Below are 144179 nucleotides of genomic sequence, written 5' to 3'. Positions count from 1 at the left end.
TTTATTTTGATATGAATTTACATTATTTTATGTGTTTTTTGTATACATTTTTTTTACGTATTTACTTCATTTTATGTGTATTTTGAATATATATTTTTATAGAAATCTACGTTATTTTATGTGTATTAGTATATATATTTTGAAACAAATTTACATTGTTTTATATGTATTTTGCATATCTATTTCAATAGAAATTTACATTATTGTATGTGTATTCTGTATATTTATTTTAATACAAATTTAATTTTTTTATGTGTATTTTGGTATATATATTTAAAAAAAAAATGCGTTATTTTATGGGTATTTTGCTTCTTTATTTTCATACAAATTTACAATTTTTTTATTAATATTCTGTGTATTTATTTTGATACGATTTTACATTGTTCTATTTGTGTTTTGTATATATATTTTTTATACATATTTACATTATTTAATTTTTATTTTGTATATATTTTTTATACAAATTTACGTTATTTTAAGTGTATTTGTTTATGTATTTTCATTCAAATATACATTATTTTATGTGTATTTTGTATATGTATTTCAATACAAATTTACTTAATTTTATGTGTACTTTGTATATCTATTTTCATATAAGTTTAAATTTTTTTTGTGTATTTTTGTATATAGTTTTATACAAATTTAGGTTATTTTATGTGTATTTTGTATATCTATTTTCATACAAATACATTTTGTTATTATTTTGTTTGTTTATTTTGTCGCGAATCTACATTATTTAATGTGTATTTTGTATATATATTTTTATACGTATTTACCTCATTTCATATGTATTTTGTATATATATTTCTATATAAATCTACGTTATATTATGTGTATTCGTATATATGTTTTGAAACAAATTTACACTGTTTTATGTCTATTTTGCATATTTATTCAATACAAATTTACCTTATTGTATGTGCATTTTGAATATTAATTTTAATACAAATTTAATTATTCTATGTGTATTTTTGTATATGTTTTTATAAAAAATATGCTTAATTTTTGGGTATTTTGCATCTTTATTTTTATACAAATTTACATTATTTTATTGATATTCTGTGTATTTTTTTTTATACGATTTTACATTATTCTATGTGTATTTTGTATATATATTTTATACAAATGTACGTTATTTTATGTGTATTTGTTTTCATTTCATACAAATTTACATTATTTTATGTGTATTTTGTACATGTATTTAAATACAAATTTAACTAATTATATGTGTATTTTGTATATCTATTTTCATACAAATTGAAATTATTTTTGTGTTTTTTTGTATATATTTTTATACAAATTTTCGTTATTTTATGTGTATTTTGTATATTTATTTTCCTACAAATATACGTTCTTTTATCGGAATTTTGTTTATTTATTTTGATACGAATTTACATTATTTTAGGTGTATTTGGTATATATATTTTTATACTTATTTACATCATTTTATATGTATTTTGTATGTATATTTTCATAGAAATTTACTCTATTTTATGTGTATTCGTATATATATTTTGATACAAATTTACATTATTTATGTGTATTTTGCATATCTATTTCAATACAAAATTACTTTATTGTATGTGTATTTTGTATATTTATTTTTATACAAATTAAATTATTTTGTGTATTTTTGTATATATATTTTTATGCAAATATGCGTTATTATATGGGTATTTTGCATCTTTATTTTCTTACAAATTTACATTATTTTATTGATATTCTGGTTATTTGTTTTGATACGATTTAACATTATTCTATGTGTATTTTGTATATATTTTTTTTACATATTTACATTATTTAATGTTTATTTTGTATATATATTTTATCCAAATTTACGTTATTTTATGTGTATTTGTTTATAGATTTTCATACAAATTTACATTATTTGATGTGTATTTTGTATATGTATTTCAATACAAATTTGCCTAATTTTATGTGTATTTTGCATATCTATTTTCAAACAAATTTAAATTATTTTTGTGTATTTTTGTATATCTTTTATACAATTTTTTGTTATTTTATTTGTATTTTGTATATATATTTTCCTACAAATATACTTTCTTTCATTGGAATTTTGTTTATTTATTTTCATACGAATTTACATTATTTTATGTGTATTTTGTTTATTTATTTTTCTACGTATTTAAATTATTTTAAGTGTATTTTGGGAATATATTTTCATAAAAATTTACGTTATTTTATTGTGTGTATTCATATATATATATATATATATATATATATATATATATATATATATATATATATATATATATATATATATATATATATATATATATATATATATATATATATATATATATATATATATATATATATATATATATATATTCATATATATTGATCCAAATTTTATACAAATTCATGTTACTTTATGTGTATTTGTATATATATTTTCATACAAATTTATATTATTTTATTTATTTTTACATATATTTTATTACAAATTTACCTTATTTTGTTTATTTTGTATATTTATTTCATTCAATTTTAAATAATTTTATGTGTATATTTGTATTTGTATTTAGGTTATTTTATCTGTATTTTCTATATATATTTTTATCCAAAATTTAGATTATTTCAGAGGTATTTTGTATACATACTTTTATACTCATTTACATTATCTAATGTGTGTTTTGTATATATTTTTTTATGCAAATTTATTTTATGTGCATTTTTGTACATATATTTTTATAGAAATTTGCGAAATGTGTTTTTTGTATATATTTTCTCATACAAATTTACATTATTTTATTGGTATTTTGTTTATTTATTTTGATACGAATTACATAATTATATGTGTATTTTGAATATATTTTTTTATACGTATTTACATTATTTAATGTGTATTTTGTTTATATATTTGTATACAAATTTATGTTATTATTTTTGTATTTGTAAAAATATTTTGATATAAATTTACTTACCTACTTACTGTATTTTGTATATATATTTCAATTCAAATTTAGCTTATTTTGTATGTATTTTGTATATCTATTTTCATACAAATTTAATTACTTCTGTGTATTTTTGTATATAGTTTTATATAAATTTACGTTATTATATGTGCATTTTGTATATTTATATTTATACAAATACTCATTATTTTATTAGTATTTTGTTTATTTATATTTATACGAGTTTACATTATTTTATGTGTATTTTGTATAAATTTTTTTATACGTACTTACTTAGTTTTATGTGTATTTTGAATATATATTTTATACAAATATACGTTACTTTATGTGAATCTGTTTTCATTTCATACAAATTTACATTATTTTATGTGTGTTTTTTACATGTATTTAAATACAAATTTAACTAATTATATGTGTATTTTGTATATCTATTTTCATACAAATTGAAATTATTTTTGTGTATTTTTATATATATTTTTATGTAAATTTTCGTTATTTTATGTGTATTTTGTATATTTATTTTCCTACAAATATACGTTCTTTTATCGGAATTTTGTTATTTATTTTGATACGAATTTACATTATTTGAGGTATATTTGGTATATATATTTTTATACCTATTTATATCATTTTATATGTATTTTGTATGTATATTTTCCTAGAAATTTACTCTATTTTATGAGTATTCGTATATGTATTTTGATACAAATTTACATCTATCTCAATACAATCTATTTCAATACAAATTTACTTTATTGTATGTGCATTTTGTATATATATTTTTATACAAACATGCGTTATTATATGGGTATTTTGCATCTTTATTCTCATACAAATCTACATTATTTTATTGATATTCTGTTTATTTATTTTGATACGATTTTACATTATTCTAAGTGTATTTTGTATATATATATATATATATATATATATATATATATACATATATATATACATATATATATATATATATATATATATATATATATATATATATATATATATATATATATCTATATATATATATATATATATATATATATATATATATATATATATATATATATATATATATATATTTATTTTTATAGATATATAAATTATTTAACTTATATTTTGTATATATATTTTATCGAAATTTACGTTATTTTATGTATATTTGTTTATATATTTTCATACAAATTTACATTATTTTATGTGTGTTTTGTATATGTATTTCAATACAAATTTGCCTAATTTTATGTGTATTTTGCATATCTATTTTCAAACAAATTTAAAAAAAATTTATGTTCTTTTGTATATATTTCTATACAAACTTTAGTTATTTTATTTGTATTTTGTATATGTATTTTCCCTACAAATATACATTCTTTTATTGGAATTTTGTTTATTCATTTTGATACGAATTTACATTATTTTATGTGTATTTTGTATATATATTTTTCTACGTATTTACATTATTTTATGTGTATTTTGTATATATATTTTCAAAAAAATGTATGTTATTTTATTGTGTGTATTCGTATATATTTTGATACAAATTTACATTATGTTATGTGTATTTAGCATATCGATTTCAATACAAATTTACCTTATTGTATGTTTATTTTGTATATTTATTTTAATACAAATTTAATTATTTTTTTGTGTATTTTTCTATATATAAATTTTTTAAATAAGTTATTTTAAGAGTATATTGCATCTTTATTTTCATAAATTTTTACAACATATATTTGTATAAAATATATATAGAAAATGCACATTAAATAATGTAATTATATAAAATAAAATATATACAAAATACACATAAAATAATGTAAAATTGTATCAAAATAAATACACAGAATATCAATAAAATAATGTAAATTTGAATGAAAATAAAGATGCAAAACCCATAAAATAAAGCATATTTTTTATAAAAATACATATACATAATTACACATAAAATAATAAAATTTGTATTAAAATTAATATACAAAATGCACATACAATAAGGTAAATTTGTATTGAAAAAATATGCAAAATACACATAAAACAATGTAAATTTATTTTAATATATATATACGAATAAACATAAAATACCTTAGATTTCTATAGAAATATATATACAAAATACATATGAAATGATGTAAATACATATTAAAATATATATACAAAATAAACACAATAAATAATGTAAATTCGTGACAAAGTAAATAAACAAAATATCAATAAAAGAAAGTGTATTTATATGAAAATAGATATACAAAATATACATTAAATATTGTAAATTTGTATAAAACTCTATACAAAAAATACACAAAAAATAATCTAAATTTGTATGAAATAGATTTACAAAATACACATAGAATTAGGGAAATTTGTATTGAAATACATATATAAAATACACATAAAATAATGTAAATTTGAATGAAAATATATAAACAAATGCACTTAAAATAATGTAAATTTGTATGAAATATATAGAGAAATACGCATTAAATAAAGTAAATATGTATAAAAAAATATATACAAAACACAAATAGAATAATGTAAAATAGTATCAAAATGAATACACAGAATATTAATAAAATAATGTAGATTTGTATGAAAATAAAGATGCAAAATACCCATAAAATAACGCATTTTTTATAAAAATATATATATCAAAATACACATAAAATATTTGAATTTGTATTACAATAAATATACAAAATGCACATACAATAAGGTAAATTTGTATTGAAATAGATATGAAAAATAAATATAAAACAATGTAAATTTGTTTGAAAATATATATACTAATACACAAAAAATAACGTAGATTTAAAAAAAAAATATATATATATAGAAAATACACTTTAAATGAAGTAAATACGTATAAGAAAATGTATACAAAATACACATAAAATAATGTAAACTCGTATCAAAATAAACAAACAAAATACAAATAGAAGAATGTATATTTGAATAAATATATATATATATATATATATATATATATATATATATATATATATATATATATATATATATATATATATATATATATATATATATATATATATATATATATATAAAAAATAAACATAAAATAACGTAAAATTGTATAAAACTATATAAAAAAATAAACAAAAATAATTAAATTTGTATGAAAATAGAGATATAAAAGACACATAAAATAAGCTAAATTTGAATTGAAATAAATATACAAAATACATTAAATAATGTAAATTTGTATCAAAATATTTATTCAAATACACATATAATAACGTAAGTTTGTATAAAAATATACAAACAAAATGCACATTAAATAATGGAAATACGTATGAAAAATATGTACGTAATGTAAAAATTAAAAAAAAAAAAGATGCAAAATACCCATAAAATAACTCATATTTAAAAAAATATATATAAATGTAAATTTGTATTAAAATAAATATACAAAATACACATACGATAAGGAAAATTTATATTGAGATAGATATGCTAAATACACATAAAATAGTGTAAATTTGTATCAAAATATATACGAATACACAAATTAAAATAACGTAAATTTCTATGAAAATATATATAAAAAATACATATAAAATAATGTAAATACGTAGAAGAATATGTATACAAAATACACATAAAATAATGTAAATTCGTTTCAAAATAAATAAACAAAATTCCACTAAAAGAATGTATATATGTAGGAAAACATATATACAAATTACAAATAAAATAACTAAAATTTGTATAAAAATATATACAAAAATACACAAAAATAATTTAAATTTGTTTGAAAATAGATATGCAATATCCACATAAAATTAGTAAAATATGCATTGAAATACATATACAAATACACATAAAATAATGTAAATTTGTATGAAAATATATAAACAAATACACATAAAATAACGTAAATTTGGATAAAATATATATACCAAATATACATTAAATAATGTAAATATGTATAAAAATATATATACAAAATACACATAGAATAATGTAAAATCGTATCAAAATAAATCAACAGAATATCAATAAAATAATGTAAATTTTTATGAAAATAAAGATGCAAAATACCCATATAATAACGCATATTTTTTTTAAAAACATATATACAAAAATACACATAAAATAATTAAATTTGTATTGAAATAAATATACAAAAGGCACATGCAATAAAGAAAATTTGAATTGAAATAGATATGCAAAATATACATAAATAATGTAAATTTGTATCAAAATATATATACGAATACACATAAAATAGAGAAATTTCTATGAAATTATATTTTCAAAATACATATAAAATGATGTAAATAAGTATAAAAATATATATATCAAATACACCTAAAATAATGTAGACTCGTATCAAAATAAATAAACAAAATTCCGATAAAAAAAACGTATATTTGTAGGAAAATAAATATACAAAATACATACAAAATTACGAAAATTTGTATAAAAATATATACAAAAATACAAAAAATTAGTTTCAGTTTGTATGAAAATAGATATACAAAATACACATATAATTACTTAAATTTGTATTTAAATACATGTACAAAATACACATAAAATAATGTAAATTTGTATGAAATGAAAACAAATTCACATAAAATAACGTACATTTGTATAAAATATATATACAAAATATACATAGAATTATGTAAAATCGTATCAAAATAAATTCACAGAATATCAATAAAATAATATAAATAATAAAATAAAGATGCAAAATACTCATAAAATAAAGCATATTTTTATAAAAAAAACATATACAAAAATACACATAGAATAATTAAATTTGTATTAAAATTAACATACAAAATGAACATACAGTAAGGTAAATTTGTATTGAAAGAATATGCTAAATACACATAAAACAATGTCTATTTGTTTCAAAATATGTATACGAATACACATAAAATAACGTAGATTTCTATAGAAATATATATACAAAATACACATGAAATGACGTAAATACGTATAAAAATATATATACACAATACACATTCAATAATGTAAATTCGTGTCAAAATAAATAAACAAAATATCAATAAAAGAATGTGTATTTGTATGAAAATAGATATACAAAATACATATAAAATATTGTAAATTTGTATAAACCTCTATACACAAATACACAAAAAATAATTAAAATTTGTATGAAAATAAATATACAAAATACACATTAAATTAGGTAAATTTGTATTGAAATACATATACATAATACACATAAAATAATGTAAATTTGAATGAAAATATATAAACAAATACGCTTAAATTAACGTAAATTTGTATAAAATATATATACAAAATACTCATTAAATAATGTAGATATGTATAAAAAATATATATACAAAACACACATAGAATAATGTAAAATCGTATCAAAATAAATACACAGAATATTAATAAAATAATGGAAATTTGTATGAAAATAAAGATGCAAAATACGCATAAAATAACGCTTTTTTTTTTAAATATATATACCAAAATACACATACAATATTTAAATTTGTATTAAAATACATATACAAAATGCACATACAATAAGGTAAATTTGTATTCAAATAGATATGCAAAATACATATAAAACAATCTAAATTTGTTTCAAAATATATATACGAATACACATAAAATAACGTAGATTTCTATAAAAATATATATACAAAATACACATTAAATGAAGTAAATACGCATAAGAAAATGTACACAAAATACACATAAAATAATATAAATTCGTATCAAAATAAATAAACAAAATAGCAATAAAAGAATGTGTATTTGTATTAATATAAATATACAAAATACACATAAAATAAATTTGTATTAAACTATATACAAAAATACACAGAAGTAATTAAATTTGTATGAAAATAGATATACAAAAGACATTAAATAAGCTAAATTTGAATTTAAATAAATATACAAAATGCATGGAATAATGTAAATTTGTATCAAAATATTTATTCAAATACACATATGATAACGTAAATGTGAATAAAAATATATCAACAAAATACACATTAAATAATGTAAATACGTATAAAAAATATGTACGTAATGTAAAAATTTATAAAAATAAAGATGCAAAATACCCATAAAATAACTCATATTTAAAAAATATATATATATACAAAAAAAACACATAAAACAATTAAATTTGTATTAAAATAAATATACAAAATACACATACAGTAAGGTAAATTTGTATTGAAATAGATATGCAAAATACACATAAAATAATGTAAACTTGTATCAAAATATATACGATTACACAATATAAAATAACGTAAATTTTAATGAAAATATATATACAAAATACACATAAAATAATGGAAATACGTAAAAAAAAAAATATATATATATATATATATATATATATATATATATATATATATATATATATATATATATATATATATATATATATATATATATATATATATATATATATATATATATATATACAAAATACACATAAAATAATGTAATTTCGTATCAAAATAAATAAACAAAATTCCACTAAAAGAATGTATATTTGTTGGAAAATATTTATACAAAATACAAACAAAATAACTAAAATTTGTATAAAAATATTTACAGAAATACAGAAAAATAATTTAAATTTGTTTGAAAATAGATATGCAAAATTCACATAAAATTAGGCAAATTTGTATTGAAATACATATACAAAATACACATTAAATAATGTAAATTTGTATGAAAATATAAAAAAAAAGACAAAATAACGTAAATTTCCATAAAATATATATACAAAATATACATTAAATAATGTAAATATGTATAAAAATATATATACAAAATATACAGAATAATGTAAAATCGTATCAAAATAAATAAACAGAATGTCAATAAAATAATGTAAATTTGTATGAAAATATAGATGCAAAATACCCATATAATGACGCATATTTGTTTAAAAACCAATATACAAAAATACACATAAAATAATTAAATTTGTATTAAAATAAATATACAAAAGGCACATACAATAAAGAAAATTTGTATTGAAATAGATATGCAAAATACACATAAATAATGTAAATTTGTATCATAATATATATACGAATACATAGAAAATAGAGTAAATTTCTTTGAAAATAAATATTCAAAATAAATATAAAATGATGTAAATAAGCATAAAAATATATATATCAAATACATATAAAATAAAGTAAATTCGTATAAAAATAAATAAACAAAATTCCGATAAAAGAACATATATTTGTAGGAAAATAAATATACAAAATACACATAAAATTACGAAAATTTGTATAAAAATATATACAAAAATACACAATATTAATTTCAATTTGTATGATAATAGATATACAAAATACACATATAATTAGTTAAATTTGTATTTAGATACATGTACAAAATACACATAAAATAATGTAAATTTTTATGAAGTTAAAACAAATTCACATAAAATAACGTACAATTGTATAAAATATATATACAAAATATATATAGAATAATGTCAAATTGATGTCAAAATAAATACACAGAATATCAATAAAATAATGTAAATATGTATGAAAATAAAGATGCAAAATACCCATAAAATATATAAACCAAAATACACATAAAATATTTAAATTAGTATTACAATAAATATACAAGATCCACATACAATAAGGTAAATTTGTATTGAAATAGATATGAAAAATACATATAAAACAATGTAAATTTGTTTCAAAATATATATACGAATACACATAAAATAACGTAGATTTATATAAAAATATATATACAAAATACACATAGAATAATTAAATTTGTAAAAAAAAATATACAAAATGCACATACAATAATATAAATTTTTATTGAAAGAATATGGAAAATACACATAAAACAATGTATATTTGTTTCAAAATATATATACGAATACACATAAAATAACGAAGATCTCTATAGAAATATATATACAAAATACACATGAATTGACGTAAATACGTATAAAAATATATATACACTATACACATTAAATAATGTAAATTCGTGTCAAAATAAATAAACAAAATATCAATAAAAGAATGTGTATTTGTATTAAAATAGATATACAAAATACACATAAAATATTGTAAATTTGTATAAAACTCTATACAAAAAATACACAAAAAATAATTTAAGTTTGTATGAAAATAAATATACAAAATACACATAAAATTAGGGAAATTTGTATTGAAATACATATGCAAAATACACATAAAATAATGTAAATTTGATTGAAAATATTTTAGAAAATACACTTAAAATAACGTAAATTTGAAAGAAATATGTATACAAAATACACATTAAATAATGTAAATATATATAAAAAAAATATACAAAACACAAATAGAATAATGTAAAATAGTATCAAATAAATACACAGAATATTAATAAAATAATGTAAATTTCTATGTAAATAAAGATGCAAAATACCAATAAGATAACGCATTTTCTATAAAAATATGTATACCAAAATACACATAAAATATTTGAATTTGTATTACAATAAATAAACAAGATACTATAGGGTAAATTTGTATTGAAATAGATATGCAAAATACATATAAAACATTGTAAATTTGATTCAAAATATATATACGGATACAAATAAAATAACGTAGATTTCTTTAAAAATATATATACAAAATACACATTAAATGAAGTAAATACGTATAAGAAAATGTATACATTTTTTTTTTTTACAACAAAGGAGGCAGCTCAAGGGCACACAAAAAAAGAAAACAATAATAAAAAAAAAAAAGCCCGCTACACGCTGCTCCTAAATACACATAAAATAATGTAAATTCGTATCAAAATAAATAAACAAAATACCATTAAAAGAATGTGTATTTGTATAAATATAAATATACAAAATACACATAAAATAACGTAAAATTGTATAAAACTATATACAAAAATAAATAAAAATTATTAAATTTGTATGAAAATAGATATACAAAAGACACATAAAATAAGCTAAATTTGAATTGAAATAAATATACAAAATACATAAAATAATGTAAATTTGTATCAAAATATTTATTCAAATACACATATAATAACGTAAATTTGTATAAAAATGTATAAACAAAATACACATTAAATAATGTAAATACGTATAAAAAATATGTACGTAATGTAAAAATTTATAAAAAATAAAGATGCAAAATACACATAAAATAACTCATATTTAAAAATATATATATACAAAAATACACATAAAATAATTAAATTTGAATTAAAATAAACATAGAAAATACACATACAATAAGGTAAATTTGTATTGAAATAGATATGCAAAATAAACATAAAATAGTGTAAATTTTTATTAAAATATATACGAATGCACACAAAAAATAACGTAAATTTTTTGAAAATATATATATAAAATACACATAAAATAATGTAAATACGTAGAAAAATATAGATACAAAATACACATGAAATAATGTAAATTCGTATCAAAATAAATAAACAAAATTCCACTAAAAGAATGTATATTTGTAGGAAAATATATATACAAAATACAGATAAAATAACAAAAATTTGTATAAAAATATATACAAAAAAACACAAACATAATTTAAATTTGTTTGAAAATAAATATGCAAAATACACATAAAATTAGGCAAATTTGTACAAAATACACATAAAATAATGAAAATGTGTATGAAAATATATAAACAAATAAATATAGATATCTATATATATATATATATATATATATATATATATATATATATATATATATATATATATATATATATATATATATATATATATATATATATATATATATATATATATATATATATATATATATATATATATATATATATATATATATATATATATATATATATATATAAATAATGTAAATATGTATAAAACTATATATACAAAATGCACAGAGAATAATGTAAAATCGTATCAAAATAAATAAATAGAATATCAATAAAATAATGTAAATTTGTATGAAAATAAAGATGCATAATATAAATATAATAATATATTTATCTATATATATATATATATATATATATATATATATATATATATATATATATATATATATATATATATATATATATATATATATATATATATATATATATATATATATATATATATATATATATATATATATATATATATATATATATATATATATATATATATATATATATATATATAGAAAAATACACATAAAATAATTAAATTTGTATTAAAATAAATAAACAAAAGGCACATAAAATAAAGAAAATTAGTATTGAAATAGATAAGCAAAATACACATAAATAATATAAATTTGTATCAAAATATATATACGAATACACATAAATTAAAATATATATATATATATATATATATATATATATATATATATATATATATATATATATATATATATATATATATATATATATATATATATATATATATATATATATATATATATATATATATATATATATATATATGTATATATATATATATATATATATATATATATATATATATATCAGATACACCTAAAATAATGTAAATTCGTATCAAAATAAATAAACAAAATTATGATAAAAGAATGTATATTTGCAGGAAAATAAATATACATATACACATAAAATTACGAAAATATGTATAAAAATATATACAAAAATACACAAAATTAATATCAATTTATATGAAAATAGATATACAAAATACACATATAATTAGTTAAATTTGTATTTAAATACATGTACAAAATACACATAAAATAATATAAATTTGTATGAAATGAAAACAAATTCACATAAAAAAACGTACATTTGTATAAAATATATATACAAAATGCACATAGAATAATGTAAAATCGTATCAAAATAAATAAATAGAATATCAATAAAATAATGTAAATTTGAATGAAAATAAAGATGCAAAATACCCATAAAATAAAGCATATTTTTTATAAAAATACATATACAAAAATACACATAGAATAATTAAATTTGTTTTAAAATTAATATACAAAATGCACATACAATAAGGTAAATTTGTATTGAAAGAATATGCAAAATACACATAAAACAATGTAAATTTGTTTCAAAATATATATACGAATATACAAAAATAACGTAGAATTCTCTCTCTCTCTCTCTCTCTCTCTCTCTCTCTCTCTCTATATATATATATATATATATATATATATATATATATATATATATATATATATATATATATATATATATATATATATATATATATATATATATATATATATATATATATATATATATATATATATATATATATATATATATATATATATATACAAAATACACATGAAATGATGAAAATACGTATAAAAATATATATACACAATACACATTAAATAATGTAAATTCGTGTCAAAATAAATGGACAAAATATCAATAAAAGAATGTGTATTTGTTTGAAAATAGATATGCAAAATACACATAAAATATTGTAAATTTGTATAATACACAAAAAATAATTTTAATTTGTATGAAAATAAATATACAAAATACACATAAAATTAGGTAAATTTGTATTGAAACACATATACAAAATACACATAAAATAATGTAAATTTGACTGAAAATATATAAACAAATACACTTAAAAGAACGTAGATTTGTATGAAATATATATACAAAATACACATTAAATAATGTAAATATGTATAAAAAAATATATACAAAACACAAATAGAATAATGTAAAATAGTATCAAAAGAAATACACATAATATTAATAAAATAATATAAATTAGTATGAAAATAAAGATGCAAAATACCAAACAAATAACGCATTTTTTTTAATTATATATACCAAAATACACATAAAATATTAAAATTTGTATTAAAATAAATATACAAAATGCACATACAATAAGGTAAATTTGTATTCAAATAGATATGCAAAATATATATAAAACAATCTAAATTTGTTTCAAAATATATATACGAATAAATATAAAATAACAAATATACAATATACAAATATACAAAATATACAAAATACATATAAAATGAATAAATACGTATAAAAAAATGTATACAAAATACACATAAAATAATGTAAATTCATATCAAAATACGTAAACAAAATACCAATAAAAGAATGTGTATTTGTATAAATATAAATATACAAAATACACATAAAATAACGTAAATTTGTATTAAACTATATACAAAAATACACAAAAGTAATTAAATTTGTATGAAAATAGATATACAAAATACACATAAAATATGCTAAATTTGAATTGAAATGTATATACAAAATACATAAAATAATGTAAATTTGTATCAAAATATTTAAACAAATACATATAATAACGTAAATTTGTTTAAAAATATATAAACAAAATAGACATTAAGTAATGTAAATACGTATAAAAAATAAATACAAAATACACTTATAATCATGTAATTCTAATCAATATAAATAAACAAAATACCAATAAAATAATGTAAATTTAAGTGAGAAAATATATACAAATACAAATATACTTTATTTTATTGGTATTTTATTTATTTATTTTGATACGAATTACATGATTATATGTGTATTTTGTACATATTTTTTATACGTATTTACATTACTTTATGTGTATTTTGTTTATATATATTTTTAAACAAATTTACGTTATTATATGTGTATTTGTATTAGTATTTTGATACAAATTTACATTATTTTATGTATTTTGTATATATTTTTCAATTCAAATTTTAACTTATTTTATGTGTATTTTGTATATCTATTTTGTATATAGTTTTATTTAAATTTACATTATTTTATGTGTATTTTGTATATTTATATTTATACAATCACACATTCTTTTATAAGTATTTTGTTTATTTATTTTGATACGAGTTTACATTATTTTATGTGTATTTTGTATACATTTTTTTATATGTATTTAGTTAATTTTATGTGTATATTGTATATATATATTTATAGAAATCTACGTTATTTTATGTGTATTCCTATGTATATTTTGAAACAAATTTACATTGTTTTATATGTATTTTGCATATCTATTTCAATACAAATTTACCTTATTGTATGTTCATTTTGTATATTTATTTTAATAGAAATTCAAATATTTTATGTTTTCGTATATATATTTTTATAAAAAAAAATGCATAGAATAATGTAAAATCGTTTCAAAATAAATACACAGAATATCAAAATAATGTAAATTTGTGTGAAAATAAAGATGCAAAACACACATAAAATAAAGCATTTAAAAAAAATATATATATATGTATATATATATAATATATATATATATATATATATATATATATATATATATATATATATATATATATATATATATATATATATATATATATATATATATATATATATATATATATATATATACCAAAATACATATAAAATATTTAAATATTTATTACAATAAATATACAAAATGCACATACAATAAGGTAAATTTGTATTGAAATAGATATGCAAAATACATATCAAAGAATGTAAATTTGTTTCTAAACATATTTACGAATACACATAAAATAACGTAGATTTCTATAGAAATATATATACAAAATACACATAAATTGAAGTAAACACTTATACATGAAGTAAATATATATATATATATATATATATATATATATATATATATATATATATATATATATATATATATATATATATATATATATATGTTGCCTCTTTCTATCTTCTATCGATATTTCGCTGACTGCTCTTCTGAACTTGCTAACTGCATGCCCCCCTCCCGCGGCCCTTGCTGCACTCGACTTTCTACTCATGCTCATCCCTATACTGTCCAAACCCCTTATGCAAGAGTTAACCAGCATCTTCACTCTTTCATCCCTCACGCTGGTAAACTCTGGAACAATCTTCCTTCATCTGTATTTCCTCCTGCCTACGACTTAAACTCTTTCAAGAGGAGGGTATCAGGACACCTCTCCTCCCAAAACTGACCTATCTTTCGGCCACCTCTTTGGATTCTTTTTAGGAGCAGTGAGTAGCGGGCTTTTTTTTTCATTAATGTTTGCTTTTTGTGTGCCCTTGAACTTTCTCCTTTGCTGTAAAAAAAAAAAAATATATATATATATATATATATATATATATATATATATATATATATATATATATATATATATATATATATATATATATACAAAATACACATAGAATAATGTTAAATCGTATGAAAATAAATAAACAGAATATCAATAAAATAATGTAAATTTGTATGAAAATAAAGATGCAAAATACACATATAATAACGCATATATGCATAAAAATATATATACAAAAATACACATGAAATAATTAAATTTGTATTGAAATAAATATACAAAATGCACATACAATAAAGTAAATTTGTATTGAAATAGATATACAAAATACACATCAATAATGTAAATTTGTATCAAATATATATACGAATACACATAAAATAGAGTAGATTTCTATGAAAATATACATACAAAATACATATAAAATGATGTAAATAGTATAAAAATATACATGCCAAATACACCTAAAATAATGTAAATTCGTATCAAAATAAAGAAACAAAATTCCGATAATAGAACGTATATTTGTATGAAAATAAATATACATAATACACATAAAAGAACGAAAATTTGTATAAAAATATATACAAAAAAATAATTCAATTTGTATGAAAATAGATATACAAAATACACATATAATTAGTTAAATTTGTCTTTAAATACATATACAAAATACACATAAAATAATGTAAATTTGTATGATATGAAAACAAATACACATAAAATAACGTGCATTTGTATAAAATATATATACAAAATACACATAGAATAATGTAAAATCGTATTAAAATAAATACACAGAATATCAATAAAATAATGTAAATTTGTATGAAAATAAAGATGCAAAATTCCCTTAAAATAAAGCATATTTTATAAAATACATATACAAAAATACACATAGAATAATTAAATTTGAATTAAAATTAATATACGAAATGCACATATAATAAGGGAAATTTGTATTGATAAAATATGCAAAAACACATAAAACAGTGCAAATTTGTTTCAAAATATATATTCGAATACACATAAAATAACGTAGATTTCTATAGAAATATATATACAAAATACACATAAAATAATGTAAATACGTTTAAAAATATATATACAAAATACACATTAAATAATGTAAATGCGCGTCAAAAAAAATAAACAAAATATCAATAAAAGAATGTGTGTTTGTATAAAAATAAATATACAATATACACATAAAATAACCTAAATTTGTATAAAACTATATACTAAAATACACAAAAATAATTAAAATTTGTTTGAAAATAAATATACAAAATACAGATAAAATAAGGTGAATTTGTATTGAAATACATATACAAAATACACATAAAATAATGTAAAGTTTAATGAAAATACATAAACAAATACTCTTAAAATTACGTAAATTTGTATAAAATATATATACAAAATACACATTAAGTAATGTAAATATGTATAAAAAAAATAAATACAAAACCCTAATAGAATAATGTAAAATCGTATCAAAATAAATACACAGAATATTAATAAAATAATGTAAATTTGTATGAAAATAAAGAAGCAAAATACCCATAAAATAACGCATTTTCTTATAAAAAATATATATACCAAAATACATATCAAAAATTTAAATTTGTATTAAAATAAATATACAAAATGCACATACAATAAGGTAGATTTATATTGAAATAGATATGCAAAATACATAAAAAACTATTTAAATTTGTTTGAGAATACAAATACGAATACACATCAAATAACGTAGATTTCTATAAAAATATATATACAAAATACACATATAATTAAGTAAATACGTATAAAAAAATGTATTCAAAATACACATAAAATAATGTAAACTCGTATCAAAATAAATAAACAAAATACTAATTAAAGAATGTGTGTTTGTATAAATATAAATATACAAAATACAAATAAAATAACGTAAATTTATATAAAACTATATAGTCAAATACATAAAAGTAATTAAATTTCTATGAAAATAGATATACAAACTACGCATAAAATAAGCTAAATTTGAATTGAAATATATATACAAAATACATAAAATAATGTAAATTTGTATCAAAATACTTATACAAATACAAATATAATAACGTAAATTTGTATAGAAATATATAAACAAAATACACATTAAATAATGTAAATACGTATAAAAAAAATTTACAAAATACACAAATAATCATGTAATTCGTATCAAAATAAATAGACAAAATACCAGTAAAATAATGTAAATTTATATGAGAAAACTTATACATATAAATAACGCAAATTGCAATAAAAATATATATAATATAATATATTTTTATACATATTTAAAATATTAAATGTATATTTTGTATATATTTTTATCCAAATTTACGTTATTTTATGTGTATTTGTTTATATATTTTCATACAAATTTACATTATTTTATATGAGGTTTGTATATGTATATTAATACAAATCTGCCTAATTTTATGTGTATTTTGTATATCTATTTTCAAACAAATTTAGATTATTTTTTTGTATTTTTGTATGTATTTTTATACAAATTTTAGTTATTTTATTTGTATTTTGTATATATATTTTCCTACAAATATACATTCTTTTATTGTAATTTTCTGTATTTATTTTGTTACGAATTTAAATTATTTTATGTGTATTTTGTATATATATTTTTCTACATATTAAAATTATTTTATGTGTATTTTATATATACATTTTCGTAAACATTTACGTTATTTTATTGTGTGTATTCGTATATATTTTGATACAAATTTTATACAAATTCATGTTATTTTATGTGTATTTGTATATATATTTTCATACAAATTTATATTATTTTATGTCTATTTTTACATATATTTCATTACAAATTTACCTTATTTTATGTTTATTTTGTATATTTCTTCCATTCAATTTTAAATTATTTAATGTGTATATTTGTATTGTATTTAGATTATTTTATGTGTTTTGTATATATATTTTCATCCAAAATTACATTATTTTATTGGTATTTTCTTAATTCAACTCGATACGAATTTAGATTATTTCATAGGTATTTTGTATACATATTTTTATACTCATTTACATTATCTAATGTGTGTTATGTATATATTTTTTTATGCAAATTAATTTTATGTGCATTTTTGTACATATATTTTTATAGAAATTTGCGTTATTTTATGTGTATTTTGTATATGTTTTCTCATACAAATTTACATTATTTTTTTGTTTTTTTGTTTATTTATTTTGATACGAATTACATGATTATATGTGTATTTTGTACATATTTTTTCATACGTATTTACATTATTTAATGTGTATTTTGTTTATGTATTTTTATACAAATTTACGTTATTATATGTGTATTTGTTAAAAATATTTTGAAACAAATTTACTTTATTTTATGTATTTTGTATATATATATTTCAATTCAAATTTAGTTTATTTTGTGTGTATTTTGTATATCTATTTTCATTCAAATTTAATTACTTCTGTGTATTTTTGTATATAGTTTTATATAAATTTACGTTATTTTATGTGCATTTAGTATATTTATATTTATACAAATACACATTCTTTTATTGGTATTTTGTTTATTTATATTTATACGAATTTATATTATTTTATGTGTATTTTGTATACATTTTTTTATACGTATTTACTTAATTTTATGTGTATTCTGTATATATATTTTTATAGAAATCTACGTTATTTTATGTGTATTCGTATATATATTTTGAAACAAATTTACATTGTTTTATATCTATTTTGCATATCTATTTCAATACAAATTTACCTTATTGTATGTGCATTTTGTATATTTATTTTAATACAAATTCAAATATTTTATGTGTATTTTGGTATATATAATTTTATAAAAAAATGCGTTATTTTATAGGTATTTTGCATCTTAATTTTCATACAAATTTACATTATTTTATTAATATTCTGTGTAAATATTTTGATACGATTTTATATTATTCTATTTGTGTTTTGTATATATTTTTTTATACATATTTACATTATTTAATGTGTTTTTTGTATATATATTTTATACAAATTTACGTTATTTTATGTGTATTTGTTTTCATTTCATACAAATTTACATTATTTTATGTGTATTTTGTACATGTATTTAAAGACAAATTTAATTTATCTAATGTGTGTTTTGAATATATTTTTTTTATGCAAATTAATTTTATGTGCATTTTTGTACATATATTTTTATAGAAATTTGCGTTATTTTATGTGTATTTTGTATATGTTTTCTCATAAAAATTTACATTATTTTATTGTTCTTTTGTTTATTTATTTTGATACGAATTACATGATTATATGTGTATTTTGTACATATTTTTTTATGCGTATTTACATTATTTGATGTGTATTTTGTTTATATATTTTTATACAAATTTACGTTATTATATGTGTATTTGTAAAAATATTTTGATACAAATTTACTTTATTTTATGTATTTTGTATATATATTTCAATTCAAATTTAGTTTATTTTGGGTGTATTTTGTATATGTATTTTCAAACAAATGTAATTACTTCTGTGTATTTTTGTATATAGTTTTATATAAATTTACGTTATTTTATGTGCATTTAGTATATATATATTTATACAAATACACATTCTTTTATTGATATTTTGTTTATTTATTTTGACGCTAGTCTACATTATTTTATGTGTATTTTGTATATTTATTTTCAAACAAATTAAAATTATTTATGTGTATTTTTGTATATAGTTTTATACAAATTTAGGTTATTTTATGTGCATTTTTTATATCTATTTTCATACAAATTCACATTCTTTTATTGATATTTTTTTTATTTATTTTGACGCTAGTTTACATTATTTAATGTGTATTTTGTATATATATTTTTATACGTATTTATATCATTTTTATGTGTATTTTGTATGTATATATATATATATATATATATATATATATATATATATATATATATATATATATATATATATATATATATATATATATATATATATATATATATATATATATATTTCTATATAAATCTATATTATTTTATGTGTATTCGTATATATATTTTGAAACAAATTTACACTGTTTTATGTGTATTTTGCATATTTTTTCAATACAAATTTACCTTATTGTATGTGCATTTTTTATGTTAATTTTAATACAAATTCAATTATTTTATGAGTATTTTGCATCATTATTTTCATACAAATTTACATTATTATTCTGTGTATTTATATATATATATATATATATATATATATATATATATATATATATATATATATATATATATATATATATATATATATATATATATATATATATATATATATATATATATATGTTTTCATAAAAATTTAAGTTATTTTATTGTGTGTATTCGTATATTTTGATTCAAATTTTATACAAATTCATGTTATTTTATGTGTATTTGAATATATATTTCATATAAATTTACATTACTTTATGTGTATTTTTACATACATTTCATTACAAATTTACTTTATTTTATGTTTATTTTATATATTCATTTCATGCAATTTTATATTATTTTATGTGTATATTTGTATTTGTATTTAGGTTATTTTATGTGTATTTTTATATATATATTTATCGAAAATTACATTATTTTAATGGTATTTTGTTAATATAACTCGATACGAATTTAGATTAATTCAAAGGTATTTTGTATACATATTTTTATACGCATTAACACTATTTAATGTGTTTTATATATATATATATATATATATATATATATATATATATATATATATATATATATATATATATATATATATATATATATATATATATATATATATATATATATATATATATATATATATATATATATATATATATATATGCAAATTTACTTTGTTTTATGTGCATTTTTCTACATATATTTTTAAAGAAATTAACGTTATTTTATGTGTATTTTGTATATGTTTTCTCAAACAAATTTACATTATATTATTGGTATTTTGTTTATTTATTTTGATGCGAACTACATGATTATATGTGTATTTTGTACATATTTTTTTATACGTATTTACATTATTTAATGTGTATTTTGTTTATGTGTTTTTATAGAAATTTACGCTATTGAATGTGTATTTCTATAAATATTTTGATACAAATTTACATTATTTGATGTATTTTGTATATATATAATTAAATTCAAATTTAGCTTATTTTATGTGTATTTTGTACATCTATTTTCATACAAATTTAACTACTTTTGTGTATTTTTGTATATAGTTTTATATAAATTTACGTTATTTTATGTGTATTTTGTATATTTATATTTATACAAATACACATTCTTTTACTGGTATTTTGTTTATTTATTTTGATACGAATTTACATTATTTGATGTGTATTTTGTGCACATTTTTTTTTATACGTATTTACTTCATTTTATGTGTATTTTTTTATATATTTTTATAGAAATCTACGTTATTTGATGTGTATTCGTATTTATATTCTCAAACAAATTTACATTGTTTTATATGTATTTTGCATATCTATTTCAATATAAATTTACCTTATTTTATGTGCATTTTGTATATTTATTTTAATACAAATTTAAATTTTTGATATGTATTTTGGTATATATATTTTTTATAAGAAAATGCGTTATTTTATGGGTATTCCTTCATATATTTTGAAACAAATTTACATTGTTGTTTATGTATTTTGCGTATCTATTTCAATACAAATTTACCTTATAGTATGTGCATTTTGTATATTTATTTTAATACAAAATCAAATATTTTTTGTGTTTTCGTATATATATTTTTATAAAAAATGCGTTATTTTATGGGTATTTTGCATCTTAATTTTCATACAAATCTACATTATTTTATTAATATTTTGTGTATTTATTTTGATATTACATTATTCTATTTGTGTTTTGTATATATTTTTTTATACATATTTACATTATTTAATGTGTATTTTGTATATATATTTGATACAAATGTACGTTATTTTAAGTGTATATGTTTGAATATTTTCATTCAAATCTACATTATTTTATCTGTATTTTGTATATGTATTTCAATACAAATTTACCTAATTTTATGTGATTTTTGTATATTTATTTTCATAAAAGTTTAAATTATTTTTGTGTATTTTTGTATATAGTTTTATACAAATTTAGGTTATTTTATGTGTATTTTTTATGTCTGTTTTCTTACAAATACATATTCTTTTCATGATATTTTGTTTTTTTTATTTGGACACGAATTTACATTATTTAATGTGTATTTTGTATATATATTTTTATACGTATTTATATCATTTTATGTGTATTTTGTATATATATTTCTATAGAAATCTACGTTATTTTATGTGTATTCGTATATATATTTTGAAAGAAATTTACATTGTTTTAGGTGTATTTTGCATATTTTTTCCATACAAATTTACCTTATCGTATATGCATTTTGTATATTGATTTTAATACAAATTTGATTATTCTATGTGTATTTTTGTATATGTATTTTTATAAAAATATGCTTCATTTTATGGGTATTTTCCATCTTTCTTTTTATACAAATTTACATTTATTGATATATTATATTTTGTATATATATATATTTTATATAAAATGTACGTTATTTTATGTGTATTTGTTTTCATTTCATACAAATTTACATTATCTTATGTGTTTTTTGAATATATATTTAAATACAAATTTATCTAGTTATATGGGTATTTTGTATATCTGTTTTGTATGTATATTTTCATAGAAATTTACTCTATTTTATGGGTATTCGTATATATATTTTGATACAAATTTACATTATTGATGTGTATTTTGCATATCTATTTCAATACAAATTTTGCATTTTGTATATTTATTTTAACACAAATTCAAATATTTTATGTGTATTTTGGTATGTATTATTTTATAAAAAAAATGCGTTATTTTATAGGTATTTTGCATCTTAATTTTCATACAAATTTATATTATTTTATTAATATTCTGTGTATATATTTTGATACGATTTTACATTATTCTATTTGTGTTTTGTATATATTTTTTTTATACATATTTACATTATTTAATAAGAACATAAGAACATAAGAACGCAGGAGTCTACAAGAGGCCGGTAGGCCTGTACGAGGCAGCTCCTTTGACCCTAAGCTCCCGTGTATCTAACCCAACCTAATATCGCTGTCCATGAATTTATCTAGTCTATTTTTGAATGTGACAATTGTATTGGCACTCACCACATGACTACTAAGCCTATTCCACTCATCCACCACCCTGTTAGTAAACCAATTTTTGCCTATGTCCCTGTTGAATCTGAATTTATCCAGTTTAAACCCGTTACTTCGTGTCCTACCCGGTTCTCTTACCAACAAAACCTTATGAATGTCTCCCTTATTAAAGCCCTTCATCCATTTATAAACCTCGATCATGTCTCCACGCACCCTTCGCCTTTCTAGAGAATGCAAGTTTAACTGTTTGAGTCTTCCCTCGTATGACAAGTTTCTCAACCCCTGAATCATCTTAGTCATTCTCCTCTGCACCGATTCTAACATTTTGATATCCATTCTATAGTAAGGTGACCAGAACTGAACCGCATAGTCAAGATGAGGTCTAACTAATGCTAAATATAGTTTGAGGAAGACTTCGGGGCTTCTGTTGCTTACGCTCCTTGAAATAAATCCCAATACCCTATTAGCTCGATTTCTAGCTTGAATGCATTGTGCCCTTGGACGGAGATCAGAGCTCACTAAGACCCCTAAATCCCTCTCGCACCCAGACCTACTTATGAGAGTGTCATTTAAGCAATAGTTATGTGAGGGGTTGTTCCTACCTACACTCAGAATACTGCACTTCCCTACATTGAACTCCATCTGCCATTTATCTGCCCTGTCATATAATCTGTTGAGCTCACCTTGGAGAATACTAGCGTCCTGATCCGACTCAATTACTCTACCGATCTTGGTATCATCTGCAAATTTACTAACATCACTACTAATTCCTGTATCTAAGTCATTGATATAAATAATAAACAAAAGTGGGCCTAATACCGAACCTTGTGGGACCCCACTCGTAACACATCCCCAGTCAGATCTTTTACCATTGATTTGCACTCTTTGCTTCCTATTGCTAAGCCACGCCTTGACCCAGTTCAAAACTTTACCCTCTACTCCGTGAGCCTGTAATTTAAGCAACAGTCGTTGGTGAGGAGCTTTGTCAAACGCTTTACTAAAATCAAGATAAGAGATTAATGTGTATTTTGTATATATATTTCATACAAATTTACGTTATTTTATGTGTATTTGTTTATTTATTTTCATTCAAATTTACATTATTTTATGTGTATTTTGTATATTTCTTTTCATACAAATTTAAATTATTTTTGTGTATTTTTGTATATAGTTTTATACAAATTTAGGTTATTTTATGTACGCATTTACATTATTTAATGTGTGTTTTGTATATATATTTTTATGCAAATTTACTTTATTTTATGTGCATTTTTGTACATATATTTATATAGAAATTTGCGTTATTTTATAAGTATTTGTATATGTTTTCTCATAAAAATTTACATTATTTTATTCCTATTTTGTTTATTTATTTTGATACGAATTACATGATTATATGTGTATTTTGTACATATTTTTTATACGTATTTACATTACTTAATGTGTTTATATATTTTTAAACAAATTTACGTTATTATATGTATTTGTATAAATATTTTGATACAAATTTACATTATGTTATGTATTTTGTATATACATTTGACTTTAAATTTAGCCTATTTTATCTGTATTTTGCATATCTATTTTCATACGAATTTAATTACTTCTATGTATTTTTGTATATAGTTTTATACAGATTAGCGTTATTTTATGTGTATTTTGTATATTTATATTTATACAAATACACATTCTCTTATTGGCATTTTGTTCATTTATTTTGATACGAATTTACATTATCTTATATGTATTTTGTATACATTTTCTTATACGTATTTACTTCATTTTATGTGTATTTTGTATATATATTTTTATAGAAATCTACGTTATTTTATGTGTATTCGTATATATATTTTGAAACAAATTTACATTGTTTTATATTTATTCTGCATACCTATTTCAATACAAATTTACCTTATTGTATGTTCAGTTTGTATATTTATTGTAATACAAAATTAAATATTTTATGTGTATTTTGGTATATATATTTAAAAAAAAATGCGTTATTTAATGGGAATTTTGCATCTTTAATTTCATACAAATTTACATTGTTTTATTAATATTCTTTGTATTTATTTTGATACGATTTTACATTATTCAATTTGTGTTTTGTATACATTTTTTTATACATATCTACATTATTTAATGTGTATTTTGTATATTTTAAAACAAATTTACGTTATTTATGCGCATCTGTGAAAATATTTTGATACAAATTTACATTATTTTATGTATTTTGTATATATATTTCAATACAAATTTAGTTTCTTTTATGTATATTTTGTATATCTATTTTCATACAAATTTAAACTAATTTTGTGTATTTTTGTATATAGTTTTATACAAATTTACGTTATTTTATGTTTATTTTGTATATTTATTTTCATACAAATTCACATTCTTCTATTAGTATTTTGTTTATTTATTTGCTACGAATTTACATTATTTTATGTGTCTTTTGTATATATATTTTTATACATATTTACATCATTTTATGTGTATTTTTTATTTGTATTTTTATAGAAATTTACGTCTTTTTATGTGTATTCGCAAATATATTTTGAAACCAATTTACATTGTTTGTTGTGTGTTTTGCATATCTATTTCAATACAAATTTATCATATCGTATGTGCATTTTGTATATTTATTTTAATACAAATTTAATTATTTGATGTGTATTTTTGTATATATGTTTTTATACAAATATATATTTTTTTTAATGGGTATTTTGCATCTTTATTTTCATACAAATTTACATTATTTGATTGATATTCTGTGTATTTATTTTGATACGATTTTACATTGTTCTATGTGTATTTTGTATATATTTTATTTTACATATTTACATTATTTAATGTGCTTTTTCTATATATATATTTTATACAAACATACGTTACTTTATGTCTATTTGTTTATATATTTTCATACAAATTTACATTATTTTATGTGTATTTTGTATATGTATTTCAAAACAAATTTACCTAATTTTATGTGGATTTTGTATATCTATTCTCATACAAATTGAAATTATTTTTGTTTTTTTTTGGATGTATTTTAATACAAATTTTATGTTTTTTATATATTATTTTGTATAGTGATTTTCCTACATATATACATTCTTTTATTGAAATTTAGTTTATTGAATTTGATACGAATTTACCTTATTTTAGGTGTATTTTGTATATATATTTTTATACAAATTTACCTTATTGTATGTGCATTTTGCATATTTATTTTAATACAAATTTAATTATATTATGTGTATTTTTGTATATATATATATATATATATATATATATATATATATATATATATATATATATATATATATATATATATATATATATATATATATATATATATATATATATATATATATTTTTTTTTATACAAATATCCGTTATTTTATGGGTATTTTGCATCATTATTTTCATAGAAATTTACATTATTTTATTGATATTCTGTTCATTTATTTTGATACGATTTTACATTATTCTATGTGTATTTTGTATATATTTTTCATACATTTTTCCTTAATTTAATATGTATTTTGCATATATATTTTATACAAATTTACGTTACGTTACGTCACGTTATGTTACGTGTATTTGTTGATATATGTTGACACAAATTTACAATATCTTATGGGTATTTTGTATATATATTTCAAAAGAAATTTACCTAGTTTTATGTGTATTTTGTATATCTATTTTCAAACAAATTCAAATTATTTCTGGGTATTTTTTTTATATTTTAATACAAATTTTACTTACGTTTTGTGTATTTTGTAAATTTATTTTCATTCAAATATATATTATTTTATTGGCATTTTGTTGATTTATTTTGATAAGAATTTACGTTATTTTATATTTACTTTGTATATATATTTTTATACATTATTTAATGTTTATTTTGAATATATATTTTTATACTAATTCATGTTATTTTATGTGTATTTGTATATATATTTTCATACAAATTTATATTATTTTATGTGTATTTTGTACATATATTTCATTACAAATTTACCTTATTTTATGTTTATTTTGTATATTTATTTCATTCAATTTTAAATTATTTTATGTGTGTATTTGTATTTGTAGTTAGGATATTTTATGTGTATTTTCTATATATATTTTCATCCAAAATTCCATTATTTTTTTGGTATTTTGTAAATTTAAATCGATACGAATTTAGATTATTTCATTGGTGTTTTGTATACATATTTTTATACGCATGTACATTATTTAATGTGTGTTTTGTATATATATTTTTATACAAATTTACTTTATTTTACGTGCATTTTTGTATATATATTTTTATAGAAATTTTCGTTATTTTATGTGTATATTGTATATGTTTTCTCATACAAATTTACCTTATTTTATTGGTATTGTTTTTATTTATTTTGATACGAATTACATTATTTAATGAGTATTTTGTTTATATATTTTTATACAAATCCACTTTATTATATGTGTATTTTTATAAATATTTTGATACAAATTTACATTATTTTATGTACTTTGTATATATATTTCAATTCAAATTTAGCTTATTTTATGTGTATATTTTTATACTAACTTACGTTATTTAATGTGTATTTTGTATATTTATATTTATACAAATACACATTCTTGTATTAATATTTTTTTATTTATTTTGATACGAATTTACATTATTTTATGTGTATTTTGTGTACATTTTTTTATACGTATTTACTTAATTTATGTGTATTTTGTATATATATTTTTATAGAAATCTACCTTATTTTCTGTGTATTTGTATATATATTTTGAAACAAATTTACATTATTTATATGTATTTTGCATATCTATTTAAATACAGATTTACCTTATTGTATGTGCATTTTGTATATTTATTTTAATAAAAATTCAATTATTTTATGTGTATTTTCGTATATATATTTTTATAAAAAATGCACTATTTTATGGGCATTTTGCATCTTAATTTTCATACAAATTTACATTATTTTATTAACATTGATACGATTTTACATTATTCTATTTGTGTTTTGTATATATTTTTTTTATATATATTTACATTATTTAATGTGTATTTTGTATATATATTTTATACAAATTTACATTATTATAAGTGTATTTGTTTATATATTTTCATTCAAATTTACATTATTTTATGTGTTTTTTGTATATGTATATAAATTCAAATTTACCAAATTTTATGTGTATTTTGTATATCTATTTTCATACAAATTTAAATTATTTTTGTGTATTTTTGTATATAGTTTTATACAAATTTAGGTTATTTCATGTGTATTTTGTATGTCTATTTTCATACAAATACACATTCTTTTATTGATATTTTGTTTATTTATTTTGACGCGAGTTTACATTATTTAATGTGTATTTTGTATATATATTTTTATACGTATTTACATCGTTTCTTGTGTATTTTGTATATATATTTCTATAGAAATCTACGTTATTTTATGTGTATTCGTATATAGATTTTCAAACAAATTTAAACTTTTATGTGTATATTGCATATTTTTTCAATACAAATTTACCTTATTGTATATGCATTTTGTATATTAATTTTAATACTAATTTAATTATTCGATGTTTATTTTTGTATATGTATTTTTATAAAAATATGCTTTATTTTATGGGTACTTTGCATCTTTATTTTCATACAAATTTACATTATTTTATTGATATTCTGCTCATTCATTTTGATACGATTTGACATTATTCTATGTGTATTTTGTATATATTTTTCATACAAATTTACGTTATTTTATGTGTATTTGTTTATATATTTTGACACAAATTACAATATTTTATGGGTATTTTGTATATATATTTCAAAAGAAATTTACCTAGTTTTATGTGTATTTTGTATATCTATTTTCATACAAACTCAAATTTCTATGTATTTTTGTATATATTTTAATACAAATTCTAGTTATGTTATTGTATTTTGTAAATTTATTTTTATTCAAATATATATTATTTTATTGGTATTTTGTTGATTTATATTGATACGAATTTACATTATTTTATATGTACTTTGTATATATATTTTTATACGCATTTACATTATTTAATATTTATTTTGAATATATATTTTTATACAAATTCATGGTATTTTATGTGTATTTGTATATATTTTCATATAAATTTACAATATTTTATGTGTATTTTGTACATATATTTCATTACAAATTTAATTTATTTTATGTTTATTTTGTATGTGTATTTTGTATATTTATATTTATACAAATACACATTCTTTTATTGGTATTTTGTTTAATTATTTTGATTCGAGTTTACATTATTTTATGCGTATTTTGTATACATTTTTTTATACGTATTTACTTAATTTTATGTGTATTTTGTATATATATTTTTATAGAAACCTACGTTATTTTATGTGTATTCGTATATATATTTTGACTCAAATTTAAATTTTAAATGTATTTTTGCATATCTCTTTCAATACAAATTTACCTTATTGTATGTGCTTTTTGTATATTTATTTCAATACAAATTTAAATATTTAATGTGTATTTTGGTATATATATTTTTATAAGAAATGCGCTATTTTATGGGAATTTTGCATCTTTATTTTCATACAAATTTACATTATTTTATTAATATTCGGTGTATTTATTTTGATACGATTTTACATTACTCTATTTGTTTTTGGAATAATTTTTTTTACATATTTACGTTATTTAATGTGTATCTTGCATATATATTTTATACAAATTTATTATCTATTATGTATTTTCATACAAATACACATTCTTTTCATAATGTTTTGATAATTAATTTTGACACGAATTTACATAATTTAATATGTTTTTTGTATATATATTTTTATACGTATTTACATAATTTCATGTGTATTTTGTATATATATTTCTATAGAAATCTACGTTATTTTATGTGTATTCGTATATATATTTTGAAACAAATTTACATTGTTTTATATGTATTTTTGCATATCTCTTTCAATACAAATTTACCTTACTGTATATGCATTTTGTATATTTATTTCAATACAAATTTAAATATTTTATGTGTATTTTGGTATATATATATATTTTTTAAAAAATGCGCTATTTTATGGGAATTTTGCATCTTTATTTTCATACAAATTTACATTATTTTATTGATATTCTGTTTATTTATTTTGATACGATTTTATGTTATTCTATTTGTTTTTTGTATATATTTTTTTATACACATTTACATTATTTAATGTGTATCTTGCATATATATTTTATTAAAATTTACGTTATTTTAAGTGTATTTGTTTATATATTTTCATTCAAATTTACATTATTTGATGTGTATTTTGTATATATATTTCAATACAAATTTATCTAGTTTTGTATGTATTTTGTATATTTTTTTTCATACAAATTTAAATTATTTTTATGTATTTTTGAATATAGTTTAATACAAATTTATGTTATTTTATGTACGCATTTACATTATTTAATGTGTGTTTTGTAAAGATATTTTTATGCAAATTTACTTTATTTTAAGTGCATTTTTGTACATATATTGTTATTGAAATTTGCGTTATTTTATGTGTATTTGTATATGTTTTCTCATACAAATTTACATTCTTTTATTGCTATTTTGCTTATTTATTTTGATGCGAATTACATGATTATATGTGTATTTTGTACATATTTTTTATACGTATTTACATTACTTAATGTGTATTTTGTTTATATATTTTTAAACAAATCTACGTTATTATATGTATTTGTAGAAATATTTTGATACAAATTTACATTATCTTATGTATTTTGTATATACATTTCAATTCAAATTTAGCATATTTTATCTGTATTTTGTATATCTATTTACATATAAATATAATTACTTCTGTGTATTTTTGAATATAGTTTTATACAAATTTACGTTTTTTATGTGTATTTTGTATATTTATATTTATACAAATACACATTCTTTTATTTATATATTGTTTATTTATTTTGATACGATTTTACATTATTTTATGTGTATTTTGTATACATTTTTTTATACGTATTTACTTCATTTTATGTGTATTTTGTATATATTTTTATAGAAATCTACGTTATTTTATGTGTATTCGTATATATATTTTGAAACAAATTTACATTGTTTTATATGTATTTTGCATATCTATTTCAATACAAATATATCTTATTGTATGTGCATTTTTTACATTTATTTTAATACAAATTTTAATATTTTATGTGTATTTTGGTATATATATTTTTTTTAAAAATGCGTTATTTTATGGGTATTTTGCATCTTTATTTTCATACAAATTTACATTATTTTATTAATATTCTGTGTATTTATTTTGATACGATTTTACATTATTCTATTTGTGTTTTGTATATATTTTTTTATACATATTTACATTATTTAATGTGTATTTTGTATATATATTTGATTCAAATTTACCTTATTTTAAGTGTATTTGTTTATATATTTTCATTCAAATTTACATAATTTTAAGTGTATTTTGTATATGTATTTCAATACAAATTTACTTAATTTTATGTGTATTTTTTATAATTATTTTCATACAAATTTAAATTATTTTTGTGTATTTTTGTATATAGTTTTATTCAAATTTAAGTTATTTTTAGTGTATTTTGTATATCTATTTTCATACAAATACACATTTTTTTATTGATATTTTGTTTGTTTATTTTGACGCGAATTTACATTATTTAATGTGTATTTTGTATATATATTTTTATACGGATTTACAGCATTTCATGTGTATTTTGTATATATATTTCTATAGAAATTTACGTTATTTTATGTGTATTCGTATATAGATTTTGAAACAAATTTACACTTTTATGTGTATTTTGCATATTTTTTCAATACAAATTTACCTTATTGTATATGCATTTTGTATATTAATTTTAATACAAATCTAATTATTCGATGTGCATTTTTGTATAAGTATTTTTATAAAAATATGCTTTATTTTATGGGTATTTTGCATCTTTATTTTCATACAAATTTACATTATTTTATTGATATTCTGCTCATTCATTTTGATAAGATTTGACATTATTCTATGTGTATTTTGTGTATATTTTTCATACAAATTTACGTTATTGTATGTGTATTTGTTTATATATTTTGACAGAAATTTACAATATTTTATGGGTATTTTGTATATATATTTCAAAAGAGATTTACCTAGTTTTATGTGTATTTTGTATATTTATTTTCATACAAACTCAAATTATTTCTATCTGTTTTTGTATATATTTTAATAGAAATTTTTGTTATATTATGTGTATTTTGTAAATTTATTTTCATTCAAATATATATTATTTTATTGGTGTTTAGTTGATTTATATTGATACGAATTTACATTATTTTATATGTACTTTGTATATATATTTTTATACGCATTTATATTACTTAATATTTATTTGGAATATATATTTTTATACAAATTCGTGGTATTTTAAGTGTATTTGTATATATATTTTCATATAAATTTAATTTATTTTATATGTATTTTGTACATATATTTCATTACAAATTTACCTTATTTTATGTTTATTTTGTATGTGTATTTTGTATATTTATATTTACACAAATACACTTTCTTTAATTGGTATTTTTTTTATTTATTTTGATTCGAATTTACATTATTTAATGTGTATTTTGTATACATTTTTTATACGTATTTACTTAATTTTATGAGTATTTTGTATATATATTTTTATAGAAATCTACGTTATTTTATGTGTATTCGTATATATATTTTGACACAAATTTACATTGTTTTATATGTATTTTTGCATATCTCTTTCAATACAAAGTTACATTATTGTATGTGCATTTTGTATATTTATTTCAATACAAATTTAAATATTTTATGTTTATTTTGGTATATATATTTTTATAAGAAATGCGCAATTTTATGGGAATTTTGCATCTTTATTTTCATACAAATTTACATTATTTTATCAATATTCGGTGTATTTATTTTGATACGATTTTACTTTACTCTATTTGTTTTTTGTATATACTTTTTCATACATATTTACATTATTTAATGTGTATCTTGCATATATATTTATACAAATTTATTATCTATTATCTATTTTCTTACAAATACACATTCTTTTCCTGATATTTTGTTCATTTATTTTGAAACGAGTTTACATTATCTAATATGTATTTTGTATATATATTTTTATACGTATTTACATAATTTCATGTGTATTTTGTATATATATTTCTATAGAAATCTACGCTATTTTATGTGTATTCGTATATATATTTTGAAACAAATCTACATTGTTTTATATGTATTTTTGATTATCTCTTTCAATACAAATTTACCTTATTGTATATGCATTTTGTATATTTATTTATATACTTATTTAAATATTTTATGTGTATTTTGGTATATATATTTTTATAAAAAATGCGCTATTTTATGGGAATTTTGCATCTCTATTTTCATACAAATTTACATTATTTTCTTGATATTCTGTATATTTATTTTGATACGATTTTACATTATTCTATTTGTTTTTTGTATATATTTTTTTTATACATATTTACATTATTTAATGTGTATCTTGCATATATATTTTATACAAATTTGCGTTATTTAAAGTGTATTTGTTTATATATTTTCATTCAAATTTACAAAATTTGATGTGTATTTTGTATATGTATTTCAATACAAATTTACCTAATTTTATGAGTATTTTGTATATTTCTTTTCATACAAATTTCAATTATTTTTGTGTATTTTTGTATATAGTTTTATACAAATTTAGGTTATTTTATGTACGCATTTACATTATTTAATTTGTGTTTTGTAGATATATTTTTATGCAAATTTACTTTATTTTATGTGCATTTTTGTACATATATTTTTATAGAAATTTGCGTTATTTTATGTGTATTTGTATATGTTTTCTCACACAAATTTACACTCTTTTATTGCTATTTTGTTTATTTATTTTCATACGAATTACATGATTATATGTGTATTTTGTACATATTTTTATACGTATTTACATTACTTAATGAGTATTTTGTTTATTTATTTTTAAACAAATCTACGTTATTATATGTATTTGTATAAATATTTTGATACAAATTTATATTATTTTATGTATTTTGTATATACATTTTAATTCAAATTTAGCATATTTTATCTGTATTTTGTATATCTATTTTTGTACAAATTTAATTACTTCTGTGTATTTTTGTATATAGTTTTATACAAATTTACGTTATTCTATGTGTATTTTGTATATTTATATTTATGCAAATACACATTCTGTTATTGGTATTTTGTTTATTTATTTTGATACGATTTTACATTATTTTATGTGTATTTTGTAAACATTTTTTTATACGTATTTACTTCATTTTATGTGTATTTTGTATATATTTTTAGAGAAATCTACGTTATTTTATGTGTATTCGTATATATATTTTGAAACCAATTTACATTGTTTTATATGTATTTTGCATATATATTTCAATACAAATTTATGTATGTGCATTTTATATATTTATTTCAAAACAAATTTTAATATTTTATGGGTATTTTGGTATATATTTTTATAAAAAAATGCGTTTTTTTATGGGTATTTTGCATCTTTATTTTCATACAAATTTACATTATTTTACTAATATTCTGTGTATTTATTTTGATATGATTTTACATTATTCTATTTGTGTTTTGTATAGATTTCTTTTATACATATTTACATTATTTAATGTGTATCTTGCATATATATTTTATACAAATTTATTATCTATTATCTATTTTCATACAAATACACAATCTTTTCATGATATTTTGTTTATTTATTTTGACACGAATTTACATTATTTAATATGTATTTTGTATATATATTTTTATACGTATTTACATCATTTCATGTGCATTTTGTATATATATTTCTATAGAAATCTACGTTATTTTATGTGTATTCGTATATATATTTTGAAACAAATTTACATTGTTATATGAGTATTTTGCATATTTTTTCAATACAAATTTACCTTATTGTGTGAGCATTTTGTATATTAATTTGAATTCAATTTTGATTATTCTATGTGTATTTTTGTATGTGTATTTTGTATATTTTAGTGGCTTAAAACTACCCACATGCTCTCCTGAAGACCACCATCATCAACCCTAGAAGGAAGAAGCCGTCCAAGCGAAATCAGAACGAGTTCCGGGGGCATGCATGCATGCAGAATACCATCAAAAAAAAACATGTATTCAAAAACAAATTTAACTAATTATATGTGTATTTTTTATATCTATTTTTATACAAATTGAGATTACTTTTGTGTATTTTTGTATATATTTTTATACAAATTTTCGTTATTTTATTTATATTTTGTATATTTATTTTCCTACAAATATACGTTCTTTCATCGGAATTTTGCTCATTTATTTTGATACGAATTTACATTATTTTATGTGTATTTGGTATATATATTTTTATACTTATTTACAACATTTTATATGTATTTTGTATGTATATTTTCATAGAAATTTACTCTATTTTAAGTGTACTCGTATATATTTTTTGATACAAATTTACATTATTTATGTGTATTCTGCATATCTATTTCAATAAAAATTTACTTTATTGTATGTGCATTTTGTATATATATTTTAATCCAAATTTAATTATTTTATGTGTATCTTTGTATATATATTTTTATACAAATATGCGTTATTATATGGGAATTTTGCATCTTTATTTTCATACAAATTTACATTATTTTATTGATATTCTGTTTATTTATTTTCATCCGATTTTACATTATTCTATGTGTATTTTGTATATATATTTTTATACATATTTACATTATTTCATGTAAATTTTGTATATATATTTGATGCTAATTTACGTTATAAGTGTATTTGTTTATATATTTTCATACAAATTTACATTATTTCATGTGTATTTTGTATATGTATTTCAATACAAATTTGCCTAATTTTATGTGTATTTTGCATATCTATTTTGAAAGAAATTAAAACTATTTTTTGTGTATTTTTGTATATATTTTTATACAAATTTTAGCTATTTATTTTGCATATATATTTTAATTCAAATATACATTCTTTTATCGAAATTTTGTTTATTTATTTTGATACGAATTTACATTATTTTATGTGTATTTTGTATATATATCTCTAAAGAAATCTACGTTATTTTATGTGTATTCGTATATATATATATATATATATATATATATATATATATATATATAGATATATATATATATATATATATATATATATATATATATATATATATATATATACATATATATATATATATATATATATATATATATATATATATATATATATATATATATATATATATTGAATCAAATTTACATTGTTTTATGTGTATTTTGCATATTTTTTCAATACAAATTTACCTTATTGTATGTGCATTTTGTATATTAATTTTAATACAAATTTAATTATTCTATGTGTATTTTTGTATATGTATTTTTATAAAAATATGCTTTATTTTATGGGTATTTTGCGTGTATTTTGTATATCTATTTTCATACAAATTTAATTACTTTTGTGTATTTTTGTATATAGTTTTATATAAATTTACGTTATTTTATGTGGTTTTTGTATAATTATATTTATACAAATACACATTCTTTTATTGGTATTTTGTTTATTTATTTCGATACGAATTTACATTATTTTATGTGTATTTTGTATACATTTTTTTATACGTATTTACTTAATTTTATGTGTATTTTGTATATATATTTTAATAGAAAACTACGTTATTTTATGTGTATTCGTATATATATTTGGAAACAAATTTACATTGTTATATGAGTATTTTGCATATTTTTTCAATACAAATTTACCTTATTGTGTGAGCTTTTTGTATATTAATTTGAATTCAATTTTGATTATTCTATGTGTATTTTTGTATGTGTATTTTGTACATGTATTCAAAAACAAATTTAACTAATTATATGTGTATTTTTTATATCTATTTTTATACAAATTGAAACTATTTTTGTGTATTTTTGTATATATTTTTATGCAAATTTTCGCTATTTTATTTATATTTTGTATATTTATTTTCCTACAAATATACGTTGTTGCATCGGAATTTTGCTCATTTATTTTGATACGAATTTACATTATTTTATGTGTATTTGGTATATATATTTTTATACTTATTTACAACATTTTATATGTATTTTGTATGTATATTTTCATAGAAATTTGCTCTATTTTAAGTGTATTCGTATATATTTTTTGATACAAATTTACATTATTTATGTGTATTCTGCATATCTATTTCAATAAAAATTTACTTTATTGTATGTACATTTTGTATATATATTTTAATACAAATTTAATTATTTTATGTGTATCTTTGTATATATATTTTTATACAAATATGCGTTATTATATGGGTATATTGCATCTTTTTTTTTCATACAAATTTACATTATTTTATTGATATTCTGTTTATTTATTTTCATCCGATTTTACATTATTCTATGTGTATTTTGTATATATATTTTTATACATATTTACATTATTTCATGTATATTTTGTATATATATTTGATGCTAATTTACGTTATAAGTGTATTTGTTTATATATTTTCATACAAATTTACATTATTTCATGTGTATTTTGTATATGTATTTCAATACAAATTTGCCTAATTTTATGTGTATTTTGCATATCTATTTTGAAAGAAATTAAAATTATTTTTTGTGTATTTTTGTATATATTTTTATACAAATTTTAGCTATTTTATTTGTATTTTGCATATATATTTTAATTCAAATATACATTCTTTTATCGAAATTTTGTTTATTTATTTTGATACGAATTTACATTATTTTATGTGTATTTTCTATATATCTCTAAAGAAATCTACGTTATTTTATGCGTATTCGTATATATATATATATATATATATATATATATATATATATATATATATATATATATATATATATATATATATATATATATATATATATATATATATATATATATATATATATATATATATATATATATATTGAATCAAATGTACATTGTTTTATGTGTATTTTGCATATTTTTTCAATACAAATTTACCTTATTGTAGGTGCATTTTGTATATTAATTTTAATACAAATTTAATTATTCTATGTGTATTTTTGTATATGTATTTTTTTTAAATATGCCTTATTTTATGGGTATTTTGCGTGCATTTTGTGTATCTATTTTCATATAAATTTAATTACTTTTTTGTATTTTTGTATATAGTTTTATATAAATTTACGTTATTTTATGTGGTTTTTGTATAATTATATTTATACAAATACACATTCTTTTATTGGTATTTTGCTTATTTATTTCGATACGAATTTACATTATTTTATGTGTATATTGTATACATTTTTTTATACGTATTTACTTAATTTTATGTGTATTTTGTATATATATATATATATATATATATATATATATATATATATATATATATATATATATATATATATATATATATATATATATATATATATATATATATATATATATATATATATATATATATATTTTTTTATATACATCTACGTTATTTTATGTGTATTCGTATTTATATTTTGAAACAAATTTACATTGTTTTATATGTATTTTGCATATCGATTTTAATACAAATTTACCTTATTGTATATGCATTTTGTATATTAATTTTAATTCAAATTCAAATATTTTGTGTATTTTGTTATATATATTTTTATAAAAAATGCGTTATTTTATGGGTATTTTGCATCTTAATTTTCATACAAATTTACATTATTTGATTAATATTCTGTGTATTTATTTTTAAACGATTTTACATTATTCTATTTGTGTTTTGTATATATATTTTTTATACATATTACATTATTAATGTGTATTTTGTATATATATTTTATACAAATTTACATCTTTTTAATAGTATTTGTTTATATATTTTCATTCAAATTTACATTTTTTTAGGTGTATTTTGTATACGTATTTAAATACAAATTTACCTAATTTTATGTGTATTTTGTATATTTATTTGTATTTTCATACAAATACACATTCTTTTATTAATATTTTGTTTATTTATTTTGAAGCGAGTTTACATTATTTAATATGTATTTTGTATATATATTTTTATACGTATTTACATCATTTCATGTGTATTTTGTACATATATTTCTAAAGAAATCTACGTTATTTTATGTGTATTCGTATATATATTTGAAACAAATTTACAGTTTTAAGTGTATTTTGCATATTTTTTCAATACAAATTTACCTTATTGTATGTGCATTTTGTATATTAATTTTAATACAAATTTAATTATTCGATGTGTATGTTTGTATATGTATTTTTATTAAAATATGATTTATTTTGTCGGTATGTTGCATCTTTATTTTCATATACAAATTTACATTATTTTATTGATATTATGTTTATTTATTTTGATACGATTTTACAATATTCTATGTGTACTTTTTATATATATTTCATACATATTTACATTATTTAATGTATATTATGTATATATATTTTATGGAAATTTACTTTATTTTATGTGTGTATTTTCATACAAATTTACAATATTTTATGTGTATTTTGTATATGTATTTCAATACAAATTTGCCTAATTTTATGTGTATTTTGCATATCTATTTTCAAACAAATCTAAATTATTTTTGTGTATTTTTGTATATATTTTTATACAAATTCTACTTATTTTATTTGTATTTTGTATATATATTTTCCTACAAATATACATTCTTTTAGTGGAATTTTGTATATTTATTTTGATACGAGTTTACATTATTTTATGTGTATTTTGTATATATATTTTTCTACGTATTTACATTATTTTATGTGCATTTTGTATATATATTTTCATAAAAATTTACGTTATTTTATTGTGTGTATTCGTATATATTTTGATACAAATTTACATTATTATTTTATGTGTATTTTCTATATACAATGTCATCCAAAATTACATTATTTTATTGGTATTTTGTTAATTTAATTCGATATGAATTTAGATTATTTCATAGGTATTTTGTATACATATTTTTATACGCATTTACATTATTTAATGTGTGTTTTGTATATATATTTTTATGCAAATTTACTTTATTTTATGTGCATTTTTGTACATATATTTTTATAGAAATTTTCGTTATTTTATGTGTATTTTGTAGATGTTTTCTCATACAAATTTACATTAATTTATTGGTATTTTGTTTATTTATTTTGATACGAGTTACATGATTATATGTGTATTTTGTACATATTTTTTTTATACGTATTTACATTATTTAATGTGTATTTTCTTTATATATTTTTATACAAATTTACGTTATTATATGTGTATTTTTATAAATATTTTAATACAAATTTACATTATTTTATGTATTTTGTATATATATTTCAATTCAAATTTAGCTTATTTTGTGTGTATTTTGTATATCTATTTTCATACAAATTTTATTACTTCTGTGTATTTTTGTATATATTTTTATATAAATTTACGCTATTTTATTTGTATTTTGTATATTTATATTTATACAAATACACATTCTTTTATTGGTATTTTGTTGATTTATTTTGATACGAATTTACATTATTTTATGTGTATTTTGTTTACATTTTTTTATATGTATTTCCTTCATTTTATGGTATTTTGAATATGTATTTTTTTAGAAATCTACGTTATTTTATGTGTATTCGTATATATATTTTGAAACAAATTTATTTGTTTTATATGTATTTTGCATATATATTTCAATACAGATTTACCTTATTGTATGTTCATTTTGTATATTTATTTTAATACAAAATCAAATATTTTATGTGTATTTTGGTAATACATTTTAATAAAAAATGCGTTATTTTATGGGAATTTTGCTTCTTAATTTTCATACAAATTTACATTATTTTATTAACATTCTGTGTATTTATTTTGATACGATTTTACATTATTCTATTTGTGTTTTGTATATATTTTTTTTATACATATTAACATTATTTAATGAGTATTTTGTATATATATTTTATACAAATTTACGTTAATTTAACTGTATTTGTTTATATATTTTCATTCAAATTTACATTATTTTATAAGTATTTTGTATATGTATTTCAATACAAATTTACCTAATTTTATATGTATGTTGTATATTTATTTTCATACAAATTTAAATTATTTTTGTGTATTTTTGTATATAGTTTTATACAAATTTACGTTATTTTATGTGTATTTTGTATATGTATTTTCATACAAATACACATTCTTTTATTAATATTTTCTTTATTTATTTTGACACGAATTTACATTATTTAGTGTTTATTTTGTATATATATTTTTATACGTATTTACATCATTTCATGTGTATTTTGTATATATATTTCTATAGAAATCTACGTTATTTTATGTGTATTCGTATATATATTTTGAAACAAATCTACATTATTTTATGTGTATTTTGTATATATATTTCATTACAAATTTGCCTTATTTTATGTTTATTTTTATATCTATTTTCATTCAAATTCATATCATTTTATGTGTATATATTTATTTGTATTTACGTTATTTTATGTGGGTTTTCTATATATATTTTCGTTCAAAATTACATTATTTTATCGGTATTTTGTTCATTTATTTTGATACGAGTTTAGATTATTTCATGTGTATTTTCTATACATATTTTTAAACCCATTTACATTATTTAATATGTGTTTTGTATATATATTTTTTATACAATTTTACTTCATTTTGTGTACATTTGTGTTGTTGTTTTTATACAAATTTACATTATTTTAAGTGTATTTTGTACTTTTTTTATTATAAATTTGCCTTATTTTATGTGTATTTTGTTTATTTATTTTCATACAAATTTAAAGTATTTGATGTGCGTTTTTGTACATATATTTGTATAGAAATTTGCGTTATTTTATGTGTATTTTGTATATATTTTTTCATACAAATTTACTTTTTTTATATTATTATTTTGTATATGTATTTTGATACGAATTTACATTATTATATGAGTATTTGTATATATTTTGTATACGTATTTTCATAATTTAATGTGTATTTTGTATTTGTTTAATTATTTTGATACAAATATACATTATTTTATGTATTTTTTATATATATATTTCAATACAAATTTAGTTTATTTTATATATATATTTTGTATATCTATTTTCATAAAAATTTAAATTACTTTTGTGTATTTTTGTATAGAGTTTTATACAAATTTACGTTATTTTATATGTATTTTGTATATTTATTTTCATACAAATTCACATTCTTCTATTGGTATTTTGTTTTTTTTATTTTGGTACGAATGTACATTATTTTATGTGTATTTTGTATATATATTTTTATACGTATTTACATCATTTTATGTGTATTTTTTATATATATTTTTATAGAAACTTACGTTTTTTTTATGTTTATTCGTATATATTTTGCAACAAGTTTACATTGTTTGATGTGTGTTTTGCATATCTATTTCAATACAAATTTACCATATTGTATCTGTATTTTGTATATTTATTTTAATACAAATTTAATTATTTGATGTGTTTTTTTGTATATATATTTTTATAAAAATATGTTTTTTTTATGATTATTTTGCATCTTTATTTTCTTACAATTTTACATACAATAAAGTGAATTTGTATTGAAATAGATATGCAAAATACACATCAATAAAGTAAATTTGTATAAAAATATATATATGAATACTCATAAAATAGAGTAAATTTCTATGAAAATATACATACAAAATACATATAAAATGATGTAAATAAGAATAAAAATAAATATACCAAATATACCTCAAATAATGTAAATTCGTATCAAAATAAATAAAGAAAATTCCGATAAAAAAACGTATATTTGTAGGAAAATAAATATAAAAAATACACATTTAAATACATGTACAAAATACATATAAAATAATGAAAATTTGTATGAAATGAAAACAAATACACATAAAGTAATGTATATTTGTATAAAATATATAAACAAAATACACATAGAATAATGTAAAATATATATATATATATATATATATATATATATATATATATATATATATATATATATATATATATATATATATATATATATATATATATATATATATATATATATATATATATATATATATATATATATATATATATATATATATATATATATATATATATATATATATATAAAACACAAATAGAATAATGTAAAATCGTATCAAAATATATACACAAAATATTAATAAAATAATGTAAATTTGTATGAAAATTAAGATGCAAAATACCCATAAAATAACGCATTTTTTATAACAATATATATAACAAAATACACATAAAATATTTGAATTTGTATTAAAATAAATATACAAAATGCACATACAATAAGGTAAATTTGTATTAAAATAGTTATGCAAAATACATATAAAACAATGTAATTTTGTTTCAAAATATATATATGAATACACATAAAATAACGTAGATTTCTAAAAAAATATATTTACAAAATACACATAAAATTACGTAAATACGTATAAAAAAATGTATACAAAATACACATAAAATAATATCAATTCGTATCAAAATAAATAAACAAAACACCAATAAAAGAATGTGTATTTGTATAAATATAATTATACAAAAACCACATAAAATAACGTAAATTTAGATAAAACTATAAACAAAAATACACAGAAGTAATTAAATTTGTATGAAAATAGATATACAAAATACACGCAAAATACATATAAAATAAAGCATATTTTTATAAAAATACAAATACAAAAATACAAATAGAATAATTAAATTTGTATTAAAATTATTATACAAAATGCACATATAATAGGGTAAATTTGTATTGAAAAAATATGCAAAATACACATAGAAAAATGAAAATTTGATTCAATATATATATACGAATACACATAAAATAATGTAGATTTCTATAGAAATATATATACAAAATACACATGAAATGATGTAAATACGTATAAAAATATGAATACAAAATACACATTAAATAATGTAAATTCGTGTCAAATTAATAAACAAAATATCAATAAAAGAATGTGTATTTGTATGAAAATAGATATACAAAATACACATAAAATAACGTAAATTAACTATATAAAAAAATACAGAAAAATAATTTAATTTTTTATGAAAATAAATATAGAAAATACACATAGAATTAGGTAAATTTGTATTGATATACATATACAAAATACACTTAAAATAACGTAAATTTGTATAAAAAAAAAAATATATATATATATATATATATATATATATATATATATATATATAATACATAAAATATACATAAAATATACATAAAATAATGTATATTTGTATCAAAATAATTAAACAAATACGCATAAAATAACGTAAATTTGTTTTAAAATATATAAACAAAATACACATTAAATTATGAAAATACGTACACAAAATATTTACAAAATACACATATAATAATGTAAATTCGTATCAAAATACATAAAGAAAATAATAATAAAAAAATGTAAACTTGTATGAAAAATATATACAAAATACACATAAAATAATGCAAATTTCTATACAAATATATGTACTAAAACGCACATAAAAAACTTTAAATTTGTACGGAAATAAATGAACAAAATACACATAAAATAAGGCAAATTTATAATAAAAAAAGTTCAAAATACACTTAAAATAATGCAAATTTGTATAAAAACAACAACACAAATGTACACAAAATGAAGTAAAATTGTATAAAATATATATATACAAAACACATATTAAATAATGTAAATGCGTATAAAAATATGTAAAGAAAATACACATGAAAAAATCTAAATTCGTATCGAAATAAATGAACAAAATACCGATAAAATAATGTAATTTTGAATGAAAATATATATAGAAAATACACATAAAATAACGGAAATACAAATAAATATATACATATAAAATAATTTGAATTTGAATGAAAATAGATATAAAAATAAACATAAAATAAGGCAAATTTGTAATGAAATATATATACAAAATACACATAAAATAATGTCGATTTGTTTCAAAATATATTACGAATACACATAAAATAACATAGATTTCAATATAAATATATATACAAAATACACATGAAATGATATAAATACGTATAAAAATATAAAAACAAAATACACATTAAATAGTGTAAATTCGTGTCAAAATAAATAAAGAAAATATCAATAAAAGAATGTGTTTTTGTATGAAAATACATATACAAAATACACATAAAATAACGTAAATTTGTATAAAACTATATACAAAAATTCACAAAAATAATTTAGATTTGTATGAAAATGAATATACAAAATACACATAAAATTAGGTAAATTTTTATTGAAATACATATACAAAGCACACAGAAAATAATGTAAATTTGAATGAAAATATATAAGGAAATACACTTAAATTAACGTAAATTTGTATAAAATATATATACAAAATACTCATTAAATAATGGAGATATGTATAAAAAAAATATATACAAAACACAAATAGAATAATGTAAAATCGAATCAAAATAAATACACAGAATATTAATAAAATAATGTAAATTTGTATGAAAATTAAGATGCAAAATACAGATAAAATAACGCACTTTTTTTCAAATATATTACCAAAATACACATAAAATATTTGAATTTGTATTAAAATAAATATACAAAATGAACATACAATAAGGTAAATTTGTATTGAAATAGATATGCAAAATACATATAAAACAATATAAATTTGTTTCAAAATATATATACGAATACACATAAAATAACGTAGATTTTTCTAAAAATATATATACAATATACACATAAAATGAAGGAAATACATATAAAAAAATGTATACAAAATACACATAAAATAATGTAAATTCGTATCAAAATAAATCAACAAAATACCAATAAAAGAATGTGTATTTGTATAAATATAAATATACAAAATACACATAAAATAACGTAAATTTATATAAAACTATATACAAAAAAACACAAAAGTAATAAAATTTGTATGAAAATAGATATACAAAATACACACTAAATAGGCTAAATTTGAATTGAAATATATTTATACAAAATACATCAAATAATGTAAATTTCTATCAAAATATTTATACAAATACACATATAATAACGTAAATTTGTATAAAAATATATAAAAAAATACACATTAAATAATGTAAATACGTATAAAAAAATATGTATAAAATGCATATATAATCATGTAATTCGTATCAAAATAAATAAACAAAATACCTATAAATTAATGTAAATTTGTATGAGAAAACATCTACAAAATACACATAAAATAACGCAAATTTCTATAAAAATATATGTACAAAAATGCACTTAAAATAAAGTAAATTTGCATAAAAATATATATACAAGACACACATTAAATAATGTAAATGCGTATAAAAATATGTATACAAAATACCTATGAAATTCGTATCGAATTAAATTAACAAAATACCAATAAAATAATGTAATTTTGGATGAAATTGTATATAGAAAATACACATAAAATAACCTAAATACAAATACAAATATACACATAAAATAATTTAAAATTGAATGAAATAAATATACAAAATAAACATAAAATAAGGTAGATTTGTAATGAAATATATACAAAAATACACATAAAATAAATAAAAATTGTATGAAAATATTAATTTTAATACAAATTTAATTATTGAATGTGTATTTTTGCATATGTATTTTTATTAAAATATGCTATATTTTATGGGTATTTTGCATCTTTATTTTCATACAAATTTACATTATTTTATTGATATTCTGTGTATTTATTTTGATACGATTTTGCATTATTCTATGTGTATTTTGTATATATATTTTATACAAATGTACGTTATTTTATGTGTATTTGTTTTCATTTCATACAAATTTTCATTATTTTATGTATATTTTGTACATGTATTTAAAGACATATCAAACTAATTATATGTTTATTTTGTATATATATTTTCATACAAATTGAAATTATTTGTTTTTTTTGTATATATTTTTACACAAATTTTCGTTATTTTATGTGTATTTTGTATATTTATTTTCCTACAAATATACGTTCTTTTATCGAGTTTTGTTTATTTATTTTGTAACGAATTTACAATATTTTAGGCGTATTTGGTATATATATTTTTATACTATTTACATCAATTTATATGTATTTTGTATATATATTTTCATAGAAATCTACACTATTTTATGTGTATTCGCATATATATTTTGGTACAAATGTACATTATTGATGTGTATTTTGCATATCTATTTCAATACAAATCTAATTATTTCAAGTGTATTTTTGTATATATATTTTTATGCTAATATGCGTTATTATATGGGTATTTTGCATCTTTATTTTTATACAAATTTACATTATTTTATTGATATTCTGTTTATTTATTTTGATACGATTTAACATTATTCTATGTGTATTTTGTATATATATTTTATACGTATTTACATCATTTAATGTATATTTTAAATATATATTTTATCCAAAATTTACGTTATTTTATGTGTATTTTTTTATATATTTTCATAAAAATTTACATTATTTTATGTGTGTTTTATATATGTATTTCAATACAAATTTGCCTAATTTTATGTGTATTTTGCATATCTATTTTCAAACAAATTTAAATTATTTTTGTATATTTTTGTATATATTTTTATAAAATTTTTAGTTATTTTATTTGTATTTTGTATATTTATTTTCCTACAAATATACATTCTTTTATTGGAATTTTGTTGATTTATTTTGACACGAATTTACATTACTTTATGTGTATTTTGTATATATATTTTTCTACGTATTTACATTATTTTATGTGTATTTTGTATATATATTTTCATAAAAATTTACGTTACTTTTTGTGTGTATTCGTATATATTTTGATACAAATTTTATACAAATTCATGTTATTTTATGTGTATTTGAATATATATTTTCATATAAATTTACTTTATTTTATGTGTATTTTTACATATATTTCATTACAAATTTACCTTATTTTATATTTATTTTATATATTCATTTCATGCAATTTTAAATTATTTTACGTGTATATTTGTATTTGTGTTTAGGTTATTTTATGTGTATTTTCTATATATATTTTCATCCAAAATTACATTATTTTATTGGTATTTTGTTAATTTAATTCGATACGAATTTAGATTATTTCAAAGGCATTTTGTATACATGTTTTTATACGCATTTACATTATTTAATGTGTGTTTTGTATATATATTTTTATGCAAATTTACTTCATTTTATGTGCATTTTTGTACATATATTTTTAAAGAAATTAGCGTTCTTTTATGTGTATAATTTACATTATATTATTGGTATTTTGTTTATTTATTTTGATACGAATTACATGATTATATATATATATATATATGTATTTTGTGTATATTTTTTTTATACGTATTTATATTATTTAATGTGTATTTTGTTTATGTGTTTTTATATAAATTTACGTTATTATATGTGTATTTGTATAAATATTTTGATACAAATTTACATTATTTGATGTATTTTGTATAAATATATTTCAATTCAAATTTAGCTTATTTTTTGTGTATTTTGTATATCTATTTTCATACAAATTTAACTACTTATGAGTATTTTTGTATATAGTTTTGTATCAATTTACGTTATTTTATGTGTATTTTATATATTTATATTTATTCAAATACACATTCTTTTATTGGTATTTTGTTTATTTATTTTGATACGAATTTACATTATTTTATGTGTATTTTGTAAACATTTTTTTTATACGTATTTACTTCATTTTATGTGTACTTTCTATATATATTTTTATAGAAATCTACGTTATTTTATGATGTATTTTGTATAAATATTTTTCAATTCAAATTTAGCTTATTGTATGTGTATTTTGTATATCTATTTTCATACAAATTTAACTACTTTTGTGTATTTTTGTATATAGTTTTATATAAATTTACGTTATTTTATGTGTATTTTATATATTTATATTTATTCAAATACACATTCTTTTATTGGTATTTTCTTTATTTATTTTGATACGAATTTACATTATTTTATGTGTATTTTTTTATACGTATTTACTTCATTTTATGTGTACTTTATATATATATGTTTTTATAGAAATCTACGTTATTTTGAAACAAATTTACATTATTTTTATATATATATATATATATATATTTTATAATATATATATATATATATATATATATATATATATATATATATATATATATATATATATATATATATATATATATATATATATATATATATATATATATATATATATATATATATATATATATATTTTTTTTATACAAATTTACGTTATTTTAAGTGTATTTTGTATATGTATATCAATACAAATTTATCTAATTTTATGTGTATTTTGTATATTTATTTCCATAAAAAAATTATTTTTGTGTATTTTTGTATATAGTTTTTTTCACAAATTTACGTTATTTTGAGTGTATTTTGTATATCTATTTTCATGCAAATACACATTCTTTTATTGATATTTTTTTTATTTATTTTGACACGAATTTACATTATTTTATGTGTATTTTGTATTTATACTTTCATACGTATCTACATCATTTCATGTGTATTTTGTATATATATTTCTATAGAAATCTACGTTATTTTATATGGATTCGTATATATATATTGAATCAAATTTATATTGTTTTATGTGTATTTTGCATATTTTTTCAATACAAATTTACCTTATTGTATGTGCATTTTGTATATTAATTTTAATACAAATTTAATTATACTATGTGTATTTTTGTATATGTAATTTTATAAAAATATGCTTTATTTTATATGTATTTTGCGGGTATTTTGTATATCTATTTTCATACAAATTTAATTACTTTTGTGTATTTTTGTATATTGTTTTATATAAATTTATGTTATTTTATGTGTTTTTTGTATAATTATATTTATACAAACACACATTCTTTTATTGGTATTTTGTTTATTTATTTTGATACGAATTTACATTATTTTATGTGTATTTTGTATACATTTTTTTATACGTATTTACGTAATTTTATGTGTATTTTGTATATATATTTTTTTAGAGATCTTCGTTATTTTATGTGTATTCGTATATATATTTTGAAACAAATTTACATTGTTTTATATATATTTTGCATATCTATTTTAATACAAATTTACCTTATTGTATGTGCATTTTGTATATTTATTTTAATACAAATTCAAATATTTTATGTGTATTTTGTTATATATATTTTTATAAAAAATGAGTTATTTTATGGGTATTTTGCATCTTAATTTTCATACAAATTTACATTAAATTATTAATATTCTGTGTATTTATTTTGATACGATTTTACTTTATTCTATTTGTGTTTTATATATATATATATATATATATATATATATATATATATATATATATATATATATATATATATATATATATATATATATATATATATATATATATATATATATATATATATATATATATATATATATTTTTTTTTTTTTATACATATTTACATAATTTAATGTGTATTTTGCATATATATTTTTTTAAAAAATACTTTACTTTAAGTGTATTTGTTTATATATTTTTCATTCAAATTTAATTATTATTTTATATGTATTTTGTATATGTATTTCAATACAAATTTACCTAATTTTAAGTGTATTTTGTATATTTATTTTCATACAAATTAAAATTATTTTTTGTGTATTTTTGTATATAGTTATATACATATTTTGGTTATTTTATGTTTATTTTGTATATCTATTTTCATACAAATACACATTCTTTTATTTATATTTTGTTTCTTTATTTTGACACGATTTTACATGATTTAATGTGTATTTTATATATATATATATATATATATATATTTATATATATATATATATATATATATATATATATATATATATATATATATATATATATATATATATACATATATGTTTTTACGTATTTACGTCATTTCATGTGTATTTTGTATATATATTTCTATAGAAATCTACATTATTTTATGTGTATTCGTATATATATTTTGTAACAAATTTACATTGTTTTATGTGTATTTTGCATATTTTTTCAATACAAATTTACCTTATTGTATGTGCATTTTGAATATTAATTTTAATACAAATTCAATTATTCTATGTGTACTTTTGTATATGTATTTTTATAAAAATATGCTTTATTTTATGGGTATTTTGCATCTTTATTTTCATACAAATTTAAATTATCTTATTGATATTTTGTGTATTTATTATGATACGTTTTCATATTATTCCATGTATATTTTGTATATATATTTTTTTAAAATGTACGTTATTTTATGTGTATTTGTTTTCATTTCATACAAATTTATATTATTTTATGAGAATTTTGTACATGTATTTAAATACAAATTTAACTAATTATATATGTATTTTGTATATCTACTTTCATACAAATTGTAACTATTTTTGTTTATTTTTGTATATTTTTTCATACGAATTTTCGTTATTTTATGTGTATTTTGTATATTTATTTTCCTATATATTTATATATATTTTGCATATCTATTTTAATACAAATTTACCTTATTGTATGTGCATTTTGTATATTTATTTTAATACAAATTTAAATATTTTATGTGTATTTCATCTGAATTTTGTTTTTTTGAATTTGATACGAGTTTACCTTATTTTAGGTGTATTTTGTATATTTATTTTTATATAAATATAAATATACAAAATACACATGTATAAAACTATACACAAAAATACACAAAAGTAATTAAATTTGTATGAAAATAGATATACAAAATACACATAAAATAAACTAAATTTGAATTGAAATATATATACAAATTACATAAAATAATGTAAATTTGTATCAAAATATTTATAAAATTACACTTAAAATAAAGTGAATTTTTATAAAAAATATATAAACAAAATACTCATTAAATAATGTAAATATGTATAAAAAAATTGTACAAAATACACATATAATAATGTAATTCGTATCAAAATAAATAAACAAAATACCAATAAAATAATGTAAATTTGTATGAGAAAACATATACAAAATACACATAAAATAACAAATTTAAATTATTTTTTGTGTATTTTTGTATATAGTTTTATACAAATTTAGGTTATTTTTTGTGTATTTTGTATATCTATTTTCATACAAATACACATTCTTTTATTGATATTTTATTTATTTATTCTAACACGAATTTACATTATTTAATGTGTATTTTGTATATATATTTTTATACGTATTTACAGCATCTCAAGTGGATTTTGTATATATATTTCTATAGAAATCTACGTTATTTTATGTGTATTCGTATATATATTTTGAAACAAATTTACATTGTTTTATATGTATTTTGCATATTTTTTCAATACAAATTTGCCTTATTGTATGTGCATTTTGTATATTAAGTTTAATACAAATTTAATTACTGAATATATATTTTTGTATATGTATTTTTATAAAAATATGCTTTACTTAATGGGTATTTTGCATCTTTATTTTCATACAAATTTACATTATTTTATTGATATTCTGTGTATTTATTTTGACACGATTATACATTATTTTATGTGTATTTTGTATATATATTTTATAGAAATGTACGTTATTTTATTTTTATTTGTTTTCATTTCATACAAATTTACATTATTTTATGTGTATTTTGTATATGTATTTAAAGACAAATTTAACTAATTATATGTGTATTTTGTATATCTATTTTCATACATATTGAAATTATTTGTGTTTTTTTTTTTGTATATATTTTTATACAAATTCTCGTTATTTTATGTGTATTTTGTATACTTATTTTCCTACAAAAATACGTTCTTTTATCGGAATTTTATTTATTTATTATAGGTGTATTTGGTATATATATTTTTATACTATTTACATAAATTTATATGTATTTTTTATGTATCTTTTCATAGAAATTTACTCTATTTTATGTGTATTCGTATATATATTTTGATAAAAAATTTACATTATTGATATGTATTTTGCATATCTATTTCAATACAAATTTACTTTATTATATGTGCATTTTGTATATTTATTTCAATACAAATTTAATTATTTCATGTGTATTTTTGTATATATGTTTTTATGCAAATATGCGTTATTATATGGGTATTTTGCATCTTTATTTTCATTCAAATTTACATTATTTTCTTGATATTCTGTTTATTTATTTTGGTACGATTTAACATTATTCTATGTGTATTTTGCATATATATTTTTACACATATTTACATTATTTAATGTATATTTTGTATATATATTTTATCCAAATTTACGTTATTTTATGTGTATTTGTTTATATATTTTCATACAAATTTACATTATTTTATGTGTATTTTGTATATGTATTTCAATTCAAATTTGTCTTGTTTTATGTGTATTTTGCAAATCTATTTTCAAACAAATTTAAATTATTTTTGTGTATTTTTTGTATATATTTTTATACAAATTTTAGTTATTTTATTTGTATTTTGTATATTTTTTTTCCTACAAATATACATTCTTTAATTGGAATTTTGTTTATTTATTTTGATACGAGTTTACATTATTTTATGTGTATTTTGTATATATATTTTCCTAGGTATTTACATTATTTTATATGTATTTTGTATATATATTTTAATAAAAATTTACATTATTTTATTGTGTGTATTCGTATTTATTTTGATACGAATTTTGTACAAATTCAAGTTATTTTATGTGTATTTGTATATATATTTTCATACAAATTTATATTATTTTATGTGTGTTTTTACATAGTTTTCATTACAAATTTACCTTATTTTATGATTATTTTGTATATTTATTTCCTTCAATCTTAAATTGTTTTATGTGTATATTTCTATTTGTATTTAGGTAGTTTTATGTGTATTTTCTATATACATTTTCATCCAAAATTACATTATCTTATAGGTATTTTCTTAATTTAATTCGATACGAATTTAGATTTTGTCATAGGTATTTTGTATACATATTTTTATACTCATTTACATTATCTAATGTGTGTTTTGTGTATATATTTTTTATGTAAATTTACTTTATTTTATGTGCTTTTTTGTATATATATTTTTATAGAAATTTGCGTTATTTTATGAGTATTTTGTATATGTTTTCTCATACAAATTTACATTATTTTATTGGTATTTTATTCATTTATTTTGATACGAATTACATGATTATATGTGTATTTTGTACATATTTTTTTATACGTATTTATATTATTTAATGTGTAATTTGTTTATATATTTTTATACAAATTTACGTTATTATATGTGTATTTGTATAAATATTTTGATACAAATTTACATTGTTTTATGTATTTTGTATATATATTTCAATTCAAATTTAGCTGATTTTATGTTTATTTTGTATATCTATTTTCACACAAATTTAATTACTTTTGTGAATTTTTGCATATAGTTTTTTTTTATAAATTTACGTTATTTTATGTGTATTTTGTATATTTAAATTTATACAAATACACATTCTTTTATTAGTATTTTGTTTATTTATTTTGATACGAGTTTACATTATTTTATGTGTATTTTGTATACTTTTTTTTATACGTATTTACTTCATTTTATGTGTATTTTGTATATATATTTTCATAGAAATCTACGTTATTTTATGTGTATTCGTATATATATTTTTAAACAAATTTACATTGTTTTATATGTATTATGCATATCTATTTCTAATCAAATTTACCTTATTGTATGTGCATTTTGTATATTTATTTTAATACAAATTCAATTATTTTGAGTGTCTTGGTATATATATTTTTATAAAAAAACGCGTTATTTTATGGGTATTTTGCATCTTAATTTTCATACAAATTTACATTATTTTATTAATATTCTGTGTATTTATTTTGATACGATTTTACATATTTCTATTTGTGTTTTGTATATATTTTATACAAATTTACGTTATTTTAAGTGTATTTGTTTATATTTTTCAATCAAATTTACATTATTTTATGTGTATTTTGTAAATGTATTTCAATACAAATTTACCTAATTTTATGTTTATTTTGTATATTTATTTTCAAACATATTTAAACTATATTTGTATATTTTTGTATATAGTTTTATACAAATTTTAAGTGATTTTATGTGTATATTGTATATCTATTTTCATACAAATACACATTCTTTTATTGATATTTTGTTTATTTATTTTGACGCGAATTTAACTTATTTAATGTGTATTTTATATAAATATATATATATATATTTATATATATATATATATATATATATATATATATATATATATATATATATATATATATATATATATATATATATATATATATATATATATATATATATCTATCTATATATTTTTATATACGTGTTTACATCATTTCATGTGCATTTTGAATATATATTTCTATAGAAATCTACGTTGATTTATGAATATTCGTATATAGATTTTGAAACAAATTTACACTTTTATGTGTATTTTGCATATTTTTTCAATACAAATTTACCTTATTGTATATGCATTTTGTATATTAATTTTAATACAAATTTAATTATTCTATGTGTATTTTTGTATATGTTTTTTTTATAAAAATATGCTTTATTTTATGGGTATTTTGCATCTTTATTTTCATACAAATTTACATTATTTTTTTGCATATTCTCTGTATTGATTCTGATACGATTTTACATTATTCTAAGTGTATTTTGTATATATATTTTATACAAATGTACGTTACTTTATGTGTGTTTGTTTTCATTTCATAAAAATTTACATTATTTTATGTGTATTTTGTACATGTATGTAAATACAAATTTAACTAATTATATGTGTATTTTGAATATTTATTTTCCTACAAATATAGGTTCTTTTACCGGAATTTTATTTATTTAATTTGACACGAATTTACATCATTTGAGGTGTATTTGGTTTATATATTTTTATACTTATTTACATCATTTTATATGTATAAAATAAAGTAAATTTACATAAAAAAATATATATACAAAACACACATTAGATAATGTAAATGACTATAAAAATATGTATACAATATACCTATGAAAAAATCTAAATTCGTATCGAGTTAAATTAAGAAAATACCAATTAAATAATGTAATTTTGGATGAAATTATATATAGAAAATGCACATAAAACTACCTAAATACAAATACGAATATACACATAAAATAATTTAAAATTGAATGAAATAAATATACAAAATAATCATAAAATAAGGTAAATATGTAATGAAAAATATGTAAAAATACATATAAAATAATATAAATTTATATGAAAATATATATACAAATACACATAAAATAACATGAATTTGTATAAAATTTGTATCAAAATAAATACGAATACACACACTAAAATAATGTAAATTTTTATTAAAATATACATACAAAATACACATAAAATAATGTAAATGCGTAGAAAATATATATACAAAATACACATTAAATAATGTAAACTCGTATCAAAATAAATAAAAAAAAATTCAATAAAAGAATGTATATTTGTAGGAAAATAAATATACAAAATATATATGCAAAATACTCATAAAATTAAGCAAATTTGTATTGAAATACATATACAAAATACACATAAAATAATGTAAATTTGTATAAAAATATATAAACAAATACACATGAAATAATGTAAATTTGGATAAAATATATATACAAAATATACTTTAAATAATGTAAATATGTATAAAAATATATATACAAAATACACATAGAATAATGTTAAATCGTATCAAAATAATTAAACAGAATATCAATAATATAATGTAAATTTGTATGAAAATAAAGATGCAAAATACCCATATAATAACGCATATTTGCATAAAAATATATATACAAAAATACACATGAAATAATTAAATTTGTATTGAAATAAATATACAAAATGCACATTCAATAAAGTAAATTTGTTTTTAAATAGATATGCAAAATACACATCAATAATGTATATTTGTATTAAAATATATATACGAATACACATAAAAAAGAGTAAATTTCTATGAAAATATACATACAAAATACATATAAAATGATGTAAATAGTATAAAAATATATATACCAAATACACCTAAGATAATGTAAATTCGTATCATAATAAATAAACAAAATTCCGATTAAAGAACGTATATTTGTAGGAAAATAAATATACAAAATACACATAAAATAACGAAAATTTGTATAAAAATATATACAAAAAAATAAAACACAAAAATAATTTCAATTTGTATGAAAATAGATATACAAAATACACATATAATTAGTTAAATTTGTCTTCAAATACATGTACAAAATACACATAAAATAATGTAAATTTGTATGAAATGAAAACAAATACACATAAAATAACGTACATATGTATAAAATATATATAAAAAATACACATAGAATAATGTAAAATCGTATCAAAATAAATACACAGAATATCAATTAAATATCGTAAATTTGAAGGAAAATAAAGATGCAAAATACCCATAAAAAAATGCATATTTTTTTAAAAAATACATATACAAAAATACCCATTCAATAATTTAATTTGTATTAAAATAAATATACAAAATGCACATACAAAAAGGTAAATTTTTAATTAAAAAAAATATGCAAAATACACATAAAACAATGTAAATTTGTTTCAAAATATATATACGAATACACATAAAATAACGTAGATTTCTATAGAAATATATATACAAAATGCACATGAGATGCTGCAAATACGTATAAAAATATATATACAAAATAGACATTAAATAATGTAAATTCGTGTCAAAATAAATTTACAAAATATCAATAAAAAAATGTGTATTTGTATGAAAATAGATATACAAAATACGCATAAAATAACGTAAATTTGTATAAAACTATATAGAAAAATACACAAAAATAATTTAAATTTCTTTGAAAATATATATACAAAAAACACATAAAATTAGGTAAATTTGTATTGAAATACATATACAAAATACACATAAAATAATGTAAATTTCAATGGAAATATATAAACAAATACACTTAAAAAAACATAAATTTCTATAAAATATATATACAAAATACACATTAAATAATGTACATATGAATAAAAAAAAATATATACAAAACCCAAATAGAATAATGTAAAATCTTATCAAAATAAATACACAGAATATTAATAAAATAATGTAAATTTGTATGAAAATAAAGGTGCAAAATACCCAAAAAATAACGCTTTTCTTATAAAATATATATATACCAAAATTAACATAAAATATCTAAATTTGTATTAAAATAAATATACAAAAAGCACTTTCATTAAGGTAAATTTGTATTGAAATAGATATGCAAAATTCATATAAAACAATGTAAATTTGTCTCAAAATATATACGTATACACATAAAATAACGTAGATTTCTATAAAAATATATATAGAAAATACATATAAAATGAAGTAAATACGTATAAAAAAATGTATACAAAATACACATAAAATAATGTAAATTCGTATCAAAATAAATAAACAAAATACCAATAAAAGAATGTGCATTTAACTAAATATAAATACATAAAATACACATAAAATAACGTAAATTTATATAAAACTATATACAAAAATACATAAGAGTAGTTAAATTTTTATGAAAATAGATATACAAAATACACATAAAATAAGCTAAATTTGAATTGAAATATATTTATACAAAATACATCAAATAATGTAAATTTGTATCAAAATATTTATACAAATACACATATAATAACGTAAATTTGTATAAAAACACAAAAACAAAATACACATTAAATAATGTAAATACGTATAAAAATATATACACAAAATACATATATAATCATGTAATTCGTATCAAAATAAATAAACAAAATACCTATAATATAATGTAAATTTGTATGAGAAAACATATACTAAATACACATAAAATAACGCAAATTTCTTTAAAAATATATGTACAAAAATGCACATAAAATAAAGTAAATTTGCATAAAAATACATATACAAAACACACATTAAATAATGTAAATGCGTATAAAAACATGTATACAAAATGCCTTTGAAATAATCTAAATTCGTATCGAATTAAATGAGCAAAATACCACTAAAATAATGTAATTTTGGATGAAAATATATATAGAAAATACACATAAAATAACCTAAATACAAATACAAATATACACATAAAATAATTTAAAATTGCATGAAATGAATATGTAAAATAAACATAAAATATAGGTAAATTTGTAATGATATATATGTAAAAATACACATAAAATAATGTAAATTTATATGAAAATATATATATATATATATATATATATATATATATATATATATATATATATATATATATATATATATATATATATATATATATATATATATATTTATTTATTTTTTTTTTTTTTTACAGCAAAGGAGACAGTTCAAGGGCACACAAAAAGCAAACATTATTAAAACAATCCCGCTACTCACTGCTCCTAAAAAGAATCCAAAGAGGTGGCCGAAAGATAGGTCAGTTTCGGGAGGAGAGGTGTCCTGATACCCTCCTCTTGAAAGAGTTTAAGTCGTAGGCAGGAGGAAATACTGATGAAGGGAGAGTGTTCCAGAGTTTACCAGCGTGAGGGATGAAAGAGTGAAGATGCTGGTTAACTCTTGCATAAGGGGTTTGGACAGTATAGGGATGAGCATGAGTAGAAAGACGAGTGCAGCGGGGTCGCGGGAGGGGGGGAGGCATGCAGTTAGCCAGTTCAGAAGAGCAGTCAGCGTGGAAATATCGATAGAAGATAGAAAGAGAGGCAACATTGTGGCGGAATTTAAGAGGTAGAAGACTGTCAGTATGAGGAGGAGAGCTGATGAGACGAAGAGCCTTAGCCTCCACTCTGTCCAGAAGAGCTGTGTGAGTGGAGCCCCCCCACACATGAGATGCATACTCCATACGAGGGCGGACAAGGCCCCTGTATATGGACAGCAACTGTGCAGGGGAGAAGAACTGGCGGAGACGGTACAGAACGCCCAGCCTCGAGGAAGCTGATTTAGTAAGAGATGAGATATGAAGTTTCCAGTTGAGATTTTGAGTTAAGGATAGACCGAGAATGTTTAGTGTTGAGGAAGGTGATAGCTGGGTGTTGTCAAAGAATAGGGGATAGTTGTTTGGAAGATTGTGTCGAGTGGATAGGTGGAGAAACTGTGTGTTTGAGGCGTTGAAGGTCAGCAGGTTCTTCTTGCCCCTATCGGAAATAATAGTAAGGGCTGAGGCTAAGCGTTCTGCAGCCTCCAGCCTTGAGTCGTTAAGTTCCTGAAGGGTGGGTCTTCTATTAAAAGAAGTTGAATAATGCAGAGTGGAATCATCGGCGTAGGAATGGATAGGACAGTTCGTTTTGGAAAGAAGATCATCAATTAACAACAGAAAAAGAGTGGGAGATAGGACAGAACCCTGTTAATAGATTTAGGAGAAGAAAAGTGACCGTCTACCACGGCAGAAATAGAACGGTCAGAAAGGAAACCGGAGATAAAGGTACAGAGAGAAGGATAGAAACCGTAGGAGGGTAGTTTAGAAAGCAAAGATTTGTGCCAGACCCTATCAAAAGCTTTTGATATGTCCAGCGCAATAGCAAAAGTTTCACCGAAACGGCTAAGAGAGGATGACCAAGAGTCAGTTAAGAAGGCTAGGAGATCACCAGTATAACGCCCCTTGCAGAACCCATACTGGCGATCAGATAGAAGGTCAGAAGTGGAAAGGTGGTTTTGAATCTTCCGGTTAAGGATTGATTCAAAAGCTTTAGATAGACAAGAAAGTAAAGCAATAGGACGGTAGTTTGAGGGATTGGAGCGGTCACCCTTCTTAGGTACAGGCTGTATGAAGGCATACTTCCAGCAAAAGAAGGAAAGGTAGATGTTGACAGGCAGAGGCGAAAGAGTTTGACCAGGCTTGGTGACAGCACGGAGGCACAGTTTTTAAGGACAATAGGAGGCACTCCATCAGGTCCATAAGCCTTCTGAGGATTGAGGCCAGAGAGGGCATAGTAAACATCATTTTGAAGAATCTTTATAACAGGCATAAAGGAGTCAGAGGGGGGATGAGTAGGAGGAATATGCCCAGAATCGTCCAGAGTGGAGTTTTTAGAAAAAGTTTGAGAGAAGAGTTCAGCCTTAGAGATAGATGAGACGGCAGTGTTGCCGTCAGGACTGAGGAGTGGAGGGAAAGATGAAGAAGTGAAGTTGGAGGAGATGTTTTTGGCTAGATGCCAGAAGTCACGGGAAGAGTTAGAGAAAGCAAGGTTTTGACATTTTCTATTAATGAAAGAATTTTTGGTTAGTCGGAGAATAGATTTGGCACGATTTCGGGCAGAAATGTAAAGTTCATAATTAGCATTAGTTTGAAGGCTCTGGTACCTTTTGTGAGCTACCTCTCTATCATTGACAGCACGAGAACAAGCGTGATTAAACCAAGGCTTTTTGCGTGAGGAGTAGAGAAAGAACGAGGAATGTATGCCTCCATTCCAGAGACAATCACCTCTGTGATGCGCTGAGCACACACAGAGGGGTCTCTATCCTGGAAGCAATAATCATTCCACGGGAAATCGGAAAAGTACATCCTCAGGTCGTCCCACCGAGCTGAAGCAAAATGCCAGAAGCATCGCCTCTTCGGTGGGTCCAGAGGGTGTACAGGAGCGATAGGACAGGATGCAGAAATAAGATTGTGATCGGAGGAGCCCAACGGAGAGAACAGTTTGACAGAATAAGCAGAAGGGTTTGAGGTAAGGAAGAGGTCTAGAATGTTGGGCCGATCTCCAAGACGGTCGGGAATACGTGTAGGGTGCTGGATCAACTGCTCTAGGTCGTTGAGGATAGCAAAGTTGTAGGCTTGTTCACCAGGATGGTCAGTGAAAGAGGATGAAAGCCAAAGCTGGTGGTGAACATTGAAATCTCCTAGGATGGAGATTTCAGCGAAGGGAGAGTGGGTCAAGATGTGCTCCACTTTAGAATTCAAATAGTCAAAGAATTTTACATAGTTGGTAGAGTTAGGTGAGAGATAAACAGCACAGATGTATTTAGTAATAGAATGACAGTGAAGTCTTAACCAGATGGTGGAAAATTCAGAATATATTCAAATACACATAAAATAACATGAATTTGTATAAAATTTGTATCAAAATATATACGAATACACACAATAAAATAACGTAAATTTTTATGAAAATATATATACAAAATACACATAAAATATTGTAAATACGTAGAAATATATATATATAGAAAATACACATAAAGTAATGTAAATTCGTATCAAAATGAATCAATAAAATTGCAATAAAAGAAAGTATATTTGTAGGAAAATATATATACAAAATACAAATAAAATAACTAAAATTTGAATAAAAATATTTACAAAAATATACAAAAATAATTTAAATTTGTTTGAAAATAGGTATGCAAAATACACATAAAATTAGGCAAATTTGTATTGTAATACATATATAAAACACACATAAAATAATGTAAATTTTTATGAAAATATATAAACAAATACACATAAAATAACGTAAATTTGGATAAAATATATATTCAAAATATACATTAAATGATGTAAATATGTATAAAAATATATATACAAAATAAACATAGAATAATGTTAAATCGTATCAAAATAAATAAACAGAATATCAATAAAATAATGTAAATTTATATGAAAATAAAGATGCAAAATACCCATATAATAACGCATATTAGCATAAAAATATATATACAAAAATACACATGAAATAATTAAATTTGTATTGAAATAAATATACAAAATGCACATACAATAAAGTAAATTTGTATTAAAATAGATATGCAAAATACACATCAAGAATGTAAATTTGTATCAAAATATATATGCGAATACACATAAAATAGAGTAAATTTCTATGAAAATATACATACATAATACATATAAAATGATGTAAATAGTATAAAAATATATATACGAAATACACCTAAAATAATGTAGATTCGTATCAAAATAAATAAACAAAATTCCGATTAAAGAACGTATATTTCTAGGAAAATAAATATACAAAGTACACATAAAAAAAGGAAAATTTGTATAAAAATATATACAAAAAAAAAATAATAATAATTTCAATTTGTATGAAAATATAAATACAAAATACACATATAATTATTTAAATTTTCTTTAAATACATGTACAAAATACACATAAAATAATGTAAATTTGTATGAAATGAAAACAAATACACATAAAATAGCCTACATTTGTTTAAAATATATATACAAAATACACATAGAATAATGCAAAATCGTATCAAAATAAATACACAGTATATCAATAAAATAATGTAAATTTGCATGAAAATAAAGATGCAAAATACCTATAAAATAAAGCAAATTTTTGTAAAAATACATATACAAAAATACACATTCAATAATTAAATTTGTATTAAAATTAATATTTTCATAAAAATTTATATTATTTTATGTGTATTTTGTACATATATTTCATTACAAATTTACCTTATTTTATGTTTATTTAGTATATTTATTTAATTCAATTTTAAATTATTTTATGTGAATTTTTTTATTTGTATTTAGGTTATTTTATATGTATTTTCTATATACAATTTCATCCAAAATTACATTATTTTATTGGTATTTTGTTAATTTAATTCGATACGAATTTAGATTATTTTATAGGTATTTTGTATACATATTTTTATACGCATTTACATTATTTAATGTGTGTTTTGTATATATTTTTTAATGCAAATTTACTTTATTTTATGTGCATTTTTGTACATATATTTTTATAGAAATTTGCGTTATTTTATGTGTATTTTGTAGATGTTTTCTCATAAAAATTTACATTATTTTATTAGTATTTTGTTTATTTATTTTGATACGAATTACATTATTATATGTGTATTTTGTACATATTTTTTTATACGTATTTACATTATTTAATGTGTATTTTGTTTATATATTTTTATATAAAATTTACGTAATTACATGTGTATTTGTAAAAATATTTTGATACAAATTTACTTTATTTTATGTATTTTGTACATATATTTCAATTCAAATTAAGCTTATTTTGTGTGTACTTTGTATATCTATTTTCATACAAATTTAATTACTTCTGTGTATTTTTGTATATAGTTGTATATAAATTTACGTTATTTTATGTGTATTTTTTATATTTATATTTATACAAATACACATTCTTTTATTTTGTATTTTTTTATTTATTTTGATACGAATTTACATTATTTTATGTGTATTTTCTATACATTTTTTTGATATGTATTTCCTTCATTTTATGTGTATTTTGTATATATATTTTTATAGAAATTTACGTTATTTTATGTGTATTCGTATATATATTTAGAAAAAAACTTATATTGTTTTATATGTATTTTGCATATCTATTTCAATACAAATCTACCTTATTGTATTTTAATTTACAAATAAAAATACAAATTAAAATATTTTATGTGTATTTTGGTAATATATTTTTATAATAAATGCGTTATTTTATGGGTATTTTGCATCTTAATTTTCATACAAATTTACATTATTTTATTAATATTCTGTGTCTATATTTTGATACGATTTTACATTATTCTATTTGTGTTTTGTATATATTTTTTTTTTACATATTTACTTTATTTAATGTGTATTTTGTATATATATATTTCATACAAATTTACGTTATTTTATGTGTATTTGTTTATATATTTTCCTTCAAATTTACATTATTTTATGTGTATTTTGTATATGTATTTCAATACAAATTTACCTAATTTTACGTGTATTTTGTATATTTCTTTTCATACAAATTTAAATTATTTTTGTGTATTTTTGTATATAGTTTTATACAAATTTAGGTTATTTTATGTACGCATTTACATTATTTAATGTGTGTTTTGTATATATATTTTTATGCAAATTTACTTTATTTTACGTGCATTTTTGTAGATATATTTTAATAGAAATTTGCGTTATTTTATATGTATTTGTATATGTTTTCTTATAAAAATTTACATTATTTTATTGCTATTTTGTTTATTTAGTTTGATACGAATTACATGATTATATGTGTATTTTGTACATATTTTTTATACGAATTTGGATTACTTAATGTGTATTTTGTTTATATATTTTCAAACAAATTTACGTTATTATATGTATTTTTATAATTATTTTGATACAAATTTACATTATTTTATTTATTTTGTATATACATTTTAATTCAAATTTAGCTTATTTTATCTGTATTTTGTATATTTATTTTCAAACGAATTTAATTACTTCTGTGCATTTTTGTATATAGTTTTATACAAATTTACGTTATTTTATGTGTATTTTGTATATTTATATTTATACAAATATACATTCTTTTATTGGTATTTTGTTTATTTATTTTGATACGAATTTACATTATTTTATTTGTATATTGTATAGATTTTCTTATACGTTTTATGTGTATTTTGTATATATATTGTTATAGAAATCAACGTTATTTTATGTGTATTCGTATATATATTTTGAGACAAATTTACATTGTTTTATATGTATTTTGAATATCTATTTCAATACAAATTTATCTTATTGTATGTGCATTTTGTATATTTATTGTAATACAAATTTAAATATTTTATGTGTATTTTGGTATATATATTTAAAAAAAAAATGCGTTATTTAATGGGTATTTTCCATCTTTATTTTCATACAAATTTACATTGTTTTATTAATATTCTGTGTATTTATTTTGATACGACTTTTCTTTATTCTATTTGTGTTTTGTATATATATTTTTTATACTTATTTACATTATTTAATGTGCATTTTGTATATTTTAAAACAAATTTACGTTATTTTATGCGCATCTGTTAAAATATTTTGATACAAATTTCCATTATTTTATGTATTTTGTATATATATTTCAATACAAATTTAGTTTATTTTATGTATATTTTGTATATCTATTTTCATATAAATTTAAATTACTTTTGTGTTTTTTTGTATATAGTTTTATTCAAATTTACGTTATTTTATGTTTATTTTGTATATTTATTTTCATACAAATTCACATTCTTCTATTGGTATTTTGTTTATTTATTTTGGTACGAATTTACATTATTTTATGTGTATTTTGTATATATATTTTTACTCGTATTTATATCATTTTATATGTATTTTTTATTTGTATTTTTATAGAAATATACGATTTTTTGTGTATTCGTATATATTTTTTGAAACAAATTTACATTGTTTGATGTGTGTTTTTTTCATATCTATTTCAATACAAATTTATAATATTCTATGTGCATTTTGTATATTTATTTAAATACAAATTTAATTATTGATGTGTATTTATATATATATATGTTTTTATAAAAATATGTTTTTTTTTAATGGGTATTTTGCTTCTTTATTTTCATACAAAATTACATTATTTGATAGGTATTTTGTGTATTTATTTTGATACGATTTTACATTGTGTATTCGTATATATATTTTGAAACAAATTTACACTGTTTTATGTGTTTTTTTGCATATTTTTTCAATACAAATTTTCCTTATTGTATGTACATTTTGTATATTAATTTTAATTGAATTTTAATTATTTTATGTGTATTTTTGTATATGTATTTTTATAAAATATGCTTTATTTTATGGGAATTTTGCATCTTTATTTTCATACAAATTTACATTATTTTATTGATATTCTGTGTATTTATTTTGATACGATTTTACATTATTCTATATGTATTTTGTATATATATTTTATACAAATGCACGTTATTTTATGTGTATTTGTTTTCATTTCATACACATTTACATTATTTTATGTGTATTTTGATCATGTATTTAAAGACAAATATAAGTTTATATGTGTATTTTGTATATCTATTTTCATACAAATTGAAATTTTTTTTTTTTTGTATATATTTTTATACAAATTTTCGTTATTTTATGTGTATTTTGTATATTTATTTTCCTACAAATATACGTTCTTTTATCGGAATTTTGTTTGTTTATTTTGTTACGAATTTACATTATTTTAAGTGTATTTGGTATGTATATTTTTATACTATTTACATCATTTTATATGTATTTTGTATGTATATTTTCATTGAAATTTACTCTATTTTTTGTGTATTCGTATATATATTTTGATACAAATTTACATTATTGATGTGTATTTTGCATATCTATTTCAATACAAATTTACTTTATTGTATGTGCATTTCGAATATTTATTTTAATACAAATTAAATTATTTTATATATATTTTTGTATATATATTTTATGCAAATATGCGTTATTATATGGGTATTTTACGTCTTTATTTTCATACAAATTTACATTATTTTATTGATATTCTGTTTATCTATTTTGATACGATTTAACATTAGTCTACGTGTATTTTGTATATATTTTTTTATACATATTTACATTATTTAATGTTTATTTTCTATATATATTTTATCCAAATTTACGTTATTTTATGTGTATTTGCTAATATATTTTTATACAAATTCACATTATTTTATGTGTATTTTGTATATGTATTTGAATACAAATTTGCCTAATTTTATGTGTATTTTGCATATATATTTTTAAACAAATTTAAATTATTTTTTGTGTATTTTTGTATATATTTTTATACAAATTCTAGTTATTTGATTTCTATTTTGTATATATATTTTCCTAAAAATATACATTCTTTTATTGGAATTTTGTTTATTTATTTTGATTCGAATTTACATTATTTTATGTGTATTTTGTATATATATTTTTCTACGTATTTAAATTATTTTATGTGTATTTTGTATATACATTTTCAAAAAAAATTACGTTATTTTATTGTGTGTATTCGTATATATTTTGATACAAATTTTATACCAATTCATGTTATTTTATGTGTATTTGTATATATATTTTCATACAAATTTATATTATTTTATGTGTATTTTTACATATATTTCATTACAAATTTACCTTATTTTATGTTTATTTTGTATATTTATTTCATTCAATTTTAAGTTATTTTAAATGAATATTTGTATTTGTAGTTAGGTTATTTTATGTGTATTTTCTATATATATATTTTCATCCAGAATTGCATTATTTTATTGGTATTTTCTTAATTTAATTCGATACGAATTTAGATTATTTCATAGGTATTTTGTATATATTTTTTTATACTCATTTACATTATGTAATGTGTGTTTTGTATAGATTTTTTAATGCAAATCTATTTAATGTGCATTTTTGTACATATATTTTTTTAGAAATTTACATTATTTTATTGGTATTTTATTTTTGTTTATTTATTTTGATACGAATTACATGATTATATGTGTATTTTGCACATATTTTTTATACGTATTTACATTATTTAATGAGTATTTTGTTTATATATTTTTATGTAAAATTTACGTAATTATATGTGTATTTGTAAAAATATTTTGATACAAATTTACAATTCAAATTAAGCTTATTTTGTGTGGTTTTTGTATATCTATTTTCATACAAATTTAATTACTTCTGTGTATTTTTGTATATAGTTTTATATAAATTTACGTTATTTTATGTGCATTTTGAATATTTATATTTATACAAATACATATTCTTTTATTGGTATTTTGTTTATTAATATTTATACGAATTTACATTGTTTTATGTGTATTTTGTATACATTTTTTATACGTATTTACATAATTTTATGTGTATTTTGTATATGTATTTTTATAGAAATCTACGTTATTTTATTTGTATTCGTATATATATTTTGAAACAAATTTTTATTATTTTATATGTATTTTGCATATCTATTTCAATACAAAGTTACCTTATTGTATATGCTTTTTGTATATTTACTTTAATACAAATTCAAATATTTTATGTGTATTTTGGTATGTATAATTTTATAAAAAATGTGTTATTTTATAGGTATTTTGCATCTTAATTTTCATACAAATTGACATTATTTTATTAATATTCTGTGTATATATTTTGATACGATTTTACATTATTCTATTTGTGATTTGTATATATTTTTTATACATATTTACATTATTTAATGTGTATTTTGTATATATATTTCATACAAATTTACGTTATTTTATATGTATTTGTTTATATATTTTCATTCAAATTTACATTATTTTATGTGTATTTTGTATATGTATTTCTATACAAATTTACCTAATTTTATTGGTATTTTGTATATTTCTTTTCATACAAATATAAATTATTTTTGTGTATTTTTGTATATAGTTTTATACAAATTTAGGTTATTTTATGTACGCATTTACATTATTTAATGTGTGTTTTGTATATATATTTTTATGCAAATTTACTTTATTTTATGTGCATTTTTGTACATATATTTTTATAGAAATTTGCGTTATTTTATATGGATTTGTATATGTTTTCTCATACAAATTTACATTATTTTATTGTTATTTTGTTTATTTAGTTTGATACGAATTACATGATTATATGTGTATTTTGTTCATATTTTTTATACGTATTTACATTACTTAATGTGTGTTTTATTTATATATTTTTAAACAAATTTACGTTATTACATGTACTATTTGTATAAATATTTTGATACAAATTTATATTATTTTATGTATTTTGTATATACATTTCAATTCAAATTTAGCTTATTTTATCTGTATTTTGTATATCTATTTTCATACGAATTTAATTACTTCTGTGTATTTTTGTATATAGTTTTATACAAATTTACGTTATTTTATGTGTATTTTGTATATTTATATTTATAAAAATACACATTCTTTTATTGGTATTTTGTTTATTTATTATGATACGAGTTTACATTATTTTATGTGTATTTTGTATACATTTTCTTATACGTATTTAATTCATTTTATGTGTATTTTGTATATATATTTTTATAGAAATCTACGTTATTTTATGTGTATTCGTATATATATTTTGAAGCAAATTTACATTCTTTTATATGTATTTTGCATATCTATTTCAATACAAATTTACCTTATTGTATGTGCATTTTGTATATTTATTGTAATACAAATTGAAATATTTGATGTGTATTTTGGTATATATATTTTTATAAAAAATGCGTTATTTAATGGGTATTTTGCATCTTTATTTTCATTCAAATTTACATTGTTTTATTAATATTCTGTGTATTTATTTTGATACGAATTTTCATTATTCTATTTGTATTTTGTATATATTTTTTTTATACATATTTACATTATTTAACGTGTATTTTGTATATTTTAAAACAAATTTACTTTATTTTATGCGCATCTGTTAAAATATTTTCATACAAATTTACATTATTTTATGTATTTTGTATATATATTTCAATACAAATTTAGTTTATTTTATGTATATTTTGTATATCTATTTATATAAAAATTTAAATAACTTTTGTGTATTTTTGTATTTAGTTTTATACAAATCTACGCCATTTTATGTTTATTTTGTATATTTATTTTCATACAAATTCACATTCTTCTATTGGTATTTTGTTTATTTATTTCGCTACGAATTTACATTATTTTATGTGTATTTTGTGTATATGTTTTTATACGTATTTATATCATTTTATGTGTATTTTTATTTGTATTTTTATAGAAATTTACGTTTTTTTTATGTGTATTCGTATATATATTTTGAAACTAATTTACATTGTTTGATGTGTGTTTTGCATGTCTATTTCAATACAAATTTATGATATTGTATGTTCATTTTGTATATTTATTTTAATACAAATTTAATTATTTGATGTGTATTTTTGTATATATGTTTAAAAAAAAAATTTAATGGGTATTTTGCATCTTTATTTTCATACAAATTAACATTATATGATTGATATTCTGTGTATTTATTTTGATACGATTTTACATTGTTCTATGTGTATTTTGTATATGTTTATTTTACATATTTACATTATTTAATGTGCATTTTCTATATATATATATATATATATATATATATATATATATATATATATATATATATATATATATATATATATATATATATATATATATATATATATATATATATATATATATATATATATATATATATATATATATATATATATATATATATATATATATATATATATATATATATATATATATATATATATATATATATCTATATACGTTACTTTATGTCTATTTGTTTATATATTTTCATACAAATTTACATTATTTTATGTGTATTTTGTATATGTATTTCATTACAAATTTACCTAATTTTATGTGGATTTTGTATATCTATTTTCATACAAACTGAAATTATTTTTTTGTTTTTTTGTATCAATTTTAATACAAATTTTAGGTTTTTTTATATATTATTTTGTATATTGAGTTTCCTACATATATACATTCTTTTATTGAAATTTAGTTTATTGTATTTGATACGAATTTACCTTATTTTAGGTGTATTTTGTATATATATTTTTATACGTATTTACATCATTTTATGTTTTTTTTTATATATATATTTTCATAGAAATTTACGTTATTTTTTGTGTCGTATATATATTTTAACACAAATCTACATTATTTGATGTGTATTTTGCATATCTATTTCAATACAAATTTACCTTATTGTATGTGCATTTTGTATATTTATTTTAATACAAATTTAATTATTTTATGTGTATTTTTGTATATATATTTTTATACAAATATGCGTTATTTTATGAGTATTTTGCATCTTTATTTTCATAGAAATTTACATTATTTTATTGATATTTTGTTCATTTATTTTGATACGATTTTACATTATTCTATGTGTATTTTGTATATATTTTTTTATACATTTTTCCTTAATTTAATATGTATTTTGTATATATATTTTATACAAATTTACGTTACGTTACGTTACGTTACGTTACGTGTATTTGTTGATATATGTTGACACAAATTTACAATATCTTATGGGTATTTTGTATATATATTTCAAAAGAAATTTACCTAGTTTTATGTGTATTATGTATATCTATTTTCATACAAATTCAAATTATTTCTGGGTATTTTTTATATATTTTAATACAAATTTTACTTATGGTATGTGTATTTTGTAAATTTATTTTCATTCAAATAAATATTATTTTATTGGCATTTTGTTGATCTATTTTGATAAGAATTTACATTATTTTATATGTACTTTGTATATATATATTTTTATACATTATTTAATGTGTGTTTTGTATATATATTTTTATGCAAATTTACTTTACTTTCTGTGCATTTTTGAATATATATTTTTATAAAAATTTCCGTTATTTTGTGTATTTTGTATATGTTTTCTCATACAAATTTATATTATTTTATTGGTATTGTGTTTATTTATTGTGATACGAATTACATTATTATATGTGTATTTTGTACAATTTTTTTATACGTATTTACATTATTTAATGAGTATTTTGTTTATATATTTTTATACAAATCCACTTTATTATATGTGTATTTTTATAAATATTTTGATACAAATTTACATTATTTTATGTACTTTGTATATATATTTCATTTCAAATTTAGCTTATTTTATGTGTATTTTGAATATCCATTTTCATATAAATTTAATTACTTTTGTGTATTTTTGTGTATAGTTTTATATAGTATATTTATATTTATACAAATACACATTCTTGTATAGGTATTTTGTTTATTTATTTTGATATGAATTTACATTATTTTATGTGTATTTTGTATAAATTTTTTTATACGTATTTACTTAATTTTATGTGTATTTTTTATATATATTTTTATAGAAATCTAACTTATTTTCTGTGTATTCGTATAGATATTTTGAAGCAAATTTACATTGTTTATATGTATTTGGCATATCTATTTAAATACAGATTTACCTTATTGTATGTGCATTTTGTATATTTATTTTAATACAAATTCAATTATTTTATGTGTATTTTGGTATATATATTTTTATAAAAAAATGCGTTATTTTCTGGGTATTTTGCATCTTAATTTTCATTCATATTTACATTATTTTATTAACATTCTGTGTATTTATTTTGATATTATTTTACATTATTCTATTTGTGTTTTGTATATATATATTTTTTATATATATTTACATTATTTAATGTGTATTTTGTATATATATTTTATACAAATTTACATTATTTTATGTGTATTTTGTATATGTATTTAAATACAAATTTACCTAATTTTATGTGTATTTTGTATATTTATTTTCACACAAATTTAAATTATTTTTGTGTATTTTTGTATATAGTTTTATGCAAATTTAGATTATTTCATGTGTATTTTGTATGTCTATTTTCATACAAATACACATTCTTTTATTGATATTTTGTTTACTTATTTTGAAGCGAACTTACATTATTTAATGTGTATTTTGTATATATATTTTTATACGTATTTACATCATTTCATGTGTATTTTGTAAATATATTTGTATAGAAATCTACGTTATTTTATGTGTATTCGTATATATATTTTGAAATAAATTTACACTGTTTTATGTGTATTTTGCATATTTTTTCAAAACAAATATACCTTATTGTATGTGCATTTTGTATATTAATTTTAATACAAGTTTAATTATTCTATGTGTATTTTTGTATATGTATTTTATTAAAATATGCTTCATCTTATGGGAATTTTGCATCTTTATTTTCATACAAATTTACCTTATTTTATTGATATTCTGTGTATTTATTTTGATTCGATTTTACATTATTCTATGTGTATTCTCTCTCTCTCTCTCTCTCTCTCTCTCTCTCTCTCTCTCTCTCTCTCTCTCTCTCTCTCTCTCTCTCTCTATATATATATAAATATATATATATATATATATATATATATATATATATAAAAATATATATATATATATAAATATATATATATATATATATATATATATATATATATATATATATATATATATATAGAGTCTTACATATATATATATATATATATATATATATATATATATATATATATTATACAAATGTACTTTACTTTATGTGTATTTGTTTTCATTTCATGCAAATTTACATTATTTTATGTGAATTTTGTTCATGTATTTAAATACAAATTTACATTATTTTATGTGAATTTTGTTCATGTATTTAAATACAAATTTAACTAATTATATGTGTATTTTGTATATCTATTTTCATACAAATTGAACTTATTTTTGTGTATTTTTGTATATATTTTTATATAAATTTTCGTTACTCTATGTGTATTTTGTATATTTATTTTCCTACAAATATACGTTCTTTTATCGGAATTTTGTTTATTTATTTTGATACGAAATTACATTATTATGTGTATTTTGCATATCTATTTCAATACAAATTCACTTTATTGTATGTGCATTTTGTATATTTATTTTATTGCAAATTTAATTATTTTTATATGTATTTTTGTATATTTTTTTATACAAATATTCGTTATTACATGGGTATTTTGCATCTTTATTTTCATACAAATTTACATTATCTTATTGATATTCTGTTTATTTATTTTGATACTATTTAACATTATTTTATGAGTATTTTGGATATCTATTTTTATACATATTTAAAATGTTTAATGTATATTTTGTATATATATTTTATCCAAATTTACGTTATTTTATGTGTATTTGTATAAATATTTTCATACAAATTTACATTATTTTATGTGAGTTTGTATATGTATTTCAATACAAATTTGCCTAAGTTTTTTTGTATTTTGCATATCTATTTTCAAACAAATTTAAACTATTTTGTGTATTTTTGTATATATTTTTATACAAATTTTAGTTATTTTATTTGTATTTTGTATATATTTTTTCCTACAAATGTACATTCTTTTATTGGACTTTTGTTGATTTATTTTGATACGAATTTACTTTATTTTATGAGTATTTTGTATATATATTTTTCTACGTATTTACATTTTTTATGTCTATTTTGTATATATATTTTCTTAAAAATTTACGTTATTTTATTGTGTGTATTCGAATATATTTTGATACAAATTTTAAACAAATTCATGTTATTTTATGTGTATTTGGATATATATTTTCATAGAAATTTACATTATTTTATGTGTATTTTGTACATATATTTCATTACAAATTTACCTTATTTTATGTTTATTTTGTATATTTATTTAATTCAATTTTAAATTATTTTATGTGTATATTTGTATTTGTGTTTAGGTTATTTCATGAGTATTTTCAATATATATTTTCATCCATAATTACATTATTTTATTGGTATTTTGTTAATTTAATTCGATATGAATTTAGATTATTTCATTGGTATTTTGTATACATATTTTTATACGCATGTATATTATTTAATGTGTGTTTTGTATATATATTTTTATGCAAATTTACTTTATTTTATGTGCATTTTTGTATATATATTTTTATAAAAATTTCCGTTATTTTGTGTATTTTGTATATGTTTTCTCATACAAATTTACATTATTTTATTGGTATTGTGTTTATTTATTTTGATACGAATTACATTATTATATGTGTATTATGTACAATTTTTTTTATACGTATTTACATTATTTAATGAGTATTTTGTTTATATATTTTTATACAAATCCACTTTATTATATGTGTATTTTTATAAATATTTTGATACAAATTTACATTATTTTATGTACTTTGTATATATATTTCATTTCAAATTTAGCTTATTTCATACAAATTTAATTACTTTTGTGTATTTTTGTGTATAGTTTTATATAGTATATTTATATTTATACAAATACACATTCTTGTATTGGTATCTTGTTCATTTATTTTGATATGAATTTACATTATTTTATGTGTATTTTGTATAAATTTTTTTATACGTATTTACTTAATTTTATGTGTATGTTGTATATATATTTTTATAGAAGTCTAACTTATTTTCTGTGTATTCGTATAGATATTTTGAAACAAATTTACACTGTTTATATGTATTTTGCATATCTATTTAAATACAGATTTACCTTATTGTATGTGCATTTTGTATATTTATTTTAATACAAATTCAATTATTTTATGTGTATTTTGGTATATATATTTTTATAAAAAAAATGCGTTATTTTATGGGTATTTTGCATCTTAATTTTCATTCATATTTACATTATTTTATTAACATTCTGTGTATTTATTTTGATACTATTATGAATATATATTTTTGTATATATATTCTATATGTGTTTTGTATATATATTTTCTATAAATATTTACATTATTTAATGCGTATTTTGTATATATATTTTATACAAATTTACATTATTTTAAGTGTATTTGTTTATATATTTTCATTCAAATTTACATTATTTTATGTGTATTTTGTATACGTATTTAAATACAAATTTACCTAATTTTATGTGTATTTTGTATATTTATTTTCACACAAATTTAAATAGTTTTTGTGTATTTTTGTATATACTTTTATGCAAATTTAGGTTATTTCATGTGTATTTTGTATGTCTATTTTCATACAAATACACATTCTTTTATTGATATTTTGCTTACTTATTTTGAAGCGAATTTACATTATTTAATGTGTATTTTGTATATATATTTTTATACGTATTTACATCATTTCATGTGTATTTTGTAAATATATTTGTATAGAAATCTACGTTATTTTATGTGTATTCGTATATATATTTTGAAATAAATTTACACTGTTTTATGTGTATTTTGCATATTTTTTCAATACAAATTTACCTTATTGTATGTGCATTTTGTATATTAATTTTAATACAAGTTTAATTATTCTATGTGTATTTTTGTATATGCATTTTATTAAAATATGCTTCATCTTATGGGTATTTTGCATCTTTATTTTCATACAAATTTACATTATTTTATTGATATTCTGTGTATTTATTTTGATTCGATTTTACATTATTCTATGTGTATTTTCTCTCTCTCTCTCTCTCTCTCTCTCTCTCTCTCTCTCTCTCTCTCTCTCTCTCTCTCTCTCTCTCTCTCTCTCTCTCTCTCTCTCCTCTCTCTTGCAAGTGTATGGCGGTGTAAACATTGGAGGCGAGCTCCTACTTTAAAACACCTACAGTACAGTAAGGAATACTGATACACGCAAGTAACATGCACCTACGGGTACGTGGATACACGTAGATATCGTCTTGCCACAAAAGAAATAAAGGGTCAATTTAACTTAGACAAATTTTAAGAGTGAAAAGTTACAGTCTACCCCAAGGAGACCCCTTGACCCTGTGGCCATTTTCGGCGCATGCGCAGAAGCAAGGTCGCGGTATCCATGGTAACCAGGTCTCCATGGTAACCAAGGCGAAATATTCCACCATCCACAGCCTCCTTAAGCAATACATCAACATCACTCCAACTGAATACCACTATGGACTCTGCACTACTGAAGACTATGCTCGAGTCGCAAGAACGCGCCTTTAAGACCGCACTGGAGATTGTGGTCAAACAAATGAATGACCACATAAATAAACTCGATGCCAAGATATCCGATTTGACAACTAGCCTGGAATTCACCCAGCGTGAGGTTGACGATCTCAACTCAAGCAAGAAAGACTATGAAAAAGAGAAGCAGGATGCCAAGGCTGAAATTGAGAAGCTAACAGAGCAAGTTGAATCATCGCATTTGAAGATCAGAGAACTTGAAGAGAGATTAAACTATCAGGAAGATTATAGCAGAAGGAGCAACGTGCGAATCAGTGGCATGGAGGAGCGTGGAGCCACTGAGACATGGGAGCAGACAGCGGCTGCCGTGACGTCACTCCTGGAGGAGAAGATGCAGCTGCCGGGACTCGTGTTGGAGCGAGCCCATCGTGTTGGTGTGCGCCGCGACGCCAGGCCTCGTCCCATCGTAGCAAGATTCTCTCGTTACTGCGATCGAGAAGCTGTGATGAGGAACTCCAAGAAGCTGAGGGGCACGAACATATTCGTGAACGATGATCTCTGTGCAGCGTCACAAGCCGTGAAGAATGCTCAGATGCCTCTACTAAAACAGGCAAGAGCACAAGGGAAAGTGGCATTCTTCCGTCACACCAAGTTAATCATCAAAGACAAGACCAGCGACGTTGGAGTTGATCGGATGCGGCAATCGACGGGGACCGCGGGAGTGCGGGGTGTGGCTGGCGCCGGGGTACGGGCGGAGCCGGGGCGTGCTGCTGCTGCTGCTGCTGGTGGGGTCGTCGTGGAGGTGGCGGGGGCATGGGCTGGCGCCGGGAATAGTCCCTTCCCCACCCTGCCCGCGCCTCTTCGTGATGGTCCGGCCCCCTGCTCGTCTCCTTCCACTCCTGCTACTACACCTGCTGCCTCGACACAGAATAAGCCGGTGAAGAAAAGTCTACGAAGTGCCGTGAGAAAATAACTCGTCATTCGTAGTATAAATAGTGTAATGTAATATCAACATCTATATAATGAATATAAACCAATACCTGCCATTTCATAATTTAAATGACATAAAATTTACTAATATGATAATTATGGACAATCACAACTACCCACTTAGCATTTTAAATACATTAACATATGATTTTAGTGAATTAGAAAGACCCAATCATGTTATAGATCGATCAAGTGAACCGATACTGCCAGAACCAACATGTGATTATGTTTTCTGTAATGAGGACTTACAAGAAACTTTTCCTCCAAATAGTTTAAAAATATTGTCTTATAATATAAATAGTGTTCCTCAACACCTGGACTCGTTATTTGATGAATGTTTAAATCAATCTTCTGTCACGTTTGATGCTATCGGGTTATGTGAAACACGTCTAAATGATGCCATATGTAACTTATATAACCAGAGTAACTACTTTTCATACTTTCAGAATAAGTCAACACAAGGGGGAAGCTTAGCTATTTATCTGCATAACAAGTTTCAAGGAGAAAAGATTACTAACGCTTGTTTAAAACTACCACACCTTGAATCACTATGTATTAAAATAATCAAGCCTTCAAATTTCATAATAGGTGTTTTTTACAGACCACCCAATGCATCACTCAATGATTTTTTTGAATCAATGGAACAAATTTTAGATTATGTATCTAATCTTAGTTTAACATGTTATTTAATGGGAGATTTTAATGTTAACCTGTTAAATGCCAATAACAATACCATTTCATACATTAATATGTTCCATTCCTACAACTTCTTTCAAAGTATTTTAAAGCCAACCAGAGTAACCTCTACCTCTGCAACATTAATTGATCATATATGGTCAAATGACATTCACAATTATATGAAAAGTGGTATATTTTATTCATCAATCAGTGACCACTTCCCGGTATTTGGTCTTTTTTCTACACTTGCCCTTAACAATATATCATATGTGCATGTAACAAAGATAATTATTACCAATGATAAAATTGCAACTTTCAAAGAAGAAATAAAAAATTTTAGGTGGGATTTAGAAGTAGCTAATAATGAAGGTACTGAAAATATATTTAATTTCTACATGGACACATTCAAGAGACTATATAACATTAATTTCCCAATAAAATCATTTTTGGTTAAGGAAAAACATTTTGGCAAGCAATACATAACTCCAGGTTTAATAAAGTCAATAAAACATCGTAACAAGTTACAAAAGTTATACGCAAAATGGCCACTAACCTATGAAACAATATTTAAACGATATAGGAATACGTTGACATCAATAATAAGGACAGCCAAAGATAATTACTTTAAAGAAAAATTTAGTGAACAATCAGGTGACTCTAAAAAAACATGGAAAACTTTACATTATTTAATGGGGATAAATAGATCAAAATTGCCAACTTCAATGAATTTTCAAGATAAAACTGTATCTAATGACAGCGATATTGCAGATGAATTTAATAACTACTTCACGAATATTGGTAGCAAAATGGCTTCAGATATCGGTCCACCTTCAGTTTCATTTGAGTCCTTTCTTCCAGAGCCAGTCCCTTTCTCATTCTTTCTTAAACCCACAACAGAGCAAGAAATTAAAGATGTTGTAAATAATCTAAAAGTTACGTCTCCGGGGTTTGATGACATCAATATAAAAGTACTTAAGGAATGTACTACTGAAATTTCTCCATTTTTAAAGTTCATTATAAATAAATGTTTTACAGAGGGTTACTTTCCTAAACAATTGCAAGTAGCAAAAGTGATACCAATATTTAAGAAAGGTGAAAAATCTAATTATAATAATTACAGGCCGGTTTCTATCCTTCCAAGCATTAGCAAAATATTTGAAAAATTAATTGCCATTAGATTGATTGACTACTTCACAAAATTTTCACTTTTAACCGACTGTTAGTATGGCTTTAGATCCAATTACTCCACTGAACTAGCTATTCACCAACTTTGCCAAAGTATTCATGATACAATAGATCATAAAAGTAATCAAATTACAGTATTTTGTGACCTAAGTAAGGCTTTTGATACCATATCCCATCACATTTTGCTGCATAAATTATGAAGATATGGCATACGTGGAAAAGCTCAAAATTTTTTAAAAAGCTATTTGTCCTCCAGAACACAATTTACAGTATACAATAACAAATCTTCTTCCTACAGTACGGTCAGGTGCGGTGTTCCACAAGGGTCTATTCTGGGACCAATTCTCTTTTTAATATATGTCAATGATATAATATACACAAGTACTAAATTAATTTTGTTGTTGTTTGCAGATGATACCACAATATATGTACAGGGTCACAACATTAAAGATATTATAGCAATTCTAAATAAAGAACTAATAAATGTATCAAATTGGATTACTGCTAATAAATTAACACTAAATATTTCAAAGACATTCTATATGCTATCTAGTTCCATACATTCAATTCAAGACAATATTGATGTACAATTAAATAATAAATCATTGAGTCGAGTCAACAACATAAAATTCCTAGGTGTAACAATTGACGAAAACCTAACGTGGAAAGCTCACCTACAGCAAATTAGTATTGGAATATCTCGAGTCACAGGTGTAATATATAGAATTAGAAATAATGTAACTAAAGATTCCCTAAAACTAATATATTATTCTACTGTATATCCAGTGTTATTGTATTGTTTAGCAGTTTGGGGAGGAGCATTCAAAACACTTATAGACCAACTATTTGTTGCACAGAAAAAAGTTATTAGGGTAATGTCATATAAATCAAAATATGAACATACCAACCCACTCTTTTGTGACTACAAGCTTCTCAAATTACCAGATCTTATATTACTTCAGACTTGTTTATTTGTGTTTAAAGCATTACATGTGTATCCCATCAACATATTCCAGCCACTGTCTCATAACATCAACACAAGACGACCACATGACCTAAGAGTACCGTACTGTCGCACTGTCCAGGCTCAGCGCAGTGTGAGTGTGCGGGGCGTCACACTGGAACAACCTCCCACAGGATATCAAATCACTCACTTCTATTAATACATTTAAAGGCAAAATTAAATCATTTTTATTGCAAAGTTATGAACAATAATCAGACATGTTAATATTATTATTACTATTATTATTATTATTATTATTATTATTATTTTTTATTTTCTACTATTATTACTTACAATACTATATATACATGTATGTATGTGTATGTATGTGTGCGTGTATGTGAATGTATATGTGTGTATGTATATGTGTGTGTATATATGTATATGTGTATGTATGTATGTATGTATGTGTATGTGTATATGTGTTTATGTATGCAGCATATGTGTGTGTATGTATATGTATATGTATGTATGTGTATATATGTATGTGTGTGTGTATGTATTTGTGTATGTATGTGTGTGTATGTATGTACATATGTATGTATGTGGATGCGTATGAATGTGTGTATGTGTATATATGTGTGTATATGTATATGTATGTGTATATGTGTATGTATTTGTATGTATGTATGTATGTATATATGTTTGTATGTATGTCCATATGTATGTATATGGTGTGTATGTGTATTGTTTGTATGAACGTATATGTGCATTTCTTTATGTATGTATTTGTATATGTATGCTAGGCTGCATATATGTGTGTATGTATGTATATGTATGTGTATATGTATGTATGTATGTATGTATGTATGTGATTATGTATGTACATATGTGGGTCTGCATGTACATGTATTTGTGTGAGTAGGCAATAAACTAAAATGTGCTGTATTTATGTCTTATACATGATAGATACTGTGTTCAACTAGGCCAAACCATTTGCATGTTTTATATATTTCTTTGTTCATTAAAACTGGTCCATACAAAAGCTTCTTGCTTAATGGACCTGGGCTGTACTATTACTATTTATGTTTATAACATATTATATTATATCAATGGCCAATAAAGATGTCAATATCAATCTCTCTCTCTCTCTCTCTCTCTCTCTCTCTCTCTCTCTCTCTCTCTCTCTCTCTCTCTCTCTCTCTCTCTCTCTCTCTCTCTCTCTCTCTCTCTCTCTCTCTCTCTCTCTATATATATATATATATATATATATATATATATATATATATATATATATATTAAACAAATGTACGTTACTGTATGTGTATTTGTTTTCATTTCATACAAATTTACATTATTTTATGTGTATTTTGTTCATATATTTAAATACAAATTTACATTATTTTATGTGAATTTTGTTCATGTATTTAAATACAAATTTAACTAATTATATGTATATTTTGTATATCTATTTTCATACAAATTGAAATTATTTTTGTGTATTTTTGTATATATTTTTATATAAATTCTCGTTACCCTATGTGTATTTTGTATATTTATTTTCCTACAAATATACGTTCTTTTTTCGGAATTTTATTTATTTATTTTGATACGAATTTACATTATTATGTGTATTTTGCATATCTATTTCAATACAAATTTACTTTATTGTATGTGCATTTTGTATATTTATTTTATTACAAATTTAATTATTTTTATATGTATTTTTGTATATTTTTTTTATACAAATATTCGTTATTACATGGGTATTTTGCATCTTTATTTTCATACAAATTTACATCATCTTATTGATATTCTGTTTATTTATTTTGATACTATTTAACATTATTTTATGAGTATTTTGTATATATATTTTTATACATATTTAAAATGTTTAATGTATATTTTGTATATATATTTTATCCAAATTTACGATATTTTATGTGTATTTGTTTAAATATTTTCATACAAATTTACATTATTTTATGTGTGTTTGTATATGTATTTCAATAAAAATTTACCTAAGTTTTTTTTGTATTTTGCATATCTATTTTCAAACAAATTTAAACTATTTTTGTGTATTTTTGTATATATTTTTATACAAATTTTAGTTATTTTATTTGTATTTTGTATATATATTTTCCTACAAATATACATTCTTTTATTGGACTTTTGTTGATTTATTTTGATACGAATTTACTTTATTTTATGAGTATTTTGTATATATATTTTTCTACGTATTTACATTTTTTATGTTTATTTTGTATATATATTTTCTTAAAAATTTACGTTATTTTATTGTGTGTATTCGTATATATTTTGATACAAATTTTAAACAAATTCATGTTATTTTATGTGTATTTGGATATATATTTGCATAGAAATTTACATTATTTTATGTTTATTTTGTACATATATTTCATTACAAATTTACTTTATTTTATGTTTATTTTGTATATTTATTTAATTCAATTTTAAATTATTTTATGTGTATATTTGTATTTGTGTTTAGGTTATTTCATGAGTATTTTCAATATATATTTTCATCCATAATTACATTATTTTATTGGTATTTTGTTAATTTAATTCGGTACTAATTTAGATTATTTCATAGGTATTTTGTATACATATTTTTATACGCATTTACTTTATTTAACGTGTGCATTGTATATATATTTTTATGCAAATTTACTTTATTTTACGTGTATTTTTGTACATATATTTTTATTGAAATTTGCGTTATTTTATATTTATTTTGTATATATTTTCTCATACAAACTTACATTAATTTATTCGTATTTTGTTTATTTATTTTGATACGAATTACATTATTATATGTGTATTTTGTACATATTTTTTATACGTATTTAAAGAATTTCATGAGTATTTTGTTTATATATTTTTATACAAATTTACGTTATGGGTGTATTTTTATAAACAATTTGATACAAATTTACATCATTTTATGTATTTTGTATATATATTTCAATACAAATTTAGCTTATTTTATGTGTATTTTGTATATCTATTTTCATACAAATTTAATTACTTTTGTGTATTTTTGTATATAGTTTTACACAAATTTACGTTATTTTGTTATTTTAGTATTTTGTATATTTATATTTGTACAAATACATATTCTTTTATTGGTATTTTGTTTATTTATTTTGAATCGAATTTACATTATTTTATGTGTATTTTGTATACATTTTTATATACGTATTTACTTAATTTTATGTGTATTTTGTATATATATTTTTATAGAAATCTACGCTATTTTAAGTGTTTTCGTATATCTATTTTGAAACAAATTTACTTTATTTTATATGTATTTTTGCATATCTCTTTCAAAACAAATTTACCTTACTGTATATGCATTTTATATATTTATTTCAATACAAATTTAAATATTTTATGTGTATTTTGGTTTATATATTTTTATAAAAAAATGCGCTATTTTAAGGGAATTTTGCATATTTATTTTCATAAAAATTTACATTATTTTATTGATATTCTGTGTATTTATTTTGATACGATTTTACATTATTCTATTTGTTTTTTGTATATATTTTTTTTTACACATTATCATTATTTAATGTGTATCTTGCATATATATTTTATAAAAATTTTCGTTATTTTAAGTGTATTTGTTTATATATTTTCATTCAAATTTACATTATTTTATGTGTATTTTGTATATGGATTTCAATACAAATTTACCTAATTTTATGTGTATTTTGTATATTTCTTTTCATACAAATTTTAATTATTTTTGTGTATTTTTGTATATAGTTTTAAAAATTTAGGTTATTTTATGTACGCATTTACATTATTTAATGTGTGTTTTGTATACATATTTTTATGCAAATTGACTTTATTTTATGAGCATTTTTATACATTTGTATATGTTTTGTCATACAAATTCACATTATTTTATTGCTATTTTGTTTATTTATTTTGATACGAATTACACGATTAAATATGTATTTTGTACATATTTTTTATACGTATTTACATTACTTAATATGTATTTTGTTTATATATTTTTAAACAAATCTACGTTATTATATGTATTTCTATTTTATATTTTATGTATTTTGTATATACATTTCCATTCAAATTTTGCTTATTTTATCTGTATTTTGTATATCTATTTTCATACAAATTTAATTACTTCTGTGTATTTTTGTATATAGTTTTATATAAATTTACGTTATTTTATGTGTATTTTGTATATTTATATTTATACAAATACACATTCTTTTATTAGTATTATGTTTATTTATTTTGAGACGAGTTTACATTATTTTATGTGTATTTTGTATACATTTTTTTATACGTATTTACTTCATTTTATGTGTATTTTGTATATATATTTTTATAGAAATCTACTTTATTTTATGCGTATTCGTATATATATTTTGAAACAAATTTACATTGTCTTATATGTATTTTGCATATCTATTTCAATACAAATTTACCTTATTGTGTGTGTATTTCGTATATTTATTTTAATACAAATTCAAATATTTTATGTGTTTTGGTATATATATTTTTATATAAAAAAATGCGCTATTTTATGGGTATTTTGCATCTTAATTTTTATACAAATGTACATTATTTGATTAATATTCTGTGTATTTATTTTGATACGATTTTACATTATTCTATTTGTGTTTTGTATATATTTTTTTTTATATATATTTACATTATTCAATGTGTATTTTGTATTTCATACAAATTTACGTTATTTTAAGTATATTTGTTTATATATTTTCATTCAAATTTACATTATTTTAAGTGTATTTTGTATATGTATTTCAATACAAATTTACCTAATTTTATGTGTATTTTGTATATTTATTTTCATACAAATTTAAATTATTTTTGTGTATTTTTGTGTATAGTTTTATACAGATTTACGTTATTTTACGTGTATTTTGTATATGTATTTTTTATACAAATACACATTCTTTTATTGATATTTTGTTTATTTATTTTGACACGAGTTTACATTATTTAATGTGTATTTTGTGTATATATTTTTATACGTATTTACATCATTTCATGTGTATTTTGTATATGTATTTCTATAGAAATCTACGTTATTTTATGTGTATTCGTAGATATATTTTGAAACAAATCTACATTATTTTATGTGTATTTTGTATATATATTTCATTACAAATTTGCCTTATTTTATGTTTATTTTTATATTTATTTTCATTCAAATTCAAGGTATTTTATGTGTGTATATTTATTTATATTTACGTTATTTTATGTGTATTTTCTATATATATTTTCATTCAAAATTACATTATTTTATCGGAATTTTGTTCAATTATTTCGATACGAATTTAGATTATTTTATGTGTATTTTCTATACATATTTTTATACCCATTTACATTATTTAATGTGTGTTTTTTACATATATTTTTTACACAATTTTACTTCATTTTATGTGCATTTGTGTTGTTGTTTTTATACAAGTTTACATTATTTTAAGTGCATTCTATACTTTTTTTATTACAAATTTGCCTTATTTTATGTGTATTTTGTTTATTTATTTTCATACAAATTTAAAGTATTTGAAGTGCGTTTTTGTACATATATTTTTATAGAAATTTGCGTTATTTTATGTGTATTTTGGGTATATTATTTCATAAAAATTTACAATTTTTTATTATTATTTTGTTTATGTATTTTGATACGAATTTATATTATAATATGTGTATTTTGTGTTTATTTTATTTACGTATTTTCATTATTTAATGTGTATTTTGTTTATATATTTTAAAACAATTTTACGTTATTTTATGCGTATTTGTCTAATTATTTTGATACATTATTTTATGTATTTTTTATATATATTTCAATACAAATTTAGTTTTTTTATTGATATTTTGTATATCTATTTTCATACAAATTTAAATTACTTATGTGTTTTTTTGCATATAGTTTCATACAAATTTACTTTATTTTATCCGTATTTTGCATATTTATTTTCATACAAATTCACATTCTTCTGTTGGTATGTTGTTTATTTGTTTTGGTTCGAAGTTACATTATTTTATGTGTATTTTGTATATATATTTTTATACGTATTTACATCATTTTATGTGTATTTTTTATATATATTTTTATAGAATTTACGTTTTGTTTATGTTTTTTCGTATATATATTTTGCAACAAATGTACATTGTTTGATGTGTGTTTTGCATATCTATTTCAATACAAATTTACCATATTGTATGTGTATTTTGTATATATATTTTAATATCAAATTAAATTATTTGATGTGTATTTTTGTATATATATTTTTATAAAAATATGCTTTTTTTATGATTATTTTGCATCTTATTTTATTGATATTCTGTGTATATATTTTGATACGATTTTACATTGTTCTGTATGTATTTTGTATAAATTTTATTTTACATATTTACATTATTTAATGTGCATTTTCTATGTATATTTTATACATATATACGTTACTTTATGTCTATTTGTTTATATATTTTCATACAAATTTACATTATTATATGTGTAAATTGTATATGTATTTCAATACAAATTTATCTAATTTTATGTGTATTTTGTATTTCTATTTTCATACAAATTGAAATTATTTTTGTGTATTTTTGTATGTATTTTTATACAAATGTTAGTTATTTTATATATTATTTTGTATATTCATTTTCCTACATATATACATTCTTTTACTGAAATTAAGTTTATTGATTTTGATACGAATTTACATTACTTTAGGTGTATTTTGTATATATATTTTTATTCGTATTTACATTAATTTATGTGTATTTTTTATATATATTTTCATAGAAATGTACGTTATTTTATGTATTTTCGTATACATATTTTAAAACAAATTTACATTATTTGATGTGTATTTTGCATATTTATTTCAAAAGAAATTTATCTTATTGTATGTGCATTTTCTATATTTATTTTAATACAAATTTAATTATTTTATGTGTATTTTTGTATATATATTTTTTATACAAATATGCGTTATTTTATGGGTATTTTGCATCTTTATTTTCATAGAAATTTATATTTTTTTTTATTGATATTCTGTTCATTTATTTTGATACGAGTTTTCATTATTCTATGCGTATTTTGTATATATATTTTTATACACTTTTCCATTGTTTAATGTGTATTTTGTATATATATTTTATACAAATTTACGGTATTTTTTGTGTATTTGTTGATATATTTTGACACAAATTTACAATATTTTATGGGTATTTTGTATAATTATATTTCAAAAGAAATTTACCCCAGTTTTATGTGTATTTTGTATATCTATTTTTACATAAATTCAAACTATTTCTGGGTATTTTTGTATATATTTTAATACAAATTTTACTTATGTTATGTGTATTTTGTAAATTTATTTTCATTCACATATATATTATTTTATTGGTATTTTGTTGATTTATTTTTATACGAATTTACATTATTTTATATGTACTTTGTATATATATTTTTATACGCATTTACATTATTTAATGTTTATTTTGAAAATATATTTTTATACAAATTCATGTAATTTTATGTGTATTTGTATATATATTTTCATACAAATTTACATTATTTTATGTGTATTTTGTACATATATTTCATTACCATTTCATTTACCTTATTTTATGTTTATGTTTATATATACCCAAATTATTATAATTTTACTGATATTCTGTGTATTTATTTTCATTCGATTTTACATTATTCTATATGTATTTTGTATATATATATATATATATATATATATATATATATATATATATATATATATATATATATATATATATATATATATATATATATTTTATACAATTATACGTCACTTTATGTGTATTTGTTTTCATTTCATACAAATTTACATTATTTTATGTGTATTTTGTACATGTATTTAAATACAGATTTAAGTAATTATATGTGTATTTTGTATATCTATTTTCATATAAATTGAAATTATTTTTGTGTATTTTTGTATATATTTTTATACAAATTTTCGTTACTTTATGTGTATTTTGTATATTTATTTTCCTTCATATATACGTTCTTTTATCGGAATTTTGTTTATTTATTTTGATTCGAATTTACATTATTTGAGGTATATTTTGTATATATATTTTTATACTTATTTACATCATTTTATATGTATTTTGTATGTATATTTTCATAGAAATTTACTCTATTTTATGAGTATTCGTATATATATTTATATCCAAATCTACATTATTGATGTGTATTTTGCATATCTATTTCAATACAAATTTACTTTATTGTATGTGCATTTTCTATATTTATTTCAATACAAATTTAATTATTTATATGTTTTTCAGTATATATATTTTTTCACAAATATGCGTTATTATATGGGTATTTTGCATCTATATTTTCATACGAATTTATATTATTTTATTGATATTCTGTTTATTTATTTTGATACGATTTAACAGTATTTTATGAGTATTTTGTATATATATTTTTATACATCTTTGAAATATTTAATGTATATTTTGTATACATATTTTATCCAAATTTCCGTTATTTTATGTGTATTTGTTTATATATTTTAATACAAATTTACATTATTTTATGTGTGTTTAGTATATGTACTTCAATACAAATTTGCCTAACTTTATGTGTATTTTGCATATCTATTTTCAAACAAATTTAAATTATTTTTGTGTATTTTTGTATATATTTAAATACAAATTCTAGTTACTTTATTTGTATTTTGTATATATATTTTCCTACAAATATACATTCTTTTATTGGAATTTTGTTTATTTATTTTGATACGAATTTACATTATTTTATGTGTATTTTGTATATATATTTTTCTACGTATTTAAATTATTTTATGTGTATTTTGTATATACATTTCCATAAAAACTTAGGTTATTTTATTGTGTGTATTCGTATATATTTTGATACAAATTTTATACAAATTCATGTTATTTTATGTGTATTTGTATTTATATTTTCATACAAATTTATATTATTTTATGTGTATTTTGTATATTTATTTCATTCAATTCTAAATTATTTGATGTGTATATTTGTATATTTTATGTTTATTTTCTATATATATTTTTATTCAAAATTATATTATTTTATTGCTATTTTCTTAATTTAATTTGATACGAATTTAGATTATTTCATAGGTATTTTCTATACATATCTTTATACTCATTTACATTATCTAATGGGTGTTTTGTATACATATTTTTATGCAAATATGTTTAATGTGCATTTTTGTACATATATTTTTGTAGAAATTTGCGTTATTTTATGTTTTTTTTGTATATGTTTACTCATACAAATTTATATTATTTTATTGGTATTTTGATTATTTATTTTGATACGAATTTATATTATTTTATATGTTTTTTGTATACATTTTTTTTATACGTATTTACCTCAATTTATGTGTATTTTGTATATATATTTTATAGAAATCTACGTTATTTTATCTGTATTCGTATATATATTTTGAAACAAATTTACATTGTTTTATATGTATTTTGCATATCTATTTCAATACAAATTTACCTTATTGTCTGTGTATTTTGTATATTTATTTTAATACAAATTTAATTTTTTTTATGCGTATTTTGGAATACATATTTTTTTTTAAAAATGTGTTATTTTATGGGTATTTTGCTTCTTTATTTTCATACAAATTTACATTATTTTATTAATATTCTGTGTATTTATTTTGATACGATTTTACATTATTCTATTTGTGTTTTGTATTTATATTTTTTATACAAATTTACGTTATTTTAAGTGTATTTGTTTATGTATTTTCATTCAAATTTACATTATTTTATGGGTATTTTGTATATGTATTTCAATACAAATTTTCCTAATTTTATGTGTATTTTGTATATTTATTTTCATACAATTTTAAATTATTTTGTGTATTTTTGTATATAGTTTTATACAAATTTAGTTTATTTTATGTGTATTTTGTATATCTATTTTCATACAAATACACATTCTTTTATTGATATTTTGTTTATTTATTTTGACGCGAATTTACATTATTTAATGTGTATTTTGTATATATATTTTTATACGTATTTACATCATTTCATGTGTATTTTGTATATATATTCCTATAGAAATCTACGTTATTTTATGTGTATTCGTATATATATTTTGAAACAAATTTACACTGTTTTATGTGTATTTTGCATATTTTTTCAATACAAATTTACCTTATTGAATGTGGATTTTGTATATCAATTTTAATACAAATTTAATTACTCTATGTGTATTTTTTCATATGTATTTAAAAAAAAAAGCTTTATTTTATGGGTTTTTTGCATCTTTATTTTCATACAAATTTAAATTATTTTATTGATATTCAGTGTACTTATTTTGATACGATTTTACTTTATTTTATGTGTATTTTGTATATATATTTTATACAAATGTACGTTATTTTATGAGTTTTAGTTTTCATTTCATACAAATTTACATTATTTCATGTGTATTTTGTACATGTATTTAAATACAAATTTAACTAATTATATGTGTATTTTGTATATCTATTTTCATAAAAATTGATATTATTTTTGTGTTTTTTTTTTGTATATATTTTTATACAAATTTTCGTTATTTTATGTGTATTTTGTATATTTATTTTCCTACAAATATACGTTTTTTATTGGAATTTTGTTTATTTATTTTGATACGAATTTACATTATTTTAGGTTTATTTTATATATAATTTTTTATACTTATTTACATCATTTTATATGTATTGTGTATGTATATTTTCATAGAAATTTACTCTATTTTATGAGTATTCGTATATATATTTTGATACCAATTTACCCTATTTATGTGTATTTTGCATATCTATTTCAATACAAATTTACTTTATTGAATATGCATTTTGTATATTTATTTTAACACAAATTAAATTATTTTATGTGTATTTTTGTATATATATTTTTATGCAAATATGCGTTATTATATGTGTATTTTGCATCTCTATTTTCATACAAATTTATATTATTTTATATATATTTTATATATATATATATATATATATATATATATATATATATATATATATATATATATATATATATATATATGCATATATATATATATATATATATATATATATATATATATATATATATATATATACTTATGTGTATTTTGTATATTTATTTTCCTACAAATATACGTTCTTTTATCGGAATTTTGTTTATTTATTTTGATACGAATTTACATTATTTGAGGTATATTTGGTATATATATTTTTATACTTATTTACATCATTTTATATGTATTTTGTATGTATATTTTCATAGAAATTTACTCTATTTTATGAGTATTCGTATATATATATATATATATATATATATATATATATATATATATATATATATATATATATATATATATATATATATATATATATATATATATATATATTGATACAAATTTACATTATTGATGTGTATTTTGCATATCTATTTCAATACAAATTTACTTTATTGTGTGTGCATTTTGTATATTTATTTTAATACAAATTTAATTATTTTATATGTATTTTTGTATATATATTTTTATACAAATATGCGTTATTATATGGGTATTTTGCATCTTTATTTTCATACAAATTTACATTATTTTATTGATATTCTGTTTATTTATTTTGATACGATTTAACATTATTTTATGAGTATTTTGTATATATATTTTTATACATATTTAAAATATTTAATGTATATTTTGTATATATATTTTTTTCCAAATTTACGTTATTTTATGTGTATTTGTTTATATATTTTCATACAAATTTACATTATTTATGTGTGTTTTGTATATGTATTTCAATACAAATTTGCCTAACTTTATGTGTATTTTGCATATCTATTTTCAAACAAATTTAAATTATTTTTTTGTATTTTTTTATATATTTTTATACAAATTTTAGTTATTTTATTTGTATTTTGTATATATATTTTCCTACAAATATACATTCTTTTATTGGAATTTTGTTTATTTATTTTGATACGAATTTACCTTTTTTTTACGTGTATTTTGTATATATATTTTTATACGTATTTACATCATTTTCTGTGTATTTTTTATATATATTTTCATAGAAATTTACGTTATTTTGTGTTTTGGTATATATATTTTAATACAAATTTACATTATTTGATGTGTATTTTGCATATCTATTTCAATACAAATTTAATTATTTTATGTGTATTTTTGCATATATATTTTTTTACAAATATTTTATGGGTATTTTGCATCTTCATTTTCATAGAAATTTACATTATTTTATTGATATTCTGTTCATTTATTTTAATACGATTTTACATTATTCTATGTGTATTTTGCATATATTTTTTTATATTTTTTTCCTTAATTTAATGTATTTTATATATATATATATATATATATATATATATATATATATATATATATATATATAAATATATATATATATATATATATATATATATATATATATATATATATTTTATACCAATTTACGTTACGTTACGTTACGTTACGTTACTTGTATTTGTTAATATATGTTAACACAAATTTGCAATATCTTATGGGTATTTTGTATATATATTTCAAAAGAAATTTACCTCGTTTTATTTGTATTTTGTATATCTATTTTCATACAAATTTAAATTATTTCTGGGTATTTTTGTATATATTTTAATTCAAATTTTACTTATGTTATGTGTATTTTATAAATTTATTTTCATTCAAATATATATTATTTTATTGGCATTTTGTTGATTTATTTTGATACGAAATTACATTATTTTATATGTACTTTGTATTTATATTTTCATACATTATTTAATGTTTATTTTGAATATCTATTTTTATACTAATTCATGTTATTTTATGTGTATCTGTATATATATTTTCATACAAATTTATATTATTTCATGTGTATTTTTACATACATTTCATTACAAATTTACCTTATTTTATGTTTATTTTGTATATTTATTTCATTCAATTTTAAAGTGTTTTATGTGTGTATTTGTATTTGTATTTAGGTTATTTTATGTGTATTTCCTATATATATTTTCATCCAAAATTACATTATTTTTTTTTTTTGGTATTTTGTTTATTTAACTCGATACGAATTTAGATTATTTGATAGGTATTTTGTATACATATTTTTATACTCATTTACATTATCTAATGTGTGTTTTGTATATATATTTTTAAGCAAATTTATTTTATGTGGATTTTTGTACATATATTTTTATAAAAATTTGCGTTATTTTATGTGTATTTTGTATATGTTTTCTCATACAAATTTATTATTTGATTGGTATTTTGCTTATTTATTTTGATACGAGTTACATGATTTTATGTGTATTTTGTACATATTTTATTATACGTATTTACATTATTTAATGTGTATTTTGTTAATATATTTTTATACAAAATTACGTAATTATATGTGTAGTTGTATAAATATTTTGATACAAATATACTTTATTTTATGTATTTTGTATATAAATTTCAACTCAAATTTAGCTTATTTTGTGTGTATTTTGTATATCTATTTTCATACAAATTTAATTACTTCTGTGTATTTTTGTATATGGTTTTATATAAATTTACGTTATTTTATGTGTATTTTGTATATTTATATTTATACAAATACACATTCTTTTATTGGTATTTTGTTTATTTATTTTGATACGAATACACATTATTTTATGTGTATTTTTTATGCATTTTTTTATACGTATTTACTTCATTTTATGTGTATTTTGTATATATATTTCTATAGAAATCTACGTTTTTTTTATGTGTATTCGTATATATATTTTGAAACAAATTTAAATTGTTTTATATGTATTTTGCATATCTATTTCAATACAAATTTACCTTATTGTATGTGCATTTTGTATATTTATTGTAATACAAATTTAAATATTTTATGTGTATTTTGGTATATATATTTTTATAAAAAATGCGTTATTTGATGGGTATTTTGCATCTTTATTTTCATACAAATTTACATTGCTTTATTAATATTCTGTGTATTTATTTACGATTTTACATTATTCTATTTATGTTTTGTATATATTTTTTTATACATATTTACATTATTTAATGTGTATTTTGTATATTTCAAAACAAATTGACGTTATTTTATGCGCATCTGTTAAAATATTTTGATACAAATTTACATTATTTTATGTATTTTGTATATATATTTCAATACAAATTTATTTTATTTTATGTATATTTTGTATATCTATTTTCATACAAATTTAAATTACTTTTGTGTATTTTTGTATATAGTTTTATACAAATTTACGTTAATTTATGTTTATTTTGTATATTTATTTTCATACAAATTCACATTCTTGTATTGGTATTTTGTTGATTTATTTTGGTACGAATTTACATTATTTTATGTGTATTTTGTATATATATTTTTATACGTATTTACATCATTTTATGTGTATTTTTTATTTGTATTTTTATAGAAATTTACGTTTTTTTATGTGTATTCGTATAAATATTTTGAAACAAATTTATATTGTTTGATGTGTGTTTTGCATATCTATTTCAATACAAATTTATCATATTGTATATGCATTTTATATATTTATTTTAATACAAATTTAATTATTTAATGTGTGTTTTTGTATACATGTTTTTTATAAAAATATGTTTTTTTTTAATGGGTATTTTGCATCTTTATTTTCATACAAATTTACATTATTTGATTGATATTCTCTATATTTATTTTGATACGATTTTACATTGTTCTATGTGTATTTTGTGTATATTTTATTTAACATATTTACATTATTAAATGTGCATTTTCTATATATATTTTATACAAACATACGTTACTTTATGTCTATTTGTTTATATATTTTCATAAAAATTTACATTATTTTATGTGTATTTTGTATATGTATTTCAATACAAATCTACCTAATTTTATGTGGATTTTGTATATCTATTTTTATACAAATTGAAATTATTTATGTGTTTTTTTGTATGTATTTTAATACAAATTTTATTTTTTTATATATTATTTTGTATATTGATTTTCCTACATATATACATTCTTTTATTGAAATCTAGTTTATTGAATTTGATACGAATTTACCTTATTTTAGGTGTATTTTGTATATATATTTTTTATACGTATTTACATCATTTTATGTGTATTTTTTATATATATTTTCATAGAAATTTACGCTATTTTATGTGTTTTCGTATATATATTTTAATACAAATTGACATTATTTGATGTGTATTTTGCATATCTATTTCGATACAAATTTACCTTATTGTATGTGCATTTTGTATATGTATTTTAATACAAATTTTATTATTTTATGTGTATTTTTGTATATATATTTTTATACAAATATGCGTTATTTCATTGGTATTTTGCATCTTTATTTTCATAGAAATTTACATTATTTTATTGATATTCTGTTTATTTATTTTGATACGATCTTACATTATTCTATGTATATTTTGTATATATTTTTTTATACATTTTTCCTTAATTTAATGTGTATTTTGTATATATATTTTATACAAATTTACGTTATGTTACGTTACGTTACGTGTATTTGTTGATATATGTTGACACAAATTTACAATATCTTATGGGTATTTTGTATATATATTTCAAAAGAAATTTACCTAGTTTTATGTTTATTTTGTATATCTATTTTCATACAAATTCAAATTATTTCTGGGTATTTTTTATATATTTTAATACAAATTTTACTTATGTTATGTGTATTTTGTAAATTTATTTTCATTCAAATATATATTATTTTATTGGTATTTTGTTGATTTACTTTGATAAGAATTTACATTATTTTATATGTACTTTGTATATATATTTTTATACATTATGTAACGTTTATTTTGAATATATATATTTTTATACTAATTCATGTTATTTTATGTGTATTTGTATATATATTTTCATACAAATTTATATTATTTTATGTGTATTTTGTACATATATTTCATTACAAATTTACCTTATTTTATGTTTATTCTTAATATTTATTTCATTCAATTTAAAATTATTTTATGTGTATATTTGTACTTGTATTTAGGTTATTTTATGTGCATTTTCTATATATATTTTCATCCAAAATTCCATTATTTTTTTGATATTTTGTTAATTTAATTCGATACGAATTTAGATTATTTCATTGGTATTTTGTATACATATTTTTATAAGCATGTACATTATTTAATGTGTGTTTCGTATATATATTTTTATGCAAATTTTCTTTATTTTATGTGTATTTTTGTACATATATTTGTATAGAAATTTGCGTTATTTTATGCGTATTTTGTATATGTTTTCTCATACAAATTTACATTATTTTATTGGTATTTTGTTTATTTATTTTGATACGAATTACATTATTATATGTGTATTTTGTACAAATTTTTTATAAGTATTTACATTATTTAATGAGTATTTTGTTTATATATTTTTATACAAATCCACTTTATTATATGTGTATGTTTATAAATATTTTGATAGAAATTTTACATTATCTTATGTACTTTGTATATATATTTCAATTCAAATTTAGTTTATTTTATGTGTATTTTGTATATCCATTTTCATACAAATTTAATTACTTATGTGTATTTTTGTGTATAGTTTTATACAAATTTACGTTATTTAATGTGTATATTGTATATTTATACTCATACAAATACACATTCTTGGATTGGTATTTTGTTTATTTATTTTGATACGAATTTACATTATTTTATGTGTATTTTGTATACATTTTTTAATACGTATTTACTTAATTTTATGTCTATTTTGTATATATATTTTTATAGAAATCTACATTATTTTATGTGTATTCGTATATATATTTTGAAATATATTTATATTGTTTTATATGTATTTTGCATATCTAATTAAATACAAATTTACCTTATTGTATGTTCATTTTGTATATTTATTTTAATACAAATTCAAATACTTTATGTGTATTTTGGTAATATATTTTAATAAAAAATGCGTTTTTTTTATGGGTATTTTGCATCTTAATTTTCATACAAATTTACATTATTTTATTAATATTCTGTGTATTTATATTGATACGATTTTACATTATTCTATTTGTGTTTTGTATATTTTTTTTTATATTATATTTGAATTAAAATATATATACAAAATAAATAAAATAATGTAAATTTGTATCAAAATATTTATACAAATACACATATAATAACGTAAATTTTTAGAAAAATATATAAACAAAATACTCATTAAATAATGTAAATACGTATAAAAAATATGTACAAAATACATATATAATAATATAATTCGTATCAAAATAAATAAACAAAATACCTATGAAATAATGTAATTTTGTATGAGAAAACATATACAAAATACACATAAAATAACGCAAATTTCTTTAAAAATATATGTACAAAAATGTATTTGCATAAAAATATATACAAAACACACATTAAATAATGTAAATGCGTGTATAATATGTATACAAAATACCTATCAATTAATCTAAATTCGTATCGAAATAAATTAACAAAACACCAATAAAATAATGTAATTTTGGATGAAAATAAATATAGAAAATACACATAAAATAACCTAAATACAAATACAAATATACACATAAAATAATTTAAAATTGAATTAAATTAATATACAAAATAAACATAAAATAAGGTAAATTTGTAATGAAATATATGTAAAAAATACACATAATACAATGTAAATTTGTATGAAAATATATATACAAATACACATAAAATAACATGAATTTGTATGAAAATATGTTTTCAAAATAAACATTAAATAATGTAAATGCGTATAAAAATATATATACAAAGTACATATAAAATAATGTAAATTCGTATCAAAATAAATCAACAAAATACCAATAAAATAATATATATTTGAATGAAAATAAATTTACAAAATACACATAACATAAGTAAAATTTGTATTAAAATATATACAAAAAATCCCAGAAATAATTTGAATTTATATGAAAATATATATACAAAATACCCATAAAATATTGTAAATTTGTGTCAAAATATATCAACAAATACCAAAAAAATAACGTAAATTTATATAAAATATATATACAAAGTACACATTAAATAATGGAAAAGTGAATAAAAATATATATACAAAATACGCATAGAATAATGTAAAATCGTATCAAAATAGATGAACAGAATATCAATAAAATAATATAAATTTCTATGAAAATAAAGATGCAAAATACCCATAAAATAACGCATATATGAATAAAAATGTATATGCAAAAATACACATAAAATAATAAAATTTGTATTAAAATACAAATACAAAATGCACATACAATAAGATAGATTTGTATTGAAATAGATATGCAAAATACACATCAAATAATGTAAATTTGTATTAAAATATGTATACGAAAACACACAAAATTGCGTAAAATTTCTATGAAAATATATATAAAAAATACACATAAAATGATGTAAATACGAATAAAAATACATATACAAAATACACCTAAATAATGTAAATTCATATCAAATTCAATAAACTAAAATTCAATAAAAGAATGTATGTATGTAGGAAAATATATACACAAAATAATATATAAAATAACAAACATTTGTATAAAAATACATACAAAAATACACACAAAAAAATTCAATTTGTATGAAAATGCAAATACAAAATACACATAAAATCAGATAAATTTGTATTGAAATACATATAAAAAATACACATAAGATAATGTAAATTTGTATGAAAATGTATAAACAAATAGACATAAAGTAACGTATATAAGTATAAAAAATATATAGAAAATGCACATTAAATAATATAAATGTGGAAAATAAAATATATACAAAATACACATAGAACAATGTTAAACAGTATCAAAATAAACACACAGAATATCAATAAAATAATCTAAAATTGTAAGAAAATAAAGATGCAAAATAATCATAAAAAAAGCATATTTTTATAAAAATATATATACAAAAATACACATCAAATAATTAAATTTGTATTAAAATAAATATACAAAATACATAATACATAATAAATTTGTATTAAAATAGATATGCAAAACACACATCAAACAACGTAAATTTGTTGCAAAATATATATACGAATAAACATAAAAAAACGTAAATTTCTATAAAAATATATATAAAAAATACACATAAAATGATGTAAATACGTATAAAAATATATATACAAAATACACATAAAATAATGTAAATTCGTACCAGAATAAATAAACAAAATACCAATAGAAGAATGTGAATTTGTATGAAAATAAATATACAAAATACACATAAAATAACGTAAATTTGTATAAAACTCTATACAAAAATACACAAAAGTAATATAAATTTGTATGAAAATAGATATACAAAATATTTATAAAATAAACTAAATTTGTATTGAAATATATATAAAAAATACATAAAATAATGTATATTTGTATCAAAATAATTAAACAAATAAGCATAAAATAATGTAAATTTGTTTTAAAATATATATACGATATACACATTAAATTATTAAAACACGTTTACAAAATATATACAAAATACACATATAATAATGTAAATTTGTATCAAAATACATAAACAAAATAATAATAAAAAAATGTAAATTTGTATGAAAAAATATATACAAAATACACATAAAATAACGCAAATTTCTATAAAAATATATGTACAAAAACGCACAGCAAATACTTTAAATTTGTATGAAAATAAATAAACAAAATACACATAAAATAAGGCAAATTTATAATAAAAAAAAGTACAAAATACACTTAAAATAATTTAAATTTGTATAAAAACAACAACACAAATGTACACAAAATGAAGTAAAATTGTATAAAAAATATATATAATGTAAATTTGTATGAAAATAATGATGCAAAACACCCATAAAATAAAGCATATTTTTATAAAAATACATATACAAAAATACACATAGAATAATTAAATTTGTATTAAAATTAACATACAAAATGTACATAAAATAAGGTAAATTTGTATTGAAAAAATATGCAAAATACACATAAAACAATGTAAATTTGTTTCAAAATATATATACGAACACACATAAAATAACGTAGATTTCTATAGAAATATATATACAAAATACACATGAAATGATGTAAATACGTATAAAAATATATATACAAAATACACATTGAATAATGTAAATTCGCGTCAAAATAAATAATCAAAATATCGATAAAAGAATGTGTATTTGTATGAAAATAGATTTACAAAATACACATAAAATAACCTAAATTTGTATAAAAATATATACAAAAATACACAAAAATAATTTAAACTAGTATGGAAATAAATATACAAAATACACGTAAATTTAGGTGAATTTGTGTTGAAATACGTATACAAAATACACATAAAATAATGTAAATATGAATGAAAATACATAAACAAATACCCTTAAAATAACGTAAATTTGTATAAAATAAACATACAAAATTCAAATTAAATAATGTAAATATGTATAAAAAAATATATACAAAACACAAATAGAATAATGTAAAATCGTATCAAAATAAATACACAGAATATTAAAAAAATAATGTAAATTTGTATGAAAATAAAGAAGAAAAATACCCATAAAATAACGCATTTTTTTTTTATAAAAATATATACACCAAAATACACATAGAAAATTTAAATTTGTATTAAAATAAATATACAAAATACACATACTCTAATTTAAATTTGTATTGAAATAGATATGCAAAATACACATAAAACAATGTAAATTTGTTTCAAAATATATGTACGAATACACATAATACAACGTAGATTTCTATGAAAATATATATAGAAAATACACATAAAATAAAGTAAATGCGTATAAAGAAATGTAAACAAAATACACATAAAATAATGTAAAATCGTATCAAAGTAAATAAACAAAATACCAATAATAGAATGTATATTTGTATAAATATAAATATACAAAATACGCATAAAATAACGTAAATTTATATAATACTATATACAGAAATACACAGAAGTAATTAAATTTGTATGGAAATAGATATACAAAATACTCACAAAATAATCTAAATTTGAATTGAAATATATATACAAAATATTTAAAATAAAGCAAATTTGTATCAAAATATTTATACAAATACACATATAATAACGTAAATTTGTATAAAAATATATAAACAAATTCATATTAAATAATGTAAATACGTATAAAAAAATATATACAAAATACACATATAATCATGTAATTCGCATGAAAATAAATAAACAAAATACCAATAAAATAATGTAGATTTGTATGAGAAAACATATACTAAATACACATAAAATAACGCAAATTTCTATAAAAATATATGTACAGAAATGCACATAAAATAAATTTACATGAAAATATATATACAAAACACACATTAAATAATGTAAATGAGTATAAAAATATGTATACAAAATACCTATGAAATAATCTAAATTCGTACCGAATTGAATTAAGAAAATACCAATAAAATAATGTAATTTTGGATGAAAATATATAGAAAATACACATAAAATTACCTAAATACAAATACAAATATACACATAAAGTAATTTAAAATTGAATGAAATAAATATACAAAATAAAAATAAAATAAGATAATTTTGTAATGAAATATATGTAAAAATACACATAAAATAATATAAATTTGTATGAAAATATATATACAAAAACACATAAAATAACATGAATTTTATAAAATTTGTATCAAAATATATACGAATACACACAATAAAATAACGTAAATTTTTATGAAAATGTATATACAAAATACACATAAAATAATTTAAATACTTAAAAAAATATATATATAAAATACACATAAAGTAATGTAAATTCGTATCAAAATAAATAAACAAAATTCTACTAAAAGAATGTATGTTTGTAGGAAAATATATATTCAAAATACTAATAAAATAACTAAAATTTGTATAAAAAATATATACAAAAATACACATAAATAATTTAAATTTGTTTGAAAATAGCTATGCAAAATACACATAAAATTATGTAAATTTGTATGAAAATATATAAGCAAATACACATAAAATAACGTAAATTTCCCTAAAATATATATAAAAAATATACATTAAATAATGCAAATATGTATGAAATATATATACAAAATACACATAGAATAATGTAAAATCGTATCAAAATAAATAAACAGAATATCAATAAAATAATGTAAATTTGTATATGAAAATAAAGATGCAAAATACCGATAAAATAAAGCATATTTTAATAAAAATACATATACAAAAAACACATTGAATAATTAATTTTGTATTAAAATTAATATACAAAATGCACATACAATAAGGTAAATTTGTATTGAAAAAATATGCAAAATACACAAAAAACTGTAAATTTGTTTCAAATATATATACGAATACACATAAAATAACGTAGATTTCTATAGAAATATATGTACAAAATACACATGAAATGATGTAAATACGTATAAAAATATATATACAAAATACACATTAAATAATGTAAATTCGCCTCAAAATAAATAAACAAAATATCAATAAAAGAATGTGTATTTGTATGAAAATAGATATACAAAATACACATAAAATAACCTAAATTTGTATAAATCTATATACATAAATACACAAAAATAATTTAAATTTGTATGAAAATAAATATACAAAATACACATAAAATTAGGTAAATTTGAATGAAAATATATAAACAAATACACTTGAAATAATTTGTATCAAAATATATGTACGAATACACATAAAATAGAGTAAATTTCTATGAAAATATACATACAAAATACATATAAAATGATGTAAATATGTATAAAAATATATATACCAAATACACCTAAAATAATGTAAATTCGTATCAAAATAAATAAACAAAATTCCGATAAAAGAGCGTATATTTGTAGGAAAATAAATATACAAAATACACATAAAATAATGAAAATTTATATAAAAATATACAAAAAAAAAACTCAAAAAATAATTTCGATTTGTATGACAATAGATTTACAAAATACACATATAATTAGTTAAATTTGTATTTAAATATATGTACAAAATAAACATAAAATGATGTAAATCAGTATGAAATGAAAATAAATACATATAAAATAACGTACATTTGTATAAAATATAGATACAAAATACACATAAATAATGTAAAATCGTTTCAAAATAAATGCACAGAATATCAATGAAATAATGTAAAATAATGCAAAATACCCATAAAATAAAGCATATTTTTAATAAAAATACATATACAAAAATACACATAGAATAATTAAATTTGTATTAAAATTAATACACAAAATGCATATACAATAAGGTAAATTTGTATTGAAAAAATATGCAAAATACACATAAAACAGTTTAAATTTGTTTCAAAATCTATATACTAATACTCATAAATCAACGTAGATTTCAATAGAAATATATATACAAAATACACATGAAATGAAGTAAATACGTATAAAAATATATATACAAAATACACAATAAATAATGTAAATTCGCGTCAAAATAAATAAACAAAACATCAATAAAAGAATGTGTATTTCTATAAAAATAGATATACAAAATACAATACAATAACCTAAATTTGTATAAAACTATATACAAAAATACACAAAAATAATTTAAATTTATATGAAAATAAATATACAAAATATACCTAAAATTAGGTAAATTTGTATTGAAATACATTTACAAAATACACAGAAGATAATGTAAATTTTAATGAAAATATATAAGCAAATACACTTAAAGTAACGTAAATTTGTATATATATATATATATATATATATATATATATATATATATATATATATATATATATATATATATATATATATATATATATATATATATATATATATATATATATATATATATATATATATAAAATACCCATTAAATAATGTAAATATGTATAAAAAAATATATACAAAACACAAATAGAATAATGTAAAATCGTATCAAGATAAATACACAGAATATTAATAAAATAAGGTAAATTTGTTTGAAAATTATAATGCAAAATACCCATAAAATAACGCTTTTTCAAAAAAAAATATATATATACCAAAACACACATAAAATATTTGAATTTATATTAAAATAAATATACAAAATGCACATACAATAAGTTAAATTTGTATTAAAATAGATATGCAAAATACATATAAAACAATGTAAATTTGTTTCAAAATATATATACGAATACACATAAAATAACGTCGATTTCTATGAAAATATATATACAAAATACACATAAAATGAAGTAAATACGTATAAAAAAATGTATACAAAATACGCATAAAATAATGTAAACTCGTATCAAAATAAATAAACTAAATACTAATAAAACAATGTGTATTTGTATAAATATAAATATACAAAATACACATAAAATAACGTAAATTTATATAAAACTATATACAAAAATACACAAAAGTAATTAAATTTGTATGAAAATAGATATACAAAATACATTTAAAATAAGCTAAATTTGAATTGAAATATATCTACAAAATACATAAAACAATGAAAATTTGTATCAAAATATTTATACAAATACACATATAATAACGTAAATTTGTATAAAATTATATAAACAAAATACACATTAAATAATGTAAATACGTATAAAAAAATATGTTCAAAATACACATATAATCATATGATTCGTATCAAAATGAATGAACAAAACACCAATAAAATAATATAAGTTTGTAAGAAAAAACATATACAAAATACTAAAAAAATAACGCTAATCTCTATAAAAATATATGTACAAAAATGCACATAAGATAAAGTAAATTTGTATAAAAAAAATATATACAAAACACACATTAGATGATGTAAATGAGTATAAAAATATGTATACAAAATACCTATGAAAAAATCTAAATTACATTATTTTATTGGTATTTAGGTAATTTAATTCGATACGAATTTAGATTATTTCATAGGAATTTTGTATAAATATTTTTATACTCATTTACATTATCTAATGTGTGTTTTGTATATTTTTTTTATGCAAATTTATTTTATGTGCATTTCTGTACATATATTTTTATAAAAATTTGCGTTATTTTATATGTATTTTGTATATGTTTTCTCATACAAATTTACATTATTATATTGGTATTTTTTTTATTTATTTCCATACGAATTACATGATTATATGTAGATTATATATAGAAAATACACATCAAATTACCTAAATACAAATACAAATATACACATAAAATAATCTAAGATTGAATTAAATAAATATATAAAATAAACATAAAATAAGGTAAATTTGTAATGAAATATATGTAAAAATACACATGAAATAATATAAATTTGTATGAAAATATATATACAAATACACATATAATAACATGAATTTGTATAAAATTTGTATCAAAATAAATACGAATAAAATAAATGTAAATTTTTATTAAAATATATATACAAAATACATATAAAATAACGTAAATACGTAGAAATATATATATACAAAATACACATAAAATAATGTAAATTCGTATCAAAATAAATAAACAAAATTCCAATAAAAGAATGTATCTTTGTAGGAAAATAAATATACAAAATACTAATAAAATAACTAAAATTTCTATAAAAATATATACAAAAATACACAAAAATAATTCAAATTTGTTTAAAAATAGATATGCACAATACACAAAAAATAACGTAAATTTGGATAAAATATATATACAAAATAAGCATTAAATAATGTAAATATGTATAAAAAAAATATATACAAAATACACATAGAATAATGTTAAATCGTATAAAAATAAATAAACAGAATATCAATAAAATAATGTAAATTTGTATGAAAATAAAGATGCAAAATACCCATATAATAACACATATTTGCATAAAAATATATATACAAAAATACACATAAAATAATTTAATTTGTATTAAAATAAATATACAAAATGCACATAGAATAAAGTAAATTGGTATTAAAATAGATATGCAAAATACACATAAATAATGTAAATTTGTATCAAAATATATATACGAATACACATAAAATAGAGTAAATTTCTATGAAAATATGCTTACAAAATTCATATAAAATAATGTAAATAAGTATAAAAATATATATACCAAATACCCCTAAAATAATGTAAATTCGTATCAAAATAAATAAACAAAATTCCGATAAAAGAACGTATATTTGTAGGAAAATAAATATACAAAATACGCATAAAATAACGAAAATTTGTATAAAAATATATACAAAAAAAAAACACAAAAATAATTTCAATTTGTATGAAAATAGATATACAAAATACACATATAATTAGTTAAATTTGTATTTTAATACATGTACAAAATACACATAAAATAATGTAAATTTGTATGAAATGAAAACAAATACACATAAAATAACGTACATTTGTATAAAATATATATACAAAATACACATAGAATAATGTAAAATCGTATCAAAATAAATACACATAATATCAATAAAATAATGTAAATTTGTATGAAAATAAAGGTGCAAAATACCCATAAAATAAAGCATATTTTTATAGAAATACACATTCAGTAATTAAATTTGTATTAAAGTTAATATACAAAATGCACATACAAAAAGGTAAGTTTGTATTGAAAAAATATGCAAAATACACATAAAACAATGTAAATTTGTTTTAAAATATATATACGAATACACATAAAATAACGTAGATTTCTATAGAAATATATATACAAAATACACATGAGATGATGTAAATAAGTATGAAAATATATATACAAAATAGACATTAATTAATGTAAGTTCGTGTCAGAATAAATAAACAAAATATCAGTAAAAGAATGTGTACTTGTATGAAAATAGATATACAAAATACACATAAAATAACCTAAATTTGTAAAACTATATACAAAACTACACAAAAATAATTTTAATTTGTATGAAAATAACTATACAAAATACACATGAAATTAGGTAGATTTGTATTGAAATACATATACCAAATACACATAAAATAGTAAATAAATTTGAATGAAAATATATCAACAAATACACTTAAAATAACGTAAATCTGTATAAAATATATATACAAAATACACATTAAATGATGTAAAATATGTATAAAAAAATATATACAAAACACAAATAGAATAATGTAAATTCGTATCAAAATAAATACACAAAATATTAATAAAATAATTTAAATTTGTATGAAAATTAAGATGCAAAATACCCATAAAATAACGCTTTTTTTTTTAAATATATATACCAAAATACACATAAAATATTTGAACTTGTATTAAAATAAATATACAAAATGCACATACGAAAAGTTATATTTAGATTGAAATAGATATGCAAAACACATATAAAACAATGTAAATTTGTTTCAAAATATATATATGAATACTTATAAAATAACGTAGATTTCTATAAAAATATATACACAAAATACACATAAAATTAAGTAAATCCGTATAAAAAAAATGTATGAAAAATACACATAAAATAATGTAAAATCGTATAAAAATAAATAAACAAAATACGAATAAAAGAATGAGTATTTTTATAAAAATAAATATACAAAATACACATAAAATAACGTAAATTTATATAAAACTATATACAAAAATACACAAAAGTAATAAAATTTGTATGAAAATAGATGTACAAAATACACATAAAATAAGCTAAATTTAAATTGAAATATATATACAAAATACAAAAAATAATGTAAATTTAAATATTTATACAAATACACATATAATAACATAAATTTGTATGAAAATATATAGACAAAATACATATTAAATAATGTAAATACGTATGAAAAACATGTACTAAATACACATATAATAATGTAATTCGTATCAAAATAAATAAACAAAATACCAATAAAATAATGTAAATTTGTATGAGAAAACATATACAAAAGACACATAAAATAACGCAAATTTCTATAAAAATATATGTACAAAATTGCGCATAAAATAAAATAAATTTGCATAAAAATATATATACAAAAAACAGATTAAATAATGTAAATGCGTATGAAAATATGTATACAAAATACCTATGAAATAATCTAAATTCGTATCGAATTAAATTACCAAAATATCAATAAAATAATGTAATTTTGGATGGAAATATATATAGAAAATAAACATAAAATAACCTAAATACAAATACAAATATACACATAAAATAATTTAAAATTGAATGAAATAAATATAAAATAAGATAAATTGGTAAATAAATATATGTACAAAATACACATAACATAATATAAATTTGTATGAAAATATATATACAAATACACATAAAATAACACGAATTTGTATTAAAATATATATTCAAAACAAACATTAATTAATGTAAATGCGTATAAAAATATAAAAACAAAGTACATATCAAATAATGTAAATCGTATCAAAATAAATCAACAAAATACCAATAAAATAATATATATTTGAATAAAAATAAATTTAAAAAATACACATAACATAACTAACATTTGTATTAAAATATATACAAAAATACCCAGAAATAATTTGAATTTGTATGAAAATTGAAATACAAAATACACATAAAACTAGGTAAATTTCTTTTGAAATATATATATACGAAATACCCATAAATCATTGGAAATTTGTGTCAAAATATATCAACAAATACACATAAAATAACGCAAATTTGTATAAAATATATATACAAAATACACATTAAATAATGGAAAAATGTATAAAAAAATATATATAAAATACACATAAAATAATGTAATATCCTATCAAAATAAATGAACAGAATATCAATAAAATAATGGAAATTTCTATGAAATAAAGATGCAAAATACCAATAAAATAAAGCATATTTATATAAAAATATATATACATAAATACACATAAAATAATTAAATTTGTATTAAAATAAATATACAAAATGCACATACAATAAGGTAAATTTGTATTCAAATAGATATGCAAAACACACATCAAATAATGTAGATTTGTATTAAAACATAAATACGAAAAAACATAAAATAACGTATATTTCTATGAATATATATAAAAAATACACATAAAATGATATAAATACGTATAAAAATATATATACAAAATACACCTAAAATAAGGTAAATTCGTATCAAATTCAATAAGTTAAATTTCAATAAAAGAATGTATATATGTTGGAAAATAAATATACAAAATAATATAAAAAATAACTAAAATTTGTTTAAAAATACATACAAAAATATACAAAAAATAATTTGAGTTTTTATGAAAATAAATATACAAAATACACATAAAATTAGATAAATTTGTATTGAAATATATATACAAGATACACATAAAATAATGTAAATTTGTATGAAAATATATGAACAAATAGACATAAAGTAACGTATATATGTATAAAATATATATATAGAAAATGCACATTAAATAATGTAAATATGTAAAATAAAATATATACAATATACAAATAAAACAATATAAAATCGTATAAAAATAAATACACAGAATATCAATAAAATAATGTAAATTTGTAGGAAAATAAAGATGCCAAATACCCATAAAAAAACATATTTTTATAATCAAATAATTAAATTTGAATTAAAATAACTACAAAATGCACATACAATATGGTAAATTTGTATTGAAATAGATATGCAAAACACACATACAACAATGTAAAGTTGTTTCAAAATATATATACGAATACACATAAAAAAACGTAAATTTATATAAAAATATATATAAAAAATACACCTAAAATGATGTAAATACGTATAAAAATATATATACAAAATACACATAAAATAATGTAAATTCGTAACAAAATAAATAAACAAAATACCAATAGAAGAATGTGAATTTGTATGAAAATAAATATACAAAATACACATAAAATAACGTAAATTTGTATAAAACTATATACAAAAATCCACAAAATTAATTTAAATTTGTATGAAAATAGATATACAAAATATATATAATAATAAAGTATATTTGTATTAAAATATATATATACAAAATACATAAAATAATGAATATTTGTATCAAAATATTTAAACAAATACGCATAAAATAACGTAATTTTTTTTTAAATATATAAACAAAATACACATTAAATAATTAAAATACGTATACAAAAGATATACAAAATACACATATAATAATGTACATTCGTATCAAAATATATAAACAAAATACCAATAAAAAAAATGTAGATTTCTATGAAAAAATATATAAAATATACACATAAAATAACGCAAATTTCTATAAAATATATGTACAAAAATGCACATGAAATAATTTAAATTTGTATGAAAATTAATAAACAAAATACACATAAAATAAGGCAAATTTGTAGTAATAAAAGAACAGAATACACTTAAAATAATGTAAATTTGTATAAAAAAAACAACACAAATGCAAATAAAATGAAGCAAAATTGTAAAAAAATATATATACCAAACACATTATATAATGTAAATGCGAATAAAAATATATATAGAAAATACACATGAAATAATCTAAATTCGTATCGAAATATATGATCAATATACCGATAAAATAATGTAATTTTGAATGAAAATATATATATAGAAAATAAACAAAAATAACGTAAATACAAATAAATATATACATATAAAATAATTTAATTTTGAATGAAAATAAATATAAAAATAAACATGAAATAAGGCAAATTTGTAATGAAATATATATACAAAATACACATAAAATAATGTAGATTTGTTTCATAATATATATACAAATACACGTAAAATAACATAAATTTGTATAAAAATCAATATACAAAATACACATTAAATAATGTAAATACGTATATATATATATATATATATATATATATATATATATATATATATATATATATATATATATATATATATATATATATATATATATATATATATATATATATATATATATATATATATATACACACAAATTACACATAAAACAATGAAAATTCGTATCAAAATAGATCAACAAAAAACAATAAAATAATATATATTTCTGTGAAATTGAATTTACAAAATACACATAACATATATAATATTTGTTTCAAAATCTATACAAAAAACACAGAAATAATATAAATTTGTATGAAAATAGATAAACAAAATAAACATAAAATTAGGTAAATTTGTTTTGAAATATACATATATACCAAATAAACATAAAATATTGTAAATTTCAAACAAAATATATAAACAAATAAAAAAAAAAACATCTATATCTGTATATATATATATATATATATATATATATATATATATATATATATATATATATATATATATATATATATATATATATATATATATATATATATATATATATATATATATATATATATATATATATATATATATATATATATATATATATATATATATATATATATATATATATATATATATATATATATATATATATATATATATATATATATATATATATATATATATATATATATATATATATATATATATATATATATATATATATATATATATATATATATATATATATATATATATATATATATATATATATATATATATATATATATATATATATATATATATATATATATATATATATATATATATATATATATATATATATATATATATATATATATATATATATATATATATATATATATATATATATATTTATTTATTTATAAAAAAATACACATAAAATAATTAAATTTGTATTAAAATATATATACAAAATTCACATACAATAAGGAAAATCTGTTTTGAAATAGATATACAAAATACTCATAAAATAATGTAAATTTGTATTAAAATATATACAAATACACTCAATAAAATAACGTAAATTTTTATTAAAATATATATACAAAATACACATAAAATAATGTAAATACGTAGAAAAATATATATACAAAATACACATAAAATAATGTAAATTTGTATTAAAATATATTCGAATACACAATAAAATAACGTAAATTTTTATGAAAATATATATACAAAATACACATAAAATAATGTAAATATGTAGAAAAATATATATACAAATACACATAAAATAATATAAATTCGTATCAAAATAAATAACTAAAATACCAATAAAATAATGTAAATTTGTATGAGAAAACATAAACAAAATACACATAAAATAACGCAAATTTCAATAAAAATATGTACAAAAATGCACATAAAATAAAGTAAATTTGCATAAAAATATACATACAAAACACACATTAAATAATGTAAATGCTTTTAAAAATATGAATACAAAATACCTATGAAATAATCTAAATTCGTATCGAATTAAATTAACATAATACCAATAAAATAATGTAATTTTGGATGAAAATATATATAGAAAATACACATAAAATAACCTAAATACAAATACAAATATACACATAAAATAATTCAAAATTGAATGAAATAAATATACAAAATAAACATAAAATAAGGTAAATTTGTAATGAAATATATACAAAAATAAACATAAAATAATATAAATTTGTATGAATATATATATACAAATACACATAAAATTACATGAATTTGTATAAAATTTGTATCAAAATATATACGAATACCCACAATAAAATAACGTACATTTTCATGAAAATATGTATACAAAATATATACAAAATAATGTAAATACGTAGAAAAATATATATACAAAATACACATAAAATAATGTAAGCTCTTATCAAATTAAATAAACAAAATTCCAATAAAAGAATGTATATTTGTAGGAAAATATATATACAAAATACAAATAAAATGACTAAAATTTGTATGAAAATATATACAAAAATACACAAAATAATATAAATTTGTCTGAAAATAGATATGCAAAATACACATAAAATTAGGCAAATTTGTATTGAAATACATGTACAAAACACACATAAAATAATGTAAATTTGTATGAAAATATATAAACAAATACACATAAAATAGCGTAGATTTGGATAAAATATATATACAAAAATACACATAGAATTATGTAAAATCTTATCAAAATAAATAAACAGAATATCAATAAAATAATGTAAATTTGTATGAAAATAAAGATGCAAAATACCCTTATAATAACGCATATTTGTATAAAAATATATATACAAAAATACATATAAAATTATTAAATTAGTATTAAAATAAATATACAAAATGCACATACAATAAAGTAATTTTGTATTGAAATAGATATGCAAAATACACATCACTAATGTAAATTTGTATCAAAATATATATACGAATACTCATAAAATAGAGTAGACTTCTATGAAAATATACATACAAAATACATATAAAATGATCTAAAAAAGTATAAAAATATATATACCAAATATACCTCAAATAATGTAAATTCGTATCAAAATAAATAAACAAAATTCCGATCAAAGAACGTATATTTGTAGGAAAATCAATGTACAAAATAAAAATAAAATAACGAAAATTTATATAAAAATATATACAAAAATAAAGAAAAATAATTTCGTTTTGTATAAAAATAGATATACAAAATACACATATAATTAGTTAAGTTTGTATTTAAGTACATGTACAAAATACACATAAAATAATGTAAATTTGTAAGAAATGAAAACAAATACACATAAAGCAACGTACATTCATATTAAATATATATACAAAATACACATAGAACAATGTAAAATCGAGTCAAAATAAATACACGGAATATCAATAAAATAATGTAAATTTGTATGATAATAAAAATCCAAAATACTCATAAAATAAAGCATTTTTCTTTTTAAATACATATACAAAAATACACATAGAATAATTAAATTTGTAATAAAATCAATATACAAAATGCATATACAATAAGGTAGATTTGTATTTAAAAAATAAACAAAATACACATAAGACAGTGTAAATTTGTTTCAAAATCTATATACGAATACACATAAAATAACGTAGATTTCTTTAGAAATATACATACAAAATACACATAAAATGATGTAAATACGTATAAAAATATATATACAAAATACACATAAAATTAGGTAAATACGTATAAAAAAATGTAAACAAAATACACATAAAATAATGTTAATTCGTATCAAAACAAATAAACAAAATACCAATAAAAGAATGTGTATTTCTATAAATATAAATATACAAAATACAGATAAAATAACGTAAATTTATATAAAACTATATACAAAAATACACAGAAGTAATTAGATTTCTATGAAAAAAGATATACAAAATAAACATAAAATAAGCTAAATTTGAATTGAAAAAAAAAATATATATATATATATATATATATATATATATATATATATATATATATATATATATATATATATATATATATATATATATATATATATATATATATATATATATATATATATATATATATATATATATATATATATATATATATATATATTCAAAATACATAAAATAAATAAAATTTGCACGAAAATATTTGTACAAATACACATATAATAACGTAAATTTGTACAAAAACATATAAACAAAATACACATTAAATAATGTAAATACGTATAAAAAAATAAGTACAAAATACACATATAATCATGTAATTCGTATCAAAATAAATAAACAAAATACCAATAAAAAATGTAAATTTGTATGAGAAAACATATGCAAAATACACATAAAATAAAGCAAATTTCTATAAAAATATATGTACAAAAATGCACTTAAAATAAAGTAAATTTGCATGATAATATATATACAAAACACACATTAAATAATGTAAATGGGTATAAAAATATGTATACAAAATACCTATGAAATAATCTAAATTCGTATGGAATTAAATTAACAAAATACCTCTAAAATAATGTAATTTTGGATGAAAATATATATAGAAAGTACACATAAAATAACTAAATACAAAGACAAATATGCATATAAAATAATTTAAAACTAAATGAAATAAATATACAAAATAAACATAAAATAAGGTAAATTTGTAATGAAATATATGTAAAAATATATATAAAATAATATAAATTTGTATGAAAATATATATGCAAATACACATATAATAACATGAGTTTGTATAAAATTTGTGTCAAAATATATACGAATACACACAATAAAATAACGTAATTTTTTATGAAAATATACATACAAAATACACATAAAATAATGTATATACGTAGAAAAATATACATACAAAATACACATAAAATAATGTAAATTCGTATCAAAATGAATAAACAAAATTCCAATAAAAGAATGTATATTTGTTGGAAAATATATATACAAAATACAAATAAAATAACTAAAATTTGTATAAAAATATTTACAAAAATACACAAAAATAATTTAAATTTGTTTGAAAATAGAGATGCAAACTACACATAAAAATAAGCAAATTTCTATTTAAATACATATACAAAATACACATGAAACGATGTAAATTTGTATGAAAATATATAAACAAATAAACATAAAATAACGCAAATTTGCATAAAAAAATATATATATATATATATATATATATATATATATATATATATATATATATATATATATATATATATATATATATATATATATTTATATATATATATATATTAAATAATGTAAATATGTATAAAAATATATATACAAAATACACATAGAATAATGTAAAATCGTTTCAAAATAGATAAACAGAATATCAATAAAATAATGTAAATTTGTATGAAAATAAAGATGCAAAATACTCATATAATAACGCATATTTGTATAAAAATATACATACAAAAAAACACATCAAATAATTAAATTTGTATTAAAATAAATATACAAAATGCACATACAATAAAGTAAATTGTTATTGAAATAGGTATGCAAAATACACATCAATACTGTAAATTTGTATCAAAATATATATACGAATACACATAAAATAGAGTAAATTTCTATGAAAATATACATACAAAATACATATAAATGATGTAAATAAAAATAAAAATATATATACCAAATACACCTAAAATAATGTAAACTCGTATCAAAATAAATAAACAAAATTCCAATAGAAGAACGCATATTTGTAAGAAAATAAATATACAAAATACACTTAAAATAACGAAAATTTGTATAAAATTATATACAAAAATACACAAAAATAGTTTCAATTTGTATGAAAATGGATATACAAAATACACACATAATTTGTTAAATTTTTATTTAAATACATGTACAAAATACATATAAAATAATGTAAATTTGTATGAAATTAAAACAAATACACATAAAATAACGTACATTTTTAAAAATATATATATACAAAATACACATAGAATAATGTAAAATCGTATCAAAATAAATACACAGAATATCAATAAAATAATATAAATTTGTATGAAAATAAAGATGCAAAATACCCATATAATAACGCATATATGTGTAAAAATATATAAACAAAAATACACATAAAATAATTAAATGTGTATTAAAATAAATAAAAAAATGCACATACAATAAAGTAAATTTGTATTAAGATAGATATGCAAAATACACATCAATAATGTAAATTTGTATCAAAATATATATACGAATACACATAAAATAGAGTAAATCTCTATGAAAATATTCACACAAAATACATATAAAATGATGTAAATAAGTGTAAAAATATATATACCAAATACACCTAAAATAATGTAAATTCGTATAAAACAATGTAAATTTGTTTCAAAATGTATATACGAATACACATACAATAACGTAGATTTCTATAAAAATATATATACAAAATACACATAAAATTAAGTAAATACGTATAAAAAAATGTATACAAAATACACATAAAATAATGTAAATTTGTATAAAACAAATTTGTATAAAACAAATGTATATATATTTTTCTACGTAATTACATTATTTTATGTGTATTTTGAATATAAATTTTAATAAAAAACTACATTATTTTATTGTGTGTATTCGTATATATTTTGATACAAATTTACATTATTTTATTTGTATTTTGCATATCTATTTCAATACAAATTTACCTTATTGTATGTGTATTTTGTATATTTATTTTAATACAAATTTAATTATTTTATGTGTATTTTTGTATATATATATTTTTTTAAATATGAGTTATTTTATTGGTATTTTGCATCTTTATTTTCATAAATTTTCACATTACTTTATTGATATTCTGTATATTTATATTGATACAATTTTACATTATTCTATGTGTATTTTTGTTTATATTTTCCTTACATATTTACATTATTTAATGTATATTTTGTGTATATATATATATATATATATATATATATATATATATATATATATATATATATATATATATATATAAATTTTATGCAAATTTACGTTATTTTATGTTTATTTGTTTATATATTTTGATAGAAATTTAAATTATTTTATCGGTATTTTTTTTTTTTTTTTTTTTTTTTTTACAGCAAAGGAGACAGTTCAAGGGCACACAAAAAGCAAACATTAATAAAAAAAAAGCCCGCTACTCACTGCTCCTAAAAAGAATCCAAAGAGGTGGCCGAAAGATAGGTCAGTTTCGGGAGGAGAGGTGTCCTGATACCCTCCTCTTGAAAGAGTTTAAGTCGTAGGCAGGAGGAAATACAGATGAAGGAAGATTGTTCCAGAGTTTACCAGCGTGAGGGATGAAAGAGTGAAGATGCTGGTTAACTCTTGCATAAGGGGTTTGGACAGTATAGGGATGAGCATGAGTAGAAAGTCGAGTGCAGCGGGGCCGCGGGAGGGGGGGAGGCATGCAGTTAGCAAGTTCAGAAGAGCAGTCAGCGTGGAAATATCGATAGAAGATAGAAAGAGAGGCAACATTGCGGCGAAATTTAAGAGGTAGAAGACTATCAGTATGAGGAGGAGAGCTGATGATACGAAGAGCCTTAGCCTCCACTCTGTCCAGAAGAGCTGTGTGAGTGGAGCCCCCCCACACATGAGATGCATACTCCATACGAGGGCGGACAAGGCCCCTGTATATGGACAGCAACTGTGCAGGGGAGAAGAACTGGCGGAGACGGTACAAAACGCCCAGCCTCGAGGAAGCTGATTTAGTAAGAGATGAGATATGAAGTTTCCAGTTGAGATTTTGAGTTAAGGATAGACCGAGAATGTTTAGTGTTGAGAAAGGTGATAGCTGGGTGTTGTCAAAGAATAGGGGATAGTTGTTTGGAAGATTGTGTCGAGTGGATAGGTGGAGAAACTGTGTTTTTGAGGCGTTGAAGGACACCAGGTTCTTCTTGCCCCAATCGGAAATAATAGTAAGGTCTGAGGCTAAGCGTTCTGCAGTCTCCAGCCTTGAGTCGTTAAGTTCCTGAAGGGTGGGTCTTCTATTAAAAGAAGTTGAATAATGCAGAGTGGAATCATCGGCGTAGGAATGGATAGGACAGTTCGTTTTGGAAAGAAGATCATCAATGAACAACAGAAAAAGAGTGGGAGATAGGACAGAACCCTGTGGGACACCACTGTTAATAGATTTAGGAGAAGAACAGTGACCGTCTACCACGGCAGAAATAGAACGGTCAGAAAGGAAACTGGAGATAAAGGTACAGAGAAGGATAGAAACCGTAGGAGGGTAGTTTTGAAAGCAAAGATTTGTGCCAGGCCCTATCAAAAGCTTTTGATATGTCCAGCGCAATAGCAAAAGTTTCACCGAAACGGCTAAGAGAGGATGACCAAGAGTCAGTTAAGAAGGCTAGGAGATCACCAGTAGAACGCCCTTGCGGAACCCATACTGGCGATCAGATAGAAGGTCAGAAGTGGAAAGGTGCTTTTGAATCTTCCGGTTAAGGATTGATTCAAAAGCTTTAGATAGACAAGAAAGTAAAGCAATAGGACGGTAGTTTGAGGGATTGGAGCGGTCACCCTTCTTAGGTACAGGCTGTATGAAGGCATACTTCCAGCAAGAAGGAAAGGTAGATGTTGACAGGCAGAGGCGAAAGAGTTTGACCAGGCAGGGTGACAGCACGGAGGCACAGTTTTTAAGGACAATAGGAGGCACTCCATCAGGTCCATAAGCCTTCTGAGGATTGAGGCCAGAGAGGGCATAGAAAACATCATTTTGAAGAATCTTTATAACAGGCATAAAGGAGTCAGAGGGGGGATGAGTAGGAGGAATATGCCCAGAATCGTCCAGAGTGGAGTTTTTAGAAAAGTTTGAGAGAAGAGTTCAGCCTTAGAGATAGATGAGACGGCAGTGTTGCCGTCAGGACTGAGGAGTGGAGGAAAGATGAAGAAGTGAAGTTGGAGGAGATATTTTGGCTAGATGCCAGAAGTCACGGGAAGAGTTAGAGAAAGCAAGGTTTTGACATTTTCTATTAATGAAAGAATTTTGGTTAGTCGGAGAATAGATTTGGCACGATTTCGGGCAGAAATGTAAAGTTCATAATTAGCATTAGTTTGAAGGCTCTGGTACCTTTTGTGAGCTACCTCTCTATCATTGACAGCACGAGAACAAGCGTGATTAAACCAAGGCTTTTTGCGTGAGGAGTAGAGAAAGAACGAGGAATGTATGCCTCCATTCCAGAGACAATCACCTCTGTGATACGCTGAGCACACACAGGGGTCTCTATCCTGGAAGCAATAATCATTCCACGGGAAATCGAAAAGTACATCCTCAGGTCGTCCCACCGAGCTGAAGCAAAATGCCAGAAGCATCGCCTCTTCGGTGGGTCCAGAGGGTGTACAGGAGCGATAGGACAGGATGCAGAAATAAGATTGTGATCGGAGGAGCCCAACGGAGAGAACAGTTTGACAGAATAAGCAGAAGGGTTTGAGGTAAGGAAGAGGTCTAGAATGTTGGGCCGATCTCCAAGACGGTCGGGAATACGTGTAGGGTGCTGGACCAACTGCTCTAGGTCGTTGAGGATAGCAAAGTTGTAGGCTTGTTCACCAGGATGGTCAGTGAAAGAGGATGAAAGCCAAAGCTGGTGGTGAACATTGAAATCTCCTAGGATGGAGATTTCAGCGAAGGGAGAGTGGGTCAAGATGTGCTCCACTTTAGAATTCAAATAGTCAAAGAATTTTACATAGTTGGTAGAGTTAGGTGAGAAATAAACAGCACAGATGTATTTAGTAATAGAATGACAGTGAAGTCTTAACCAGATGGTGGAAAATTCAGAAGAGTCAAGGTCGTGGGCACGAGAGCAAGTGATGTCGTTGCGCACGTAGGCGCAACATCCAGCTTTGGATTGAAATTTAGGATAGAGATAATAGGAGGGAACAGAGTAGAGATTGCTGTCAGTAGCCTCAGAAACCTGTGTTTCGGTAAGGAAGAGAAGGTGAGGTTTAGAGGAGGAGAGATGATGTTCCATAGAATGAAAATTAGAGCGAAGACCGCGAATGTTGCAGAAATTGAGAAGAAAGAGGTTCGAGGAGTTATCAAGACACCTCTCGGGTCGGCAGCCAGAAGGGGAGTCCTCCCTGGGGGAATTTGTGGTCCCCCCCCCAGTCGGGGACTCCGAGGCTTGGTGTATGTGCGCCATTTTGAAATTTTGATTTTGGGAAAAGGTGTATATGTTGTGTGAATGTAGTGTGGTGTGGATAAAGAGAGGATCTGTCTTTAGAGAGCATGCTGAACTACTCTCCGGTGTTGGTGAGACAATAGGGAAACGGTTAGTGAGGACATGGGAAGGGTCTTTGGAGGGCTTCAGCTCCCTTCTCACCTCCCATATATACCTCACCGGGAGTGGCTTGCGCCCGTTCGGTAGGTGTCTTCCTACCTACTCCAGCCAATATAAGTATATTTCTAAACAAATTTACCTAATTTTATGTGTATTTTGTATATCTATTTTCATACGAATTAAAATTATTTCTGTGTTTTTTTGTATAGATTTTAATACAAATTTTAGTTGTTATGTGTATTTTGTAAATTTAATTTCACACAAATATATATTATTTTATTGGTATTTTGTTGATTTATTTTGATGCGAATTTACATTGTTTTATGTGTAATTTGTATATATATTTTTATACGTATTTACATTATTTAATGTGTATTTTGTATATATATTTTTATCCAATTTTTTTACGTGTATTTGTATATATATTTTGATACAAATCTACATTATTTTATGTGTATTTTGTATATCTATTTCATTACAAATTTGCCTTATTTTATGTTTATTTTTATATTTATTTTCATTCAAATTTGAATTATTTTATGTGTATATATTTATTTGTATTTACGTTATTTTATGTGTATTATATATATATATATATATATATATATATATATATATATATATATATATATATATATATATATATATATATATATATATATATATATGTATATATATATATATATATATATATATATATATATATATATATATATATATATATATATATATATATATATATATATATATATATATATATATATATATATATATATATAAGAGAGAGTGAGTACCAGGAAACATCTCTGCTATCTTAAACTTCTTTAATAAGTTGGTTACGTTTCGGAACGAATATGTTCCATCATCAGACCTAAAAGCAAGTACATAGTGTCACATACAGCGTAAGATAAAAGTACAATAAGATTAATCTACGGTAAAAACAATCCAATGTCATAAGAAAAGAGAAAAATATAAAAAGATAAAACGTGAAAACACTTGAAAACAAAAAATATTTAAAGTTGACAGTAGGTGGGAGTGTACATAAAAACGAGGTTTTAACAGTAAAACTAGTAAAAATCAAGCGGATTAAAAAGTAAACACTAAAGGGGAGCGTAAAAGTACCCAAACAAAAACAAACAAAACAAGTGAAGTAGACAGATGCTATAAAACAATATCAAACAATAGATTCAAAACAGCAATAAATAAAACAGTGGGTTGAAGAAAAACAAGTAAAAGAAACAATGAAAAAAACAAAAGATAAAATGCAGATAATAATACCTTAAGTTAAAAGCACAGTAGCTCCACTGATGTGGAGTTGTCTCTAATGGTGGGTTTGTTGACGTGTGTGTGTAGCGTCTCCATGATGGCTAAGTCAGCTCTGAACCGAGCACTGTCCAGGATAGTGAAGGAGTTCCTGTTGAGTGGGTGGTCGTGTGTGTGAGCGTGCTCTCTTATAGCGCTGTGGGATGGGTTGATGATTCGTTTGCCCGTTCTGGCTGAGGATCCGAAGTGTTCGTGTATTCGTGTTTTTAGATGTCTCTCTGTTTTACCTATATATGACGCCTGGCAGCTGTCACACGTGTATTTGTAAATCACAGAAGACTCTAGTTGTAAAGGTGTTTTATCCTTAGTGTGGAAGAATGACTGTATGGTCTTGTTCATTTTAAATATAACTCTGAGAGTAATTTGTGGGTAACAGGATCGGATGACCTTGAGGAGTTTGTTTCTTAACTGCAGGCTTTGGGGGCCTCTGTACACTCTCTCTCTCTATATATATATATATACATTTTGTATATATATATATATATATATATTTTTTTTTTTTCATTCAAAATTACATTATTTTATCGGTATTTTGATAATTTATTTCGGTACGAATTTAGATTATTTCATGTGTATTTTCTATACATATTTTTATACGCATCTACATTATTTAATGTGTGTTTTATATATATATTTTTTATACAATTTTACTTTATTTTATGTGCATTTGTGTTTTTTTTATACAAATTTACATTATTTGAAGTTTATTCTGTACTTTTTTTACTACAAATTTGCCTTATTTTATGTGTATTTTGTTTATTTATTTTCATACAAATTTAAATTATTTTATGTGCATTTTTGTACGTAAATTTTTATAGAAATTTGCGTTATTTTAAGTGTATTTTGTTTATATTTTTTCATATAAATCTACTTTTTTTTTTTGGCATTTTTTTTACGTATTTTGATACGAATTTACATCTTAATACAAATTTGTCTAATTTTATGTGTATTTTGCATATCTATTTTCAAACAAATTTAAATTATTTTTGTGTATTTTTGTATATATTTTTAAACCAATTTTAGTTATTTTATTTATATTTTGTATATATATTTTCCTACAAATATACATTCTTTTATTATAGTTTTGTTTATTTATTTTGATACGATTTTACATTATTTTATATGTATTTTGTATATATATTTTTCTACGTATTTACATTATTTTATGTGTATTTTGCATATCCATTTCAATTTACTTTATTTTATGTGTATTTTGTATATTTATTTTAATACAAATTTAATTTTGTTATGTGTATTTTTGTATATATATATATATATATATATATATATATATATATATATATATATATATATATATATATATATATATATATATATATTTTTTTTTTAAATATGAGTTATTTTACGGGTATTTTGCATCTTTATTTTCATAAATTTTTACATTAATTTATTGATATTCTGTATATTTATATTGATACAATTTTACATTATTCTATGTGTATTTTTTTTATATTTTCCTTACATATTTACTTTATTTAATGTATATTTTGTATATATATATATATATATATATATATATATATATATATATATATATATATATATATATATATATATATATATATATATATATATATATATATATATATATATATATATATATATATATATATATATATATATATATATATATATATATATATGCAAATTTCCGTTATTTTATGTTTATTTGTTTATATATTTTGATAGAAATTTACTATATTATATGGGTATTTTGTATATACGTATATTTCAAAACAAATTTACCTAATTTGATGTGTATTTTGTATATCTATTTTCATACAAATTTAAATTATTTCTGTTTTTTTTGTATAGATTTTAATATAAATCTTAGTTATGTTATGTGTATTTTGTAAATTTCTTTTCACACAAACATATTATTTTATTGGTATTTTATTGGTTTATTTTGATACGATTTTACATTGTTTTATGTGTAATTTGTATATATATTTTTATACGTATTTACATTATTTAATGTGTATTTTGTATATATATTTTGATACAAATTTATGTTATTTTACGTGTATTTGTATATGTATTTTGATACAAATCTACATTATTTTATGTGTATTTTGTATATATATTTCATTACAAATTTACCTTATTTTACGTTTATTTTTATATTTATTTTCATTCAAATTTAAAGTATTTTATGTGTATATATTCATTTGTATTTACGTTATTTTATGTGTATTTTGTATATATATTTTCATTCAAAATTACATTATTTTATCGGTATTCTGTTCATTTATCTCGATATGAGTTTAGATTATTTCATGTGTATTATCTAAACATATTTTTATATGCATTTACATTATTAATGTGTGTTTTATATATATATATATATATATATATATATATATATATATATATATATATATATATATATATATATATATATATATATATATATATATATATATATATATATATATATATATATATATATATATATATATATATATATATATATATATAGCTCAACTCAGTGCTGGTCCCAAGCCCGGGTAAATGGGGAGGGCTGGCGTCAGGAAGGGCATCAGGCTGTAAAACCACCTGCCTAAGCCAGCATGATGAGTCTCAATGCAGGAGTTTCGACAAATGTTAGGGCGTACCCCGGAGCCGACGCACAGAGGCCTCGCCCGATCTCTGTGATGAAGCGAGGGCTACCGCGCGGTGAGCGTGCGCGGCTAAAGAAGCCAGCTCCAATAAACATGAGAGTGGGAAAACTAAATGTTGGCACCATGACGGGACGAGGGAGAGAGGTGGTCGAGTTGATGAGGATTAGAAGGATTAGTGTTCTCTGTGTGCAGGAAACGAGATGGAAGGGAAACAAGGCGAAAGAGCTAGCTGAAGGATATAAATTGTAGTATAGTGGATCAAATCAAGAGGGAAGAAATGGAGTTGGAATTGTACTATCACCTGATATGAAAGAAAAAGTGATAAGTGTAACCAGAGAAGGAGACAGGATAATTGTAATGAAGGTAATGGACAGGGCATGGGGATTAAACATTTTAAGTGCGTATGCCCCACAAACAGGAGTTACAGAGGAAGAAAAGGAAGTATTTTGGAGAAGGCTGGAGGGCGTGATGGAATGTTTTCCAGCAGAGGAAAGAGTGATGATGGGTGCTGATCTTAATGGACATGTAGGAGAGGACAACAATGGCATTGAAAGAATACATGGCGGGCATGGGTATGGAAGGAGAAATAGAGATGGTGAAAGAGTGGTAGATTTGGCTGTATCGTTTGACCTCATGGTCACGAATACATTTTTCTCCAAAAGGGAAGAGCATACCATCACCTACAAGAGTGGAAACAATGCAGCACAGATAGACTATATTATGTATAGGCGGTCAAACCTAAGGGAGGTAAAAGACTGCAGAGTAATGCCCGGTGACCACGTTGCATCACAACATAGACTGTTGAGGGTGAGACTGCAGTTAACCATGCCAAGACCGAGGAAAAGGATATATGAGAAGAGAATAAAGTGGACACAACTGCAGGAAGAGACGAAACGGTTAGAATTCAAGACAAAAGTGCTGGAAAGGATGGACTGTGATATACAAGATGTTAATAGGTGGTTTGAGACAAACGCGGAAACAATGAGGAATGCAGCCCGGGAAGTACTGGGACAAACATCAGGTAAACCACGCAGTGTGAGGCAGGAATGGTGGTGGAAACAGGACATACAAGAAAAGTTGAGGGAAAAGAAGGAGGCGAAGCGGAAATGGGAACAGACGAGGAATCAACTGGATAAAGAAGAATACCAGCGAGCGAAGAAGGCGGCAATGAAAGAAGTAGCAGTGGCGAAAGCGGAAGCTTGCGAGAACATATACGAAGAATTGGAAACATCCCAAGGTCAGAAGAAAATATACTGGCTGGCGAAAAGCAGAAACAAGGCTACAAAAGATATTCAACACATAAAGCAAATACTAGATGCGGAAGGGCGTGTACTGAGTAAAGAGGAAGAGGTGCGTGAAAGGTGGAAGGAGTATTTTTCAGGACTGCTGAACGAGGAGAACCACCGTGAATATTTTGAAGATGGAGTTCCATGTGAGGGACCAACGAGGCCAATTGAGAGAGTGGAAGTGGAGAAGGCCCTGAAGAAAATGAAGAGGAACAAGGCAGTTGGCCCGGATAACATCCCCGTGGAGGTATGGTTGGCTTTGGGAAGGGAAGGAGTAGATATTTTGTGGATACTAATGAGGAAAATTAAAGACCAGCAAGTTATACCGGGGGAGTGGCGAAAAAGTGTAATGGTTCCAATCTTCAAGGAGAAAGGGAATGTGCAAGATTGTGCAAACTATCGTGGAATAAAGCTTCTATCCCACACAATGAAGATCTGGGAGAGGATTATGGATGCAAGATTGAGACAGGTGGTGGAGATAGCAAGGGGCCAGCTCGGATTTATGCCTAAAAAGGGAACGACTAGCGCAATTTTTGTGCTAAGACAGATGATGGAAAAATATAGAGAGAAGCTGAGGGAGATACACGCAATATTCATTGACCTGGAAAAAGCTTATGATCGAGTTCCGAGGCAGGAAATATGGAGATGCTTGAGGAAGAAGATGGTACCAGAGAGTTATATAAGACAAATTATGGAGATGTACAGAAATGTGAAAACGAGGGTTAAAACTGCAGCAGGCATGACTGAGAGTTTTGATGTGAGGGCTATGCTACACCAAGGCTCAGCCCTCAGCCCTTTTCTCTTTAATAAAGTAGTTGATGTGTTGACGGACGGCGTAAGAAGAGGAGTGCCATGGGACATTATGTATGCGAATGATCTGGTGTTGGTTGGTGAATCAAAACAAGAAGTGGAGGAGAGGATGGAGGAGTGGCGTATAGCATTGGAGAGGCGGGGAATGCGAATAAGCAGAAGTAAGACGGAATATATGGTGATGACAGACCAGGATCAAGGCAGGAACAGGGACATGAGGAGCATAACATTAGATGGCCAGTCTCTGAATATCGTGAGGGACTTCAGATATCTAGGTTCAACGGTTGCGGCAGATGGAAATGAAGAGGCGGAAGTTACAAGAAGGATACAGGCGGGATGGAATAATTGGCGTGATATGTCAGGAGTCCTCTGTGACAAGCGAATGCCAATGAAATTAAAAGGGAAAGTGTATAGAACAGTGTTGAGACCAGCTATGACATATGGCCTTGAAACTGTGCCAATGAAGAGGAGTAGTGAAAGAAAATTGGAATTGACAGAAATGAAAATGCTGAGATGGATGAGTGGAGTGACAAGAAACGACAGGATCAAAAATGAAGTCATAAGAGGTACAGTTAAGGTAACAAGTGTGGGTAAAAAGGTGCAGGAAGCGAGACTGAGATGGTTTGGTCATGTCATGAGGAGAGAGGAAGGGAGTTGTGAAAGGCAGATAATGGATATGGAAGTGGGTGGCAGAAGGACGAGAGGAAGACCCAAGACGAGATGGAAGGACTGTATTGTGGCGGACGACAGGGAGAAGAACTTGGACCTTGAAGTGGCGGAGGACAGGGTTAGATGGAGGAGACTCATCAAAAACAGCGACCCCGTATAGAAACGGGATAATAACGCTGCGGAAGAAGAAGATATATATATATATATATATATATATATATATATATATATATATATATATATATATATATATATATATATATATATATATATATATATATATATATATATATATATATATATATATATATATTTATACAATTTTACTTCATTTTATGAGCATTTGTGTTGTTGTTTGTATACAAATTTACATTGTTTTAAGTGTATTCTGTACTTTTTTAACTACAAATTTGCCTTATTTTATGTGTATTTTTTTATTTTTTTTCATAAAAATTTTAATTATTTTATATGCATTTTTGTACATATATTTTTATAGAAATTTGCGTTATTTTATGTGTATTTTGTATATATTTTTTCATACAAATTTACATTTTTTTTATTGGTATTTTGTTTATGTATTTTGATACGAATTTACATTATTATATGTGTATTTTGTATATATTTTGTGTACGTATTTTCATTATTTAATGTTTATTTTGTTTATATATTTTAAAACAAATTTACGTTATTTTATGCGTATTTGTTTAAATATTTTGATACAAATTTACATTATTTTATGTATTTTGTATATATATTTCAATACAAATTTAGTTTATTTTATGTATATTTTGTATATATATTTTCATACAAATTTAAATTTCTTCTGTGTATTTTTGTATATAATTTTATACAAATTTACATTATTTCATGTGTATTTTGTATATTTATTTTTATACAAATTCACATTCTTCCATTGGTATTTTGTTTATTTATTTTGCTACGAGTTAACATTATTTAACGTGTATTTTGTATATATATTTTTTACACGTATTTACATCATTATATGTGTATTTTTTTTATATATTTTTTTAGAAAACTACGTTTTTTATGTGTATTCGTATATATATTTTTGAAACAAATTTACATTGTTTTATGTGTGTTTTGCATATCTATTTCAATACAAATTTACCATATTGTATGTGCTTTTTGTATGTTTATTTTAATACAAATTTAATTATTTGATGTGTATTTTTGTAAATATATCTTTATAAAAATATGCCTTTTTATGGGTATCTTGCATCTTTATTTTCATACAAATTTACTTTTTTTATTGATATTCGGTGTATTTATTTTCATACGATTTAACATTGTTCAATGTGTATTTTGTATATATTTTATTTTACATATTTCCATTATTTAATGTGCATTTTCAATATATATTTTATACATATATACGTTACTTTATGTCTATTTGTTTATATATTTTAATACAAATTTACATTATCTTATGTGTATTTTGTACGTGTATTTCAATACAAATTTACCTAATTTTATGTGTATTTTGTATATCTATTTTCATACAAATTGAGATTATTTTTGTGTATTTTTGCATGTATTTTTATACAAATTTTAGTTATTTATATATTATTTTGTATATTTATTTTCCTACATATATACATTCTTTTAAATAAATTTAGTTTATTGAATTTGATACGAATTTACCTTATTTTAGGTGTATTTTGTATATATATTTTTATTGGTATTTACATTATTTTATGTATATTTTTTATATATATTTTCATAGAAATTTACGTTATTTTATGTGTTTTCGTATATATATTTTAATACAAATTTACATTATTTGATGTGTATTTTGCATATCTATTCCAATACAAATTTACCTTATTGTATGTGCATTTTGTATATTTATTTTAATACAAATTTAACTATTTTATGTGTATTTTTGTGTATGTATATATTTTTATATAAATATGCGTTATTTTATGGGTATTTTGCATCTTTATTTTCATAGAAATTTACATTATTTTATTGATATTCTGTTCATTTATTTTGATACGATTTTACATTATTCTATGAGTGTTTTGTATATATTTTTTATGCATTTTTCCATTATTAAAGGTGTATTTTGTATATATATTTTATACAACTTTACGTTATTTTATGAGTATTTGTTTATTTATTTTGACACAAATTTACAAAATTTTATTGGTATTTTGTATATATATTTCAAAAGAAATTTACCTAGTTTTATGAGCATTTTGTATATCTATTTTTATACAAATTCAAATTATTTCTTGGTAATTTTGTATATATTTTAATACAAATTTAAGTTATGTTATGTGTATTTTGTAAAGCTATTTTCATTCAAATATATATTATTTTATTGGTATTTTGTTGATTTATTTTAAAACGAATTTACATTATATTATATATATATATATATATATATATATATATATATATATATATATATATATATATATATATATATATATATATATATATATATATATATATATATATATATTTATTTATTTATACGCATTTACATTATTTAATGTTTATTTTGAATAAATATTTTTATACATATTCATGTTATATTATGTGTATTTGTATATATATTTTCATAAAAATTTACATTATTTTATGTGTATTTTTACATATATTTAAATACAAATTTACCTTATTTTATGTTTATTTTGTATATTTATTTCATTCTATTTTAAACTATTTTATGTGTATATTTGTATTTGTATTTACGTTATTTTATGTATTATTTCTATATATATTTTCATCCAAAATTACATTATTTCATTGATATTTTGTTAATTTAATTGGATACGAATTTAGATTATTTCAAAGGTATTTTGTATACATATTTTTATACGCATTTACATTATTTAATCTGGGTTTTGTATATATATTTTTACGCAAATTTATTTTACTTAATGTGCATTTTTGTACATATATTTTTATAGAAATTTGCGTTATTTTATGTGTATTTTGTATATGTTTTCTCACACAAACTTACATTATTTTATTGGTATTTAGTTTATTTATTTTGATACGAACTATATTATTATATGTGTATTTTGTACATATTTTTCATACGTATTTACAGTATTTAATGAGTATATTGTTTATATATTTTTATACAAATTTACGTTATTATATGTGTAATCATATAAATATATATATATATATATATATATATATATATATATATATATATATATATATATATATATATATATATATATATATATATATATATATATATATATATATATATATATATATATATATATATATATATATATATATATATATATATATATATATATATATATATATATATATATATATATATATATATATATATATATATATATATATATATATATATATATATATATATATATATATATATATATATATATATATATATATTTTGTATATATATAGTTTTATACAAATTAACGTTATTTTATGTGTATCTTGTATATTTATTTATACAAATTTACATTATTTATAGGTATTTTGTTTATTTATTTTGATTTCATTTTATGTGTATATATATATATATATATATATATATATCTATATATATATATATATATATATATATATATATATATATATATATATATATATATATATATATATATATATATATATATTTTTTTACATTGCAGCCTATTGCGCCGGTAGGCTTCTTCCGGTGGATCCTGATGGTCGGTCCAAGGCTTCTTTCCGGTAGGTCCTGATGGTCGGCCCAGCCTGTTCTGGCGCAGGCGAGTGTTTATAGTGGCGCCATCTTGCATTGGCTCATGCTGCCCTCCCAGAGCTCATCTTTGATCCTAGAATCTAGAGTCCGGGTTGATTGGTGGTCTTCTGGACAGCATGTGGGTAGTTTTAAGCCACTCGGCGGCGGCTGAAAATCCCAGCTTGGTGGCACCGGGCGGGATTGAACTCGCGTCCTGAACACGAGGCCGTTACTTTGACGACTATATATATATATATATATATATATATATATATATATATATATATATATAAATATATATATATATATATCTATATATATATATATATATATATATATATATATATATATATATATATATTTTTATTTATATATTTATATATATTTTTATATATATATATATATATATATATATATATATATTTTTTTTTTATTTTTTTTTTTTATAGAAATCTACGTTATTTTATGTGTATTTGTATATATATTTTGAAACAAATTTTCATTGTTATATATGTATTTTGTATATCTATTTTAATACAAATTTACCTTATTGTATGTATATTTATTTAAATACAAATTCAAATATTTTACATGTGTTTTGGTATATATATTTTTATAAAAAATGCGTTATTTTATGGGATTTTGCATCATAGTTTTCATACAAATTTACATTATTTTATTAGTATTCTGTGTATTTATTTTGATACTATTTTACATTGTTCTATTTGTGTTTTGTATATATATTTTTTATACATATTTACATTATTTAATATGTATTTTGTATATATATTTGATACAAATTTATGTTATTTTAAGTGTACTTGTTTATATATTTTCATTCAAATTTACATTATTTTATGTGTATTTTGTATATGTATTTCAATACAAATTTACCTAATTTTATGTGTATTTTGTATATTTATTTTCATACAAATTTAAAATATTTTTGTGTATTTTTGTATATAGTTTTATACAAATGTATCTTATTTTATGTGTATTTTGAATATCTATTTTCATACAAATACACATTCTTTTATTGATATTTTGTTTATTTATTTTGACACGAATTTACATTATTTAATGTGTATTTTGTATATATATTTTTAAACGTATTTACATTATTTAATGTGTATTTTGTATATATTTTTTTTAGATTTTATATTTTACGTATTTATGTATTATATATATTACTACAAATACACATTATTTTATGTATTTTGTATATATATTTCATTACAAATTTGCTCTATTTTATGTATTTATATATATATATATATATATATATATATATATATATATATATATATATATATATATATATATATATATATATATATATATATATATATATATATATATATATATATATATATATATATATATATATATATATATATATATATATATATATATATATATATATATATATATTATTTTCATACAAATTTACATTTTTTTATATTTATTTTGTATATTTTTACATTTTATGTGCATTTGTGTATTTTGTATATATATTATATTATATAATTTTTGTTTTTTTTTTATTTTTTTTAAAATATAACATTATTCTAAATGTATTTTTTTATTTTTTACACAAAAATAAATTTATTTATTATATTTTTTTTGTATATATTTCAATACAAATATAGTTTTTTATATATCTATTTTCATTTTGTGTATTTTTAAATATAGTTTTCATACAAATTTATGTTATTTTATGTATATTTTGTATAATTATTTTCATACAAATTCACATTCTTCTATTGGTATTTTGTTTATTGATTCTGGTACGAGTTTACATTATTTTATGTGTATTTTATGTATATATTTTTATACGTATTTATATCATTTTATGTGTATTTTTATATATATTTTTATAGAAATTAACGTTTTTTTTATGTGTATTCGTATATATATTTTGAAACAAATTTACATTTTTTTTATATGTGTTTTGCATATCTATTTCAATACAAATTTACCATATTGTAGGTGTCTTTTGTATTTTTATTTTAATACAAATTTAATCATTTGATGTGTATTTTTATATATATATTTTTAAAAAAAAATATGCTTTTTTATGGGTATTTTGCATCTTTATTTTCACACAAATTTACATTATTTTATTGATATTCTGTGTATTTATTTTGATAGGATGTTACATTGTTCTATGTGTATTTTGTATATATTTTATTTTACATATTTACATTATTTAATGTGAATTTTCTATATATATTTTATACATTTTTTTTTATATACGTTAATTTACATTATTTTAAGTGTATTTTGTATATATATTTAAATACAAATTTATCCAATTTTATGTGTATTTTTTATATCTGTTTTCATACAAATTGAAATTATATTTGTGTATTTTTGTATGTATTTTTATACAAATTTTAGTTATTTTATATATTATTTTGTATATTTATTCTCCTACATATATACATTCTTTTATTGAAATTTAGATTATTGAATTTGATACGAATTTACCTTATTTTAGGTGTAGTTCGTATATATATTTTAATACAAATTTACATTATTTGATGTGTATTTTGCATATCTATTTCACTAAAAATTTACATTATTGTATGTGCATTTTGTATATTTATTTTAATACAGATTTAATTATTTTATGTGAATTTTTGTATATGTATTTTTAAACACATATGCGTTATTTTTATGGGTATTTTGCATCTTTATTGTCATTGAAATTTACATTCTTTTATTGATATTCTGTTCATTTATTTTGATAGGATTTTACATTATTCTATTTATTTTGTATATATTTTTTTATACATTTTTCCATTATTTAATGTGTATTTTGTATATATATTTTATACAAATTTACGTTATTTTATGTGTATTTGTTGATATATTTTGACACACATTTACAATATTTTATTGGTATTTTTTATATATATTTCAAATTTACCTAGTTTTATGTGTATTTTGTATATGTATTTTCATACAAATTCAAATTATTTCTGGGGATTTTATTTCTGGGTATTTTTGTATATATTTTAATACAAATTTTAGTTATGTTATGCGTATTTTGTAAATTTATTTTCATTCAAATATATATTATTTTATTGGTATTTTGTTGATTTTTTTTATACAAATTTACATTATTTTACATGTAAATTGTGTATATATTTTTATACGCATTTACATTATTTAATGTTTTTTTAATATATATTTTTATACAAATTCATGTGTATTTTGTACATATATTTCATTACAAATTTACCTTATTATATGTTTATTTTGTATGTTTATTTCATTCAATTTGAAATTATTTTATGTGTATATTTGTATTTGTAGTTAGGTTATTTTTTGTGCTTTTTCTATATATATTTTCATCCAAAATTACATAATTTTATTGGTATTTTGTTAATTTAATTCGATACGAATCTAGATTATTTCATAGGTACTTTGTATACATATTTTTATACGCATTTACATTTGTTTTGTATATATATTTTTATGCAAATTTACTTTATTTTATGTGCATTTTCGTACATATATTTTTATAGAAATTTGCGTTATTTTATGTGTATTTTGTAATGTTTTCTCATACAAATTTACATTATTTTATTGGTATTTTGTTTATTTATTTTGATACGAATTACATGATTATATGTGTATTTTGTACATATTTTTTATTTGAATTTATATTATTTAATGAGTATTTTGTTTATATATTTTGATAAAAATTTACTTTGGTTTATGTATTTTGTATATATATTTCAATTCAAATTTAGCTTATTGTATGTGTATTTTGTATATCTATTTTCATACAAATTTAATTACTTTTGTGTATTTTTGTATATAGTTTTATACAAATTTACGTTATTTTATGTGTATTCTGCATATTTATATTGACAGAAATACTAATTCTTTTATTGGTATTTTGTTTATTTATTTTGATACGATTTTTCATTATTTTATGTGTATTTTGTATACATTTTTTATACGTATTTACTTGATTTTATGTGTATTTTGTATATATATTTTCATAGAAATCCACGTTATTTTATGTGTTTTCGTATATATATTTTGAAACAAATTTACATCGTTTTATACGTATTTTTCATATCTATTTCTATACAAATTTACCTTATTTTATGTGCTTTTTGTATATTTATTTTAAAACAAATTCAAATATTTTATGTGTATTTTGGTATATATATTTAAAAAAAATGCGTTATCTTATGGGTATTTTGCATCTTAATTTTCATACATATTTACATTATTTTATTAATATTCTGTGTATTTATTATGATACGAATTTACATCATTCTTTTTGTGTGTTGTATATATATTGTTTTTATACATATTTACATTATTTAATGTGTATTTTGTATATATATTTTATACAAATTTACGTTATTTTAAGTGTATTTGTTTATATATTTTCATTCAAATTTAATTATTATTTTATGTGTATTTTGTATATGTATTTCAATACAAATTTACCGAATTTTATGTGTATTTAGTATATTTATTTTCATACAAATTTCAATTATTTTTGTGTAGTTTTGTATATAGTTTTATACAAATTTAGTTTATTTTATGTTTATTTTGTATATCTATTTTCATACAAATACACATTCTTTTATTGATATTTTGTTTATTTATTTTGACGCGAATTTACATTATTTGATGTGTATTTTGTATTAATATTTTTATACGTATTTATATCATTTCATGTGTATTTTGTATATATATTTCTATAGAAATCTACGTTATTTTATGTGTATTCGTATATATATTTTGTAACAAATTTACATTGTTTTATGTGTATTTTGCAAATTTTTTCAATACAAATTTACTTTATTGTATGTGCATTTTGTATATAAATTTTAATAGAAATTTAATTATTCTATGTGTATTTTTGTATATGTATTTTTAAAAAATATGCTTTATTTTATGGGTATTTTGCATCTTTATTTTCATACAAATTTACATTATTTTATTGATATTCTGTGTATTTATTTTGATACGATTTTATATTATTTTATGTGTATTTTGTATATATATTTTATACATATGTACGTTTTTTATGTGTATTTGTATTCATTTAATAAAAATTTATATTATTTTATGTGTATTTTGTACATGTATTTAAATACAAATTAAAATTATTATATGTGTAATTTGTATATCTATTTTCATACAAATTTAGATTATTTTTGTTTTTTTGTATATATTTTTATAAAAAATTTCGTTATTCTATGTTTATTTTGTATATTTATTTTCCTACATATATATGTTCTTTTATCGGAATTTTGTCTATTTATTTTGATACGAATTTACTTATTTTAGGTGTATTTGGTATATATCTTTTTATACTTATGTATATATATTTTCATACAAATTTAATTAATTTTGTGTATTATAGTATATAGTTTTATATAAATTTATGTTATTTTATGTGAATTTTGTATATTTATATTTATACAAATACACATTCTTTTATTGGTATTTTGTTTATTTGTTTTAATACGAATATACATTATTTTCTGTGTATTTTGTATACATTTTTTTATACGTATCTACTTCATTTTTTATGTATTTTGTATATATATTTTTATAGAAATCTACATTATTTTATGTGTATTCGTATATATATTTTTAAACAAATTTACTGTGTTTTATATGTATTTTGCATATCTATTTCAATACAAATTTACCTACACAAAAATAATTTAAATTTGTATGAAAATAAATATACAAAATACACATAAATTTAGGTAAATTTGTATTGAAATACATATGTATTTAAATACAAATTTAACTAATTATATGTGTATTTTGTAAATCTATTTTCATACAAATTGAAATAATTTTTGTGTATTTTTGTATATATTTTTATATAAATTTTCGTTAATTTTTGTGTATTTTGTATATTTATTTTCCTACAAATATACGTTCTTTTATCGGAGTTTTGTTTATTTATTTTGATACGAATGTACATTATTTGAGGTATATTTGGTATATATATTTTTATACTTATTTACATCATTTTATATGTATTTCGTAAGTATATTTTCATAGAAATTTACTCTATTTTATGAGTATTCGTTTATATATTTTGATACAAATTTATATTATTTATGTGTATTTTGCATATCTATTTCATTACAAGTTTACTTTATTGTATGTGAATTTTGTATATTTATTTTAATACATATTTAACTATTTTATATGTATTTTTGTATATATATTTTTATAAAAATATGCGTTATTATATGGGTATTTTGCATCTTTATCATACAAATTTACATTATTTTATTGATATTCTGTTTATTTATTTTGATACGATTTTACATTATTCTATGTGTATTTTGTATATATATTTTATACACATTTACTTTATTTTATGTATATTTTGTAGATATATTTGATGCAAATTTACGTTATTTTATGTGTATTTTTTTACATATTATCATACAATTTTACATTATTTAATGTGTATTTTGTAAATGTATTTCATTACAAATTAGCCTAATTATATGTGTAATTTAAATTATTTTTGTGTATTTTTGTAAATATTTTTATACAAATCTAGTTATTTAATTTGTATTTTGTATATATATTTTCCTACATATATACATTCTTTTATTGGAATTTTGTTTATTTATTTTGATACGAATTTACATTGTTTTATGTGTATTTTGTATATATATATTTTTCTACGTATTTACCTTATTTTATGTGTATTTTGTATATATATTTTCATAAAAATTAAAGTTATTTTATTGTGTGTATTCGTATATATTTTGATACAAATTTACATTATTTTATGTGTATTTAGCATATCTATTTCAATACAAATTTACCTTATTGTATGTGTATTTTGTATATTTATTTTAATACAAATTTAATTATTTTATGTATGTTTTTGTATATATATATTTTTTAAATATGAGATATTTTATGGGTATTTTGCATCTTTATTTTCATATATTTTTACATTACTTTATTGATATTCTGTACATTTATATTGATACAATTTTACATTATTCAATGTGTATTTTGTATATATTTTCCTTTCATATTTATATTATTTAATGTATATATTGTAAATATATATTTTTATGCAAATTTACTTTATTTTTTTGTTTTTTTGTTTATATATTTTGATAGAAATTTACAATATTTTATGGGTATTTTGTATATACGTATATTTCAAAACAAATTTACCTAATTTTATGTGTGTTTTGTATACCTATTTTCATACAAATTTAAACTATTTCTGTGTTTTTTTTGTACAGATTTTAATACAAATTTTAGTTATGTTATGTGTATTTTGTAAATTTAATTTCACACAACTGTATATTATTTTATTGGTATTTTGTTGATTTATTTTGATACGAATTTACATATATATTTTATACGTATTTACATTATTTAATGTGTATTTTGTATATATATTTTTTTACAAATTTATGTTATTTTACGTGTATTTGTATATATATTTTGATACAAATCTACATTATTTTATGTGTTTTTTTGTATATATATTTCATTACAAATTTGCCTTATTTGATGTTTATTTTTATATTTATTATCATTCAAATTTAAATTATTTTATTTGTATATATTTATTTGTATTTATGTTATTTTACGTGTATTTTCTATATATATTTTCATTCAAAATTACATTATTTCATCGGTATTTTGTTCATTTATTTCGATACGAGTATAGATTATTTCATGTGTCTTTTCTATACATATTTTTATACGCATTTACATTATTTAATGTGTGTTTTGTATATATATTTTTTTCACAATTTTACTTTATTTTATGTGCATATGTGTTATTTTTTTATACAAATTTACATTGTTTTAAGTGTATTCTGTAACTTTTTTACTACAAATTTGCCTTATTTTATGTGTATTTTGTTCATTTATTTTCATACAAATTTAAATTATTTTATGTGCATTTGTGTACATATGTTTTTATAGAAATTTGCGTTATTTTATGTGTATTTTGTATATTTTTTCACACAAATTTACATTATTACTTGTGTATTTTGTATATATATTGTATACGTATTTTCATTATTTAATGTGCATTTTGTTTATATATTTTAAAACAAATTTACGTTATTTTACGCGTATTTGTTTAAATATTTTGATACAAATATACATTATTTTATGTATTTTGTATATATATTTCAATACAAATTTAGATTATTTTATTTATATTTTGTATATCTATTTTCATAGAAATTTAAATTACTTTTGTGTATTTTTGTATATAGTTTTATACAAATTTCCGTTATTTTAAGTGTATTTTGTGTATTTATTTTCATTCAAATTCACATTCTTCTATTGGTATTATGTTTATTTATTTTGGTACGAATTTACATTATTTTATGTGTATTTTGAATATATATTTTTATACGTATGTACATCATTTTATGTGTATTTTTATATATATTTTTTTAGAAATTTCCTTTTTTTTATGTGTATTCATATTTTGAAACAAATTTACATTGTTTTAGATGTGCTTTGTATATCTATTTCAATACAAATTTACCATATTGTATGTGCATTTTGTATATTTATTTTAGTACAAATTTATTTATTTGATGTGTATTTTTGTATACATATTTAAAAAAAAATATGCTTTTTTATGGGTATTTTGCATCTTTATTTTCATACAAGTTTACATTATTTTGTTGATATTCTGTGTATTTATTTTGATACGATTTTACATTGTTTTATGTGTATTTTGTATATATTTTAAGCTACATATTTACATTATATATTGTGCATTTTCTATATATATTTAATACAAATATACGTTACTTTATGTATATTTGTTTATATATTTTCATACAAATTTATATTATTTTATGTGTATTTTCTATATGTACTTCAATACAAATTGACCTAATTTTATGTGTGTCTTGTATATCAATTTTCGTACGAATTGAAATTCTTTTTGTGTATTTTTGTATGCATTTTTATTTATTTTTTTGTTATTTTATATATTATTTTGTATATTTATTTATCTACATATATACATTCTTTTATTGAAATCTAGTTTATTGAATTTGATACGAATTTGCCTTATTTTAGGTGTATTTTGTATATATATTTTTATACGTATTTACATTATTTTATGTGTATTT

This window comes from Eriocheir sinensis, unplaced genomic scaffold (assembly GCF_024679095.1).
Source record: "Eriocheir sinensis breed Jianghai 21 unplaced genomic scaffold, ASM2467909v1 Scaffold54, whole genome shotgun sequence".
Taxonomy (NCBI): Eukaryota; Metazoa; Arthropoda; class Malacostraca; order Decapoda; family Varunidae; genus Eriocheir; species Eriocheir sinensis.
This window is presented reverse-complemented; position numbering follows the sequence as displayed.